Source organism: Manacus vitellinus, unplaced genomic scaffold, assembly GCF_001715985.3.
Source record: "Manacus vitellinus isolate BGI_N305 unplaced genomic scaffold, ASM171598v3 scaffold_6_pilon, whole genome shotgun sequence".
Taxonomy (NCBI): domain Eukaryota; kingdom Metazoa; phylum Chordata; class Aves; order Passeriformes; family Pipridae; genus Manacus; species Manacus vitellinus.
This window is the reverse complement of record NW_021940750.1, coordinates 13,406,372-13,550,550: the sequence shown is the minus strand read 5'-3', so window position 1 is coordinate 13,550,550 and position 144,179 is coordinate 13,406,372. Positions and strand designations below refer to the sequence as shown.

General features: G+C 37.0%; 1 protein-coding gene across 1 annotated transcript; it reads left to right on the top strand.

Annotated features, from left to right (window-relative positions):
* Positions 1–26,391: 26,391 nt before the first annotated feature.
* On the top strand, positions 26,392–92,007 carry STXBP6 (syntaxin binding protein 6). The gene is made up of 5 exons (XM_018083025.2): positions 26,392–26,573; positions 67,011–67,141; positions 68,928–69,093; positions 86,444–86,601; positions 90,069–92,007. The coding sequence occupies exons 1-5, from the start codon at positions 26,420–26,422 to the stop codon at positions 90,090–90,092; spliced, it is 633 nt and encodes a 210-aa protein (XP_017938514.1). The 5' UTR covers positions 26,392–26,419; the 3' UTR covers positions 90,093–92,007.
* The last annotated feature ends 52,172 nt before the right edge of the window (positions 92,008–144,179 follow it).

Below are 144,179 nucleotides of genomic sequence, written 5' to 3'. Positions count from 1 at the left end.
CTAAAGTTAGTTTTATAAGGTCATATTCTAAGGTAAAACTGTGATAATAATGCATTTCTATTTCCTTTTTTATAGATTATCAGTGTATCAGACTTTTAAGCAATTTGGTGAAAGACTTGTAATCAACTCAGTGTGCATTTGAAGTACCTGTGGTATTAGAATTTGTGAATTTATGCCGTGGAGAATCTTGCCCAGTGTTTAACACAAACTTCTTCCCCTTTCCAGTTTAAAACAAACCTTATACTTAGATTTCTAAAGTAAAACAGGCAGTGATATATGTGAAACTGTTTTTCTATCTCTTTCATTGTGCACCTGTTGTGTCTTCCTCTGGAGTCTGACATAGTTTGTGCATGTGCACTGCACATAATCTGTGCATGTCTCTACACAGAAGTAAATGAAATTTCACAGGTGGAGCAATAAAAGCTACCCTTGTGAAGGTGTACTGTGTGGGTATTTCTTGGGGACCTGGTTTGGTAACCAGTTACATGAGTGCATTTACTCACTTCCTGCTGGTGACAAAGCACTAAATCCTGGGTTATTTTTCTATATGTACTCCCTACTAGGTGGATTTATTTCATGTTCTTACAGCATAGGCATGTCTGAGCTTCAAGATGTGCTCAGTTTTGACGTGAGTACTCATATTTATTTTTGCATTTTCATTTAAACATTTGCCCTTTCTCCCTCTCCAAAAGGTTGGTATGAGGTAGGGTTGACAGTTGATGTCTGTTACAACTTTGAAGGGACTTTGTTCTTCTCATAGAGGGGTAAGTACATAATTTTGCTTGCAATAAGAGGAAAATCCTTTTTTTTTCATTCAGTGAGCTACCCTGAGGAGGGGGTAGTAGGGATCAGAAAAGCAGAAACCAAACTGTGATATAATGTATTGTAGTAAGTTATTCTGAATAAACTTTTCTGAAAAGGTGTTTATCTGATTAATGAACCAGTAGCACTGGTTCAGCTGTCCTCCTTGCACAAAGGCTCAGCTGTGTCTAATCTCTGTCTAATATCACTCTTTGTTTTCTGCCTTTATAATTTTGTCTGTTTTTTCAGCATTTCTCATTATTTCTCATCTTCTTGACCTTTTTATGTCTTTAATCATGAGACTTCTCTCTTTCAAAGCTCATTTAACAGTTCCCTTGGACTTCTTAAGGGACTTCATATGTGTGTATTTCCCTGTTGTGCATCACCTTAAACGTTAACTTTGGCATCTTTGGACAAAAAACTTTGACTAGAGTTTGACTTCCTTCATTGATAGGTGAGTTCTCACCTTTCCTCATGTTCTTATTTCCTTATCTAAATAATCATACTTTTCTAGTTTGTCTTAGAAACAAGATAACTTTTGGGGAGAGTAAGATGTGACCCAGGTGACTGGAAAAGAGGAAACATTGCACCCACCTTCAAAAAGGGTGGAAAGGAGAACCCTGAGAACTACTGATCTGTCAGTCTCACCTCTGTGCCTGGGAGGGTCATGGAACAGATCCTCCTGGAAGCTCTGCTGAGGCACATGGAAAACAGGAAGGTGATGTGGAACATCCAGCATGGCTTCACCAAGGGCAAGTCCTGCCTAACCAACTTAGTGACCTTCTGTGATGGGGTGACTTAATCAGTGGACAAGGGAAGGGTTACAGATGTCATTAATGGACTTCTTTAAAGCCTTTGACACAATCCCCCACAACATCCTTCCCTCTAAATTGGAGAGAGATGAATTTGATGAGTTGGACTGTTGGATGGATAAGGAGTTGGTTGGATGGTCGCATTCAGAGAGCAGTGGCCAACTGCCCAGAGTCACAATGAACATCAGTGACAAGTGGTGTCCCTCAGGGGTCTGTATTTGGACCAATGTTATTCATATCTTCATTTAAGACAGAGGGATTGAGTACACTCTCAGCAAATTTGCAGATGCCTCCAAGCTGAGTGGTGTGGTTGACACACCTGAAGGATGGGATACCATCCAAAGGGACCTGGACAAGACTGAGGTAGGTCCATGGGAATCTCATGAGGTTTAATTAGACCAAGTGACAGGTGCTCTTCTGGGGTGAGGGCAGCCCCCAGTATCAATACAGGCTGGGGCATGAGCAGATTGAGAACAGCCCTGCCGAGAAGGACTTGGGGATGCAGGTGGATGAGAGGCTGGCCATGAAGTGGCAATGTGACCTTGCAACCCAGGAAGCCCATCGTGTTCTGGGCTGCATCACGAGAACCATGTCCAGCAGGTTGAAGGAGGGGATTCTGCCCCTATGCTGTGCTCTGCTGAGACCCCACCGGGAGTACTACATCCAGCTCTGGAGTCCTCAGGACAGGAAGGACATTGACCTGCTGGAGTGAGTCCAGATGAGGGCTGCCAAGATGATTAGAGGGATGGAGCACCTCTCCTATGAGGAAAGGCTGAGAGAATTGGGATTGTTCATCCTGGAAAAGAGAAGGTTTGAGGTAACCTAATTGCAGTCTTCCAGTACCTGAAGGGAGCCTACAAGAAAAATGGAGAGTGACAGGACAAGGGGGAATGGCTTTAAACCGAAAGAGTAGTTTCAGATAAGATATTCGGAAGAAATTCTTTACTTTTAAGTGGTGGGGCTCTGGTCGTTTAGAGAAGTTGTGAATGCCTCATCCTTTGAAGTGTTCAGGGCTGGGCTGGATGAGGATCTGAGCCTGGTCTAGTGAAAGGTGTCCCTGTCCACAGCAGAGAAGGTGGAACTGGATGATCTTTAAGGTCCCTTCCAGCCCAAGCCATTCCATGATTCTATGATTTACTTTGTAGCTTCCGTTTCTCTCTACTTTCCTTTTTCTTCCCTTTCACAATGTTTCTTTATCATTCTTATGAGAGTTGAATACTTTAAATGAAACAATGAAGTTATTGATGATTAGGGATAAAGGTAAGTGTTCTGTAAATGCCACTAATATGTACTGGATCTTTCCAGATGTGTTATTACAGTCTGTGCAACACACATTGAGTAAATAATAGCTGTTATGAATAAATGCTTTTAAATTAGCAGGGCTGGATAACTTGTGTCAGAAAATCTTACAATGAAAAGCTGGAAGAAGTGTATATAGAATAAGGAAGGACACTGGAATTATATTAGACAGAGAATTAAATGGTTGCTTCTTATGCTGTAGTGAAACAAAAGGAGCTAATGCTCTGCCAGTTCTAAAGGGTCACTAAAAATAAGAAAAAGACAAATTTGAGGTGGTGGATGGTTGTTTGCCTCAAGAGTACAGTGCTGGCAAGTCTAATATATATACTTTAATACTGTATTTAATAAAGTGTAAAATTTGGGCAATGTACATTCAAAGGCACTAGAAATACATCCATTATTTATCTTTTAATCTTTCATTGGAAGGAGCAATTGTGGGATTATCTGTATAACAATCCTTGATTGATTCCAGATGGAAATCTTAAGATTATGTTTGGGGTTCCTATGAAATTGTTCTTTTCTACAGTAATAAAATAGTCTCTCTTAAGTATATAAATGATGCTAGAATTGTTAAACTGAGTGAGCAACTAAAAATAATGAGCTGCAAAGATTTCAAAGTATGCATCTGATTATTAGGGCTATACTTACAGATATCCTTATCTGGAAAAACATCTATTGCTTTCTTTACTTGCTGTGCAGATGACCATACAAAAGATTCCTCTTTGAAGAATAAGATGTCACTAGGCATAGTAGCTAAAAGCACAGAACATACTTAACTCTTTCTTTCTCAATCTCAGAATCCTTCTCTGTCATGAGGATTTAGAAGCAGCTCTTAAAATGATGTAGCTTTTGACAAATTAGTATCCTTGTAAAAATTAGATGAAAGCCTTTTAAGAAGTTGTAAGAACAATATTTGTATCATGTGGGATATTAACTTTAAAATTGTAGTTGACTCCTCTTTTTTTCTTCTTTGAAAACTTTGTAACATATAGACAGGAATAATAAAGATTTTTAAGTACTGCAATCCTGATAGTATCCCACTTCTTAAAAAGCATTCAGTGCTATTGGAATCTTGATGAAAAATATCTGAACTTCTGGAAGACAAGATTCAGCTACCTTAGCAATGAATAGCCAGAAGAAAGCATATATGGATACCCATTTAGGGTAAGACCATATTAAGGATGTTGTTTAGTGGTTCTCCTTTTTTGAAACTTCCCTGCCTATCTGTATGTGTTGTGTTTCATCAGTGGCCTACTGTATCTGTCATGCTGAATATCATCTTTTAGTTTATATTTTGGCTCAGTGTCACTCCTCAAATACCTACTGTACACATTGCACATAAACTTACTATTAAGAAAAAGCCCAAACATTTTAATGTTTCTCATATCTGCCAAGGCTTGAATTCAGACCTTTGAGTTTCAGGGGTTTTTTTTGCTATGGCTTGAGAATCAGTTATGAAATTGCAGGTCCTGCTTTTACCCGAGGTGTGGACAAAGATGGATGGATTCTGTAAGCCATTTATCTGTTTAAAGGCTAAAACTTGCTGAATTCAAATGTCAGAAAGTTAGTGTTATAAGGGTAACATAATAGCTAGTACTTACCAGAGCTGGGAAGAAAAAAGTGAACGTGTGCAAAATCGAATGAACTGCCTTATTTTCTCTGCAGAGTATGGGAAATTTTGTGTTTGATTGAATTTCTTTGCTTTTGTCTTTTATTTATGCTGTGTTTAATGTATTTTATTAGTGATAATATCTATGATAAAATGCATGGCTGAATCCTCCTTACATAATGGGAGAGTTATGGGAAGAGCTGTTAAATATAAGTAATTGTCTGTGAGGCTTTAACTACCTGTCCTGAAGATTTCTCTCAGGGATTTCTCCAGTTGTTGAACATAATGAACACAGAACCTCATTAACTTTAAAGATACTTGTGTGCATCACAAAACTCTGAGTCTCTGTTGAATGTATGACACTTATGGGTTTTCTTCCTCTTGGTGGAGGACATTTCTGCTTTCTTGTAAGTCTGTCCTCTCACTGTTGCACACTTGTTTTCATACAAATTAGTAGGACTTCCCTTCCTTTTCTTCTCTTCTTTCCTCCTTCTCAGTTTTCCTTCTCCTTGTCCTGGTGTCATGTGCTTGGATTGACTTTCTTTTATCTCCTGTTCCCTCCTTTCACCAAATTTTACATGGGCATGAGTGGTTAAAAAGACTATAGTTGCAGCAGGATGCTCACTCAGGTTAGAGCATGATTAGTGTGAAAGATTAATATTAAAAGATGATTTCAAAGAAAGAAAAGTGTGAAGCTACCAAAAAATTGTAAAACCTTGATGCTTAACAAGATGTAGAATGCCCTGTGTATTGCAGTTAAGAGTATTGATCACAGAATAATATTAGTAACAGTGATCTGAATAAGATTTTAACAATTTTAGAACAAGATTCTAATTGATGCAAATTTGTTTAAAAATACTTTCCTTCTGACTTCAGTGTACATTGTCACATTTCTCTAGCCTTCCCACTGTATTGTAACAGGGCTTACACCCTGAAGTTAAACCATTTTTCTTTCCTTTCAGAAATGAATAAAGAGGGAATTGTGTTTCTGGTGAAGATAGCTCTAGAGCTGTGTGCCAGGAAATAGTAGATCTGAATTGTTCTTATTGCAGTTGTGAAAAGGCATCAGAGCAGTAAATAGTTCTACTGTATAGCAGGAAAGACAAATAAAGGACAGTAAACATTTGAGTTTAATCTTGAATTTAATTTACAGAGTTTATTTAACAAGGCTACCTGCTTTTGTTATAGAAGAACAGGAACTTCAGGCGATAATAAGGTGAGTAGCAATTTGAGTTTCTATTTATGCCTTCCTCAGGTGTTTGTTCATCGAGCTTACTGGGTGTCAAACGCCTTAAAGCAGTTATGTATATTTGCAAAAGCTAGAAGGAATACTTCATACATTTGAATACTCAGCTTACATTTGTACGTATTTTAGGAAAGCTGATAGATCTCAGAGTAAACTTACTGGGCAGCAAATGTGCTGGTACAGTGAAAACACATCTCCTCAGTGTGAATACAACTGTACAAGCTGGCTTCTTGACTGCTGGGAAATAAGATCCTGAGAAGAGTGAGCTCTCCTAACAGAAGGCAGAGAAAACCTGGTGATGTTTGAAGGACCTAGTTCTTTCTCTCTGTGTGTGAAACATAATTAGCATCGTCTGTGCAACGCAAGGCAGGAGCAACCTTCTTGTGACAGCTTCAGAGGCCATGCTGACTAGGTTTGAAAATAAAATCCTGTTTACAGGATTTTATCCTGATAAATTAAATAAAATTTGAATTGTTTAAGACATTCCTCAAAAGTATATCAAAGTGGTAAGCACAGGACAGGAGTTACGGCTCAGCTGAGTTGGAGTAGCGGAATTGAACAGAATGCAGTACTGTGCTGAAAAAAAAAAGTATTTTCATTTTGTGCCTGGATTATCATAATAATTTTAAAGAATGTTGGTGCTGATTTAGCATGGAGGCGAACTTTTTTTCTTGAACTGCATAATGAAAGGAAACATTGCAGTAAGAGACAGACCGTTCCTGGCAGACACAGGAATTATTACTGTATTGCTAAAGTTGATTGGATGATTTGTTTTTTTTCCTTTCTGAGGTGGATGTGGTGGTTCCTCTTGTAGAAGACTTCTGAGATCTTTTGTTAATGTGTGCAACAGTGAGAGTGCCAGGAAATGGTTCTCTAAAACTGGTTCTCTTAAGGCAATCAAATGCTTCATTGAAAGCAGTTTCTTTTAATCTACAAGTCAGTAGGCATCAATCCCATTTAGTGGTTTGAGTTTTAGAAGTAGAGTATTAATGTCACACTGAAGCTTGCATAATGCCAGTGATAGCTGCCTAATGCACACTATTTCTATGGGCAGCCCTAAATTTTAGACTTCACTGGTAGTGCAGATACTATACATCATTCGCTAGAAACAGAAATGGATCCTCTTTTCTACTTTTCTACTTTTTTGAGTGACTGAAGAAAGGCCATTTGCCTGCCATTTTCCACCAGTGGCCGCAGCACTGTTCCTAGCTATTTCCAATTTATCAAAACAAATTTATGAAGGCAATCAAAGAAAGGCCATTTTGAAACAGAGCAGGAAGAGAAGGCAGTCTTCCCCTATGGATACTTGTCATTACACCCAAGTGTGAACAGCTTGGAAATCTGATCTCTGCTTATGGGTTTTCTTTTTCCCCCCCCCCCCCCTTTTTTTTTTCTTGTTGGTTTAATAGCTGGAGACAAACCATGTTAACTCCTCTGTCATCATATGTGGAAATACTGCCTAAGAAAAAAAATGGGAAGAGGGAAACTTATGTGGGACAGCAGAAAGACATTATTTATGAATGTGAGCTTCCAAATCCAGTGTTTTATTTCAGTATGCTTCCATTTTGCATCTGTTTATGTACCTGGAACAGAATTACCACTCATTACTTTAAGGTTGACCATTCAATTTTTTTTGTTTTTAATTGTATTTTGGAGCACTTTATGTTATTAAACCACTTGTTAGCCCAAAATGCTACTGTTAGTCAGTGAAATTCATCATATCTTTTGCTTCTTTGATTTAAAGGAAGAAGTGTGTTCTCTGCTCAGAGATGGCCTCTTTGTTTTATGTAATTGTGCTGGAAGGTGGCAACTGGCACCTTGCTTTTTCATACAATTTAAGGATGCCTTTTAATGAATTTCCTTTGCTGTTCTTCAGGGTAACTAATTCACACATTCAGTAATTCACAAGAAACTGAAAGGAAGTTACATGGAACATTACATAGCTGTTTGTCTTCTGGCAGTGCTTAGCAAGCGTGTTTCATCATCCCAGAAATTCCATTCAGTCTAAGCCTAATTTTGGAAAAGAGGGAAAACTGGTTGTTTCTGTCTGGAACTTGCTCGATACAAGACAAGCAACTAACTCTGTACCTAAAGGCATGTAATTTGTGTTTGAAAAAATTAATAACCATAAGGAGAAATTCAGTATGAGTTGGAATCTTAGGTTTTTCATTTGATTTCAACTGTCACTGAAGACTGACTACTTTCATTTGTTGCTTCACCTGATCTCTCTATGAATATGCTCTAACCATGTCTCTGGTTTCCTTCTCCTTTGGGAATGCTTGATGGCTCTCATTGTGGATTTTACTTGAGTGAAAATGACAACTTGAGTATAAATGACAGTTTTCAAATCCACTTTTAAATAGACACAAATTTTGTCCAATTCCTCATAAATTGCATTAATCCCCTTGCATTGTTTTTATGTGTCTATGCAATGTCTTCAGCAGCTGCAAAGGAGTCTGTCTTAAAACACTTGTCAGCATCACCATTTATCATTTGTCCATTGTACTACCTATGGTTTGCTGCTACAGTGCTAATCTCTCCTAGTGTGGATGCGTGTGACTTATGAGTCTGTTGCATACTTTTATCCTGCATGTAAGCCCTGGAGTTACCTCATGCTTCTGCGTCACAAGCACGGGCATGAACCTGGTGTGTAATATGGAATGCTTAAGTAAGGGAGGAATGCTTGGTGGAGCAACATTATTCAGCATGGCGCAAACAGGACATGTCCGTCTGTCAAACACGAGCTGTATATTCTGAAACCAGTACAAATAAATAGTCTTCTTGTGGATGGACAGATATCTAGTGGTTTAATCTGTCAAATACTAGATGACAGGATTATCAACTGCTAAATAGAAAGCTCTTACTTTTTTGTTTTAAATTTGGATTTAGAAGATTTAGATCTATATTTCTTCTAATGCTGTTCAAACTAATACATCAACACATGGACAATAGTCTCTGGTTTTGGAATGTCAGATTACTAATTTCATTACTAGTTTTTAATGCATTTATGCACTTTGGCAGTGTCTAAGCAGTTACTTCTATTATGCATGACCTATTATATTTGAATAATCAGGAATTTTTATTGACACAGGTATGATGTGTTGGGCTGTCTAATTATCATACTGTTGATGAAGTAGTTGTCTTGTTATCTTAGAGTGGAAGAACTGGCAAGGCTTGACAGGTCCTTGGTTCCAATCAAATTTGGATTTCTGGCCAGTGTCACTGAAACAATTTTTTAATGTGCTCTTATTAGACTAGAATTGCTTGTATCATTTTTCTTTTCCATTAAATCTCAGCTCAGAACTTGTCAGCAGGACTAAGTATGTTCTTGCAATGCTGGTGAGTGTTTCGAAGAATGTCATTAGTCACTTTGTCTCTGTGCATTGAGGCTTGCCTACAGGAGGTGTGGTGACTAAGGGATATGGTGTAGCCTTTCTAGGTCAAAGTCAAATCAGGCTGCTGCTGTCATTCTGCAGAAGTTTTGCAGCCCTTCCTCTGAAGATCTGCAGTTCTGAAGTCCTCGCTGCCCTTGCTAACCACAAATAAGCACAGACTTTGATTCAGTGGTATAGCTTTTCAGATGCATGCTGTCTTCTTTCCCACTGCTGAGCTGGGCAGTCTCTTGCATAATTACCTTTTATTTGAAGAAGAAAAATAGCTCCAGCTGGCTACTGCTGCTAAATGGGAGATATTACTGTGTGCAAGCAATGATTAGGTGTTCCTGACTCTTTCCTTCCTTGTGCTTCTCTGCTCTCACTGCTTTGCTGGTCCTCTGCTGGTAGCTTCCACGGTAGTCTCTTATGCTCTGGAGTCCATTACTTAAAACCTTCTGAAAGCAAGTAAAAATCAGGGTTTTTTTGCTTGATTCTTTTGTTTTTCCCTTTCCCTGTCCTAATGACACTTGGAATAACTGTAATGCTGGGTGTATCCCTGAGATGGAGTTGACCTATAGCTGAACTTTCCAACCCAATATTGTATTTAGCCATATATCTGCTTATCAATCAAGATGCTATATAATCCTGAGTAATGCCTTAAGAGTACACATCTGTGTTTGTTAGCACAGCATATTATTAATAATTAGTAAGGTCTCTATGTGTTATAAATCTTTCTTTTCAGTCAAGGCCATGAAAGCAGTAGGCCTCACATGGTCGCAGCTGGTTCATATTTGAGATATAAATGTAGCCATAGTTCTGTATTTAGAGACTAGTCAAAGCCATGGGGCATTTGATAGTATGGGGCCGTGGCCAGGCTTCAGGGAAAAACCAAGGAGGGAAGAAAGCCAGATTGTTTTTCCACACCAGTTGAGTGATGTAAGCTGGTTTGTTTAACACTGTATAAGCTGGACCCTCTCACAGCAAAGATGGAGGCCTCCCCAGTGAGGCGGACGTGGGTAGGATTTCCCAGGTACCAGGAAGAGGTCCTCCAGACCTTCACTGTGATCACTTCCCAGCTGAAGTGCGATCTGGATGATGGTAAGGTATTATGCGGTAGCTGGTGATGTATATCTCTCTAAATCACTATAAGACTTTCTTTGTAGTAATGATTAGATGCATTGCTAAGTGTATCCTTTTCATAAGCCATGTTTCTTTTGCACTTTGTTACTGTTTTGCACTATAGTAAACTTACACACTCATTGAAGTTGGGTGTCAGTTCCTTACATTCACCCTTGTTCCCAAGGCAAAACAGATTGGCAAAACACTGTGTTGATAGTAAAAGGCTTGAAGTAAGCACAGGCTTTCGATCCTGCTTGCTGTTTAGTGCATTTACTCAAGCTGTTGCTGGTGTTCCTTGTGCAAACAGCTGCTGGTGGTTTTGAACTGATCTTTTGTTTCACCTGCCAGGTGCCCTGTGAACACGTGGTTGGGGCACTGGGAGTGGTGGGGGCTCCCTGGTTCTGAGTGTTGGGTTGCCCCAGCCTGGAGCACTGCACACCTCCCTTCCCTGGGGGTGAGGTCAAGCCCAGGCCAGGACATCAGCCCACCAGCAGATGGGGGACTGGATCAGGCCCATTGAGGGGAACTGTGATCAGATAGCGGTGTAGGAATGGGCTGAGGCCAGGCTGGGATGTGGGCCCATGGGCAGGCCCAGCTTGGTGAGGCCCATGGCCAGGCAGGGCTGCGGGGAGCTGGAGATGTGCCCTGCTGCGGCATCATGTGCTGACATGGGGTCCTGGGTGGGGGAGCCCTGGGGGAACTACACAGGGCCAGTAGGGCCTGTCAGGGTCCTGACAAAACCTATACAAGATATTAGCTATAAAATTAAAATGCCTAATAAAACAGTTTAAATTACCAAATAGAACAGTTTAAAATGCCTATGCTAGGTGGTTGTGCAGAAGACTGAACTGAGGATATTTTCTAGCACAGAAAGATCATGAACATATTGACAATCTTTTTTGACACTATAAAATGTAGCTTTCAAAAAATGTGACTAGCTATTTCTTCGACATGCTTATAGTAAACTTCATATAAGAATGAAATGCTGTACAATTTTAATATTTCTGCTTGTGTACCCTTGCTGATACTTTCAACATACAGTTTTCTTTTTTTGGTCAGATTGTGTGCTATGGAAATAAGAGTTTGTCATCGCTTGTTTGCAGGTGTCTTCTTGCTGAATTGTAGCCTACATTTAAAACTTGTCTGAGAAAAGCAGATTACTTCCACCAGTCCCTTCTCCATCTATGTCTTTTCTTTCTCCTTTATGCTAAATAGGAATTGGTATATGAAGAACTTCATTCATCTAATTCATGTGCCAAAGATCATATGGCTTACAGCAACAACAGAAAGTCTGAGACATTTTCCACACTGATTTTATTTAGTGGCATAATAAGACCTGTTTTTTGCTGTTGACTGTACATAAAGGAAGGAAGTTAGTAGTGCTATATATTAATCTCATTATGAGTGCTATGTAAAACAAAGGGTTTGGTGAAAATATTTTCTCTCATATACCACAACCACTTGTTCCTTTTGGGAGAAATTTGCTTGCTGATTTGTTATTTAAGGTAGACAGAAAGTGAGGTAATCCTAATATTGTTTCTCCTAGCTCTGAAACTGGATTGATCTCAAACTTATTGGGAAGAATGCAGCGGGAATGTGACAGAATCACTTTTCTGAACTCAGCAGTTACCAGCTGATGGATGTATTGGTGTATTGAACTTGGATTGATGTGATCTCTAGCTGTTACATTCTATACTTTTGGGTTTTTTGTCAGCTGACAATGCCTGAATTTTACCCAGTACTATGTTGATGACTTTGATGCAAAAGTAGAAGATCAAGGATGGCAGGGAGGTAGTGATTATAGCTTTTTAATTATTTTTATATAAAAATAAGCGTACAGTTTACTAAGGAATTAGTTACATGCATCATACAGTGGTGCTAAAGTCTTATATAACCAGCTCAAGTTACATCTGTTTCTCAGAGTTATTAGCCTTAGTTTGGGCTACATCTGTAGCTCAGATGAATAAAGGCATACATTTGTTGGTCAGTTGCTGTAGGATTTTTGCAGATTATTAACATTTCAGCTGCATGTCTCTTCTTGCATTTGGTGTGAAAGCTGTGAGAAGGGTCTTTCTTCTGCAGGATTGAACAATATCTAGGTCATTGAATAAAGACCAGAGATCCCCTTAAATGAAAGTGAAATGTAATATATTCAGGCTTAAATAAAATAATTCAAAGTGAGGAGTTTCTGACAGTGAATTTGGAACTGGTTTCCAGTTCCATGGATTTCACTAGGGTGTGAGTACTTAGCTTCCATTAATGGTTTGAAGTGCCAGGTTTTCTTCACTGGAATACAAATTAGATACACCTTAGAGTAGTGTTACAGAAGCAAACCGGATGGGAAGGAGGAAGTATTATGTTAGAAAACAATGAGCCAAGTGCAAAGGAGGATGCTGTGATTACAGAGGGTGGAGGAGGAGAACATAAGTGTGCATCATAAGTACATTTGTCTCTTTTGAACTGGTTGATACTGGGATTCTGGTCATTTTGGGGGTAGACAAAAATAAATCTTTTATTTACAGAGGAAAGAGCCAAACCATGTAATGGTTACTCCTCTTAAGTTAGCATAACTTCACTGATGTTATTTAGAGTGTGTAATGAGACTTTTTTAAAAAATTAGTTGACTAACAAAACTGTCTAAATGAAAACAATCTACTGTTTCAAGGTTTGATGTCAAAACTGAATAATGCTTAAAGTTATTTCTTTCAATTTCTTTATCTGTTAATAAACAGTATCTGGGCCTCAGTTTAATTTTATGTCGCAAGAAACAAATAATAGTTTTTGTAGCATAAGAACTATGGAAGTAAACTTTAAAGCCAGAAACCCGAACATTTAGAAGTTACACACTTTTACACTTCATAACCAGGAAATTAAATCTTCATTGGCACGATAGAGTTGTTCCTAAACAAGTTATTCAAGTGTCACCAACATCCACTGCCATTTCAGTTTTAAGAAAATAGTATTTAGAAAAAAGTGCTGCAGGAGCATGACTGTCATGCTTTATCTTGTGCATACAAAGTGAAGCCTGAATATTTTTTTTGAAGAGCGAGACATACTGAAGGAATTAATTCATAAACAAAACATCTGTCTCCCAAGCAATTTTTTTGCTGGAATTGGAATGAGTCATGGGTTTGGGAACTCTGCTGGTCTCAGCGCAATGAGATCACCATAAGACTTAAGGGTTTTCGCTGTGCTTTACAAAAAAGAAAAAAATATATTGTGACGCTGGTAAAACTTACCTTCTTTCTACACGCTTGCACATGGAAACCTACTTTTGAGCCTTTACGATACTAGAAACTCTCTCCCAGGGGAGGAGATTTTTTTTATTCCCCATTAAACAGATTGTAGGGACTTGGACAAAACTTTCTGTACTACTAAAAGTTGAGAGTCTGAATGCGATTAGAGGGAATAAAGAATATGCTTGAAAAGCAGTATTATGGCACTAGAAGATGAAAAATTGTTGAAAATGAAACTGTTCTCTTATGCACTTGCTTTTCCTGAGGTCTTATCTGTGATGTATTAGTTCGTTTATCTAGCTGAGTTATGATTTATTTACAAGAAGAAATCAGAGTGACTAAGTGTTTCAGTTCATTCTTTCTAACTTTTGTAGGTGTTGTAGGTTTCTTAATACTGTCTAGCAAGGATATTGTATTCGTATTCTCTAGATTTGGTACTGTAGTTGTGACGGTGAGAACAATAACTAATTTTGTTGGCAGAAGTATATGCAGTTGTTAGCATAATCACCTTGCACTTGAGCTTTCCTTTCTGACACTTTATAAAATTCTCTATATTCGATTTATATGGAAACTGATCCAGTCTCAGTCCCTTAAAAGAATCTAATTTGTTTTGTACCTCAGCTGTCATATCCCATGTGCTTCCTGAGATGCTTTGTTACCATGCTGGTCAGTGACCCTGTCTCCATGTCTCTTCCCACTTTGAGATTCTCTATCTGACAATCTCATTGAGCAGTGGTGTCCTGTACTCCGACTATTAATCATAGGCCCTCCCGTGGTCTTATTTCCTCTTTGGGGTGTGATTTTCTATGTGATTTTTTATTTTTAAAGTTTCTTTTATTTACATTAGTATGTCTTAGAGACAGCTTCACAGAAATTGAGGAAGGAGGCTCATCCTAAGACTTTTGAAGCATGAACAAATTGCTTTTGTCCTTAGGCACAAGAGTGTGTCACCATTAGGACACAAGAGTGTGTCACTGAACTGCTTTCCACATCTTTCTGTGTCATCCCCTTGTCTAGCCAGCCCCTGGCATAGTTGTAGTCCAGTTTGGTACAACCCAGTCCTGGATTTCACCACACCCTGACCTCACTCCATAGTATGACCTTTGTGGAGCAGTGCTTCTGAGTGAAGGCTTGGCCTTCACTGGCACACATGTTTCTGCAGTAAAAGGAATAAGCAATTCAGCTCCTGAAGGAATAGCTTTGTCTTGTTTAGACACTACCCATTTAAAAAAAAAAAAGTAAAAAAGTCTTAGGCTCTGAGGATCAGGGTTTGGCATTTTCTAAGTTCAGTCCATTGTTGGGAGAGGCAACAGCTTTTCTGTTGGATATCTGAAACCTAGTCAGGGATGGTTTCACCTTCTTTTACAACCCCAATTCATATCCATTGCCAGAGAAGAATGAAGTGTCTGGGTTTGAATCTTTTGCAGGTGGTGTATTTTGCTCACATCCTTAGGAGGAGCCTCTTTCCTGGCTCCAAGCATCTATGATTGCACTCAGGTGGGTGAGATGTACCTTTTCACATAGTCTCAGCCTAGGGGTCAAGTTGAAGGAGAACTAAAAATGAGTTTAATATTCTTGTACCTGGATGCAAAGCAAGGAAGTGAGGACATGTATTCTTTTATATACCCAGAAGAGGCATTTTGGACTAGAATCTATGTTAAGTCAATAGCCTTGAAACAATGAGTTTACTTTTTCACTTTGAAGTCACTGAGTAAGGATAACTCTCAGTGAAGTTCTCCACTTTGCAGCCCCTTTGCCTAGAAATGGCAAATTATTATTTATGAAACAAAATAGTGTAATAACTGTACAGAGACACTGAACTGTTACCAACATTAGCTGTTTCACTTCTTGTTCACAGAAAAAACTCTAAGAATGAGTGCCAGTTACAGGAATTGCAACATTGTATCGGTGTGTAACAGAGGTAGAGTTGGTTCAGTGTTTTGTAGAAAGTATTCTCACTTTAAAGTGCAATTCAGAAGCATCAGACCAAAGCATATTATGCTTATCCTGTACATATCCTTGACCATATCTGCAAGGCTGCAGCAAGTAATTTTTATCTCTGCAGGGTAAGTTTTAAAGATCCAGCCTTCTTAACTGGTATCTTGCACTTGGAGATATTGTACTCAGCTTTCAGCAGATCTCTGTCTCTCTTCCCTGGAAGCTGGAATTACTCTCAAGGTTCTTGACTGTACCCATACTGTTTTGACAAATGTACATTGGTTTCACCTTTATCTTCCTTGTAACTGTGCTTATGGTTGCTATCTAGATAGCTAGTCTTTTAAGGCAGATGCAGTGAGCTTTTTCTTTATTATGCACTTAATGTTTGCAGAGTGCTGTTTTTAATGTGGATCAACCAGGCACAGAAATAAGCCTTAAGTCATTTTCTCAAAGTACTTTTTTTGTCTTGCTAAGTCTTTATATACCTAAACATGCAAGCATATCCCTTGATGGTGGAAGTTGTAAATATGTATTGTGAATTTAAGCCACCTGTGTAAGTTCTCGAGCTTCTTTCATAATTTTATTAACCACTATGAAATGAACATGTTTGAAGTTAATTGTTATAGTAGTTTAGTCTAATGAATGAACAAGTATCAGGTTCTGAAGTAATGTTTATTTACATAGTGACTGTGTGAAATGAAAAGTAAAGGGTAAAGTGAAGTTTGATTTGTATCATTCATGTTATTAAATTAACCTTTTTCTTTTAATGTAGCTGATTTTGTAGGTGGGTGCTTTTGAGGAGTTACAAGCCTGGAGATAATGCTACTGATACCTTTATGAATTTTATGCTTTATGTTGTTCTTCTATGTTTGTGGAATATATGAAAGGAAAAACCTATAGCAAAGAGATCACTTGGTTTAATGTAAGATATACTTGTCAAATTTTCTGGATGCTGTATGTAAGCAGTTAATTACTGACTGGACCTAATTGCTTTTAACTACTTATGTTCATTGTTAGACTACTAGAAAGGCAAAGTAGTTTAATAGTTTTGAATACAGTGTGGTGTTAGGGTTAGTAGAGTTTACAGGTCCTGTGGAGTAAAGAAAGAAGAAGATCAAAACTCAAAAGAGTTTACAGCTTAATTGTAATAGGACACATCCTATCATTGTTTCTGAGAAATAAATTTAGGATTCAAAAATAATAACATTTAAGAATGTCATTTTCAGGCTTGTTTCTAAAGGAATGTGCAGAGATGAGAGTAAGGTTTCAAGAAAGAATTGACACAGTGAACTGTAGATTACTGCCAAAAGTAGTGCATATTCCTCCCACCAGTCTCATTGTGTTGATACTAATGATGTGCAGCTGCAAATTTTAGTATAGGATGAATGTTCTAATGAATCAGCAAAATACTGGGAGATGAAGGATGTTGACCTCTTTATTTGGTAGCATCCTACTGTTAAACTGGCATAAGCTTCTGCTGAAAAGCTTCTTTTGGCTGAGGATAGGACTAGATGTATTTCTTTGTGAAACAGTTTTCCTACCTGTAACTGGATATTTCTGTCCTTGAGCAATTGTGTGGGTTGCTGATGTTGCATAGTGTGGTGATTTGGTTTTGCACAGGTGGAGAATTTTCATGAGGCTGTTGATGCTGAAAAAAGAATGTTACATTTGAGATAAATATGTCTGTATCTGCATTAATTCCTTTTCTAGGCTGCACACCACAACCAGGGATGTGTGGCTGGCACTTGTTTTCCTCTACCTTGTATTCAGATGTCTTAAAGATGCAATATATTTCTTCTTTTTGTTCATGCAGAAAGTATTTTTTGAATAAAAATCATAATTCTGTATGGGTTATGTGCTTGTTCTTTCAGTTGGATGCCATTTTATATAGGGGTGTGGCCATGTGAAATACCTTTTTGTATTTTAGGTGACATTTGCCAATAAACAGTTTGAAGATTGGGGATGTCATTTTGTTTGTAATATCAGTGTTTACAGTTCAGTCCTAGATATGGGATGTATTAAGTTGATTTTGGTGCAGAACTGTTGCTGTGGACATTGTCAATTATTATACTTATGAATTTGATAGGGGGAAACTGAGATTATTACTCAACTTGAAAATGTATACTTCTGAAATCAGTGTGCATTTGGTGCTACAATTATCTTTGTGTGAGATTGTGAAGATATAGTGAGAGATGATGTTATTTCAGGGTCCGTAGGTGTGCCCACTGTTTAGAGACAATGAAATTTATTCACAGTAAAGTTCTGATTGAAATTAAGATTAGAAGGATATCTGATATCTTGATTAAGGTGGTATCAATCTGGGGTTTGTCTGATGGAAATATACATTGTATGTTTTGTCATGATTTGTTTTTTTGTTTAAACAGCCCTCCTACTCTGACATGTGAAATGTAACTTCTGTGTGCAAGAAGCATAGAATCACTCCTAAATGTATGAAATAAATGGAACAGGGTCTTTGTGTTGTATTGTCCTATCCTGTCCCCTCTCCTTGGATGGGATGTTTCTTAGACAAACTTAGGTGTCACTCCTTGGTCTACCTTCTCATGCCCCCATATCGTATTGTTACTGTGTGTTTTTACAGGTATCCCATATATTGATTAACACCATACAGATCTGTAGGAGATGTTAATCTAAAACTTAATGGTTTGTCCAGATTCATAAACCTGATGAAAACTTTCACATTGTCCAGAAGTCCCTACTTGCACTCTGAAAGGAATGCAGAGGGGGAAGTGTGTTGTTTGGTTTATATTTTGAAAGAAGACTATTTTGTTCCAACAGGCCTATCACTTGACAAGATTTCTTCCCACCATCTCAATGTTTGATGGAAATTTTCTAGCTGTTAAAATTGAATACTTTTATCACTGATCACTGATTACTGATTGTAAATTACTATGGAAGTATCAAAAGAGAGGAAAAAGCTAGTAGTTTTCTTTCTAGGTTATCTCAGATTTTTCTCAGAGACTGAAAAACAAGTCATTCATTAAAAAAAAAAGGCGCAAAACCCCAAAAAACTTCAAGCATACATGGTCTGTTTGACTTTTTTTCCCCCTGGATTCTGTCAGGAGAGCAGAACTAAGCAATCAAACATAGAAGAGGCCAGAAGACATGGATAGCATTTTTAATAATTCCTGAGATGATAACATCCCTTGAATAAAACACTGGAGCAGATATTTTTTGGTTTTTTTTCTTTTTTTGTGTGTAATTTCTTAAGTTTGCAGAATTCTCTGCAGTTTTGCAAGCTTTATGGAACTTGCCCATTTTGAAGGGGGGGTGTTCGTAGCTGTTCAGGGGTTTCTCAGAAGAAGTATGCAACATGTCAGAAATGTGTTCAGCTTCTGTTATTTGCCAGAAAGAAAACTGTATTTAGTTAACTGCTGCAAAATATCAGGATACTGCCAACAGATGGTTTACTGTTTTTACATAGTTCTTGTTTTCCCTCAAGAAAAGCATTCATGTAATATTTTATAGAGGTGTATCTGCTCTTACAGAGATTTTGATATCCCCAGAGCCACATATATTTCATTCTTAAAAGCATTATGCATTTTACCAGTAAGTTATTCTGCTCAGGCATTTGAAATGATTGAAAAAACCTATTTATGCTTACTGGAGAAAGTTGATTCACCATGGATGGATGAAATAAAATGCTTTAATCCCTTGATGTTATGTCTTATTGTATTATCCAAATGTATTGCTATGTTTTTGTACTCTTCCCCAGCATTAAAGTAATATAAAGGAATGTAATGACAGAGCTTACTTCTTTTTTTTTTTATGTGGGCGTAGCACATTTCAGTTCAGAAAATTGAAAATGTTTAGCCTGAGAGACCTGACTCGGTACTTGGTTCCCTCCTTCTTTTTTGGGATATTTCATTTAGTGGAGGACTGTAATGTGCAGAAATGTGCAATTTGTACCAATACCAGTTAGATGAGGAGGAATGGAAATGGAACTGTGAGGATTTGTAAAACATGATTTCAGAGCATACTGAAGTATGCTAGTAGGAGAAAGCATGTGACAAGGGTACTATGTGCTAGTTGTTAGCTGAAACAGTTTTTGCTTGTTTTTCTTTGAAACACTTTCAGATAATACTGTAGGAATAACCTGTCTCTCTGGTAACCTGTACACTAAATTATGAATCATTTTAACGTGTTTTTTTCAATGATCAGTACTTAATAAGGCAAAATCAGGTTCCTGTGAGATGTCTTGCCAGAGTAGCTGACATGACTTAGCATGTTGCACTTATGTGAGCTATACTGCAGTAATAGCATTTCATCATATTATTGTACATTCCTATATGCAACAGGTTCTGGTTGCAATGTAACAAAGCCTAACTTCCTACCTGCCCTTTTGCTACCCCTCTGTTTAACCCAACAAATAATGGAGTTGGTATACCAAGAAATTTTCTTTTGTCTTGAGACGCATTTGTTCTTACCAAGGAGATGCCCCATATGAACTCCCATTTTACCACTTTTTATGCCACTTAGTTCTTTGTTGCAAGTTTTGATTTTGAAAAATTTTGTGTAGATTGGCTCCGTGCCATGTCTTCAGTCAACTGATTTCAATATTTGATGAAAGTTCCTGGCATTTCAGGTTCTTTCTTTAAACTGCAATTTTATGATCCTTTTAAACTAACACTGCTGGTGCCTAAGGCAGCTTAATCTTACCCCGTGCTCTTCCTTCCCATGTGCTGACACACAGCTGTGGGGTGCCCTGTGTCAGGGAGTTGATCTGAATAAAACCAAAACAAATTAATATTTTTTTTTCAAACTAGATTAAAACTGGATTAATTCTCTTCTGTAGTTCACTGGACTACCACAGAAGCACTTATGCCGTCATAAGGAAGAAAAACACAAAGGGAAATCAGTAATTTCTGCCAGTACAAGTGGTTAAGGTGGTCATAAGTTAATTGTGAAACAACACAGACTACCGAAAGAAATTTTGCATGTTTCAAACTGTAGTCCTTAAAACTAGTTCCCCTTTCCCTGGGGAACATGGGCTGCTCCTTGTCACAAATATTCTTTAATTTCATTTTTTTAGTGATTTTTCTTTGCTAAAATGTTGGACAAACAATGGAACAAATAGATAACTCAAACACAACTTCAAACCAGTTCATTTGTTTTTGTGATAAAGTTTTAGGCCATATGAGTAAGTTGGAACTGGCAGAATATGTGAACTTTAATGATGCCTCTGATACTGTTTCATGTGATATTAGTCACGAGCAAACTAAGGAAATTAAGTTCGCATGGAGGTCATGTAAGACGTAGGAACATACAAATGATTGTAGAAGTGTATTCTAAGAAGTTGGTATCTTTCTAGTTCTAAGTGGAGGAGTGAAAGTAGGCTGTGTTAGTCTCAAAAAATTTTAACTGCCTAAAGACACACAGACTATATACCACAGAATATATATCAAGGTATATATTGGTGATGTTAATCTAGAGAACTGCAAGTGTTAAAAGACAGGATTGGAATTTAAAATTATCTTACAGTAGGAGAAGTAGTCTTAAAGTAGTAAGTAAGAAATCCTCTGTTAAGTTGGAATAACTAGTTATTTGATGTCAAAAGTCTTTTCTTTTTTTTCCACAAAAATATTGAAGAACATGGTAGGTGTTGAACTGGAGCTCTTGGTTTTTGATGACTGTCTATGTGTGGCAGTAGCTGTATAAGAAGGAGTGTTCACTCTACGGTCTATAAAGTGTCATAGAATATCTTGAGTTGGGAGGGACCCATAAGGATCACAGAGTCCAACTCCTTGGTCCTTGCAGGACTACCTAAAACTAAACCATGTGATCAAGAGCATTGTCTGATGCTCCTTGAACTCTCTCAGGCTTGGTGCTGTGACCACTTACCTGGGGAGCTTGCTTAGAGACCAACTAAGTAGTTCTTGCAGTTGACTCTGGTGCCATAAATGAAGCTGTGAGGAGGATGGCATTTCAAAAATTATGTAGGGCAATGGGAAACAGTCTGGAGAGCAGAAGTGTTCGGAGGAGGAAATCTGCGAGAAATGGCAGAAGAAACTGTTCGTCCTGCAAATGGAAGTCTAAAGGTGGATATAATAACTCATCATAAGATCTAACCATGTCTAAAAGGTCATAAGAGTTAAGCTGACCTCTGAAGACTTTTAAGAAAAATAAATTGGAAATGTGACTCTCTACAAATAACTCTGGATCATGACTGCATTTTTTTTTCCAGTAAATCCTTTTAAAAGTCGTGAACCCATTTTGGTAGGAAGTACCAAAGTTGCCTTGGTTTTTAAATGATTTTGTGCTTTTTCCAGAGTTGTACTAACTATTTGTTTGAGATGACAGCAAATACAGAATTTTGATGACCAGTAATGACTGAAGTAGTTTAAACACTTCAAGCAAGTAAATACCAGACAATTACTACAATAGCAAAAGCTGTACTTTTTGGCAACAGTGTCCTGTAATGATTTCCTAAAGTAGATGTCCTCTTTCAAGATAGTGGCTTTATTAAAACCAGATTTGAGTGCTTGGTAGAGTTACGATTCCATCCAACAATAGTAGGTTGCTCAGATGATTTCACACTTCAGGCAGCATTTCAGTGGTTAGCCTGTCCTGTGAACCCATCCCTGTTTGTGATTAAAGATCCTTGAAAATAGCAAGGTTTAACATACTGAACATTTTGTCTTCTTTTGGAAAACATAACATGCTCTTCCTTCTCTTCCTTTGTATTTCATTTCTCCTTTCTAACTTGCTCCTATTTGAATTCTGCATGCTGAGGATTAGTTTCCCCACTTCCTTCTGTATACCTATACCTCAACAAAGATACCGTAAATCTCCTTTTTTCCACTTATTTGCATAGAGTCCTTTAAAATATGTGGATATAAAGTGGATGTAAGTTAGCTACTTTCTGGCTCTCTGCCTGGAAACAGTCTGAGATTCTGGCTGATGAGAACAGTCCAATTTTTTGTTACTGAACGTATGGGATCCATGAGGGAGTCAGTTTAATTCACCTGGTTTTATTTAATATTCTTTTTAAGAAATTGCCTTTAATTGCTGTCCTCTCACACACTTTCAGAGGAATAGTCAGCTGTTCATAGGAGGAGTTTTTAGTGATAGAAATGTGATGGAGAAGAACTGTAGTAGAGAAAGATGTGAGAAGATGCAAATGAGCAGCGCATTGCAGGCACTTTTTCAAATCCACACAGGAATATTCCCTCTCGGTGTTTCTGTTGTGTGCTGGGAGCACAGTGTAAATGCTGACATCCTGTTCCGTAATATTGTGGTGGATGGAGTGAAAAATCACAGGAGGAAAATGGGATCTTCTTTGTTCAGCCAAAATCATCATTATAATAACTTGAGTGGAATTAAATATGCAGGACAAAGCACGTGAAGTGGGAAGTGTAGTCTCTCTTTAAGGACTTAGATTTACTGAAACCTTTATACCCCCCTTCCTTCAGAGGGATAAATGTTACAAACAGTAATGCATTGTCTCAGTGTTCAGAGATCCTCCAGTAAAAGTCTCTTCTTTAAGGCATTTTTTATTGGAGTATAGGGGAAAAAGTTTGTGTTCCAGTGCGTGAGTTCATATGGACCATGAGTGGAAACTGCTGATGAATTTGTCCTGGAATGTGTGCCAAGAAAAAACATTACTGTGTAAAGAAGTATGTGTATACTACATGAAGTTGTGCATGTACAGGCAGCGAGTTTTTTGTATGAGAATAGGGGTTTTGTTGGAGAATGTGAAAAATTGAGACTTATTTGTGTTCCTTGAGCAAGTCTTCCTTATTTTTTTATTTTTTTTTTTGTAAAACTGACAAAGATTGTATTATGTCCCCTTGTGAAAAAGAGGAATATTGGAATGTTTTACCTATTTAAGCAATGGTCTTTTGCATACATCCACTACTAAATAGGGAGAAGGTTGCTTATTCAAATTCAGCTGCTGATTTTTTGACCTATGAAAAATGATTTCATCCGAACTACAATAACAGCTCAATCTCAGAAGTCTGTTTGTACACAGGCACAGTTAGTTGTTTTCTTCTTTAAATAAATAGGCTTCTCTGGTTTGTGTTAGCATCAATTTTCACATTAGATTTGGCAGTCACGTCAAGTACACACTGTGTTAGATTAATTACTTGAATATGGTATCTGAAGCTGTTGTAAACCCAAGTACAGGAACAGAAGGATCACAACCTCCGAGGCACAGTCAGTGCACGCTTTAGTTGCAGGTTCCAGTTACAATGTTGGGTATATACTGTGTCTGTGTACAGCTTCTGGTTGATATATATAAAATCAGTTTAATCACAAAGCCAACGACAGCATGCAGCAGTAAGCTGCAGTATTTGATTGTTCTATGTTGTATCTTCTGTGCCTGCACTGAAACAAGAGTTTTAATTTGTCTTGGATACCATGTTGAGCTAGACTTTAAATAAAGTTTTATTTGCATGTTGATTGTGCATAAAAGCACTTGAATAAGAGATAGGGATGAGTGTATATAGAGAGAGTTATGTTATGAAATCTAGGTTTTGCATTTATTTTAGTTATTGCATATGTCTGACATTCTAGTTTCATGCTGTAAGTTGCAGTGCACAAATACAGTAAAATGATTTGAGAAATCTATGAAACTGTATTTGGATAGTGTCTCGTTTGTTTGATTTGCCTGTTGTTCAGCAGAATCTTATCAAATGCAGTGAAACCTCTTGCTTTTAATATTCATAAAGTGAACCTTGAAGTACAGTGTGTAAGTTTTGAAGTTATAAACCCATAACATTTTCTGATACTACAGGTAAGGAAAACTTTCTTTCTCTCTTAATCCAGGAAGCCTTTACATCACTGAGTGTATCTTTGGAGTCATACTTTATCTTGCAATCCATGAACATTAAGAAAACATCTGAAAACATCTATTCAGCAACTTGGATTTAGCAGCATCAGGTTGTTGCAATCTGGAGAGCACTTTTTCAGTTGAACGTCACTGGAGTATATTTTTACCAGACAGCATTTATATATGTTTTCCAAATAGCTGTTTATTGAAAATTCATTAAGCATATGAAGGTCTAGGATTGAAATTATTATTGCAAAAATTATCAATCTCTATCTGAGTCAGGAGGAGGTTTGTATATTTAAACCCATTGTCATTTACAGTGGTCTTGAATTAAAAAAAAAAAAAATTCAACCCAAAAACTAGTTGTAATGTACCAACAGTTTACGTGCTGGTATAGGTTATTCTTCAGATATTTCCATAATACAGAAGAGGAGAGAAGTGGGGTATAATGAATGCAAAACCAACCTTTTCTAAATAACTACCAGGTAAACTTATTCTTTTGATTCTGCTTTTATTCAATGTATTTGTTATTAAAGGACAGGTAATTTACATGTCAGGAGTTATCTTGTCAGGAGCTGCTCATTCTTTTCTTCCTTTGAAGTTGGTCTGGATTTTTCTTTTAATAGGGCAAATTTTTAAATGCAATTGATTTCTTTAAAGGTGCGTGTAAAATGACCTAATGCTAAAACGTGTCAGAATTCAAATACTTCTATGGTGGTTAACTGAGGTATACTGTTACAGATTATTTTGGCAAAGGATTCTGTTTGCATCCCAAACAGATTAAGTTGTGCTGTCTGACATATCCATGAAAACAGCTTCCCCCCCCTCCATCCCATTTTTTTAAAAATAAGGGAATATCATAAATAGTGACAACAAAATGTTGAGACTGAAAGTGTTAAGATAAGTACTTTTCTAGTAGTATGCACACTAAAAATAATGACTCTCTTGGTTTCATAATCTAATGTGACTGCAATTTATTTATATTTATTTAAAAGTGTGGCAAGTATCAGATGATCCCACAGGCAGAATTACTGGCTTCAGTAGTTCAGACCTGAAGATGATCTTACTGATACTAAGACAGCTAAGGATGTCAAAAAGATATCTCAGCTTGAAAGTCTTTAATACAGAAATGTGGAATTTAATGTATGTATATTGAAGTGTCATTTTATTTGAACAATAGAGGTGGTATTCAGCAGTTCCATGAGTGTGGCCTGTGTATGTAGTATAAGATTTCAAAGCAGAACTAACTGGAGTTACAGCTGTGGTGCTGTTTACACAAAGAACCTATTAATGTCCCCTCTGAGATCTTTCCTTTAGTTAGGCTCCTCTGTAAGCAGTGGTCAGATCGATCTTTATTTTGCAGGAGGCACATGACTAAGCAGTGTCCCTTCTTCTTCCCTCTCTGTTCTCTACAATAATTTTTTTCTCTCCAAATGTCTCTCCTAAGTTGACTGTGCTGTTTCCTTACAAAACACATTGAGGAACTGACCTGGGTCAAAATAACTTAGCAGAAAAGTAGAGGTGTGGTTTTGTGTGCCTTAACCCTGATGGTTTCTCTGACACTGTTTCCTGTGCAGGTGTGTCCAGTTTGTAATTACAGAGAAATTGAGGGGATGAGGTGCTAAAGCTGCAAGAGGTGCAAGAGCTGAGCAATCAAGTACTGTCACCAGGAGCAGTGCTTCTGAAGGAACAGTCTTACCATATCTGAAGTTTTGTATAGCTTCTTTGAATGTGGTGGTTTACCAGCACAACCACAGTGCTCCTTCCCTATGCCCTTGCAGTGTTTTCCCTCTTTGTGTGGGACATAGATCTGAGTTTCTCTCCAGTTATCAGAGGGGGAATTAATGAAGCTTTTATAATTCATGAAGTCGCAGGGTGTTTCTCTGAGATTTTGCAACAAATTGTAGTTCTAGTGTGAGTGGCTTCTGCCCCAAATAAGCCTAGCTAGTTTAAGTAAACTTAAATGTAGAGAGCAACTTCAGTGAAGATACTTGAATACTTTGAAAATTCTGCCTCTAAGAATATGAAATTATCTTCTAAATTCTATAAGTCATTAAAACCTTTATTTGAAGCTCAGGGCTTTTAATGCCCATGTAAATTAACTGGACTTTCACATACTTCAGAGTTTCTAATATTATTTTATATTTATGATTTTATTTTAGAAAGCAGCAGTTGGCTATACCTGTGATCTACAATGAATGCCAAATCTGCAATCAGCAAAGAAATTTTTGCCCCTCATGATGAAAGGATGCTGGGAGCTGTTCAAGTGAAAAGAAGAACAAAAAAAAAGATTCCTTTCCTAGCTACTGGGGGTCAGGGTGAATATTTAACATACATCTGCCTGTCAGGTAAGATTAATGATGTGGACATCTAGTGATCTGTTTAGGCTTATCTTAGATTAACTGATTAGAAGTCATCTCTAGCTATAAAGAACTGAGTGATTTCAATCCTAAAATAATGTAATCAGAGAATTATAGCACTTATACCTTTCATCTTGCAGAACCACATGCTCAAGGCTATTAATATTTATACAGTGTAATAAATTGAACAGGTGATTTCATTGTTTTTAAAAAAACTATGCTGTGTTCTCTCACAGCAAGGCTGCAGAGTATGAACAAATAGAGTATTTGGTAACAGTCTTTCTGTATTGAAATTAAGATATTTCTTAGAAGGATGAACTTTTCAGGATATTAAAATGGCATACAATGTAATTTTTTTATACCATGTTTCAATGTCTGACAACTGAGCATGTGTGAATACTGTTGGTATTCTATGGTGATTTAGTCACTTAGGTTTTTAGGCATATCAGTTGCTCCCTTTGAGTGTGTGCATCTTGCTGGAAGTACAACTACTGGTCAGAGGAAGAAGTGCTCTATGAATCTCAGAAGACTGCAATTATTTTTGGACTAAATGAAGGATAGTACTTTATGGACTCCTTAAAATTTTACTTTTTTTAAACTATATTAAAAATTTCAAAGCATAGGAAGTAAACCCCAGTGACTCTACTTCTAAAACATCGCACAGTGCCCACAAAATGTACATTTATTGAATGTTATTGAATGAGATGTTATTTGTCTGCATATATGCAAATGCTTATGTTAAAATACAAGCTGCAGAGAATATGCACATACATATTGAGGTCAGTGACACAAAACAGAAGACTTCTCATTTTCAGCTGAGTGTTCTGCCTGTCATAATAGGATCACAGCATCATAGAATATCCTGAGCTGGAAAGGAGTCACAGGGATCATTGTATCCAACCCCTGATCCCGCACAGGGTAACACCAAAAATGGCACTGTCTGAAAGCATTTCCTAATGCTTCTTGAACTCCAGCAGGCTTAGTGCTGTGACCACTTCTCCTGGGGTGCCTGTTCCAGGGCTTTAACACCTTCTGAGTAAAAAACCTTCTCCTGATATCCAACTTAAACCTTCCCTAACACAGTTTCATGCCATTCCCACAGTGGTCATGAGAGAGAAGAGATCAGTGCGTGACCCTCTTCTTCTCCTCATGAGGAAGCTGTGGACTGCAGCTGAAGTCTCCCCTCAGAGTCCTATTTTTCAGGCTGAAGAAACCAAGTGACCTCAGCCATTCTTCCCATATACAGAGCTTCAAGGAAGGGTTTAAAAATTGATTCAACTAGGCTGTTCCCTAGACTTGTGGTTGGCATACTCTGTTGGATGTAAGGGATTGCAGGTTTCAATCCTCTCAAGTTGTAGAGAAAACTGAATCTAGGTCTCCCATCTCTTAAAGAAATGTTCAAATCACTAACCTTTTGAAGCAAAACTCAGTTCTTCTTCCTTTGGAAATCCAGTTTTTCAAATGTCAGTCCAATTTTTTTTCTAAGTCGTTTTCCTGTAAATCATGTTCTAGATTTGTGCTGTAAGTTTTGGAATACACAGGTGCTTGATACCCTTGTTCATGATTGAAGGTTAGAGATGCCATCTGTGCTTATAATTTTCTCTAGACTAACTCTATTCAATAGGTGGGGGGTGTGTGTGCTTTTATTTTATTTTATTTTTTAAATTGCCATTCTGGACAACTTAGCCCTTCCTCAGCTCCCGCACCCCATATTGATGTGTAGTAGCCATCATGGATTTTAAGACATTGTTCTCTTCTATTGGTTTTCTGCAACAGGATAGCATGTTTATGAGTAAGGAAGAAACAGCAGATGTCCTGACTTGAGCAGAGTTTGTCACTGATGATAAGGAGAAGCATTCAAGATCTAAATAAAATTACTATGTGGCAGGCACTGAAAAGCTTCATAGTGGTATTGCAAGAACCCTCACACGTGACTCACTGTTAGTGGGGTTTTTCATGGATCTGAGACCAGTTTTTTAATGTATATTTATAGATTATATTATGGAAAGTACAGTATGATTGATTATTTCAGTAGGCAACAAAGTGACTAGGGAGAGGACTGCCTGGCTATATTTGTTTGATGTCAGTATTAGAAGCCCAAAGAGTCTGATTAGAAAGATGATGCAATTCAATAGGGTCAAGTGCAATTAGTTATTTACTTGGGAATCATCAAAGGCACAAAACCAAGCATTAGGGAGAACTGGTTTCTGCCACTGTGTTTAAAAGAAATTGAGACAAGGATAAACTGATTTTTTGCTATTCCTGATGGCTGTAAAGCAAGAAGTTATGTTACAAATGAAGAAAAAGGTTCCCTTCAGTTAGGGTAAGTTAATGTGGACATGGCAGTTTAGTTGTGCCCCAGGCAGTCTATCTTGGGATAACAGAATATGTTTGATGACCTTCCTTTTTTGATGCAATTCAGTACAATGAAGCAGACACAATGGTGGCTAGCTCTGAATTTCTGTTTACATTTCAAGAAACACATACTTGAATGCCGAGTGTTGCAACATCTTTCATGGAAACACCTTTTTCAGCCTTTGACTCTTGTCCCATTTTTCCCAGGTTTGCCATGTATTAGGTAAACATAGTGACTGGAGTATCTGTGTGTTCATAGTTTCCTTGGACTAATTCAATTTGGCCTTTGCTAAAAGAAGTTTGATAGTTTACTCCTTAGAACTGAATTTCTCAGTTGAAAGGATACAAGTAGAAACTGGCTCCTTAAGGAATATAAATATTTGAGAATATAAAGTATCTTGTCTAGTTGTAGTTTCATTCAAGGCGTGTACAAAAAATAAAACATCAGTGATTGTGATAGCTACTTTTACTTATTGCTCGGTTTGTAACTGAAAAGTTGCATTAATTCCTTTCAGTGTTTTCCTTTCAGGGTTGGAAACATGCATGCTATCATAATTATTGTTTATTTGCATTTTTGTAAGCATGGATAGAGATGCTAAGCAGCCCTTAAACCTCAGAAATGGAATAGTGAAGCATTAAAAGAATCAAATACTAAACAGAGCAAGATGGAAGAATAAGGCAGATTCTTCCTTAAAATTGGTATTTGAAGTATGTACTGTATTTTTTTATTTTACATTATTAAATACTGAATTGTTTAGAAAGAAATATTCCTTAATGCTCCAAAGTGGTGTACCTAAAGCCTGTAATCTGAAACTGGAGACACATAAAGTTAACAAAGCTGTAGCAAGCCTGCTTGACAGACTGGTGGAAACCAAGCAGCTGGGTTACCTGCAGCCTTCTAGCCTGCTGTAGTGGTGGGACTGGCCAAGTTAAACTGGCAAACAGAGCCAAGACAGATCTTTGGGGAGTTATTTAGTTGAAGAACAGCAAGAAATGAGTAGACAGATGGGAAACAGAGGTGGGGTGGCTGTAGGCGGAACAGAGAAAACGAAAACTAGGTGTTTTTTTTTTTAATGCAGAAGACTTAACACAGAGAAAAGACAAGAAATTCGAAGCTGAAAGTGGATATTTATCACCTCCTCCACACTAGCAGACCTAGTGATAGTTATTGGATCAGATCTAAGTTTTAATTTTGTCACCATTGTCTTATATAATTGAAACATAATTGTTTAAAATAGTTCTTAGCCTTATTTAGAATTCTGAGTTAAGTATAAAATACTTAAAAGGTCACTTCAGAAATATAGGCCATCGGCCTACTTGCTTGTGCATAGTTCTGTTTGTTATTTCCTTTGACACCCTAGCATTACATTTTTTAAGTAACTTCTATTATTTAAAAAGGTTTTTAATATTGTAGTGCATTGGAAGTGTTCCAGTTTGTATATATGGATGGGGCATTGACCTTTCAGGATTAAATATCTGTTGCAGTTGCAGTGAACTGAGTGAACCAGATGGTTCCTTTAGAACTTGAATTCTTGTGTGTCATAAAACTCTAAGCTAGATTGCACCAATCTTTCTAATCCTTCTGCTGAAATGTTTAGGATTAGAGTGTAAAGCTAAAGTTCTTTAAAGATGGAAGTGAAACTTTTCCCATCTTTTCCCCACTATTATGACTTTAATAGTGTTCTTTCTTTGCCATCTCCAAATTAAATTAGCATATTGTCAGTTCAGGGGTTTTTTGAATGGCTTTTATGCAGAAGTACAATCTGTCAAGAATGGTGGCAGAAAAGCCAAAAGGAAATGCATAGAAATCATAAGAAATAATACACAAAAATAAGATGCACATGCAGGGGGAGAGTGTGTTGGGGCTTTGCCTTCTTTAAAAGTTAACTTTATTGACTATATCACAGATTTGTTCAAAAGATAGTCAATAACTTAGAAAGCTGTTTGTATTTAGCACAATAAGCTTTTGGGATTTGGTTTGATTATTTTTTTTCACTTCTGTTTCTATGGAGAGACAGAGACTTGGTTTATGAGCTCAAATAGTTCTGTGAATATCCTCATTTGTGCACTTACAACTGATATCTAACCACATCACTTACACTTCCGACATGAGCTTTTGTACTCTTGACTTTTTTTGGCTGTAGTCCATGGTACCATGAAGTTGTTTTTCCAATTACGAATTTATTGTTCCTCCTATACTGGCTGTTCATGGAATAGAATGTTACCCAGGAATGACCTATATCTCTTGCTCCTTTTAAGGTCACTTGATGTGGCTGCCCGAAATTGGCCATAATTTCATGGTGAGTTCAAGGACAGGTTAAGTGCAATTGAGTTTTCAGCATGGTGGCTGAACCAAAAATTGGAAAGTAGTGAGAAGGAACTTGATATCAAAAGAATTCAGTTTTCTCCTAGTGTGTTCTTATTTTCTATTTGAGTTTTGCTACTATAATGAAGTGACAATCTCCCAATTTATTTTCTGTATTTTCTTCTTGAAGAAAACATCCAATTTTCAGGAGCTTATAGTGCAGAGGATTCTCATGTTTCCTTTTCAGGACATGAGAAACCAAAGTAAATTTCATTTTCCAACTGCTTTCCTGGAGAATGCTGTACTTTTCTGCCCATAGGGTGTATTGATGTATTACTCAGTATTTTTTGGGGGGGAATAGGGGTGACGGGGGTATTTTCCCTCCATTTAAATGTTGTATTGGGGAGTGAGAATGATACTTCAGTGTTCATGATACTCACTTTCAGTGTGACCCACTTAGATGTCAGACTCTTCATTGAATTTTTAATTATTTATCCAAAATAGGACATGATTGACATGAGAGATTCGATCAGCCTTGAAGAATACATATACTGAATGGTGGTCTAGTCTTCTATATTCACTGCTCTAAACTGTCTGTAAGCTGGATAAAGGAGAGCACTGATGTTTTTTGAATTGTTGCATAACATGGTTACATTAATGTAGAGTACTCTGTGTGTCTAAATATATATTAAATGTGCACATATAGCTTCCATCTACTCTTAGCTGCTCCCCCCAGGGCTCTAGATACTGTGGAAGCCATTGTTTCCAGTAATGCTGAATGTAACTGGTTGGGCTCAGACATATCCCATGTGGCGGCTTGGAAGACTGGCAGCACAGACAAAGGTAATGCTTATCTCACCAGCCTCTCTGGTGCATCACAGCTCAGTGAATTTGCTAGGATGCTCGTTTAGTGTGCAGTGCTCATATTAAAGTTTCAAAATATAATTACCTTCATCTATTTCTAATAAATGATTGTGATACTGAATACACTTCTTAACCAGGCCTCTTTTCCTTTCTTTGTCAGCACATGTTTTGTCTTTGTTAGATATTTCTGATATTTTAACTCTATGATTCCCACAAGGAGTTTTAGAAGGCCAAATATCACTTGCTCTTAATGATAATAATTGCCAAATTCCATTTTAAAGGAGGAATTTAAAAATCTGAAGTCATGTTAAGGGTCTTTGAAAAACAAAACAGGTGCCTTTTGGGTGGAAGCCAGATTAAACTGCTGTTCTTCATTATTGATCTTTCTGTATTTATTGGAGTAGAATAGGGAAAGTGATGAACTGGATTGGAAGGTAGGCTGCATTTATTGATTGTATCCAGAATAATACCCTTAATATGTCTTGATGGTCTGATTCCTCCTGACTGAGTTGTCCAACTTAATGTAACCAGTCCTTTTTCACAAGAGTCTTGGTTAGGAGGGCATCTTGCTATAGCAGAGCTGCAGAATTACACATTTGAAAGCATTTAGTCTAAGATTAGTGTGTTTGGGTTTTGTTTGTTCTTTTTTCCTTCTTCTTAAGGTGGAGAAAGAATATATGTGTGCTTCTGTGCATCCTCCCAATACAGTACTTGATCGAATTTGCATGCAGGAAATAGTGTCTGAATTGCAAGCTGAAGGTGTGCAGTTATGTGTCTGTTGTTCAGCTCTTTTTTTTTCTTTAGAATAAAATTGTAGCAGATTGATAAAGCTTAATAGTTTATTGTGCATCAGTGGTGTTCCCTGGGGCTCAATATTGGATCCAGTCCTGAGTAATATCTTTATTTATGTTTTGAATGAGGAGGTCAAGTTCACCCTCAGTAAGTTCACAGGCAGCACTAAGTTGGGCGGTAGTACGGATTTGCTGGAGGGTAGGAAGGCTCTGCAGAGGGACCTGGACAGGCTGGATCAACTGGCTGAGACCAGTGGTATGAGGTTCAGCCAGACCAAGTGCTGAGTCCTGCACTTGGGTCACAACAACTGTATACTCTGCTACAGGCTGGAGGAAGAGTGGCTGGAAAATTGCCCAGCGGGAAAGGATCTGGAGGTGCTGATTGACACCTGGCTAAACATGAGCCAGCAGTGTGCCCAGGTCGCCAGAAAAGCCAATAGCCTCCTGGCTTGTATCAGCAATAGTGTGACCAGCAGGACCAGGGAAGTGATTGTCCCCCTGTACTCAGCACTGGTGAGGCCACACCGTGAGTCCTGCTTCTAGTTCTGGGCCCCTCACTACCAGAAAGACATGGAGGTGCTGGAATGTGTCCAGAAAAGGTCAACAAAGTTGGTGCAGAGTCTAGAGAGTAAGTCCTGTGAGGAGTGCCTGAGGGAGCTGGGGTTGTTTAGCCTGGAGAGGAGGAGGCTCAGGAGTGGTGTTATCGCTCTCTACAACTACCTGAAAGGAGGTTGTAACAAGGTGGATATTGGTCTCTTTTCCCAGGCGACTAGTGACAGGACAAGAGGACATAGCTGTGCCAGGGGATCTTCAGGCTGGACATCAAGAGGAATTTCTTCACAGAAGGGGTTGTTAAACATTGGAATGGGCTGCCCAGGGAGGTGGTGGAGTCACCATCCCTGGAGGTGTTCAAGAAACAACTGGACGTGGTGCTCACTGCTATGGTCTAGTTGACAAGGTGGTGTTTAGTCAAAGGCTGGACTCAATGATCTCAGGTCTTTTCCAACCTAAATGACTCTGTGACTTTGTGATCACTTTCAGTTTTTTTAAAGTGATGTGTCAATCCAAAAAACTTTTGTTATTAATGTTGTCTTCAGTTTTATTCAGACTTGATCTTTTGGAATTGCTTTTCCCTCCACTTCAAGCACATATGAACTCCTTGGAAAAATTTCAGAAATCTCAAAGAAGATCATCTTGGAAAAATTAGAAAGGAAAAAAATGTGAGCAAAACAAAACCATAGAAAACTTGATGGGAAAAGTGAGGTATCAGATCTGTTTATTTAGTCAGATGTAAATTTCCAGTAGTTAAGAGGAATAGGTTTAATATTTATAAATACAAAGCCTGTTTTGATGCAGTAAGTTTTTATGCATGAACAAGTTGATTGCAAAGCTGTACGTTGGGAGCTGTTTGTTACCCCATTCATCATAAAGGAAGCTTGATGAGGTTATTATTCGTTGTTATAAGTAGTTATGTTGAAGACTCCCTTTCCACCCTTCATGTACAGAAGAGGATGGGGGCTCTGGAGAGCTTTCTCAATTTGTAATTACTTGTGCTGGGTAAGTTTGTGTTCCTCAAGAGCTGGCAGTACCTTGCATCAGTGAGTACAGTGTATTTCAGTGCCACATTTTGCCCAAAATATGGCAGATGCTTGCATCAAGTTTAATGCCAGGTTGAAGTGTTTGAATGTCATGGTGTCTTTGGAAATGGTTCGTTCATTCTTTGTCCAAGTGAGGCTTTTGGCAGGGTTGTTGCTATCTTGTTTGTGATAAAAATGCAGAGCTAGAAGTAGGGCTGTACGTAAGAAATTTGCACGATAGCTCTTCCTTCAAGTTAAAGTACAGCAACCATGCATGTAAGACCTGTGTGAGTATTCCCTAATTACTAACTTTGGCAGAAGCTATTTTTGTAGTACCATAACAGTTAAAACCAGTGTGTTTTGCTCTGAGGTAGGATTCATTTTGAACAGTTTCTTAGTTTTCACGATGCTGGAGTGTAGTATGCAAAATACCGTGACTCACTGCAGTATGGATTGTTGAACTTGAATCATACTGGGCAGAAGACTTCTGGATTGTTCCCTTGCTATTGTATTTCAGAAAGTGTTTCTGTTGATTGCTGTTTAGATCTGCTCTTAGAAGTAATATTGTCTTGTGAAGAAAATCAGAAGTTCTCTTTCTCTCTGATCAGTGCTTACTGTATTACGAACTCTTTTAGTAGGTAAACATCAGATTAAAATCTTATCCTTTTATAGTACTCCAAGCTGTGTGAGTCAAATCCTGTAAGTTTTCACCATACATCTGACCATTAAAGACTGTACTATCAAATAATTTTCAGTGTACAGCAGCACATAAGTACTTAACAAAGGAATTGCTAAACTGATTAGAATGCTACATCAAGCTTGTGTATCATTAGGTAGGTTTTATGGTTGCCTTGAGAAAGAAAAAGGTGAATAATACAGTCCTGATCTCCAAATATTTTCTGTTTGGGACTTCACTCTATAAATAATCATTTTAAAGCAAATTAAATAGGAAAAGAACATGTCAGAACTGATGCTTGATTTTTCTAGTGTGTTTTGCCTGTATCCCCCAGTTTATCCATATTGCTACCCCAGGAGCTCAGACACCAATTAAGTAGCAAGAAACACCTGTAAAACACAGTAGGGAGGGAATTAATTAATGAACTAATTTTGTCCAGTCTTCCTTCACTGCTATAATATCTGAATATTTCAGACTGTAGCAATAAAAACAAGCTCATGGTGTCATGTAGGCATGTATATGTGCTTCAGCAAACAATTGCTCTGCATTTACAGCAGGCATTGTTTTTCCTCCAGTCTATTTGCGTTGAGATTTTTACGTAACTTTGTTTTTGTGCTCTGATAATGCATATCCTAACAAGAAGGAAAAAACAACATATGAAGGGTGGGGAGGCTGAGAGAATATAAACTATGCAAAGTTTTGTTGACCTTGTATCAGGGAGGAGCCTACACGTTTGTCCAAGTTAAAACAATCTCTAGTAACTGTTTAGTTGGAACAACTTCATAGAGAAAGTCTGACACACCCTGTCAGCTGCTCTTCTGTTCATTAGAGCTCAGCAGCACACAGTAACTTTCAGTAGCCTCAGGGAATGATCAAGTTAAAACCACACAAATTCTCCAGCATTAGTGTTTTGAGGAAAACTTCATTTGGGTGAAATTTTTAGGGGCTGGGTCTGAGATAACTTTATAATACTGTGGAACATATTCTTCAGGCAGTGAAATTCCTTAAGTAGTTTTAGCCCCTAATTTAAATAGTTATTGGAAAATTAGGCATCTAGTTGTCCTTTCATATTGTCTCCTTAGGTGTGTCTGCAGAGGACAGGCTCAGCTGGAAGAGAAGCTGCAACATAAACTTCTTGCTGGATGAAATAACTAGTAAATGCTTTTCATGGATAAATATGATATCAGCCCCTGCTGTGTTAGTTTTCCTAAATCTGTCTTGTGTCACTCTGTGGAACACAGTAGTAATGGCAAGAGTGGTTTTCTGTGACTCGATCAATGACTTTGAAGAGAACAGAACTCTTAAAAGAATATCCTCTTACTTGTAGCAAGAGAAGTGTTTACAAAATGTATTTAAAGCATTTACACAAAGTATGCTTTTTCTGAGTGAGATGAAAATTGGAAACTGAAATAAACAAAAGCTTTCAACCTCCAGTTATATTTGTTCACTCACATTAATGACAGATCCCTAAAGAAAACTTGACTGTTCAAGTGTCTGGGAATATCTAAAGTTGTCTAAAATACTGAGAAGATTTTAGGTAGCTGAAATTTGTTGAATTTACTTAAAAAGGAAAAACAGCTAGATAGAGAACTCTTCGAAAGGTTCTGGGATGATTTTTGTCTGCTTTGGTTTTGTACTCACATATCATGGTTTCTTTTAAGAATAGTTTTCTTAGGTTTAGCCCACGTAAGTTTAGCATACCAATATACGCAAACTGTCCTTCAGTTGTACCATCTGAGGGAGTGCTGGTTGTTTGCCCAGTGTTCAGTCCATAATAAAAGGTATTTGGGAAGCAAAAGAACGTAAAATTGGAAAGGACTTGAAGAGATCCTTTGAAGTTTGTTGGGAACTGGAAACACTGAGGGTTTGTTCAGTGACATTAGAAAGATTCTAAACTGAAAACCACTGTATGTATTGACTGATAAAGCCATGAAGTATTAATGTTTTGTTCATCTGGACTCCTAAATAAATTCTTTTTTTTTTTAGGGTTTTTTTTTTGTAGTTTTAAATTTAAAAATATGTTTTCCTCTCATCACCTGTTTCCTCCTAGCCCCCAGAGATTAAAAAAAAAGTAAGCAAGGTTGCCTTTGAATATGTTACCTTGAAGTATTGAATCACACAATCATTTAGGTTGGAAAAAACCTCTTAAGATCCTTGTCAGCTAAACCATAGCACTAAATGTAATGTCCAGTTGTTTCTTGAACACATCCAGGGAAGTGTTCTGTGATTGATCTGAGTTTGTATTATTTTTAACCAGAGGTGAGGTTTGTTTGTATTCTAACTAGAACCTGATATAGCCTAATAAAACATTTTTGTGCTCAGGTCAAATACCTTTTGTCCTGGTCAGTGAGAAGGGTCAGGAGGGGAAGAGCAGAGTGAAAAGAATCAACGCCTGCAGCTACACAAGCTGGTAGAACTACATACTTCTCTTGACTCCAATGATGTATTGAAGCATGATGTTGCTATTTTACAAGATAGGACTTTCAGTCTATACTGAGATACTGTGAGGACTGAAGCACTTAATCACTAGCTTCTCATGGCTGTGGAGGTTTGTGATCCACGTGATGAGAAATAACATTTCATTAAAGTCTCTGGCAACCTTTTAAATATGACAAAAATGTTCCTTTGTTTAGTCATGTTTCAGTCCTTATGTTACACTAATCAGAGAATGACAGAACAACCCAGTGTGGAAGGGGCCTTGACAGATCATCTAGTCTAACCTTTACTTGTTAAATAATATATTAAAAAAATAGAGTGTCTACTGCGGCACTGGTGTCCTTCAGGCAGTCTGCTGGAAGGATTCAGAGCAGCAGCCTCAACGGTAGAAATATTGTCAAGACTAGTTTTAACCATTCATTTAGCTAGCTAGCACAGTCTCAAAGACTTGAATGACCAGAGGTGTACTACTGCTGTGGACTCAAAGTTTAGTGATATGGAGAAAATCTCCTAAGAATTACTTGTGTTTGTGACTTTATACAGCTCTGCTTTGTCTATTGTGTTTATTAATAACCACGTTTTCATGCTGTTTCAGCTCAGTCTTGGTCACTTTTTTGAAGGATTTCATAAAGACTGTTCTCACCTCTCTGCTTCCCTGTGGACCTGTTCAAACATTGATTCTTTCCATTTGCTCTTTTCTCTCTTTAAAAAACACCTGCATGATTTTGGGGAATCAGCTTGGTGTCATGGTGGCTTTCCCATTTTTGAATATCTAAAATGTCTTTAAAGGATGGAAAAAGATGTTTGAAATTCCCTCTTTCTGTAAGTAACTCCTATTTTAAAGCAAATCTGTTGTGGACAGCTTCTTTTAATCTTCTGATTTGTGGAAGTTTTACTTTGGCAAGATTTCTGTTTATTACTTCTACTTTTAAAATTTTACTTTTTCTTTATAGTTAATTAATTGTATTATTCATACATTGGTATTGCTGCTTGGAGAAATTTCAGTCACTAAACATAGTTGCTTCACTTAAAGTTAATTCTTGTTTTAATTTTGCGCACTTCCTTCCTGAATGTGAATATTCACTAGTAACAAGCCATTGTCCACTTGCCGCTATTTCTGCTTAACTCAATTTCCAGCTGTCCTACTCTATGCAACAATCTACTCTTTTTTTGAAACAAATAAAACGTAACACTATTCCTCCTTTGTCAACCATTACTTGTACCAACTTCATCAGTTCCTAAAGCAGACTGGTAATGTTGCTGATCTTTGTTAACCTCCTGTGATTATTACATTCCCTTTTATCTTCTTGTTCTCTTTAAGGAGTCCATTTGTCTGACTTTTCCATCTTGCAGTCAAGCTCTTTAATTCTCAATATCTCATCTGCTCTTTTGGACCATATTTTTGTTTTGCTTTGTTTTTCTCATTCCCTTTCCTTTTGTTTCTGGAATTCTGCTGCAGTTGTAAACCCAGGCTTCCGCTATGCCATTTCTGTGAAAATTTGATATCCTATCAGTTGGCTTCATTCCAGGCTCAGGAGGAATCTCTTGGAGTGCATAATTCCAATTTCTTATTCTCCCTGCACACTTTGTCTGCAGTCCATTGGAAGTTTTGTTTCTTTTGGGTTTTGTGAACTCCATGCTTTGTTAGTGATTGTCTGTTTGGAGATCAAAAGGTATCATTTAGCTGGTACTTGATTAAAGCAGTCCTGGCAGTTGCTTGTCAACTGTGTGCAGGAAGCTTCTGCACATAGGAGAAGGGCAGAGAAATTGGATATTTTTGGTTTGTGGGGGTTTTTTGTTTTTTTTTCACAGAGCTTGGTTTTAAAACTATTTGGAAAAAGTAAGAAGCTCACAGAAAAGCAAAGAAATAATGATTACTAGAGAGGTCTTGTAGAACTGTATTTTTGGCTGTGAATGAGTGCTCATTAGGACACGTTTGTGGGAATGGAGCACTGGAAACAACTGTTTTGCATTCTTTTAAGTGTTTGGGATTCAACTGTATTATTCTGTGCGTGCTAGCTAGCTAGCTGTGCTCTGGCTTCCTTTCCACCTGCTGAAGCATATTACTCCTTCCCTCAAGGAGAGCTTTTTGGCTTTACTGTTGTTCAAGCTTCATTCTCTTGTGCGTATGAATCTCAATGCAAAGAGAATTTACAGACTCTTCACTTCTTTTTTTTTTCTCCATAAATACTATCATGTACACATATAAAATATAGTCTGTTACATCGTCCATGTGTTGAGGCTTCAGTAAACACCACAGGAGAGACGAATACAAATTTATCTCAACATATACATCTTCATATGTCTTAAAATTAGCCTTTGACCTAGTTCCTCTATTTGTTGTAAGTTGTCTTACAGCATTCCTTGCAAAAGAGTGCAGATAAAAATTTAGGAATATGGTGCCTTATTTTTTCTCATAGAAAAAAATCTCTCATAGTTTGACATGTTAATAACACAGTTTGTCAAACATCTGTATGTACATAGAAAATAGAATAAAAGATGCAAATTCTTTGAGTGCTGCCTAAGCAGACAATTCAGTTTCAATCATAATAGGAATTCATCAGTTCATGGGCTGATATTAAAATTGTTTTCCTAATTATAGAAATGTTTTATTAAAACATGGTGTTTTTTTTTTTTCATTTTGAGCATATTACAAATATCTCAAGGGTTGGATAGAATTGATATTCAACAAATTCTCAAAACTTAATATATGCACATGCAACTTTGTTAAGCTCTGTCGTGACTGTGTCCTTTTATCTGTCAAAGCAATCTGACTCAGAGTACTCAGAATTTCCTAAAATAGGAATAACTTGACTGGCATGTCCTTTATTTTAAGATGTTATTTTTACTGAACCAGTAGTTTCATAACCTAGTTATCAATATTCTTGAAACAAAGGCAGTTACCACCAAGTTACTAAGTGACTATAAGCTTACATAAGGGGTAATTAGTACTGTAAAGAAAAGGGGCAAACTGCCCACTTCTAGTGTTTTTAGTATAAAATTAAGAATTATTGTCTAAATTTTCAGGTTCATTCTTTGACACTGTGGCTGCAATTTGTGTAGAAATTAGTTTTATCTTACTTAATAGTGAGTACCAAAACGTATACTACGAGAACCCTCAAATCATAATGTAGCTGATTGCAGGATTACCTCTCCAAAGGTGCTTTCTTATTACCCAAAACATTGGCTAGTGCTTTGTCTCGTTTTTTAAAGCAAATGGAAGCAGGATCTTTTTGAGGTACAGATGACAGGGAGTCTCAGGGGACAATTGACGCCAGACTGTGCAAGCTGTGCTCAGCATGATGTGCAGCCTCCATCACAAGGATGGAACTGTGCAACTCCTCTGCTCGCATCTGCTCTGTGGCCACATCTTTAAGTGTCATATCATCAGCCACAAGCGAGGCTCAGAACCTCTGGGGCACGTGTTCATAGATTTTGTATTTTAGCTATTGGTAGTCATAGTTACTGTTTTGAAATGGAATCTGGATTAAGGGAGTAGCAAGCATAAGTTAATATAGTCACAATGTAAATTAATATACATCACAAAGAAAATCATTCACTGGAAATGATGATGGCTGCAGAACATTCAAAATGTGATTAAGGAAGGTGTCAAGATACTATTTCTGGTTATTTCAAATATCATGAGGATCTGCAGGATTTTCTTCACCAGTATAATACAGTATAAAAAGAAAAAATAACACAAGTAATAAATTAGCTTGCATTCCCTTTGTTGTTGACTGTAATGAATTGAACAAGCAGACTGACACATGTAAAAGGAGGTTGATGTACTAAACTGATGTGTATTAATAGATGCAAACCCTGTGTTGATAAGGCCTGGAATCTGGAAGGGGGTCATAGTGTTTGAGCAGTAAAAGGTGATTTGTGTGGACATCTCTAAAAAATTGGGTGTTCTTTGAAAGCAAGTGCAGTGTGAGATCATGTGTCAGCCCTTTTCACATGTGCACCTTTAGGATTGTTTTGTTGCTCTGAAATGCAGAGAATGTTCTAAAATGATTTTGTTGTCTTCCCCCATCTTTTGCGTTTTACCAGTAAGTGCTTGATGTACAGTTGATAACTTCTAAAGAATTTAGTGTTGCTTTCTTCCTGATACAGCATGTTAGTTGTTTGGCATGCACTGTGCAAGGAAGTTGGTGAGGTATCAGGAAGCATAACCCAGGCAAGGAAGGGTGGAAATAGAGAAAAGAGTTATAGTTTTTCTGCAGCCAGTGTATCCTGCTGACAGACGTAGATGATATATTAAATTGGGTATATACCACCATATCCAGTTCAACCAAGTTTTACTTTATTTTATATCTGATATACAATGTTGGCATTTGTACAGAACATGGTTAAAATTATGACACAGTCAATTAGGTGTCTGTTGTGCTGTTGGACGGTGTTTGAACTTGGTTATTGGTGTTCCGCTGGAATGCTAAAAGGAATAATAAATAAGACACTTGCATTTTTGTTCTAGGAAACTTCGACCTCTTTTTCATATTAATGTCTTGATGCACTCCAGGAGAACAGAAATTTACATTTTCTCAGCAATAATTCCTAGTTCCAAAAATACTGGACTACTTCTGCACCCAAACACTTGGTTATTGAGCGTACTTTGACATACTGTCTGGAAAATCATCCTTTGAAAACTGAAAGGTGGTTATGCTGTTAGATCCTGCTGTTCTGACTCCTATTTGACTATATTTTCAGAACTGTCTACTTGCAGTTATAGACTATATGGAAACACTAGAAAACGAAACCCCAAGTCCTAAATTCTGTTATCTGGAACCTCCATCTTTTTAAAAATATTATGTCTCTGGTCCCATAATATTAAATCATTCATCAAGAAGATCACTGTGTAATCTGTAAAACCTCAGTCTACAGAATAGCATTGTCATAATGCAGTAATAAAAATGTAAATTTTCTTCTTATGCATTGTTGTATTTTTTAACTCTACAGGGTCATCTATATGATAATCACTCTTGGCTATATCTTGTCTGTATAATGTATTCCATATTCCATAGGATTTCTGCTGGTAACATTTGTGTAAGCTTTCAAGATGCAGCTACTTCTTGTGTTATTAAATTCTTTTCATTATGTATTCTTTATAAAAGGATAATTATAAATAGGTTTAATAACAGTGACAAGAGAAACTTATTGCGGATCTGGGGATATACAGCTGCAATTTGTGTAGCCTTGTGAATCATCCTATGTTCAGATTTAAAGTTCATCATCACTAATACATCACGAATCCACTATGAATTTACTGTATAGTCTCTAAAATTAAATTTAAGGCTGATCTCATACAATGAAAGAATGAATTAGAAATCTGGGATTCCTGTTAAAGCTAACTGATTAGTATACTCATCACTCACTCACTCGTGGCTAGACTTCGCAAAGAAAGATTTAGGAAGGCTCTATCCACATTTGTTACAGGCATGCTGGTGGCTAATGAGGCCAACACGAGATAGACATGTCCGATTGCATACTATATTGGCAAAAAAAAGACTTAAAGTGACTAGTCTGAGAACAATGGTGGTAGGTACAGTATGAAATTGTGATTTGAAAATCATCTATTGAAAAACCTAATTATTTTCAATACTGGATATTAGGATTTCTTGCTTTTTCATGGAAAATCTTATAAACAGAAAAGCTACCCCCCGGCACAACACTGCCTATAATATCTTTCTAATATCTCAAGATATAACCCATTCTTAGACTTGTTCAACACAAAAATTGGTCTGAACTATGTATGTGGAAGGCTAAGGAATTACAGGAACTTTAAGTAGATGTTGAGATAGTTGATTTTTCCTTGAACAGCTACAAGCAGGGGTGGAGAGTAACTCAGCCAAGTATCAGTATGTATCTACTCCAGATACTTGAAATAGCTAATGTTATTCCAGGCCATGGGCTTTTGAATCCATGTCTGTTTGCTCCATTGAGAGTATATGCAATTCTGATAGGTCTTTATCTTTCTCAGTGAAGGAGTATTTGAGTGAGATTTTTGTGGTTTTGAAGAGGACTTCAGGCATTCTTAAGCAGAATTCCTATGTTTATACATGGGATTTCCAGACAAATATGTAGGAAAGAACACACATTGCAGATCCTGAAGTGTGTTAAATGACCTGTAAGTGCACAACCACTGCACACAGTGTACAGGTGTTTTCTCAGGATCCTGGTATGTTGCTCAGACTCACAGTCTTACCAGAGCAACAAATTGTGCGGGGAAACCTGCAAATGTTAAAATGTTCTCATTTTACGTTTAGGAAAGACTTCCAGGTGGAAAAAGAGGAGGATGTATCTGAGAAAACGTTAATATAGGTCAGGTCTGTTTCTCAGATTTGTTTTATTTTCAGCTTTCTGGAGGCTGACTTGGTTTATAAAGAAAATGCTGAAATAATAGTCTTGTTTGATTATGTTAAAATAATTGATCTGCAATAGATGACAGATACTTAGGTAGAATTTTTTAAAAGTATACTCATATATTGTGTGTTAGGATTTAGAAACCCAGAGAAATTGTGGATGCCCCATCCCTAGAAGTGGTCAAGACCAGATTGGATGGGGCTTTGAGCAACCTGGTCTAACCTGCCCGTGGCAGAGGGGGATGAAACTAGATGATATTTATGGTCTCTTCCAATCCAAACCATTTTAAGTGACCTAAGTGAGAATCAGGAGGGATTATTGTGTTTTGATTTGATTTTCCAGATATGAGCTTCCTATCTTCTTACCCCAATTTGTAATCAAATGCATCTCATGGATCCCCTTTAGGCATATATGAAATACAGTCTCTTAAGCAGCTTCGTAACACCATGTGTTCCCATTCCTATCCTATTCCAGCACTATCCCTAGTAATGACCCAGAGAACTTGCCACGATATTAATATAGGTACATTGGATGAGTTCAGTAATCTATCCAGTGGTGTTTATTGTTCTGATGGTTATAAGCTTTTAATTATTTATTTCATTTTGTAATTTTTTGTACGGTTATAACCAAGTCCTAACTGGCAGTGCTGCCATTGGAAGGTGTACTTTAGTGCTCTGTTATCAGTGTTTTTGTTAAGGAGAGCAGTTTCTGACTAACCTAGCAGTAAAAGATAGATTAGATGTTACATGTGAACAAAAATCACATGCTATTTATTTTTATGATAGCACATTGTTGTCACATTGTTTGGTGAATTGGAAAGTGGATAGAGACCTAGGGCAATAAGGGTTACTCTGCAACTGCATTTGTAAAAATGAAGAAATTGAGTTGCTTGGTGATAACTCAAACTTAAGTATTTGCTGAAAGAAAGAGGCCTCTTTTTTAATCTCATATATTAAGCTGTTATGATTTCAGATAAAGTCATTGGGTAAAATATTTAAATTAATTAAATGCCACAGGATAGAATTCAAATCATACATACTATCTTGAAAAGTATAATAGTAAACACAGGTCAAAACCTGTTTTAAACTAGTCAGTACAGTCTCTTTTTTTCCTGTGACTTACTGTGGTCTAGCTTTTGACAATTTCATGGCTTCTTTCTCAAGCTGCTGAGTTTTGGTTGTTTTAACTTTTTCTTTCTTGAAATAGTTTGAAACAAGCATTAAATCAACAGGTAGACCATAGCTTGAACCAGAATTTATATAAACATAAGATTAAAAGAAAGCCTGCCCACCAAATTGAGATTTAACTGATATTTAATCAGCTCTTATCCAGTGTAATGAGAGACTGACACAGTCCAAGTCATGAAAGATGAGAAACTAGTTCAGTAATGTACTGGGGGATGTGTTGGAATGAAAAAGCAAACAAAACAAAGCAGAAACAAAACCCGCACAAAATAAAAATAAGTAACACAGGTCTGAAAGGAGTCTGCAAAGCAAGTCCTTCAGCATAATTATTTACTTTTTTTGTTTTGGTGACTGTTTAGGGAGTTGCCATTCTCTCCCTCTCCATTGGCACTCCAATGGCCATATTACTGACCTAGGTCAGGAACTGATTCAACTGGAAAATATTTTTCTATTCCTATGTTCTTTTTCACCCTGCTCACTTTGCAATCTGGCTCTGAAAGCCACAGCATGGGAAATAATGAAAGCCAAGGCAATGGAAGGAGGCTGCTGACAGCAGTACCTGATTTATGCCGTAGACGTACCAAACTTCTACCCGTGCTCTCTGCTCTCTCTGCACTGCCATTCTGGTTTGGTGCTTGTACAAATCCTGAACAAAGATTCCATGCATTTGTGCATAACTGTATTTAAGCTTATGGACACCAAATGAGGCCTTCATAAGCAAGTTAGGCATTTATTAAAAGTAAAATAAAAATATTGTGTGTAAATAATCAAAACAGGAACAAAGTGAAATTCACAAGGCTGAAGTAATATGCAAGGGTTTTCCTAAGCACCAGCTACTGGTATGACACAAATACTGGAGCAGTAATTTGCATAGACTCCCCTTGATGAATTGGTTATATATACTAAGATATACATGCAGAAGTGACATGACGCCCGTTATATGAAGCATTTACTGCCACCACCTACAACTCGTAGAACGCTTCCATCAACGCTCTTTCTGTACAATCCTAAACATCCACTGGTCAGATTATGTGACTAATACGTCTGTTCTAGAACAGGCAACACTTACGAGTATTGAGGCCATGTCCTGCGTTGGGCAGGACACGTCTCCCTAAGATTGTGCTTTATGGTGAACTTGCCACCAGCTGCTGCAAGAGAGGAGCCCCAAAGAGGAGATACAAGGACTCCCTGAAACAACATCTCAGCCTTGGCCATATTGATCAAGCATAACTGGTCTACTCTGGCCTCCAATTGGGAGGCTGGAGACACACCATCTATAACGCAGCTGTCTCCTTTGAGAACGCACACAGGATCACTCTTGAGGAGAAAAGACAACGCAGAATCGTGTCTTGTCAATACCACCTAAGGAGTCTTTCTGCTGTGCCTTTTGCAACTGGACTTGTCTATCTCATATTGGCCTTTTTAGCCACCAGCGCACTTGTAGCAAACGTGGGTAGAGCCTTTCCCAAAGCTTCGTTAGTGAAGCCTAGCCATGACATGAAGCAGATGTTAACGAGCAGTACAGCATTCTCAGCAACAGAGAATGCAGTTCACAACCCAAATAACTGTTCTGGCTCAGTCTCCCAAGCCTCAAAGATGGCTAGCCCATTGTAAAGATGGTGTCTGACTTCAGGCATTTATTCCTACTAGATTTATGTGAAATATGTGATTTATTTCCTCAGACTACTGGTTTTTATTTACCATTTATTGAAGACTTGTTACTTTTCGGCATTGTAGATAGTCCCAAATCTTCATTTTTATGTCTATTGCAATTAACAAAATATTTTATTTATTGCAAAAACAGTTGTATAATATATGCATCTTTCTCAGTAGTAGTGTTGATTCTGATTGGCAACATTAGGTGAGTTGGGGAGAATGTATGGAATTATTTTTCTTGTCATGTTCTAATCCTTGTGGGTATACTGTGGTTGGATATAAGTGAAGGACTGCTTCCTTCTAAAGCAGAAGTATTGCATCAGATAGCATCCTTTTTCCTGTTTTTTTATGGAAGTATGATGCTAATGTGTGTGTGTTCCCATGGGTAGGAAGGTACACAGATGACCTTTCTGAAATGAAATGAAATTTTAAAAATGTCCGGATAATTTGACCAACACAGAAGGGTGGAAATGTTTCTGCCCCTTTTTAAAATAACTTCTTAAATGCCTGATGTGTGTGGGTGTTGTAGCTGTGAAACATCACTTGGCTTATGATGCCTTTCAGCTCTCCTTAAGATAAATTGATGTGGTTTAATTATTTGCTTTAAAGTTATCTGATCTTAGTTATTTTCTTGCAGTCTTGCTGATCATATTTAATACCTGCTAATCTGGGAATGATCTGGTCTGACTGGCACAGAAAATACAACTGAAACCGATGTCTCTTTAAAGTATAATTAAAATTGAGAGACCTTCCTATTCCCATGGTACTGTACAGTAATCTTTGAGCATTTTTAAGCTATTGAGATGCTTCTTTAAGCAGTCTATTCACCAGTACTGTACTTTTTCTGCATAATGCTGTTGAGTTTGACTATGGAGAGCAAGACATTAAGATAAAAACCTTTGAATGGGATATGGCTGCTCTGCTCCCTTCCCCTGTAATTTTAGTCCTTGCATCCTTTCAATTCGCATGCCTTTACTTTCTTTCCCTGATATTGTAGATTCTACAGCTATTCTGGATCACATTCAACCTCTTGTGTTGGCAGACTTTGCAATTATACCACATTCAGTAAATCTCTGACAAGACTAAATTGACTTCTAAAGAGCCTTTTGAAGGCCTCATTACCATCATTTTCTGTCCTGACATGCTAATAGGGACACACCCCTGCACTTCTAACAGTGCCAAATAATTAAGTACTTGAATACCTGCCCCTATACCATCTAAATTTTCTAGGGTAGTGCTCATTTCTTTTAGTTTCAAATACAGTATTCTTTACAGCTGTGGAAACCAAGAACTGGAATGCAGATGTGCTTGCTTAAGAACTGTTAAACCAGCTGATGCAGCAATGTACTGCTTGTACATAGCTCTCTCTAGCAGACAAAAACTTTTTTAGGTTGCTAGGTAATCTTGGGGATTTAAGATTTTAGTTTGTGTAAAAGCAAACCATTCTGGTATTCTCAAACTTGGGAAAAGGACAGAAGAGTTCAGTGAGTGTCTCTCGCTGGTGCCGTGGGAGATTTTGCAGAAAATGTTATGAATAGCTCTTGCAGTAGTTAGGCAGATCAAAGGATAGGTACTAATTACTGTGTTTCAGTGGTTCCCAGTATCCCATATATTGTGTCATGAACAGAGACTTAAGTTTTGAAAGACAAGTTGTTGCTTCTTGAAAAGCAAGTGATAGAAAAAGTACCAGGTAGGGGAGAACTCAAAATAGGAATGCTGTAATGGTTTTTAAGCGTAATTTTAACATTAACTCTTTTTATTTCTCAAATGATCATGTGAAAAGATGGAACAGGGAATTAAACTCCTTAAAGCAAGTGATTCTATCTTGATCTTTTCTTTATATATTTTGGGGTGAAGCCAAATAATTTTAGTTTAAGTAGAGCATCTTACCTAGCAGCAGAATGCTGTTCTGAGCAAACAAAAACTGAAATGGCTGTGTTTGCAACAGGTCACCAACTGGGAATAACTACTAGATGGAAAAGGTAATGGAAATGGACAACTATTATAGAATCATAGAACAGAATCATAGAATCAGCTGGATTGGAAGGGACCTCCGAGATCATCAAGTCCAACCCTATAAAACAATGCAAGGTTTCTCATTAGGAGAATTAGACTGTAAGGTTGGGTGGTGAATTTTTTTTTCTTCCCCCTCCCTCTGCCTTTCAGGTGCTGTGTCTAACTGCTACTATTAATTTGTACTCACATAATTAAGCTATTGAATACTGGTAACTTCTTTAAACTTGTGTTTCTAGGAAATTTCTCTTAAATTTCAATCCAAAGCAACTTACATAATGTGATATCTTTCTTGCTACTTTTTTCCATTTTTATTTTTTACAAAGTCTTGGGAAATGGAAATTTCCAACTGATTTTCCAGCTTTGAGGGGGAGGCACGGTCAGAGCGAAGAAATTATCGTAGCTGTTGACAATATGCTGTTATTGTAAATTCTTTGAAGTTGTGAAAGCAAATCTTTATAGTGTAAAGCAAACCCAATGTGGTTTTTTTAAGTACTTAGATTTTTGCATTTTGGTTTCAAACACTTTTTATATTTTACTTTTGTTTCCAGCTTATAACTCTAATCTGAAATTTTATTTTATTTACTCATCAAGATTCTATTATGCAAAACAAAGGTTTATTGAGTAGGGGTTGTCTTTCAGGGACTGAATTGTGAGATTTTTTTTTTTTACTGCTTCTGTGGAAAAATAGTTATTTTTTTCCCCCTCTGTAATGGAAATTCTTTAGCAACAATTCTGTTTAACTTTTTTAATTTCAAAGGAATTCAATAAATACTGAGTTTTCTAGAAGAAAAAGGTATGGAAGTACACTACTTTCTTGGTGGGTAGAGGACAGAGATAGAAGCCAGATATAGATGTACCACATTTGACTTGTTTTGAATTACCTTTATCTCCCTAAAATGTGTGCTTCTCTGAAAGAAACAAAACATTAAAGTGGTTAATTGTTAGAGCATTTTTGTACAAAAATTGATTCCTAGCACTGGAGAACCAGCTGCAAAACGTAAACCCTAATTATAAAACCAGGTCTTAATGCAATTTAGTGATTTCTTTCAGTCTGAACAAATCAGTTATTTATTATTGAAGCAGGGCAGAGTTTGACCCTGCATGGCTGAAGTGGACCTCAATTTATACAAAAAACCAAAACCTATTAGCTTTAGACCATGTGTGTATAAGACAGTGGCTTGGAGTTCTTTTTCTCCTGAAACATTAGGCAGAGAGGTGAAGCTCTGATCCAATTATCTCTTGATACCTGAATGTGGCTGGCTGTGAAATGGTGTGGAAGAGAACCATTAAGGGAGAAGAGATTGTGACAAAGCTCCTGGTCTGTTCTCCTTTTATCTTGACTTAGAAAGATTGTCATACCCCTGTCGCAGTGCTCTGATAGGAAAGTGAAGTGTTACAGGTCTGAACTGTGCAGAGAGTAGTGGCATGTAATAGAAATGTGCAGTTCAGTTAAGCATCAAGAAATAGTGATATATGGGCAGCAGTCCTGAATCTCCCAGCCCCGCTTCCTGAAACTGCGTAGAGCTGAGCCCAGTAAAGTAAATAACCTTTGATTTGAAATGAGAGAGACTTAGTATTTCTGGTTTTGCTTCTAAACTTGAAGGTTTTGAGTGGAGTTACATGGATTTGTTGCTGTGGTACCAATAAGGAATTGTTCACAAAAGATTCACCAGTATAGCTAGCTTCTGAGCTAGAAGCTACAAGAATCACTCTTGAGTCTGTAAAATTGTCTCTGCATGAGAAAAAAGTATTATACAAGAATATTAGTTAAGACAAGGAGGATTTTTTTGTGTAGATGATTGTGGCTATGCAATCCTAGTAAGTTCTTTAACTGTGGGGGGAGAGAGGGGCAGGGGGGAAAGAAAGCACACATGATTAAGTTTTAAATTCTCAATATGCAGAAAAAACATAAAACAATGTTATACTGAGAATACACAAGATGATGTGTTTCAAGGAGATAAGAGATGCATTTTGCATAATTTCAAAAATATGTATCCTGGCTAAAAATGCAAAAAAACCCCAAACCCATCTAAATAAGAGATGGTTGTGGTAAGGGGGAAAAAAAGAATAGTCAAAAATCTGTTTACTAGAAATAACCATTCTTTGGCTTTCACATGAAGTAGTGATTCTCTGAAATAAGTCCTAGTTCAACTCTTCAAGCAGCATTTAGGCTTTAAAAACTAGAAATACACTGGTTGTAATGCTTATATTTACTAACTGTCCTGTTACAGTGTTCTCCTGGAATTTTATTTTTTTTAAAATATAAGGATTCTTAGTAAATCAAAGAAAACATCAACTGTAATCACTAGTGACAATGTAGTTGCTTCTCTTCTTACTTTGGCTGAACTTTTGTTGTTGTTCTCCTGCAGTGAAAATATATAGTATTACTAATAGGAGGTGAAGAAAGTAGTGACAATTTACTTTACGGCAGTGTCATTAAAGACTATTTTTAGACTACTGGAAGAATCTAAAAGTCTGGAACAAAGAATAACTAACTTTATACATTTGTACGCTTGTGCGTATTTCTCAAGTATAGAGATTCACAACAAAGAGGATGTAGTAAAATCTTTAGGTATCTTCTAAGATATATCCTAAATTTTTGTAGCAGAAGCAGAAATAGTTCAGGGAATATCTTAGGGGAAGTGCTTTGTTGTAGCTTGTGATCAGTGTTCAGAATTTACTGTTTGAATTTCCTAAACTTAAATACAAGTGCATGTGTTGCAGTGATACTGATTTCCTTTGCAAAAGTATCACTCAGGACTCAGTCCCACTTTTTTTTGTTTGTCTGCAACTGTTAATAATTTAAGAAATGCAACTGTGTTTTTATTATAATTTTTATAAAACAATGTTATATTGGACTTTTATATTTTGAAAAGGCCAGCTATTGTCTTTTGAGGAGAACATGGCTAGCTACTGGTCTCTGTAGCTTCTACTATAAGGGTTTAATATGTTGAAGACTTTTGGCAAGCTTTGAAAGAATTTTATTTCGCAAAGGGTAAAGATTTAAGGAAACTGAAAAAGCTATGGAGTTATTATTGCCACTACTGTAGTTCAAGTTCAAGACTATTCTGATCATGTCTTAAAAAACAAATTTTAGTATAGTTTCAAGCCCTTTAGAAGCACACTGATACATTAAACTAAGCAATTTACTGTAAGTGTAACAGATTTTCTTGTTTGCTGCACCATTTAACTGGTTTTGTCAATGAGTCTTTATGGAGGACTCTGACAGGATAATTACAGGATAGCCCTCAGAGTAGGCAGCAGACAAGCCAATGCTCACAGTGATTCTTGGCTGTAAACTGTGCAGTAGGAAGAAGCTATTAACAGCAAATTTGAAAGCAATGAGGCTTAGAATAATAGATTATTTTAATATTGTGTATTAGAGGACAGAAAAATCAAACAAATGCTCTACTATATACATAAAACATCAGATGAGATAGAGAAACTTAACTGAGGGGACCTGAGTCATCAGCTTAGTTGGCCCTGTGTAGAGATGATTAATGACCCTTCCAAAGGCCAAGTCAGTTCATACAACATGAATGCTGATGTCTTCTTATGTAGCTCTTGAGGTGTACACTTCACTAATTATCTCCTAGTTCCATCTGCCAACCTCTAAATAAACCAAGGTCTTGCATTTTAGTCTGTATATTGGAAATGTTGAAAATAGTGGCTAATTTCTTGCCCTGTAAAGGAGGAGAAGGACTTTCACAATTGCATCATGTTGGAAAAGGGACAATGTCACTGGTTTTAATCTTTCAGAAAAAATGGCATATCAGTAAAATCTGCTAGCCAATACCAAAATTGTCTTTGGCAGTTAAAGAAATGCAGGATAAAGCATTTGGGTGCTACTGAATTTATTGTAAATTGAACAGTCATCACTGATATATAGTATAAACATAACTTTTGGAAGTTCTGACTTCACTTTTTTTAATTGGTTCTTTGGATTTCTGTTTAACTTATGGTATCAAAGAGATATTTGCTTTTGGGGGGCCCTATATTTTAATGATTTTTGTTTTTTGTCTTTTGTTCATTGAGAGCTTTGTGACTTGATAATTGGTGCTTGGTAGAGTGAAATTGGAATGTATATCTGTAGTAGCTTCTATTGTTGGCATTTCCAGATGGACAAAATTAGTTCAGCCTTTACAGTCTTGTTAAATAACACTTCAGTATTGACCTGGAACACAAAATGAAACTTTAAAATGTTTCCAAATTGAAATCTATTTTCTCTTTTGTCTTCATATCACATTTCAGCTGTACCTTTAGGTCTAGCTTCTTAATGTTTGGCTTTATGTGTCAAAAATTCTTTCACAGCCTTTGGGTGTGTTAGTTTTCCTTCTCTGCTCTGTATCCATTTTGGTAGGATCACAGGATCACAGTGTTTAGAAGGCTTTGGCAAGCATCTGTTAACCTGAAAAGTAGTTCCATTACAAGCCAAGCTAAAGAGGAGAAAAGAATTGTGGATTGTTGTTTGCTTAGGTTTTTTTGGTTGGTTATTTTGGTTTTTTGAGATTTTGGGGATTTTTATTTCCTTTTGCAGAAAGTACAAAGGGGAGCAACATAGGGACCAGTAGTATGTAAAATAACAAAAGTATAAGAGGCTTTTTTAAAAATCTTTTTAGGTGATCTTTGTACTTTAGCCAGCAAGCTATTTCCTCTGTCCTGTTTTTCTTTGGAAACAGTTGTCTCCTCAGTCAGGTCAAACATAGACACATCTTAACTGAACTATTAACAATCTGCAGAGGAGCAAAAAGTGAATTCTGTCAGATGTAGAATGTAAAAATATTACTGTGAAACATATTCACATTACATGGCTTTTAGGGTTGTTCCTGTTTGATAAAAATGTAAAGGAAATCATGATCTTAATGTTTAGTAAAGATAATGCTAGTGATCGTTCAATTACTGGAAACAGTTGTTTCCAATTATATCTAATAACATGTCTCTAAGGTGACAAAGAAATAATAATGTGTAAAGAAATAAGGTTGAGTCTCTTGCTTTTTCTACTCTAAATTCAGGAAGAAAACTCCTTTTGTAACACAGGTAGTATAGACTAGTTTTCAGAGTAATTTTCAGAGGAAAAACTTCCACAAAGAAAAACTATAAGCAGTAAAATGTACTGCAAATTGAAAAAACAATGATACATTAGCATATAAATGATTAAAAGGCTTTTAAGATACTATTTTCTATTTAAAACGTGCAAGAGTTATTTCTACAATTTTTTTGAGACATTCCTATGTCTCTAGGGAATTTGTTTTTCTTATTCTTCATGAGTTGTCAATTTTATCTCGAAATGTTTCCAAGTAGTTATTTGTGTTTGTTTGCTTGCAATTGCATGAATTAATTAATAGCATAGGGTACATTCAGGTTAGGTTTTCTTCTGGTTGAAGACATAAAGGTTAGGGGGGCAGCCTTTGCTGTAGCAACCATGAGATGGTGGAACTCAGGATCCTGTGTGGCGGAAGCAAAACAGTAAGCAGGACTAGAACTCTAAAGTTCCGGAGAGCTAACTTCAGCCTGTTCAGAGACCTGCTTACAGGAATCTCATGGGAGAGGGCTCTAGAAGAGAAGGGAGTCCAAGAGAGCTGGTCATCATTTAAGCACTACTTCCTCCAGCATCAAGACCAGCATATTCCAATGATAAAGCTGTCAAGCAAAGGGGGCATGAGACCTGTATGGATGAGCAGGGAGCTCTTAGTAAATCTCAAACACAAGAAAGAAATTTATGGGATGTGGAAAAAGGGGCAGACCACATGGGAGGACCATACGAACATTGTCAGAGTATGCAGGGATGCAATGAGAAAGGCAGAGGCCACTTGGAACTAAGTCTGGGAAAGGAGATCAAGGACAACAAAAAAGGTTTTTACAAGTGTATCGGTAGCAAAAGAAAGATTAGGGGAAATGTGGGACCACTGCTGAATCAAATGGTGTCCTGGTAACAGAAGACACAGAGGAGACAGAATTACTGAATACCTTCTTTGCCTACTGATGACGGCTCTCAGAAGTCCCAGACATCAGAGGTAAGGGAAGAAGACTGGAGAAAGGAAGACTTCTCCCTGGTTGTAGAGGGTTGGGTTAGAGATCAGACAGACAGACTTAACACACATAAATCCATGAGCCTTGATGGGATGCACCCAGGGGTGCTGAGGGTGCTGGCAGTTTTGTTGCTCTACTGCTCTCCATCATGTTTGAAAAATAATGGAAAACAAGAGAGGTGCATGAAGAGTGTAGGAAAGTCAGTATTACTCTCATCTTCAAAAAGGGTAAGAATGAAGACCCACGAAAGTGCTGTCCAGTCAGCTTCATCTCCATCCCTGGAAAGATGATGGAACAGGGCCTTCTGGAGGTCTTCAACAGGCATGTAGGAAAAAAGAAGGTCATCTGGAATAGTCAGAATGGATTCACCAAGGGAAAATCATGCTTGACCAATCTAATAGCCTTCTGTGATGACAGGATGGGTTGACAAGAGGAGAGCAGTGGATGTTATCTACCTTGACTTCAGCAAGGCTTTTGACACTGTCGCATAGCATCCTTGTAGGTAAGCTCAGGAAATGTGGGTTACATGAATGGACAGTGAGGTAGATCAAGAACTGGCTGAATGGCAGACTTGAGATGGTCGTGATCAGCGGAGTAAATCCAGTTGGAGGCCTGTAGTCAACAGCATTCCCTAGGGTTTAGTACTGGGTCCAGTCTTATTTAACTTGTTTATCAATGACCTGGACGAAGGGATAGAATGTACCCTCAGCAAGTTTGGGGTACAAAACTGGGAGGAGTGACTGATACACCTGAAGGCTGTGCTGCCATTCAGTGGGACCTTGATAGGCTGAAGAACTGGGCAGAGAGAAACCTAATGAGGTTCAGCAAGGGCAAGTGTAGGGTCTTTCACCTGAGGAGGAATAACCTAAAGTACCAGTACAGGTTGCAGGCTGACCTTCTAGAGAGCAGATCTGCTGAGAAGGATCTGGAGTACTGGTGGATGTCAAGATATCCATGAGACAGCAGTGTGTCCTTGCAGCCAGGAGAGCCAACAGTATCTGGGGTGCACTGGGAAGAGTGTGGCCAGAAGGTCGAGGGAGGTGATCCTCCCCCTTGGCCATAGTGAGCCACACGTGAAGTGCTGTGTCCAATCGTGGGCTCCTCAGTAGAAGAAAGATAAGGAGCTACTGGAGAGGGTCCAGCAGAGGGCCACGAAGATGTGAGGGGTTTGGAGCATCTCTCTTATGAGGAGACACTGCAGGAGCTGGGCCTGTTTAGTCTCGAGAGGAGATCTCATTAATACATACAAATATCTCAAAGGCAGGTGCCAAGAGGATGATGCCAGGCTCCTTTTAGTGATGCACAGCAACTAGACAAGGAGCAATGGCCACAAAATAAAACACAGGAAATTTCACCTCAATATGAGATGAAATTGCATTGAGGGTGGCAGAGCACTGGAACAGGCTGCCCAAGGAGGTCGTGGAGTCTTCTTCTCTGGAGACATTCAAAACCCACCTGGACATGTTCCTATGTAACCTATTCTCGGTAACCCTGCTTTGGCAGGGGGATTGGACTAAATGGTCTCCAGAGGTCCCTTCGAACCCTAACTATTCTGTGATTCATGGCTTTACAGCTGAGAGATTAAATCTGAAGCCAAATTTTATTTGAGTTATGAATAAAGAGAAGAGCATACCCTCTTACAGTACTGGACAGAAAATTTGGTTCCTAAAAGGACTACCTAGGGTATATTCCTGTAAGAAATATGCCTACAAAATAGCAATAATTAATCCTGTAACATAAGGAGCTATACATTTCAAGATACACAAGTCAATATGCCTCCTTCAAATGGAAAATAATTCAAACTGGAAAAAAAAGCTGTTGGCATGCACTTGCAATATTTAGTCTTAAATCTAGTAAATTAGTGAACCTGCTCAAGATCTTTGAAATCAGTAAAATCCTTAAGAAAGAGAACTGCAAACAATTTTTCTGAAGTTTCTTATAATTAGTTCTGGGGAAGCACAAATACAGACACTTAAAAAAGGAATATCTATGTTGTAACTGACTTGCTGAGATTTCATGGAAGAAAGCTGCAGGCAGCCATGCATTTGCCACAGTAGCTTTTGGCTTTTCTGACAACATACTGGATATTTCCATGTAATTCATTTTATTGTGATATCATGTAACTATGATTTTAGATATTCATCTTTTGTTCAGTTGAGCAGTCTGAGAATGTACCTTTTCAAAGTACTTGGTTATTTAAGTACATCATCATAAATCACTTCTCCATATGACTTTGGAACGTTAGCCTGTTGTGTAAAGTTTTGAAGAAATATGGGGAGGCAAACTTCCAATTTGCAGAGGTGACTTTCACTTTACTTTTCTGCTAGTTATATAGTCTGTGGTCTGGGATATGGAAACTGTTAGGAAAGTCCTTCAGCTCTCCCCTAAATGCATATCAAAGTGAGACCTACTTGTGCACAATTCTCTCCTGCCACAAAATATTCCTTGATGGACCTTTCTTTTGTTGAGTATCTTTTAAAGGAGGCTTTTCATTCCTTAATTGTTTTATATGAAATAAAAAAATTACTCTCTGGACAGTCCTACTGGATAACTACGATAGAAATGAGACCTGCTGATATGTAGAATACTGGATTTGTGTAAGACACATAACGTGAGCGCTCTTCCAGATCTAATAGTATTAGTTCTGGTAGCCTTATCTTTATGAACTTAAATCAAGTTCAGAAAAAATCAGAATATACTTCAGGGATTTTTTTTCCCTACTTTTACGTCTCAGGCTAAGTGCTACCTGAAATGTGTGTGTTGCTTGCTGTATTTCATCCTAGTTGTTTAGTAATTAAAAATAATTCAGACAGCAAAAACCATCATCATGTGAAAACATCCCTTCATAGTAATTATTACACTTAGAACAATAAGATGCAAGAAAGGCTGGACATGTGGCATCTGCTGATTAAATGTATTGTGGGTTATATACTGTGGGCAGAGTATTTCATAGGTTGTGGTAATGGCTTTTGTTGTCGTTGAATGGATGGGGTTTAAGTAACTGGCTTCAGTTAAAATTTTCCTTCCTTCTTGACTCTCCTTTAATCCCCCCCTGTACTTCCTCACATATGTTTATGGGGTGTTTGCTGGTTTGGGGGTGTGTGGGTGGGTGTGTTTCTTAATTTCTTCATATTGTGAAGTGGTCAAGGTCGACCGGTCTTTTTAGTTACTTATATTGAGATTTAGATGTTATTACACCACATGTGAATGTGGAAGGTTTAGTAGAATTGTGTCTGACAGTTTCAGTCATAAGAGTATGGAATAATTTGCCCACTGCTGTTCTGCCTTAGGTTGTTGTGTAGCAAAAGCTAGGGATTTTGTCTTGAACAGATGTAACAAAGTCCTTTCTTGCATCTGTGGCATACAAAGTATATTCTTTAGTAGCAGTCTTGTCTGCTATATTTTAGGTCATTGATTCAGTGCCAAATCAAGAAAACATAGTTTTCCAAGTCACTTTAAAAGCTCCAGTAAACCCTCTACCCTGTTACAATAAGATCCTCTTAGACTGTAGGATCTTGAAAATCATTGGGCAATTTGTTCCAGAACCTGAAGCCTGTCAAGTTATCTAAGCAAGCTTAGAAAAGGAGCACTATTTGTTAAGACGGTGCTTTTTGTATGAGTTACTGAGTAACAAATTCAAACTTTAATTTTCCAGAACCTCTTCCTGCCTCTCAGGACACTTGCTGTGAAGCTCAAACATTGTTTTCAGGCCAGTGAGGTAATTCCTAGTGTACTCTCTGCATGCGGATGCACATCTGTTGACTTGTATGGGAATTACGCCAAATTCCACTTAAGTTTACAAGTACTTTTGTGGTATTGATTTTAACTGGTTCCCCATAGTTACAGGTGCTGAAGTGACTGGAATTTGATAAAAGGACATCCACACAGATGTTCACTGTGGTCTGTGTCTTGAACCTTGATTTCTAGACTAAATTGAAGTGAGATTTTCTGAAATATGCATAAATGCTTACAAGGTGATTTTAAGTATCCTGTTCAGCAAAGTCTGTGTAGGATACTGCCTTCCTTTTAAAGAAAAAAGAGCAAAGAAGATTGAAGCTATAGATGATCTAGACTAAGAGTGTCACGTGCTACAGTGGACTGAAATTCTCAATGACCATATACCTTCCAGTTAAGAGATGAGGCTCTATCATACCAGGACAAGGTGAACTACTAATACAAAATGATCTAGGATCAGCAGGAGCTTTACACTGATTGAGAGGTCTCTGATGAGGATTTTGGTCTCTGGGTTGTGAGAAAGTCATCCTTCTTCCCTGGGACCTGGCTGGAATACCTGTTATCTTCCTCTACAGTAACAGTGCTTTAGTAGATCTGTCAGAGCATCCTGTCCTCTCGACTAGGTTTTAGCTAAAAAGAACAACTCATAAATCTGCTATATTTGATTAGAAATATCTAAATAGTCTTCAAATGCAGCTGACTGTATGCAGGAAAAAGGAGGTGGGAAAAGTTTGAAAGTTGGCTGCTTTGCAATATAGAGTAGTAAAAGGCAATTCAAACAAAACCTGGAAGTTCAGTCATCATTCTGGAAGTGAATATGTGTTTAATAAGATTCCTTTCCAGATATTTGCAGTTAAGCAGAAGCTTTCTCTCTGGCTGTAAAATGAAGTCTGCCATTCTTGCCACTGTTAACTGCATCTGTCTGTATAACTGCCAATACGAAAAGCAGTTGCTTTGATATCAATAACTTAAACTATATCACTGTAGTATTTGAAGAATAATTTAAACAGTATTAATTTATAACTGCAAAACTTATATATTTCTTGCTTTAAAAATTTGAGAGGAATGAAAGACGAGCCTGTCAAGAAACTGTAAGGACTGCAAAGTGTATGGTATGACGGGGGTTAAAGTGTTTGAATAGTCATAAAACCTGTTTTTAAGGACAGGTATTTACATGGTTCTGTGAAAAGCAAATATCACTGGGTGCAAACCAAAAGGCAAGGCACTCTGCTTATGAGTAGTAGTTTGTTATTACTGCAGTCAGTGGTATGTTTGGAAAGCATACAGGCTCTCACTTCAGGCTTATAACACTTTATGGTGTCATATGCATGACCAAAAAAACAGTTTTTTTGATTGCAGCTCAAAGCAATTTTTTAATTTTTGGTTTTTTTTATTTGAAGACACCAGAAAACTCTTTTATTTAGTCTTTCATCTTGGAAAGATATACCATATATCTTAAACTGAATATCTAGGGTAATTGATTTTTTTAATATTTGATTTTTGCTTTACTATTTAACAGATAAATATAGCTTGTATGTAGAAAAAATTACTTAAATAAAACTATATTTTGAGAAGTGTATGAATGTACATTAATTAAGTGATATGTATTTCATGCATTTTTATTCTGAAGCAGTGAGAGTGAGGCTTGCAACTTGTTATACACCATGATGCACTAGATCCTGATTTAAGCATGACAGATGATGCAAATTGTTGTTTGAACTGTTGGGAAGGGCTGTGGGAAAATCAGTATGTGTTTAGACTTATGAGTAGTTTGCCTGAGTTGTATCTGAAAGCTTCTCTTTTCTTGGTTTCCAGTTTGATGTCAAAACATTTTGCTGTGTCTAAAGAAACAAGGCATTAATTTTTGGTTACACTGCTGTGTATGTAGAGCCACTTACATCCTCATGTCCTATTTGGCAAGTGGATAAGGTGGAACTGTGCTACTTCTCCCTGCTTTCAGCTTCTTAGATCCCAGATGGTGAGAAAGCAGCACTGTCAAATGAAGGAAAGAGGAGATATGGGCAAAAGTAGGAGATGCAATTCTAAAAGTCAAGCCTCAACTTTTCAACATTTTAACACCTAACAAGCATTGACCAGTAAGCGGGAATTTAAATCTGCCCCAGTTTTAGTTGTTTTTTATTTTCAGTAAGGCTAGTTGTCTTCTACTGCAAATATATCTTTGCTTTGTGCCTAAAATTAATCCTGAAAGTGGCAAAATAGAGTTCTTATTAGCACAGTCTTCTCAGAGCATCTCTTTGTATTATAGAGAGTTGAGGTCTAAGAACACCAGGTATGCAGGAGGTAGTAGTTGAACAATCACAGTGGGAAGGCTCAGAGTGTGAGAATTAATTCAGACTGCACATTAAATCACTGTTAGTTGAAACTGCTTGGAAAACATGAAACAAGTTTTGGTGCTCAAACTCAAGGATGGAATTGATAGACAGCAAAGCTCACAACCATCATGTGAAGTAGACTAGAAACAGTTTTCCTGAAATTCACATGGTATACTAAGACAGTTGCATGTAACCATCCTTATTCCTTAATACCTTAATAAGGCAGAATGTACATATTTCCTCCATCTTAATTCTCAGCTTCATTTTTCTGATTATTGGAAAGTTGCTGTGGGAAATGCTAGAAGCTGCTTGCCAGGACCATATTTTGCATGTGGCCTGAACCAGTAGTAGTTTCAACTACTTGGAGCCATGCAGAACAGAGGAATACCAGTTTCTACTATCGTAGGGGTTGAGGGGATGTGTTATTTAGTGTCATTTCCCCTGCCTAGTCCTCATTTCCTTGCTCCAGGAAGAAAACAGGGAGGGTAAGATTTTGAAATGGGGGAAACCAATTGTAAAGTTGTTCTGGCAGAAGGAAGGGCTTCTTGTGTTAGAGGAATAGAGATAAATCTTCTTTTCTTGACTTTTGCTTTGGAGTTACATAGGTGAGAACAGCAAATAGGGGTCAGTTCTTGTGGATATCTTAATGTTGTTTCTTTGAGCCTTTTGTACTTTGACGATTTCAGGAAAGAAATATTTCTTGGGTTTATTCAAATTTCTGGGACGTTTCCACAAGTTACTTGTGCTTTCTTTTCTGAATCAAAAAGTTAAACACATTGCAGAATTGAGTAGCAGTTGGACAAAGGAACAAAAAGTCACTATTTTTTCAATGTCAGAAACTTCAGATCCTTAGGTGTCACTGCCGTGCATGGGGGTTGTAACTAGATGATCTTTAAGGTCCCTTCCAACCCAGAGGAGTCTATGATTCTGTGGTATAATCAGCCTAACTGGTAACCATAACTTACCAGGATCGTGTCAGAATTTTAGTCAATGAGCTCTTTGCAAGTTTAAGAAATAGTTGTTGCCTTAGTGGCTGGGAGTGAAGCGACTTGCAGAATGAGACTTAGATGTAATTGTGCAAACAGAAGTCTAGAAGGAAAAGACAGCTTTTCGATATGTAACTCTTGAGAACTGGAAAGTATAGAGGAGTATCTCTGCCACAGTCTGTTCATAACCTACTTTTTCCCCTAAGAACTGACTTGGAAAAAGAAAAGCATTTCTGTCACAAATTCTAATACATAATTTTATCTATTTCCTAATAAAATCTGTTGGCTTTAAACAATATTTTTAATTAAAATGTGCTGCTGCTTTTAAATTTGCTCTTTTTATTCTGTCTGAATCAAAAGCTGTTTAGGAAACTCCTGGCTGGTTTAGACTTAGTCTCAATGTGAAGAGGTTTGCTTTATGGTAGCATATGATTAGAATATAGAAGAAGATAGGAATGATTAAATTCTAGGCACAGTGACCATGAAATTGCATCACACTACCATGGAATTGAGTTCAACATTTTCTTCATCAGAGACCTTTTTTCAAAAGGCCTTACACTACCTTGAGTGCATTCTAAGGATTTTTCCCATCATTAATTATTAACAGCCAGTTTGAAGAACTTAGCATAATTGTTTACTTGTGAATTGAGAGATGAGTATCCATTGTACAAGTTTTGATATACAGATAGATCATGCTGTAACATTTAATTGATAAATACCTGAGGATCAAACTGCACAGGCAGCCAATGCCTGCAGTAGGCTTCTGCAGACCTGCTCGGGAGCAATGCTCAGTCTGACTTTCACAACTGAAAAAATTTCACAAATGAAACTGTTTTTTTGATTTATCTTACTTAATTTGCACTATTTACTTTTTCTTTCTGGTTTGTTTGTTTGTTTGTTCAAGAGCTGGTGACACAAAAGCAATAAAAGATAAGGCTATTTAATTTATTAATCTGCATATTGCCCAGATAAAGCAAATTCTTGTTATAATATGAAGAGTTGCAGCAGTCACTGCCTGCTTCAGGACTCTGCTTTTTCATTTCTCCCTTCAATATTTCTTTCAGTCATTCAGCACTCTAGAAATACATCCACAATATGGCTAGAAATTTTATGGGGCAGTTAAGCCATTTGTCATAAAATTACTAATTACCTAGAGTTTGAGTTATTAAATGCACAGATCCAAATTTAGAGAAAAATAAATAGAAGTCCACAGTGGATTGGTTTAGAGCTTTTTAGACTGTTTCTCAAGGGCAGGCATTGTGTAGGTATTTAAGGGATTAACTGTTTTTTATTATTTTATGTTTTTCATTCAAATAAAGTTACTTTAGAGGACTGAAAAAATAAAATACATTCTAGGCTGCAGATGAGATGAACTGTGACTGCATGGCAGCTTATGACTTTAAATACTGCCCTCTGTGTGAAAAGAGCTGTACTGATTTGATGCTTAAGGTGCTAGACATGCATGTGGGACCGGATTCTAAATGAGGTCTGGAATTCAAATACCTCTGTTTCGATGTGTTCCAAATGATAAGAACAATAACTTTCCTGCCTCTGTGACGGCATTTTCTAAAGATAATTCTGATCTATTTCTGCTTTGTATTCTCTGATCTGTTTTTGAAACAAGAGTATTTCACTTAAATGCATGCATGCCTCTCAAACCTCTTTAAAACTTAATACTGTAACTTACTTTTATTTGTGCTGCAAAATAGTTAATAATGTCTTCAATCCCAGAAGACCTAGTGCTGTTTCTGACTCAGCAAGTTTTGGTTGTATGTTAATTTAGTGTTAAAAAACAAACAAAAACCACATAAAAAACCCCAGAAAGTCCAGAAAAGTCACTAAGCCAAACTTCACAACATCTTAAATCATAAATTGCTGTAGCTGATTTCTCACGCATTCTTTCTTACTTTACCAATAACTGTTGCTTAAAAAAAAAAAAGCTTATTTATTTCCATCTAATGACACACAGAAATACCATATGGACCTACCACCTTTTGATGCATTCCAAATAAACATATTTTGTCTACACTACTACAGCTTCTTATTTTGAAGGCATGATGCTACGGTTTAAAAGAAAAAAAAAAAGGCAAAGCAAACAAAAAACCTACCTAAAATTGAAGCTTAACTTAAATATTGTCTTTTAGTAAAGTAGACAATGATTGTTGAGGATTTTAGCAAAAACACCCAAATGATTTGTCAGAGGATGAATGTGACTAGGAGTATGTAATTGCCTTCACATTTTTTCAGGTTTTAGAAAATACTTTTTACATGTTTGCAAGGTTACACCCACTCAGTGGCTGGTGAAGTGCTCTGGTTTTTAAGGAAACATAATGAGCAGCTAGTGAGGATGGTTTTCCCAGCTGCCAGAGGGTTTCTCAGAGTTGTAATGATTGCCATACTACTGTCAAGCTGTCATGGACTAAGTGAAGGTTTTCAAGCATGTTTGGTGGGATCGTGGGTATCTGAATGCAGTAGAATTGCTAGCTGTTTCCGAAAATGCCAAAACACAAAAGGTGAGATGCAACTAGATCTGTTTGGCTGTGCACAATAATTATGAGTGTGAGATCTAAAGGAGGAACTGCCATTAAAGTTAAACCAGTGTTAGATAGCCTTCAATTAGTGCTGCTTTGTATAAGATATGTGAAACTTGGCATAGTGGAATGCTATAAAGTGTTTCAAAGTGATCACTGGAGTTGACAAAAAAGATGTGAATATATACTATAAAGGGTGAATTTTGGAAAGATAGGCACATAAACTTGTGGTCTGCTCTTGCAACTTTTGAGTTTGTTTCCCACTCAGTGGTGTGTAGACTTGCAGTAGAACCAGAACCTGTATTATACCCTGTAAGTATAGATGAGATTTCTGTCACCTCTGCTGCCCATGCACAGGTTTGGCTCTCAGTGCTTCAACTGCCAATGAGAAGACTTCTGGCAATCTGTTTACTGCAGTCTTGTCAATAGTCTGATCAATGTATTGAGAACTATGCTTTCTGCTCCAAAGTAACTTCTTAAAAACAATTATCTGCCATGTGGAAGGCTAGTATCTCATTTTCCAATCTTCTTTACCTGTTAAAATTTCCTTAGAAATTAATTTTCTGTTTATCAAGTTTAGTTCTCATAAGGGTGTTTGGACTTTCATAGACGCACACGGAACTGAAAATGTTTAAAGCTGAGATGCTGAAAAGAGCTTTTCATCTTAATCTTCATTTTCTAATCTATTCTAAAGTGCATTTTAATATCAAAACACTGATTTGTGCATTTTAAAATTTTCATCTTTAGGTGCAATATTAACTTTTTATGGAATGATAAGGTATTACATCAGTATTTACTTACTGTTTAACTATGCCTCTGGGTGCAGAATTGCATGTAGTATGAATCTTCTGAGTGGGAAGACTCTTACTTTTTCTAGTTATTTGGACAAATGGAGTGCACAAAAATAAGCAAACTTACTTTTCAAGTCTTGATTATTTTAAAAGCCTTCTGTAACTGCCAGCATCTAAAAGCAGAGAAAAGTGACTTTTCCAATAATACTCTATTTGGCAGACCATATGGATAAAGTTATTTTTGGAAGGAGTTTAAGTAGAAAAATAGATGACACACCAGCTTTAGTAGATTATGCAGTACAATGATTATACAAATTATTTCTTCACAGAAGGTGGAAATGTGTTTGCAAGTGACTTAACATACAGCAACAGATAATATGTAAAGAAAATACACATTTGACTACAGAAAATATCTAAAACCGCTTATAAAACTTCCATGGAGGTTAAAAGCTATACTGATTAAAAAAAGTCAAGTTTTCTGCTGTTGAAAAGATAGGTTTAATGTTTAAGTTGTCTTTGAAAACATGATTCTGACTTAATGATACACTAATTTGAGCATTTATATTGCCTTTTTTATTCTTTTCCAAAAGCAGAGCAGTCTTCTGTGGCTTTGTTTGTGCTTTTTAACATACATTTTGTTTATAATAAATAGGATCCTTCTTATTTATCATTGTTGTTTGATGTACCTAATATTTGGGGGAGGGAGCATCAAGCAAACTTTAGTTCCTTAATTATTATAGCTGTATTTTTCACAGACTATTGTTGACTCGGTGAATTTACTTTCTCAATGTGCTTATACTTCTGTCTGTTGACTGGGAATTAGATGTCATAGATGGTGGTGGTGTTATACAAACATGACCTACATGTGCCATTTTGTGAAAAGACTGGAAAAAAACTTATTTTTCTTTTTTTTTCCCCCCAATCAATAACATGAAATTCAATCTAAAGTAACAGATTTTTTTAAAACGTACATATACTTACAGGTGATATGTTTTGGGGTTTTTCTATGTTTTCTAAAATGAGAATAAGAGAAAGAAATGAATAAGAGGCTGGATATGAGAAACTTAAGCTAATTGGCGTGGGGAAAAGAGAACAGTACGGTAATTGCTGGGGCATGTCTCCTGTGAGGGAAGGCAGAGAGAACTGGGTTTCTTCAGCCTGATAAAAAAAGGCTTCAGGTTGACATCACCACAGCTTTCCAGTACCTGAAAGGAGCTTGCAGTAAAGATGGAGAGGGACTACTTATGAGAGCATGTAATGACTGGACAAGGGGGAATGGCTTTGAACTGAAAGAAAGGAGTTTTAGAATAGATATTAAGAAGAAAAAAGTCTGTACTAGGATGGAAAGGTAGTGGAACAGGTTGTGGATGTCCCATCCCTGAAGATGTTTGAGGACAGGTTGGGTGGAACTCTGAGAAACCTGGTCTAGTGACAGGTGTCTCTGTCCATGGCAGAGGGTTTGGAACTAGATGAGTTTTCAGGTCCCTTCCAACCCAAGACATTCTTTGATTCTGTGATTTTAAGAATGCAAATGAAAAGACCTTTGTTGTAGTTCTGGGTTTTTTTACGGGATGTTGGTAACTTAAGCTGATAGAGGCTAAAATAAATCCAATTTTGAGTGGTAGAAAATAAGGAATGTGCTTTTCAGTATGCTATGCAGGAAAGAGAATATGTTTTACTGTCCCACTTTGTGGGATATTACAGAAGATACTCCAGCAAACCAGCTAGTTATAAGTGAAGTAAACAGCACCTTCCTGAATCTTAAAGCCGATTTCAGTTATGTTTTTTTATATGTTCAGTGACGAACAAGAAACCAGCTCAAGCATCTATAACGAAGGTGAAGCAATTTGAAGGCTCTACGTCCTTTGTCAGGAGAACGCAGTGGATGCTCGAGCAGCTTCGCCAGGTCAATGGTATAGACCCTAATCGGGTGAGTTTGAACAGTTCTAGAAAATGAACCTTGAGCTCTTAGGTAACTGATTTGTGAATCAGTTCTTTCACTATTCAAAAGGCATGTGGAAAGAAAAGATGCAGATTTAAGTGCAAATTCTCAAGAAAGGAATAACTCAATGGCATATGTAAAGTCAATTTTAATGGGAAAGATGAGAGGAGGCTAAAACTCAGTCATACAGGTTTTTTTCTTCCTGTCTTTCCATACTTTTCTTCCTACTTTCTCTCTTCTTTGTAAAGAGAAAAGTAAGAGCCCTGTTTGCCTTTGCTTCAGCTATAAGCCTCCTGAAGTCTACTTCGGCATGCAGCTGTTTTGTGAGATAGAGCAATAGGTAGACATGAAGACAGAGGAGGTTCAAGTTTGTGAAATATTGTGAACCTTGCATTTTTTCCAGGACAGTCCTCTCCTCAGATACTTCTGCATTTCTTATCTTTTGCTACAAAGGGTGGTAGTGTGTCCTGTGGTTGCCAATGGCAAGTGAATGCTGATTTAAACAAAAAAATACCAAAAATAAAATAAAACAAACCAGTCCTACACTAAATAGTTCTGGAACTGTTCCTTTGATTTGGAATATACAGCCCACTTTAAACTGTCTCAAGACAAAGTCATACTAATATGTAATAAGCTTATGAATACAATTCTCCAGGAGTAAAACAACATAAGTAGAAGTTAGAAATGTGGCTCATCAACGTGTGATCACAAAGTGACTTACCGTATTCCTTGTAGAGCAAAATGTTTTTGTGACTAACTCCCTTGGTTTCTTCAAAGTTGTGCTCTGATCAGCCACCTAAGCATCTTAACCATGCAGCACCAAATTCTGTTACTACCCAGTACAGTCTTTTGTACAAAAAAAGAAGGCCCTTGGCCACTGCCTTATGAAATGCAAGGAGTGGAATTATATTTTCTCTGGGTAAAGGGACTATGAAAATGAGAGCAATGAGAAATAAATAAGGGAAATGAATTTTAGACCCTTTCACAGTGTCTACTGTGCAGCTGTGTACATAATGGATTATAAGTCCTATCAAGTTGTTAAGCTTAGAAATGTTTCTTTCAAACTTGTCTACCTGTGAATTCCTAGTGTCATCAATTAAAAAAGAATATTTACTAGATTAGATTGCAAAACGATGTTTAGCAATTATTGCTTAATATATAGCACTACTTCTTGCATAAAATCCATTTATTTTGGTGGTTGATGCATGGTATAGAGCAGCGCTTTGATTTGTTCTAGGAATGGTCTTCTGTTCACATTATTCTGAGACCTTTGCAACACTTTATGATAATGCATCAAATACAGTAACTAAGACTTGTTATTTGCTTAGTTTATTTGTTGGTGGAGCATTGAGAGCAGAACCACATCTTCTATAATAGTGTGAAAGTAGATTTTGTGTTGAGAGGCATAAATGTTTGCATAATATAGAATGCACAGGTAACTATATATCTGTAGATAACAAGGGTTTCTTATGAGATTTTTACTTTGATTTTTTTTCATCTAAAGTATTTTTGTTTTCAGGTATTTTTGTCATAGCTGAGTATTCCTCATTAATGAGTATTCCTCATTAAAAATAACAGCAAGAAAAAAACTTACTTCCTGTTTGTGTGGTTTTTATCTACAAAAATATGCAATAATACCTGGATGGTTTTGATTTGCATGACCTGTCTACTTTATCCAACAAAATATATTTTAAAAAGCAATGACTCCATATCTTTCTCCAAATCATTTATAAAACTGGAATAATAGCAGTGTGTTGTTTTTTTTTTCTTCTAGGATTCCCCGGAATTTGATTTACTATTTGAAAATGCTTTTGACCAATGGGTAGCAAGCACAGCTTCAGAAAAATGCACATTCTTTCAGGTTCTACATCACACTTGTCAGCGATACCTTACAGATAAGAAGCCAGAATTTATCAACTGCCAATCTAAAATTATGGGAGGTAAGTCAGTTGAAGCTGGAATACTTTGTACAGAGGGACATGAAATGATTTGCATGTGATTTTTTCTGTGTTCAAATAAGCTTGTAGCCTAATGTCATCTTGAAATCATAGGTCTGAATATGCTAACTTAGCACTAAACTTCTAGGCTTTAGCATTTCTCCATCAAGCATCACTTTGCACTTTTCCATTATCTTTGCTTTCCTGGTTTTCAGTTTTAGAGGCAGCATCCCCTGCCCACCTTGTGAGAAGTTGTTTGCCTCCCTCTTTTTAAGCAACCTTGATTTTGATTAGTCTCTCTGCTTTTGTTCATCCAGAAACATTTTTGGGTGGCCTGAAACATCTACTAAAACCCTCTTCTGCGTTACTGGTTCCTCACAGGTTGTGAAAAAGTGCTTATTACTAAACTTCTTATGGGTGTTTTGGAATTTACTTTCATCTTGACAGAAATCATTCAGTTTAGAGTTTTATTACCTTTGTGTACTGGTTTCAGCTAGAATAGATTTCTTCTCAGCAGCTGTTACAGTTCTGTGTTTTGGATTTGGAATGAGAACAGTGTTGTTAACACACTGATGTTTTGCTGTTTGCTAAGTTGTGTTTATCCTAAGTCAAGGACTTTTTTTTCTTGTCTCATGCTCTGCCAACGAGGAGGTATGCAAGAGCTGTGAGGGAGCACGCCTGGGACAGGTGCCCCAAACTGACCATAGGGATATTCCATACCATAGGACATCATGCCCAGTATATAAACCAGGGGGAGTTGCCTGGAAGGGGGTCAGTCTAGGTTTGGGAAGTGGAGTCTGGCGTTGGTCAGCAGCTGGTGAGCGATTGTATTGTGCATCATGTTTGATTGTTTTTTTCTTTCCCTTTTTATTTTCATTATTATTATTATTATTTACCATTATTACTGTATTTTACTTTTCTTTTGATTACTCAAACTACAACTTTTTACTTTGATTCTCCTCCCCATTCTGCTGGGGTGGCAGAGAGAGAGAAGAGTTGAGCGAATGGCTGCACAGTGCTTAATTTCCAGTTGGACTTAAACCACGACAGTTTCTTAAGTCAAGCTATGTTCTCAGGTATATGTTCTTTGATTTGCTTAGCTACAGTTGGACCTTACTTTCTCCAGCGAGGATGAATTTGAGATCAACAACACATTTCACTGTATTTTCCATAAAAAGCCACTCGATATTGCAGGTTTTGAACTAAATGGGTTTTGAGTTGGCTCAGTGAAGCTGACACACAGCAAGTGACTGAAATTTAGGATCAACTATTACTTGGTTTACAGTTGTTACAGTTTCTGTCAAATTTAAACCTACCCACAGAGAGTGTAATTCCCAGTGTGAGGAAGAAGTTGGCAGTGTGAAGAACAGCAAGAAGCACTGTATCCATGAGGAGATTTATTAGTCCCTGTACCATGTCCACACTCTGTACTGTGTTGCACACACACAGACCATATCTGTGCAGTCAGAATGACATGAAAGGAATTTGGGAATGGTCACCATCTGGTATCAGAGGATTACTGAATACTCTCATTTTATCTAGGAAGTTGTAAAAGGGAGAATGTGGTAGGTCTAGTGTGTTAAAAAAGCAGAAGTTAAGCAGATGTTTGCGAACCTCAGTGCAAATTTTTTTTTCATTGTGATGACACTTGCTTAGGATAAAGTTAATAACTGGGTCAGTTGAATCAGGAACTCAGTTTTGAACAGGTCAAGCTTAGGAAAATAATGCAAGTTCAGAGGTGAAATGTGTGGTGGTCTTAGTAACAACTTATTCACAGGAAGGATGTCAGTGAACATTAGCAAACAGATGACAAACACGAGACTTTCCATATGAAATGGAAAAATTGTAGAGTATATCTTCTCCCATCAGTGCTCTTCCGTCCTCACCACCACACCATAAAGGAAACAAGGAAAATCCTATTAATGTAGAAAAGGAAAGAATGAGAGGAAGCTTACAAGAAATTTTGTACATTTTTTCTTAGTTTGAGAAGTCACTAAAAGAAAATGATGATTGACAAAGTTATCTGTAACATCACTGCCAGCTAAAATGAAAGCATCAAACTGGATATGGCTTCCCTGTTCTTCAAGTTTACCTTTGATGTTTTAGAGGAGAGGGATTTAAGACAAAATAACAAAGAAAAAGAACATATAAAGGTCTCTCCACGAAATAATAGTTCTGCTAATAATGTACAGGTATGTATTCTAGATTTATGAGAGGTGAATTACCAGAAAAAAAAAACAAACGAGTAGGGCTCTCTATATTTATAACTGATGTCTCCTGGGGGAAAGAAACAACAATTAAACGAAATCTGAATTCAGCTTACACTTCTCTTTTAGAGTTTGGAGGCTCACTGATAAAAACAAATTTTTATTCCAACTGTGAAGAACAGAGAAGGTGTAAAAGTTTTAAAACTGTTGGGGTATTTGGCTAACCAGTCAAAGCAGTATATTGAAATCGTATTTAAATCTTAGTGTGGTCAGATTTCAGAAGAGGCTTGTCACTTCATCCCCTCTACCAAGGTAGCATTTATGTTTTAAGTAATATTCTTGTGAACTTTCTGGGGGATGTGAAAAGTAGTGTTTTGGGTTTTTTTGGATAGTTAGCCAGTTTAACTCCAGATACTGTACAAAATTTGAAAAAAATAAATTTTTAGAATATATATATATGTGCATACACCCACATGCTTGTGTAAGTAACTATATAGATATGCATATCGTATATGTAATGTATATCTTGTAGCTAATGCATATTTTCAAAAATAAAAAAGATGCCACCAAAGAACACTTCTTCCCAAGTGGAACTGAAGATGAAAGAACTTAAAGGGTTTGTTTGCAAGCTTACTTATCTTATCGAGCCTTATTCCTTCCTAAAGGGTAAGAGTGAAGAAAGTGAAATTCATGCTGCTCCCATTTCTGCAGGAAGTGCTTAGCTGGAAGTAAATAAGGGTGTTCTTGTGGAACTGCAGGTCTTCTTCATGTCCTTCCTCCTTTTACCTCCTCACACACACACACACACACACACACACACACACACACTTCCCCCTATGGACCAGAGGACCAGTCCTGCCCCTGATTCTTCTTCTTCAAAATCATTTTTTGCCTTATTTTCATTTGAGTATCTTGTAAGGATAATGTCTGCAAAGTTAAATAGGCTAGACTGTTTTCTGTAACTTGATTAAGACATCAGTAATTACAGCAATAATGAGAACCAATTGAAGGCGTGGGTGCTAATTCTGAGAACAAAGAACAACTTCACTTTAAGTCAAGTAAGATTCCTCCCACTAATGTCTTGTACAAATATTTCAAACTTGTCTTTTGTTTAGAATTTAGGTGAGCTCTCTCCATAGTTTTATGTGCATTATGGATGTTATATTACAGAGGAAAGAAAGGCATTTGGGGCTAGAGGGCTTTTTTGACTGAGGTAGAAAATATTTTCCTCTTTTGTATCTTTTTAACATCTAGATTCTGATACTGGAATATGTCTAATTTGGAGTATCTTTGTGTTATGTTGTTGTTTGGTGGCCATGTTAATCAGGTTGTGTTGCTTTTATGTCAGTAATATAAAAAACAAAGTTGGAGATGGCCGGTGTACAGAAATTCTGTCACTTTAGAGGTTGTGTTCATTAGAACAACTTGATTTTTGACATAACATTCAGCTGGCATTGAGGATGGATTTGACTCTCAGTTCTGGATAGAACCTTGAGATACAGCATTTGAAGCTCTTCAAAGATTAATTCTGGGCCTATAATAAAGAACAAACAGTTACTGCCACCTTTAGATACATATTAGAAATGCATTTGCTTTTAAGCTTTGTCCTACCTATATGCTTTGGTTTTTAATAGTTGTTCTGCTGAATTAATCAAAATGTTCTTTGATGACATCTTTGCCTCTGTAACCTTTTCTATAGGACAGTTAGCAGGAGTTATTAATGGAACATTTTTTTTTCCTCCAAGAATGTATTGCCAGTGCAAGAATGGTAATGAGTACTTTTCCCATACAGTGTTGACTTATTTTGGCTTACTACATATGAGACCTGGTAAGCATACAGTGGTGTTTACCGTACTGAACAAGATTAATGACTGACTAAAGGAGATGAACGAAAAATTGCGTTAGAAATTGCTTTGAGCATCCTGATCTAGTGGGCAGCATTGCTCTTTGTGGCAGGGGAGTTGAAACTAGATGATCCTTAATGTCACTTCCAACCCAGGCCATTCTGTGATTCTATGAGTTTGGATGGGAAGAAAGACAATTGCTCCCCTCTGTACTGTCAAATACCTGGTAGTTGGTTGTTCATTTCAGTTCTTACCTGATAGACATTGAAAAAAGTGTATTATTGAACATACTATTCTTACAGACTTTCACTTGTAAATTAATTCTGATGCAAGTGAATTTGACCAAAAAAAAAAAGGTTTTGTCAGTCTAGAGGTTGAAATATTAGAAATTAATTTTCTGCTGCTAAAGAGCATTTCAAATGCTTGCTTTTGTGCCCTGCATATTCATGTCAAGATTATTCTGCTTTGCAATTTTTTTTTTAACTGGTTGTATTTTAGTTATCTTAAGTATAAAAACCTTTTAGGTATCTTAAGCATAAAAGCCATGTGTTAAGATCACAATGGATGACAATAGTTAAATGCTTTTTCCATAGAGATATTGCATATAATCAGAGCTCTAAATTAACTTTCTAAAATGGGAATCTTGTAAGAAAAAAAGTACATTATGTTGTTGTAAAATCTGTAGGGGTACATAAAATGAGAAGGGACTTTGTAAAGGTTGGTTCCTTTTTTGATATGTACAACTGAGACAAGATAATGTAGAAAGCATTAAGCAGCATATTTGCTTGCCTTTTCTGAAGAATGAAGGTCTAAGTGAGGCATTACCGTCAAGATGCAGAGTGTTGCTGTTTGCCATAGTAGGGGGAATTTTTTTTTTGCATCAAGTTGTTTGATTTTGATGTTTACAGAGCCAAATTGGAGTTCTGTGCTTTGTTGTAATTACTGATTCTGAAAGTTCCTGGTTGGTTAGACTTTCATTAAGTATAAATATTATTATTGAAAATATTACCTAAGTTAGCGTTAATTTACAAATGTATTAGATTAGAATTTAAAGTTTTCAAGTTTAAGTAAATTCCTCAGTTTGGAAAGCAAGTAAAGGTTATGGTAATATGAAATTGATCCTAATTAGATATTTCCTTAATTTATAGCCAATATGCAATATACAGTAATATCCTGTCCTGGCATCAATGCCAGTATTTAGGAACATTAACGGGAGAAGAAAAGTTTTCTGAAAGACATTTGTGACCTGTCCATTCATAATCCTTGTGCTATATATTCTCCAGACATTATTTATTAATTTCTATTTTGAGTAATTTTGACTAAACTTTAAACTTCAATACTGTGGTTTGGAGGCAGGAAGGCAGGAATGTTGATACCATATAGTGATGTTGAAGCCTAGAAGAAACCAAAGTATGTGAATATAGTTGGCTTAAAAAGCTATAGATAACATTTTTTTTTAAAGACAATAAACCATTATCGTATGAAAATCCTTGCTTCAGTGTGTTGCTTATGTAAAAAAAAAAAAGCAAAGCTTAAAATATTAACTATCTAAATATATGACTATAATAATTTTTTTAATGAGTAAAGATTCGAAGTAATCTGTTATTCTCTTGTCCTTCTGATAAACAAACTAGTAATTATTGAGGCTTAGATGATGACTTCCTGTAGTTAACTCTAGTTTGCCTGTTGCAGTCCCTTTGAGAAGGTGTTAATGCATGCAGCCAGCCAGACCCCTAGTCTGCTCCCTTGTGGCAATTCTATTTACTTCTCTCCTCTGTAAATAAAATACAGTTGGTTTATAATGCAGTTCTAATGAACTGCTGTCCTATTTGTAGTGCATTCCAGCACCTTTGAGCCATGCATTTGTGTGTTTTCACTGTGTTTCTGCCATGGTAATTTTTTTCCTAGCAAATTGCATTTAAACTGAATGTATTGTTAATTGTGGCTTGAAAGTTACTGCACTGTCAGATTTGGTGCATTAGAGTTCTGCTTGAAAAAGTGCTTTTGTGGATGAAAGCAAACTGCCTGTAAAAATAAACTTAATAGAGGAGTCAGTTTCTGCATGTCATTCATGCTATGAATCTGATTCCAGGAGGCAACACAGTGTCACAGTGATACCTATGGCAAGGAAAACTTGCCCGGGTCCCATGTTGCTTTACAGTGAATGAATGCTAGAGATCACATCCTCCAGTTATAAAGTTACTGTAGTTAAGATGAACTACAACTGCTTGGACTCATAAACTAATGATTCTATTGATAAGAAGTTTGCAACATGTTTCAAATGTTCACTGCAGGTAGCTGATACTTGCTGTGCTTCTCTAAAGAAAGTTGCTGATAAGTAAGCTGAGGAAAAGTTAATGTTTCCCTTCTTTACTGATTGATTGGTCTAAGCACACCTGAGTTATGACATATTCAGTTTGTTAGTCTGTAACCCCACCTCAAGGACTTACTGAGGTGCTTCTTACCTAGAGGTGAAATTTGTCTTGATTGTAATTTATGATCATGGTGGCAAAGCTATTTACTACCAGTTTTACCCTGATTTGTTTTACTGAGGTATCTTCTACTATTTCACTTTGCCTAGCTTAATTAGTTCAGTGTTTTTAATAGATTTTGAAAGTATAAGTCTGATTTACACATACTCAATATTTTTATACATATACAGATATGTTTCTGTATGGATAAAACATAGGTTTGGTTTCAAATATATATTTTACAGCATTTTGGAATTCATCAGTTCTTGCTTAAAATGAGATGGATGCTAGTTCTGTTTTGTGCTACTGTGCATTAATTGATTGGTGAAAGTTATCTTCTGGTCACCTTTGTGTGTAACCATGCAAGACCAGCCAGAGTTCTTCGTCCTGTATCAAACTTTCTTTGATCTAGTTGATTTCTGATGTGGAAAGGTGATTGTCCATCTTCATAATGACCTCAGAACTATTAGAAATGTAAAGCAGAATTGCTTCTCTGTTTCTTTTAAAAAAGGAAAAAAAGAAAAAACAGCCTTGGATGATAGCAAAAGAAATATCTAAAAGGGAGAATTCACCACCTGAATGCCCAGCTGTTTCAAAAACTAAAATCCTCCTTTTCTGTTCCTGCAACCCAGTATTTGTTATGTTTCCTGTTTAGTTTACTGTTACTTCATTTAATGCAGCATTTTTCCCAGTCTGGAAAGTGAATACCAGTGGTGCATCAATAGTAATAACTATTCAAAATACCTCTATGGAACACACTTGTGTGAATCCAGATCCATTTGCAATATTTCTGACCTTCTTAGACCCTTGTGAATAAATTTGGAATAAATTCTTAGGCTGCGTGAGACAAGAAAACTCAAATGAAGCATTAAATAATAGGTTTTTCTTAATTACAGTTCTCCAGTAATTTGACCTCATCTTGTTTGTAATTCACACAGCCACTAGCTCATTTGAATTGCATTGCTCACAAGTATCTGGTGCTTAATGAATTGCTGGACATTTTTTTCAGAGTTATCTTTTTGTTATCTTTTTAATTTTTATTCTTTCCAGTGTCTGTCAGAAAGGATAGGACTTGACCTATCTAATAAATCACTTCTTGATCTTTTGGATAAAAGTCCTCTATATGTTATTTTCATTATCAGTCCTTATCAAAGTCATAAGGAAATGACATTACTATACATCTGAATGAAGTAAATAGAAAATATGAATTCTCTTATACTTGTTGTCCAGCATTGTTTCCATTACAAATATCATTCTAAACTTAGTATGTTGTAGTCTGTCATAAATAGCAGAAATTTCATTAGTGTTGACATTTTTGGTCTTCTGAACTGTAGTGGTTTTAAAAACTCAGTGGGAAAAACCACTCAAACTGCCTCCTTTCAATAGTAGAGGGGCAAACAAAACTGAGAAAAAGTTGTTTTCCTCCTGACTTATGTTTTCACAATTCAACCTACCTTTGAATATGGCTGACCTTTCCAGGTTTCTAAACTGTTTAGATTTCTAACACAGAAGAGGTGAATTTAAAATACAAAATTGTAGACCATCAGTCTAAGTAGCAGATAAAGAGAAAAAATTTCTTCCAGGCTACTTAACCATTTGAAAAATAATCCATAAAAATTTAGTTGCAATGAATTGATATTTTGATATTCATGCATTAGAATTATTGTGTAATATAAAATGCTAAGAAATAAAACACAGTATGTAGTCTTGATGATGTTGTACACCAGTGTTGGATTTTTTGCTGTTCAGAATTACTTATAAAAGGATTGTTTCAGAATGCCCACTGTGGCATGATAGTAATTTTCTAAGTAGATAGTTTATTGATTTTCTGTCTTTCTCTTCACAGTATTTAAACTCACTCATAAAACGCAAACCAGATTGTATCTACATTACCTTAACTTGCTGTAGACTTTATTGCATTGCATCTGTGCAGCTGTAAAACATCTTGAGAGGAGAAGAGACTTGGTATGGACACATTGTGCTGATTCCCAGGGAGGAATCAAGTCTGAAATGATAATTCCCAAGATCACTTAACTTTCCCATTATTGAAGGTTAGAAGCTGATCAAAGCTACTGAAAGACCATCAGGCTATGAACAGATTTTGTAGTGGCATTTGTCTCATCTCTTCATTCTGTTAGAAATTTGTCTTCATTACCAGTACATATCCTCCATTTGCACACCTGTATAAACACTATTCTTACTTCATTTTCTTCTTCCCTCTTTCCTTCTTTAAAGGGCTAGTGCTAAAATAATGTTTTAAAGCTAGCTATAGATTTGGACAGGAAAGTACACAGGGTAAAGTTCTCCCGAGTGTTGACTCAGGGCTACCATTTAGGAAAGTCATTGCTGGTCTGACCTAGGCAGGTTTTTAGTAGCATATCCTTCCATTCCTGATGAATTAAGGTCAGTAGTATCTTTTCAGACTTCCCTTATCGCCCTTCCGGGACCACAGCTGACTCTCCTTTAGTGAACTTCAGCTCAAAGTTATTTGGTTCTTGAGCACCTATGATTGCTCTACATGGTTCATCCGTGGTAATGGTGCAAAAGTGGAGAAATTTTATTCCATCAGTTTCTTATTTAGAACATTTTCACAAAGTTGCGAAAATGCTCATGCAGACAAGTCAAGTGTAATTCTGCTAATAGGTAGAATACTATCCATAATCTAGTCATAACAGTCTTGAAATCAGAGCACTTACTCAAGTCCTCAGGTAGACTTTGCAGCCTCTTCTGAGTGCAGCTGTGACTATTATTTGCAAGACCTGGATAACTAACTGTCCACATGTGGAATGGCTGCATAGGCTGCAGGAATCTGAAATATAGATACATTTTTCAGTTAGTCAATACAGAAAGAGCATGTAGCTTTCTTTTTTAACTTTCTTTATGGTAAATAGGACAAACCCAAGGCTAAAACAAAAAGTGAACTGTTACCCACTAGGCTGATTTTTATTTTTTCCCCACTTAAAATGTACCATGTAAATCTAAGGAGCTGACATGGCTAATGAGAGCACAGGAAGAAACTGGTCTCTGTTGTCAATAAGGCTTATCTGGTTTTGTTGCTTGCTGATGAAGGTGTTGAACAATTAGATTTATTGTTTTGCCTCCTACATGCTCTATAATTGGTAGGACCTTTTTAAAAGTATAATGTTATGATTCACAAGGTATTGTTTGTTATTGTTAGAAATAACTTGGAAGCATCTGTTTAACTCCCAGGGTATAGGTATTACTTAAATCATAGCAGTAATAAAATATACTTTTTCTTCATATGAGAGTGAGGTATGATAAATTTGCCTTTTTTTGGCCTTAAAAGTACAAGATTGCAGATATATAAAAATAAATGTATGCAGATGTAAATAACATTCAGAAGCAATGAAGTGACAAACTGTTATATTAGAACATGCTGCAGTATAAAATATTCTATATTACTAGAATGATTATTATAGGCTTTGTTTCAGATGTTGCAAATCAGGAAGACTGAAAAGTATGGAGCCAAATCTGAGATTTAAAGAGTGATTAAAATCTACTGCTTTTTTTTTCTTTTTTTCTGTCTTATGTGCTTTGGACAAAATATCAGATTAGATGAATTTTTAATCTAGAAGTCTGGATATTAAAAGATCCAGCTGCATTAGAAGAAATTGCCTACTATCAATACAGAGGAAACTAGTCCAGTCATAATTTTAATCACTTCTTACTCTGAAACATGTGTTACTTTCCTGCACAGAATCAGATTTTTACAAAGGTGGAACCGTTGATCTGTCACTTGAGCGTACAGCGACTCTTAATGTTGCATGATTGGTAAAAGCAAAATTAAGTGCAGAATATATACCACCTGTATCATAGCAGTTACCAGACTTGGTAACTAATGCTTCTTTTGAAGGCCATAAACTTTACAGATTCAGGTGCAAAGACCTATAGAAGCATTTTGTTTACTTTCAAAGAAGGTGAAAGTCCACTGAAATCCTTCTGTCCAGGCTGAGCTAGGAGACTTCTAGATTTTATGGTTCAAATTTAAGTTGGGAAGTTATCCTCAAAAGATAAATTGAGAAGTTGATGATCAGGTTCAAGTATTCAAAGTTATAACTAAATTAATAAATCCAGTAAAGATTCTACTTTTAATGAATGTTCAGTCTTTCAGATCATTTAATCATCCTTTCTGGATGATAATTTAAATATCGAAATTATCTAGAGAACATTCCATTCATATGATATGGGAATTCATTAAATTGTAAGAGGATATTATCTTATAGGATTACAATCACAGAAGTACTGTTTTTGTAATCTTCTACTTATTATCTTGAGCTGTTTAATAAGGCTTTCTCATGGTTGTTTGAGAGGTCAGAAATCTTTTTTCTGTTTGGATCTTTTTAGCAGGCCTTCTTTTATTCAAAAGAGCTCTTAAATGAGGCTGTCAGCATAGCACCAAAGCATCTGAAAGCATGGCTAACATTCAGTTGGCAAGGTGGTGAGAGGGATGAAGAAGGAGGGGAAGAACGTGTTTGTCCTGTGGATCTTTAGAATCAGCTCTTATGTTACAGAAGTGATGGAAAGCCTTGGGCTTGTTTTAGTCTAGGAACTGTAGCTCTCTGGTAATGATGATTTTAACAAAACAAATGTGCTCAACAAGGAGAGGCAGCTTGTGAATGTGTGAAGTGCCACCACCAGTCATCATTAATTTTAGATGGAAATTAAAAATGTGTTTTGTTTTCAAAATTCCCCTTTGAATTCTGTATTGGTCACCTCCGTTTTTGAAAACTGGTGAGCTAACCTAGAAAGTAAAATTAATTTCTACCTGTAATTAGACATACAGTCTTAGGGTTTTTTCCACTATTATTTATCAGGAAATCCAGAATTTATGTTCGTCTCTTCCCTTTTTAGTTCTTTTTTTTTCAGATTTGTCAATTTAAACTGTTTTTTTCAATGTTTTAAAGTAACTTGGGAAGATAAATAGTGCTATACTATATAACTTTTTCCCTTCTTCAGACTGCTTTTCCAATTAGAAAAAGCATCTTGATACTTCCTTCTTTCACAAGGATATGTTTATTCTTAATTTCCCACACCTTTGTCTTCTCCCTAGAGTCTTTTAGTTTTGAATTGATATTTTAATTATTTGGTGCTTTTGGTTCTTAAGTGATGAGTGCACAGGCAATTAACAAAACACAGAATGCGAATGAGAAAAACGCCATTCTTTGTATTTACAACCAAACTTCTGTTAAATTGTTACTGATACCAGTATATCCAAGAGTAAATAGTTTGTGTAGGCAGATAGAATAATACCTTGTGATGTAGATGGTTTTGTTAATGAACTTAAACTGATTGTCATAAAGCTTTTAACGTTTATTCAGTGACACAGATCCAGTTCTATGCATTTAAGTGGGATCCATAAATATCTAATTTCCAAAAATTAAAAAAAAAAAAAATCAGGTCATAGATGGAGCTTCTTAATTATCAAAGCTAATTCGTTTATTTCCTTCTCAGAAGTAGGTAGCTGCTAAATATTTTATTAATGCATGTACAATTAAAAAAATCAGTCACTGTAGAGTCTTTTCATTAATGTACAGGTTGAACTGAAATATATTTGATATGGCTAGTAGAGAATGCGATGAACCTTTTATGAATGTGTGATAAAACAAATCATGCAATCTAAGTAATGATATCTCTAGAGACCAATTAGTTTCTTTGCATGCTTGACTGCTTATAGTACTCCTATATCTTTCAGGTATTAGGTATGGTGGCTAAAGTGTGTACTTTTCACAGTGCATAAAAGTACTAAAGCAATGTCACCTGATTTCATGGGATGAAAGACCCTCTGTGTGCTTTAAAAGTAAACCAACAGGAGAAAAAAAAACAGCTCAAGAGAGATTCAAGTCAGAGTTACAATTTACTAAAAAGACTATAATAAATACAGTGATACAGAGAAAAACTGGTTTTAATCACCGAAGACAGATGTATAACTCCGCACCTTGGGACAAGAACAGAGCAGTGTTCATTGGCCCCTGTGCTGAGCACCACGTGGTCCCCCTGGAGGCAAAGTAAAAGGAAAAGGAAACCTGTTGGTGCAGATGATGGCCACAGTTCTATTAAAGTAAGGATTGCAGTCTTGTCGAGAGTGGCAGTCGCAGTCCTGTTGAAGTTCTGGTCCTCCTCTGGATCCAATGAGTGGTACCAGAAGTCCCAAAACTCCAAGATTATGTATACTCAGGTTCAGGTGGGAATGCCCAATACCTCCCGCAGGGCAGGGAGTTTCACAATGGGTGGTTTAACTCTATGAGTCGTGGGATATTTTTGGAGTCTTTGATGGTCTAGGACATTGCATTTGCCTATTATACCAGTCCAGTATGGCCCATTAGCAGAGATGACACCTCAGGTTGGGTGTGAAGGTGCTAATTCCCCCCTGAAGAGGATTTATCACAGCTGGGTCATTGGTGTGAAGACAATGAAACACTCCCCTGCCCAACTTGTAACCTGAGGTGTCAGGTGTGCCCTGGGCAGCTGCTGCAAACAATCCATTTATTAACAGTCCATCAGAAATTACATAAAGGGTGCGGAATACACAGGTTTGGTTATACCCACATAAACTGGCCTGTATAACTAGGACACTCTGATACAGCTAGAATTGTAGAATATCCTGAGTTGGAAGCAGACCCACAAGGATCATCAAAGTCCAGCTCCTGGCCCTGCATGGGACCATCCCCTAGAGTCACACCAACTGCCTGAGAGTGTTGTACAAGTGCTTCCTGAACTCTGTCAGGCTTGGTGCTGTTACTATTTCCCTGGGAAGCCTGTTCCAGTGCCCAGCCACCCTCTGGGGGAACAACCTTTTTCTAATATCCAACCTAAATCTCTCCTGATACAGCTTCATGCTATTCTGTCACTGATCACCGCAAAGAAGAGATCAGTGCCTGCCCCTTTGCTTCCCCTTATGAGGAAGTTGTAGACCGCAATGAGATCTCCCCTCAGTCTCCTGGAGGCTGAACAGACCAAATTACCTCAACCACTTCTCATATGGCTTCCCCTCAAGGCCCTTCATCTTTGTTGCCCTCCTTTCTCTAATAGCCTAATGTCTTTCTTATATTGTGGTTTCCAACACTGCACACAATATTGAACGTGAGGCCGCCCCAGTGCTGAGCAAAGCGGGACAGTCCCCTCCCTCGACTGGCTGGTGATGCTTTGCCTGATGCTCCCAGGACATGGCTGTCCCTCCTGGCAAACAGGGCACCACTGGCTCAGATTTAACTTGACATTGACCAGGACCTTTCCACAATGCTCCTCTGCACATCTTGTTCCCCAGTCTGCACATACATCCACAGTTGCCCCACCCCAGATGCAGAATCCAGCACTTGTTTTTGTTAAACATATGGTTGGTGATGGCTAGGTCTTTCTGCAGGGCCTCTCTGCTTTCAAGTGAATCAACAGCTTCTCCCAATTTAATACCGTCTGCAAATTTACTTAGTATACATTCAAGTCCTACATCAAAGTCATTTATGAAGACATTGAAAATGGAGCCCTGAGGAACCCCACTAGTGATAGATCACTAGCCTGATGTTACCCCGTTCACTATTACCCTTTGCACCTGACTTGTGAGCCAGTTGCTCATCCATTGCATGACGTGTTTATCCAGCTGTGTGCTGGACATTTTGTCCAGAAGGATACCGTGAGAGATTACTGAAATCCATAAAAATTCCATGAACATAGAGAAAAGTTCTCAGGATATTTTGAATCACAGTAGTTACCTCCTGAAAAACAGCTTAAAAGTTTTGCAGGTTGTAGATGATTTATTCATAGGAATGATTGTCTAATACATCCAGTAAAAGTGTTGCTATTCTTGCAGTGATACTAATATAAGGATGAGGCATAGTCAGTCATACCAGCAACCACCTACACATGCTCTAGAAATACACTGATGAAATTCCATGGACTACTGACATGTGGGTTTCTCTGTTGCTCATAGATTAGAATGGATTTTTTTTATTGTTTTATGGACATTTCACTGGAAAAGATTGTCCAAAAGCAGTTCTTCAGAACAGTCTCAGAATATCAAGTCACTGCCCATAGGAAAATACAGCATATCTTACCTGTGGAGAACACAGTGTTGTGTTAACTGGAGAGAAAAACAATTACTATCATTGTGCCATACTTTCAAGTTTCTTCTTCTCTGCTGAAAATAGTGTGAAGAAATAGATACCAATCTTTGGCCACAAATCCACAAATATTTTCAGGAGTATAGAGAATATTTTTGTTCTGTTTCCTATTGACATTGACAGAAGATCAGAAATGTGTTAAATTCTACTTCCCAGCACATTTTAAGACTTAGAAAAATGCTTAGTTTTTTAAGGCTCTCCATGTAACCTACTTCTTTTGAATTCAGCAAAAGCTTTTTGGTCTTGTAAAGCAACAACAGTTAATTCAGTGTTGGGAGCTTTGAAAAATCTTATCCTGGAAAACTAACACTGTACAAGAGGCTAAAGCTGTTAGATCACACCACCAAAAAAGGGAAACTATTTCCAGTGCAGTGTTGCCCAGAACATGTGTTTATTGGAAAAGCTGCCTGAACAGAAGCCAAAGTAATCTCCTAAAAAACCTGCCTTTAAACAACCAAATTACAAACAAAATAGCAGTTGACTGAAAAATTTTAAAGTAAGAAAGTGAACAGTATATTAAGTTGTTTAGTTTTATTATCAAACTCCTCAGTGTCTGAAGACAGACCACTTGAAAAAATTAATTTCTGTTTCTGCAAAGTTCCAGCTCACAGTATTGTTAGATATTAATCTCCTCAACATTAATGCCAGCTGTTATATTCCTTTGCTAAATCCAGCCTCTTTGTTCCATGCAACAATAGAAAAAAACTCCAAACCTGTAGCTGCTCCACATCCTATACATCCATTATTTTTAATTGCTGGTGTGAAAAAAGTGACAGTATTGGTATATATGAAGTCAGGGTGCTTTTTTATTGGTATTTTTCAGATTGACTCATCATCTGTGAGTCACTGTGTGTAGGTTCTTGAGTCCCTCCCTCACCTGCATAGTTTAATACTGGTTGTGTTTTAGTTTAATAAAGTTTTAAGGCAATTTTCTTTATCTCAGGAATTCCTGCATGTGCAGCTTGTACTGTTATTCCACAGGCTACTTAGGGCAACCTTCAGTTTCACTATTCATTGTTTGTTTGCTGTTTCTAAGGAAAGGATTATTATTTGTAAAATGGGTCTGAATGGGTCTTTTGTTCTTTTTTCTAATGAAACTGTGTGCTGGTTTTGACTGGGATAGAGGTAATTTTCTTCACGGTGGCTACTATGGAGCTGTGTTTTGGATTTATGCTGAACATAGAGTTGATAATGTAGAAATGTTTTTGTTATTGCTAAACAGGGCTTACACAGAGCTAGGGCCTTTTCTGCTTCTTTTACTGCCAGGCTGGCAAGGAAGTTGAACAAACCTCCTGAAAGGAGGTGCCGTGCCTATGGTGAGAGGACCAAAGGAAATGACCTTAAGTGAGACAGAGGAGATTCAGATGAGATATTAGAAAAAATGTTTTCACTGTTAGAGTAGTCAGGCATTGGAATAGGTTGCCCAGGGAGGTGGTGAAGTCACCATCCCTGGAGGTGTTTAAAAGGTGTCTGGATCTGGCAATGAGTGACGTGGTTTAGGAGTTACGGTGGTAGTGCTGGTCTGATGATTGGACTTGATGATCTTGAAGGTCTCTTCCAACCTTGATGATTCTATCATTCTAAAGGCTCTGTGCTATTACAATATTTAAAGCTGTTTAGAAAACTGACAGCAACAATGTGTCTAGTGTTTAATACTGTTATCTGTATTGAGTTTCTGGCTCTTGCAGTGCCTTTCTGTATGTCTAGACAACAAATTTCCAGGTAACAAATCCCTTGTAAGTTAGATTAAGTTTTAAAGCTTCTGAAAGACACCAGGTAGCTACTATATTGTGAAAAGCTTAATTTTCACTAGTCCTTTCACTGGAAAGATTAAAGGATAAGTCACAATAACTTAATTTTAATTTTTTTGTCCTACATGTATTTTAATGTATACCAGTTCATACTAATAACATGTAACTTTTTCTAAGGAGTTTTCAGTTTGTACTGAAAGGATAAATGTGGAGGAGAAATGCAGTTCTGTTGAAAACTTGAAAAAACTGCTACACTGTGTAGCAGTAGAAGAAGAAACAGAGAAACTGCAAAGTTAATTTGAATGGTAAAGCTAAAGTTTAATTTAGAAAATATTGAACCTTGATGGGCCTTGAAATACAAACATTTAAGTAAAGTATATTGTCGTAGGAAACATGACCAGTGGTCCATGGGCTAAAGGTAGATAGGTTTAAACAGCATAAAATAACAGTAGTGGTAGTGTCTGGGGTTAACTTGTAAATGAAATATTATTAAAATAATTATAATAATGAAAAAAAATATTGATTTCATACAGACAAGTCCTGCAGTGTCACTCATATTCTCTAGAGAAACAGTGCAACTTCCAAAGAAAGTTAATCTGTGTTGTGAAGAAACTGTGTGCACTTGTGAACAATTTCATTGATCTAGTAGAATAGCTTCCTGATGAAATGATGTATGAGCATAAGGCTTAAAAGATAATGCATACCTAAGTTATGTCGACTTTTTCCATATATTCCCTAGGTATTATGTTGCTTTGTGGTACTTGTTTATAATTTACTAATAATACAGTTTGAGTGAGAAAACAGCAATTTCTCCCATTATCCAAAATGCAGCTAGATCGTAAGTTAGCAGATGGCGCATCATCTGTAGAACATTATTAAATTAATTGTATTTAATACAAGCATATATATACTTGAGTTCTCTGATGATTTCTTTTGATGTTGCAGGAAACAGCATACTCCATTCCGCAGCAGACAGTGTGACAAGTGCAGTACAGAAGGCAAGCCAGGCCTTGAATGAGCGTGGTGAAAGGCTAGGTCGTGCAGAAGAAAAGACAGAGGAGCTGAAAAACAGTGCTCAGCAGTTTGCAGAAACTGCACATAAGGTAAGATTTTGTCAGGATAAGATTCTCAGTAGGTTAGAGTCACACACTGTTTTGAGAAGAGAAAGAATTCATTCAGTCACTGTTTAGAAACAGCTTGCTGTTTTCCTTGACAGTTTCTCACCTGGCAAATTTCTAGTTAATACATTCCTTTGTGCCTAGATATGAGATTTGCTGCATTTCCACTTGAATTGAAACTACCTGTCTTCACCTTCCTGAGGCATATTTCAAATCCATCTTCCCACTACTGTTTGGTACTATTCCTCATATTTTGTGCAGCAGTACAGTGAAATTGTTGCTAATCCCCTTTGATAAGCAACATAGGTCTATGACTACCTGTTTCTGAAAATGTATCTTTTTATGTATGGATATCTTATTTATGAGGATTTTAAGGAATTGTTCTCTGGGGAATGGATGTACATTTCCTACTTTTGATGGAAGATATTGATAGTACTTTATGCAAATGAAAAAACATGCCGAGCTTCCATGTTTGTGCCAGAACTTCTAGTCATCCTCAACGTTCCATTTGGTGGCTGTACAGCACATTCACAGCATACTTTCAATGCTTTTTAAAAAAGGTAAAAGTTTTCTGAACACGAGCAACTCTTGCAGCATGCAAGTTTGATAGTTTTGCTGCTTAGCACAGGCATCAGACTTTATCCTGCTTGTGTCAAAACATTCTTGGCCTGCTGCATTAACACTAAAATTCCTGGATTGGTATCTTGCAGTTCTTGTACTTGATGTACAAGTGTCTGTCTTTAAAATTTCACAAAGCAACTTATTTTAATATTTCCTGGGATAATCCTCTACTTTGTGGTCCATTTAGAGTATGGTACGGTACAAACCTGCTGTTGAACTCTTCCATCTAAGACCCACCAGCTTTCCTCATCCCCCCACCTCCCTGCAGTGATGATAACTATGCCAACTTAGCAAACCAACTGTAAATAGCAGGTACCAGTCTTTTAGGAAAGGAGGCAAAGGGTTTGCTGCTTTAGAGTAAAGTATAGAGTGCTGCTTCATTGAAAAATGCTTCTGATATTTGGGCTGCTATGAATCTTGATTGAAATTTGAATAGGTTTTATTTGTGTGTGCTCTTTCATCTTCCACATATGCAGAACATCAACAGATGGAGACATGCTGAGAAACAATCTTTTTTCAATTGATTTTGTTAGGAAAATCTTATTTTAAAAATCTCAGAATTAAATGATGCTATATTGTAATAAAAATACCATCTTGGAAAGATTGTACTGTACCATAATTAGAAATAAAACTCTGCAAAAACTGTATGTGAGACTCATCTTCAAGAAGAGCCTGAAGGAGGGTCTAAGGAACTACAAGTCTGTCCTGTAGACCTGGAGGCCAGGGAAAGGTTATGGAGCATATCATCACACACCGTGCCACACATGTGGGACAACTGGGGGAACAGGCTTCGTGAAAGGCTGGTTCATGAAAGGCAGGTCCTGCTTGACCAACCTGATCTCCATCTATGACAAGGCAGCATGCTTAGTGGATGAGGGAAAGGCTGTGGATGTTGTCTTCCTGGGCTTTAGTAAAGCCTTTGACACATTCTCCTGGAGAAACTCGATTCCCATGGCTTGAATGGGTGCACTGGGTTAAAAACTATCTGGATGACCAGGCTCGGAGAGTGGTGGTGAATGGAGTTAAACCCAGCTGGCAGCTGGTCACTAGTGGTGTCCCCCAGGCTCAGTATTGGGACCAGTTCTGTTTAATATAATTATCAACAATCTGGATGAGGGAATGGAGTTCACCCTCTGTCAGTTTGCAGATGACACTAAACTGAGCAAGAGTGTTATCTGCTGGAGGGTAGAAAGGAAATGCAGAGGGATCTGGACAGGCAGAATTGATGGGCCAAGGCCAGCAGTATGAGATTCAATAAGGCACAGTTCTGGGTCCTGCACCTGGGTCACAATGATCCCCTACAGCGCTACAGGCCTGGGCAAGAGTGGCTGGAAAGCTGCCTGGCAGAAAAGGATCTGGGGGTGCTGGTTGACAGCTGGCTGGACATGAGCCAACAGTGCACCCAGGTGGCCAAGACAGCCAATGTCATCCTGGCCCGTATCAGAAACAGTGTGGCCAGCAGGACCAGGGCAGTGACTCTCTCTCTACTCAGTCCTGGTGAGGCCACACCCTGAATCCTGCATTCGGCTTTGGGCCCCTCATGACAAGAAAGACATTGATGTGCTGGAGTGTGTTCAGAAAAGGGCAATGAAACTGGTGAAGAATCTGGAGCACAAGGAGCAGCTGAGGGAGCTGGGGTTGTTTAGTCTGGAGAAATGGAGGCTCAGGGGAGACCTTGTTGTTCCCTACAGCTACCCAAAAGGAGGTTGTGACGAGGTGGGGGTTAGTATGTTCTCCCAAATGACAGGACAAGAGGAAATGACCTCAAGTTGTTCCAGGGGAGGTTTAGATTGGATATTAGGAAATGTTTCTTGAGCAAAAGGGTTGTCAAACAGTGTAACAGGCTGTCTAGGGAGGTGACGGTCTCCATCCTTGGAGGTGTTTAAAACGCACGTAGATGGCACTTAGAGACATGGTTTAGTGGTGGACTTGGAAGTGTTAGGTTAATAATTGGACTCACTGATCTTAGAGGTCTTTCCCAAGCTGAGTGATGGTATAATTCCATGATTCTACTTCAGCTATATGACAGGTTATTTTAAGATACAAAACACATAATGGAGACTGGTGGAAGATGCATGGCATCGGAGTAATTTTTTTAGCATTTCACCGGTTGAAACAGCAAATGAGGGCATTTTAACTTCCTCTACCAGTTCGGTTTTCTAGGTAACTCCCTAGAGGGTTCACTCATTCAGCTTTGTTAGCATGCTATTATCTACAGATAGCAATTTTTTGTTACATGGAACCTACACCTAAGCTCTCTACTTGCTTTGCAAAGTCGGTTTGTCTACAGATTTTATACAGGATTTAACTCACTTCATCTTCCTTCTTTCTCTCATTCCTAAATTAAGTCCATTTTTTAAATTATTTGAAATGGAAATACTAGGTAATCACAGAGGTGGAAGGGCAATCAGTTCTTTGTTTTTCATCATTATGTAGTGGCACCTCCTGAATAGGTGTTTTCAATTACTTGCACAGAATTTCTGATTGTAGTTAACAATCAAGATCCTTAGGTCAAAATTACCATTCTTTTAAGCATGTCTTTGTTTCTGGTGTCTTGCTCTAGCCTTCCTCACAGATAGAAAAATAATGGAACACTGGGAAACACAGCTGTCTGAAAGCAGATAAATCCTGCCTCCTCAGCACAGCAGCTTTGCTTATGCGTCACAGTAAAGGGAATGACTGCCTATCTGTTTGCAGAGGAGTTAGGCATTTCAGACATCTTTTGAAGAATTTGGTTTACAAACTCTTCTCAATCAGACTGGCCACATTAGCTTGATATAGCTATCATTACATGTGATATTTCTTTAATTAATTTTTTCTGTCTTTTTCAGCTTGCCATGAAGCACAAATGCTGAGATACTGCCCAAAGCTGAAATCTTCCCAAGAGAAACTGAAAAGGCTACATTCAGCAACTTTTACAGGAGATCCAGTCTTCTGTGTTCTTTTTCCTTCCAGTTCAGTGGAGATGCGTTCTTTCAGTTTCTGTGCAGGAAGAAGTGTTGCATTTCTGCCTTTCTGACTTACTTTTTTTCCTCTTTTGTAATATTACTACACAGTCCTGCAGTACTTTCTACCTGTATTTCAGTTGTTACAGGAGTGAAAGCAGTGGAACTGGACCAAATGACAAGCTGATCAGGATTAAAATAGTAATATTCTTCCCTGGTTGTACAAAATTACTGAGCTGATTGTGAACATGCTCGTGAAAATAAAATCCAAAGAAGAGGTATAATTTTCTTCATTTTATGTAGCATCAGCAGAATGTGAATGTTGGAATTAAGCACCTGGGGTTGTAGCTATAGTGGAGAATAGACTGCTTTGTCCTGGGAAACAGAAAAACTTGTTTCTTCTACCCAATGTAGGAAGTTTTGCATGTGCACCAGCATTCAGAAGTGTATATCTGAATTTCATTCATATCAGCATTTTACATATTCCTATTTTCCCTTCCAGATTGATCATTTGAATAGTATACTGAAACCTAAAGAATGTATGCTTGAGGTTTCAAAATAGAGGAAAAAGTGAGTTTTACATCTATACGCACATAGCTGTGCCTCAAACACAATCTAGAATTTAGCAATCTGTTATCAAATAACATTTCTTTTTACCTGTGATTCTGTGGCTAAAGGCCTATGAAGATGAGAATGCAAAGGCCTGGGAAAATGAGAATGCACTATTTTCAAGACATCTGTTTTTTATAAATTCTACATTAAGAGCTTTTTTTGAACAATTCAGAGATTTGTCTGATTAGAATTACATTTGTGTTAGTTAGTTTTCTGATTTTCAATATAGAGGCTTTCAAAAAGCATGTCTTGGTACATTAGAATCTACTTGTAGATTGAGTCTCAGCTTTCAGTATGCTGTCACTAGAAGGGTGACACTACTTCGTTCTGTATTCACTATATGCAATATATGCACAGTATTCTCTTACAAAAATAAGTAGGTTACCCTTTTCCTTCATAGCTGTTTTCTTAAAATTTTTAGAATGTTCTAATATGCTTTGAGAATGAAAAAAAAAAAAAGGAAAAAAAGATGCCACTTTTTCTTTTTTTAAACTGGTAAGCTAGAAAAGAAATCCTGGCAGAAGGTACAGCCTTCATCTTCTGAAAATGCCTGCTGCTCTTCGTTTTTGTCCTCATCTTACCAGAAAAGCTGGCATTGAATGAATGTACTGTATTCATTGTAGAATAAGATTTTTGCATTATTAATGACACTTGTAACAGTCTGAAATCCTCAGAGTAGTGCTTATAAGAGAGATAAAAGCTACCGTAGTAATTGAGATTATTTTAGTTACTGCAAGCTGAAATAACTGAAAATCTCTTGGAAATACCCATTTTGTAAAAAGATGCTTGGCTTTAGGAAAATATTCCCATTCAAACTTAGCTGATTGCATTCAAATTTTACATCTGGGGTTTTTTTCCCTGTAATTTAAAAGGCTTTATATGAAGCTTTTTATTTAATTTCACACTGGGAATTGAGAGAATGGGTCATCTGTGTAGTACCATATGATCATTTAGATCTGTTTAGCACCAGCTCCAACAGTTACCAAATCTAGAACCATCAAGTGAAATGGAATTTGGTCACTTCTGTTATAAATCGGAACAGGTTCGTTAACGACACAAGTTTTGAACACTCTGAGTTATGTGTAATTAATGCCCTAGAAATGTCTGAACACTGTTGTAATGATTATGGGTATTTCTGCAAATTAACCAGGAAAACAATGTCTCATAAGAAATTAAACTTCTGCTAGGTACAAAATGTAAGGCTATTAAACAACAAAAAAAAAGATTCGTTAGAAATCAGTCAGGGAGTACGTTTTTGACCACATAGCTAACTTCTGTCATCATATTTTCCAGTCTTTTTTTACCTGTATTCTGCTGCTAACCTCACAAGTCTTGAGAGAAGAAACGAGTAGGTTTGGAACTGCTGCCATCTAGCTGGTCTTCTAAGCTTGCAAATAATTAGAAGAAATGTCTAGAACCCTGGTCAGATAAACTTGAAAAGAATTAGCTGTCTAAATTCAAATGAAAAGGCATAGATTTTCAAGTGTTTACATGAATATCAGCTGGACAGGACAAGGTCACAGTTGCTTGGCTAAGTTCCAGACTGTTTGTACTAAAACATTGCTTTAGTCCCACTGACAGTTCTTCATCATTTTTTATTTTTTTGTATTGTCTGGTTAAGTATATTGTTTTTTATCATAACTCAGGACTTTAATCCAACCATCAAAAGCCATTTACTATGAGAATTCTAAGTAACTTGGTGTTCTTGAATTAAGGAGAAGTGGTTTGTCTGTTTACTTCGTTCTTGCTGTTCATTAAAGTACAAGATTTGGTAGTTTTTAGAAAAAAATCAAGGTGTATAAATGTTTATCCAAACGTAAATCTTATAGCATTGCAATTTCCTTCTGGAACTTAGCTTGTAGTGTATACAACCTAGTATTATTAGATAGTCATGTACATAACATATACTATGATTCAGGTTAATGTTTCATATAAAAGAATGTACTTGTAAATTGTAACAATATTAATAGTTTCTTTATCTTTTTAAAGTTCTGAACAGAATAAAAATAATGTATTGTTAGACTTGACTGCTGTACTGCAAACTGTCTTAAAAGGCTACTTTTGTGTCTAGCAAAAGTTGTGCATTCTGTGAAATATTAACAAAAATGTGCTCTCTAAAAATTGATCTTAAAGGTAGGTAGGTTTTGCTATGATTTGCCAGAATTGTAATACTTGCTAGTATATATTGTAACCGATTCCTTGAAAGTTCTCAAAGATGTAGAAATTTTGTGCCATCCTGGGTGAAAAAAAAAAAGTGGGACCCGCTCTCTTGAGTCACTACTGGAAACCGTGATTTTTGTCATTAAATACTTCAACTGTGATGAAAACAAAACTGTCCTTGGATTGAGTTGTCTATTCAAAATATTTATTTGTAAATGACATTTTAATATTTTGTTCTAACACAATTATATTACATTCTAGCAAAACTGAATAAAGATTAGTTTTCACTGTAATTATGAAAATTTTTCTAGAATACTATAATTAAAAAGAAGTAGTGGAAACTAGGTTGAAGCATTGCATTTCCAAGCAGATTCCAGACAATAATTGACACAGGTTAAAATTAGCATCCTACCTAAAGGCTGTGAAGGTTAAAAAGAATTATCTTAATTTATTTTCAATTTGCTATGAAATGCTTATTCTCAAGTTGTTAATGTTTTCTTTTGGCCATGTAATTTTATTGATAATTTTTTATCAAAGCACAAGCAACTTTAATTGCCCAGTGAGAATAAAAGGTAGAATTCTTCTATACATAGAAAAGCAATCCCTTAGATTCGAATGAGGTCTACTTGCAGAACAATCTTATCTGATATGAACTGACTTTCCTGCCATCTCTTTTTTTCATGCTTAAATGTGATCCCTAAGTTCCTAATCTCAAAAATGTCTCAATGACAAATATTGTCACCTGGTTAAATTACTGTAGATACTAGGTAAGTTTTGCTAGAATGCATGTTATCCATCAGTGTTGAATGCCATACATGCTTAATGCCCAAACTGTATAAAATTTAACTAAAATAAATAGAACTCTGGTGGATCAGAAACTAGTTTGATCAGACAGCATTTTGTTGTTGGTTGAACATAACTATTTGGCAGTTCTTTTCCATTGTTATTGTACATTTATCCTATAAGATAGAAAGACAAAATTTTTGGTTCATTTTCTGAACATTTTTTTAGATCAATTTCACTGTGATGTCATTTTTTTATTGACATTATGATTTTCATAAATCATTATCAGCCTAATTTGCTGCTGTGTATAATTTATGGAAAAGATGATGGGGCTTCAGTCATGGACAAAGCTCAAGCATGAATGGTTGCTGATTCAATATCTGATTCAATATGTTAGAATTTCTAAGTAAAAGATACACTGGCTTGTTTAGTGTTGGAGAATATTGTTGCTGCCATATTCCTGAAGGCATAATATTTGACTGACAAAATCAAACTAAGATGCCTGATGCCTTCAGCTGCAAGCCACAGTATTAGTGAATCCATGCACTGCTTCAGGTAGTGAGCAAGTCAATAGTCCTGTCCAGTATTCATGAAGGACTGCAATATCTCAGATTAAAAATTGCTTTAATTTATTTCAAAATTATTCCCTCATGGTCCCTCATTACCAGTGGGGTAATGACATGAACTTACATAAACAACAATTTTTCTAATCATCCCAAAACCACAGTGTCCAATTCATAGCACATCATTACAGTTTGTTTTATGCATCATCTGGAAGCACTGCATGGTATTCAGTGTGTTTCCTTTATCCTTTTTTTGTTTGAGCTGTTAATGTCTTTTTGTCTGCTGTCACCTCATGCAGTCCTAATTGTGGTAACATTTTTTAAACAATAATTAATGTGGTTAGCTTTGGCAGGAGTTGACATGACACAGGCCCCAAAAGTAATTTATTATTTATTTTCACAATGACTGAGCAACAATAAACTAAGTCTAAAAATCTGTTACATGGAGTCATAGTATTATGACAGATCTTCAGTGTTCAGGCCAAGTATTCAGGGTATAAAAGTAAGCTTGTTACCTAGACTAGTCAAGTGGCTTTAGAAGTGGAGAAAATAGATATCTAACAAAATTTGAATTAATATTTTGAACAATTTCACAGGTAGCTAAAAGGGTGATGACTTTTGCAGAGGAACTAAAGAAACCTGTATTGTGTTGAAATTCTGTTGCTGCTAAAGATGGGAAGACAGAGTTTTCATCTGTGTTAAGTGTTCTTTTCCGGACAGAATAGAAAGAAAGTGTGGTAAAAATGAACCAGAAAATGTTGATTGTGTTTCATACTGTATCAAAAGGAATCTTCAACATGTGCAACTAACTAATAACATACTGGTTTGCAGCCAAATCAGTCAGGGTTTTTTCCTATTTCAGAAAGAAGAGATCTGGGAAAACTTTCTTTGGATTGGCATGATCAGAAAACTAGGACTTCTACAGAAAGTGCCTTTACTTGAGGGAATTATTAAGATTTTAATGAGAATCCTTCTTTCCAAAACTTTTACCAATTTTATGAAATACAGCATCTGGAAATGTTTATTTGTTTCTGTGAGAAAACATAAAAGAAAATGTAGAAGAGAAGGCTTAGAGATCCTTAGGTAGGGTTGTTGTTCTGATAAAAAAGGCATTTGTCTTTAATAATAAATTGATGCGTTCATTTGTTTGAGGTTTGTAAGAGACTTTAGTTCAGCCGAAAGCTTTCTAATACTGTTTTTTAGGAATAAGGAAGTATAAGCACTGTTGATAATGCCAGTCAACAGTGCCTAAACCCGAGGTGAGGGTGGGTGAGATGCGGGATGGGTTGGAGACTTCTGCATCACCAGGTAAGCAAGGTAGAAGAGGTGATGAGGTAACTTCTGAGAGAGCCCTGTGCTGAGGCACTCTCAGGGAAGAGGACACACATAACCGTTACTTGAGAGGACTTGTCATCACTCCAAACGTGTCTCCCCTGCTTCCTTCTTCACCCAGTTTTATAAACTGAGCATGATACTTGATGGGATAGGATATCCCTCTGGTCAGCTAGAGTCAGTTGTCCCAGTTGTGTCCCATCCCAGTCTCTTGTGTACCCTCAACCTCTTTAGAGGTGGGGTGAGAAGCAGAAAAGGCCTTGACACTATGTAAGCTCTGCTTAGGAATAACTGAAACATTGCTCTATTACCAGCACTGTGTCCAGCACAAATTCAAAACGCAGACCCATACTAGCTACTGTGAAGAAAATTATCCCACGTAAAGCCAGCAGACCATTAGTGTTTTCTCACTAGTGGATAGAGAACCATCTGCAATTTTAGCAGCACATTATAGCAAAATTTCTTCAAGACAGTTCCAAGGGGTTTTAAACCTACACGGAGAGAAAAGTGAGTGCCCTTTGTCTTTATCTTACCTGTCCTTTTCTGTTGCTTCCCCACTTGCAGTTGCACAGCATTTCAGACAAGCTGAAAACAGGACTATTAAAAGTCAGAGCACTGAAACTGTATGACGTGTTATTCTTCACTGAGGCCATGAACAATTTCAGAGCTGCCAGTGTCTGACTGAAATAATAGCTGTAGATATAGGATCTTTTGTAAGACAGATGGCTGAGAAAGGTACCATTTATCTACCAGGCAAGGTTTCATAACTCTTGGCATCTGTACATGAGGATCCCATCATTAATGGTTAGCTGTTGCTGATTACCTCAACTTAGTAGGTGTTGGATTAAAATATTTTTTCTTTTTTTTTTTATTTAAAGTATTCTATATGGCAATCTCTGTCATGGCACTGAAAGAGGAAAAGTAGGTGGTAAGGTGAGCTTATGTGTTTATGTTCACTGACTATGTTTCACAGTATCTATTCCTCTGCCTCTGTCTGGTGCAGTACACATGCAAGGTTATTTATGAATTCCTTACTACCCCAACTGTCTTTCCTAGTTCCCACTTTTGTACAGTCTTCAGAATAATGTTTTTCCCTTATTGCTCACTTGAAAGTATCTCTTCATAATGGGTGGCTACACAGCTGAACTCCCTTCATAATGGGTGGCTACACAGCTGAACTTCATGGCCAACATAAAGTACTATCTTTTGTTCTTGCCCTTTGGGGTTTGAACAGCTCCTGTTGTGTTATTTACTGACTGCAGATTGTTGCTGTTTGTAGATAAAGATGTAGGCATGCACTGCAGGTAAAATGAGCATACTTCACATCACAGGGCAAAGTTATAGTGAAGATGTTTCAACATGTCTGAAAAGATTTGAGACAAGATTTTACGGTCAGAAATTCATAGTGCAAGATCACCAACCTAGGTGTTTCTTCCTTATTCTTGCTAGAGGCTTTCCCCCAAAGTCTGTAGCGAAGCTGTAAGAAATAATACAAGGTATTTTTCTTGAATGTAGGGGGTTTTACCCTCTTGTAACAAGAATTCAAAGAGAAATACCAAATTTCTTTCATACAGATATAAACTAAGGCATGGAAATAAGTAATTTACAGTAAATTAAACAGGAATAGAATGGAGATCTGAGAATATAAACCCCAGATTCTTTGTTCCTAATAGAAAATGTCAGGATTATAATGGAAATATTTTTAGTTTCTTGATTTGTTAAAAGATAAGTACTGTTCTTGCTGTCTGGGTTTAAGCCCTGCCAGCAACCAAGTACCACACAGTCCCTCACTTCCTCCCTGAGCAGGACTGGGAGAGAATCTGAATAGTAAAAGTTAGAAAACTGATGGGTGGAGATTAAGACAGTTTAATAGATAAAGGAAATGCCATGCACACAAGCAAAGCAAGACAAGGAATTAATTCACCACTTCCTATGGCCAGGCAGGTGTTCAGCCATACCCAGGACAGCAGGGCTCCAGCATGACTATCAGTGACTCGGGAAGACAAACACCATCACTGAATGTCCTCCCCTTCCTCCTTCTTCCCCCACCTTTGTGTGCTGAGTGTGACACCATATGATGTCAGATACCCCTGTGGTCAGCGGGGATCACCTGTCCTGGCTGTGTCTCCTTGCAATTTCCCATGCACCAGTGTGGCAGTATTACCCTGCCCATTACCTTGCCAGTGTGGCAGTATGAGAAGCAGAAAAGGCCTTGGCTCTGTCTGAGCCCTGCTCAGCAATGACAAAATCACCTCTATACTATTAACCCTCTATTCAGCACAAATCCAAAACACAGCCCCATATTAGCCACCAGCACACTCACAAAAACTTTTTTTTCCTTCCTGCTCTAGCAATATAGAATTTTTCATCACATGCAGTATATACCATTTGCAAAGATCAATCTGTTGTTGCAAAACATATCTGGAGAAAGACAGGCACCAAAGAACAGCTGGGCAAAGGTGGCAATAAAATCTCATTGCTGCTGTACTTGGATTTTACAAGCAGTGCAAGAAGCTCTCAGTTTTCAGGATGAATGCCTTTGTATCAATGCCATGAAAGAACTCTAAGGTATCTGGTGGAATGCTGTGTATGTATGCCTTTTGTCAGAGGCTTCAGCAACTGTGAGGAAAAAATGTCTATTGCCTTGTGCTCAGTTCTCTGGCATTCTCTGGTTTAGTGTAAGGACAAAAGCATCTCTGTGCCTTCTAAGTGTCAGCTTTCATTAAACTGCCCTTTTGAAGCACAACTCCCCCCCATCCTAAAAGCATGGAATAAGTAATTCAAGGAAAAGAAGATAAATCCTAATAAAGCATCAGAAATACTCATGTTCTGCAATGGTATTTGCTATAGGAATTCATACTGCAAACAGTATTTTGGGTAGCCAAACTTGAGCAGTTTTCTTATCTCAGCAGAATGAAATTAAAACACTTCAAAGTATTTTCTGTCCCTGCATTTGGAATTTAAAAATTGAGCCTTGTGATTCTCAGTTGAAGTGAATATTACAAAAGAACAACATAGGATGAGAGTACTTTTAGAAACAAGACTTACCACTACCCATGGATGTCACCCAGTAGGGCAGTCGTGCAGTGAACACAGGAGGCACAGAAAGACCAAAATGTCATGCTAAAGAAAGGAGGGTGGGCTGGGCCACCTTGACCTTCAAAGGACAACAGAACTCAACCATTTCAGGATGTAAAAGGGTGTGGTCTGTGACTATCATGAAAGAAATAAGCAAGGTAGTCATGTACAGTGTATGATCTTATGAAATTTAAGAGCATTTACAAACAGAAAAGTAGGCAGACTTTTTTTTTAACACCAGTTTAGCTGCCTCTAGTGACCAGCATAGGGTTTCATTGTTAAGTATGCTCATAATGGCTTTAACTCAATCATTTTCAAATTTCATGTCTAAACTGTTAGCAACTTTTCCATTCGTAATCAAATGCTAATGTAATAGAGCTTAGTTTAACTCAAATGAAAGGCAAACAGATGTCCTAATCTTCAGTCTAACTGGTCAGAATATACAAGAAGCTGTTACTTGGCTATCCCTTCCATACAAAAGATCTTTACAGTGTTGGCAGTTTAATACTTCACTACCTCTGTTAAGATTCCTTGTCCTATAGTGAGGTTAAATGAAAACTTCCAGTATATGCTGTCTTCAAATCTGGAATTTTTCAGTTCTGAGATTTTTTAAAATTCTTACTGAAGTAACACAAAGCCTTTATCTCAATTTTGTTATACAGCATAGTTTCTGTCTGAAATACATCATAGTGGGTTTCCTGACTGACAGCTCATGCTATGAACTGCAATGACTTGTCAAACCAATGTAATGTTATCAAGTTCTAATCAAAGTCTTTATACTAGTAAATATTAATTCCTATCTTACAATAAATTGTATTAAAGTCTGTCATACTTTTGACATTCCAAGGATTGTAAATCAACAGAGTAGCATTTTGCCAGACAGGCAGTGATTCCCCAAGTTAGACTGCAAATGACTGACTTTTGTCAGGGGAATCTAGAAATCTCTCCAAATAAAATAGCTTCAGGATTTTTCTTGTAAATGTAAAACAATGATGGAAATGCTTTGGGAATGGTAGTAATAAGATCTTTTATTTTTTTGAATTAGAGAGAATGAAGAGGAGGGTTGGCTGGAATCCCTAGAAAGCACAAGGCAGAGGCTTTCTAGGAGTTGATGATAGGTAAGGATTGTTTATATAATCATAGACTCCCTAGATAATTTTTGTGCCCCAGCTTCAGCTCTGAGATTTTTATAAGCTGAAGCACAATACATTAAGGCACTTTCTGAATAGGATGTTACAGAAAATAACATGCTGTCCAGGAAAACGTTTCAGAAATCATATGGTATGTCCAAAACAAAGAAAACATGCAAGTACACCATGTCTTCTCATGACAACTAGAACATATGTAGAGTCCGGTATTAACAACATATTTAATGGAGCAAGTTAGTAAAATTACACTGGTATATGAAAATGTTTATTGCCAGACATACCTAGGCAATAACTACTCATTATAAAAATGTCATCATGTTTGAATGAAAAAGAGTATCTTCTAGTAAGAAAATACAAGTCTGATAGTTTTTATCTTATCACCTTCAGCTGATCCCTGGAAGAATTTTTTAGGCACATTATCAGATGCAGTTCAGGTACCAGGTTGTAATGAGTTCATCAGTTGCATTCTGACAATTACCTGAGTTCAGGTTTAGCCATTAAAGCAAACTTGCTTAAATTTCTTTAATGGATACCCAACCTTTGTGCTTTAAGTAAATATGGCTTATTTCACAAATATAATTCTAAGAGAATCTACATGATCAGTTTTTATAGCTTGACTAATGAGTTAAGCTTGCTTGACGCAGTATAGCAGGAGTCACATAGCTACAGTTTAATGCTTGTCATTTTAGTTATTGCAAATAAAGCAGTTTGCATTACTCTTTTTCTCCCTTTTCTGAATTTCCACTTAATATAGTATATCTGTTCTCTAAAAGTGCAGAGAGCACACTTCCTGAGTTACGTATATTCTTTCTAGACATTAGTACCAGAAATTTAATCAAAATAAACATTTAGCTGCTTTTGCTGGAGTATACTGTTTGCCCATGTAAGCTCAGTATTTCTGTGGGTTTTTCAAGACCCTCTCAGAAAGGTTTTGAGGAATGACATTAAAAACATTCTGTTCAGGAAGTTTGCTGAACTACAAAAAAAAAATAGCATGAGGAGAAGCCATTTCTACTGTCAAAAGGCACTTAGTGAGCTCACTTGGGCTATTTACAAAAGCTAAAAGGAAAATAAAATTTCTTATGATTCATTTTAATGTTGTCATGCTGATAAATATGAGCAATAATAATGCTGTGCCTTATTTGTTGTCTATTGTGTAGGCAATAGGATCCTAGAAGAGATTCAGAGAAGAATTTTAATCTCTTGACTTGAAAACATCGCACATACTGCCATAGTGACTTTTAATGTCCTACATTAACGGTTCAGTAGAGAAAAAAATAACCCTTTATTGCTGGTTTTGAAAGGATGTGCAACTATACTCAAACTTCTGAGACGGTGCAAAGGATGTTTTATAAGTATATAATTTATCGGAGGTTGAAAGTTATTTAAGCCAACTGTATGGTAGAATACAATTAGTTCATGTGAGAGGAATTGCTGAAGAAACTCATTATTTTCTTGATGAATTGTCAGTGAAAGGGGGAAACTTGGCAAGATATTGTATATATTATTTACTATGTTTTTACTTGCATTAGATAAAATTCTTTCTTATTTTTCATGGTACTAATTTATCATCCAAGTATTTGTCATTGTGTAACAATATATACCCTCAGACATATGTGTGTCAGCGTTAGTACAAGTTTCTTCCTCTTCAACAAACACTACACATTTCCAGATTTTTTCAAACTCAATTTGAAAAAGAGTATTTTAATCTCATTGCTTCTTGTGCCTGTAGGCACTCATCTTCAGCAATCACACTTGTTTTGAGAGAAATTCTCTGAAATGTTTTTATTTATTGCAGCGTGTGTTTAATTGGTTGTTTTTGCTGCTGCTATTCTCTGTGTATTAAACATATTTTGTCAATCTTCTGTGTATGTTGTAGTAATTAAGAAATAAATAAGTGGTGCATTTAACACTAGGTCTGCCTTGAAGGATTATTTTGCTAAAGTACAAGGAATCTGCAATGGTCTCTTGTGAAATGTTGTGAGTTCATTCAATGATATAGAAAATAACTTTCAATTTATTAATTTGACCTCTTAAATGTTGTAAACTACAAATATAGTACAGATTCCCTAGTAAAATTTATTATTACTGTAGGTGTTCTTAGCCTGATAGTTAAAATTGATTTATGGTCAAGGATACCCTTGGCTACCTCTGGATCTGAAATTTGTTTATAGAGTGAAACATTATCTTGGATATATGCCTTGAGTTAGATAACAAACATTACTTCTCTTCTTTTACTTTCCCTTTGTTTTGCTCTGAAAGAACAAAACCTGGCCACATAGGATGGCAGAGACCATATACTTCAAAGCCTTTTTGAGATGCCACAGAAAAGAGAAGGTGGGATAATTGGCAAAGCACATTTTTCTTCAGTGTTGACAGAGCAAAAAGATTGAGACTCCCCTGCCCAATATGATAAATTGCGCTATTTAAAGCTCCTTTGAAAAGCTTGAAAAGTTAATATTCTTTATGTCTCAAAGTGTGAACTACAGGAAATAGAACCCAAGAAATAGATTATTTCTGAGAGCACCATAGAATGGTTTCTGAAGCAAAAACAAGAAATGCAAGAAGGAGTAAAAGAAAAGGTCTTTCTGGTCTAGGATTAAGATCTGAATGATGAGAGATTACCAAAGTGTAGTTGTTGTAAGAGTAAAAATGGGCGTCCCAAACTTTCTGGAGCATCTGAGGAAGAGACATAAAGAAATCTACTTTATTAATTGTAGTGGTTGTTAAAGTTAGAATTCCAATGTCGACTTAAAATCAGAGGAATTAAAAATTCAGTTTTTTGGTCAAAATCCCTTTGGGTCATGATGGAGTTTATACATGGCACTGCATGCACTGGATCAATTTTTCAGGATCATTAATCTCTGCAGGCATAGTAGTTAGTTTCAATTTCAAGTAAATGGCATCTTTATTGATTTGCAAACAAAACAATACTGCAATGACACTGGCATGAGGGAGCCTCTATTTGGGAGGTTAGTTTTGTTTTTATTTAGACAGGTTTTTATCCCCATCTCCCTGGTGTATTCACACTTTTCAGTGAAAATACCTTTGATTTTTAATGTAAATATTTATCTCTCTAGCACTGTCCCTGCAGTTTGGAATTGACTGCAAACTTGTACAAGTCTCATTCACATTCAGCTACTACTTGTTCATGGCTTTGTATGGAAAAGAAAACAATTTACAAATGCACAAAATGAGTATGTAGAAATTCTATTACATGTGCGCATGCAACAGTCAAAACATACCCCAATACATAATATCTCTAATTTGCAATATGACTCTACAATGTGACTCATTTTTTCACATAAAAATCCTCTATTTTCTGCAGTTTTGTGTCCTGTATCCCAGTTTTTTGTTTTTGTCTCAGTAAGATGAATGATGAGGTCACCTGACCTAGGAAACTGTCAAAAATTAAAAGACTGTCTAAGAAAATTATTTCTGAAACAGTAGGTTATTTGTCTATGTGGTAATAAATCATTAGCAATGGCCTGTGTTATTAATGTATTCACCTATTAAATCTTTTCTTGCCTATTATAGTGATATTAAGTTTAGTTGAAAAAAGCTCTAAAATCCTTTAATGCTTTGGATAAGTTGTTTAACTCTTTATGTGCAATATAGGAAATACTAGTATAGAGTTAATGCATTACAAATTAAAAAAATGTAGAAAAAAATAGAGCAGTTTCTCCATCAGAATTTAATTTTCTATTTCAGATATGTTTCTGAAATACTATGTTTAATTAATTGTTTTTTAAACCGAGGTAGCTGGTCAGGCTATACAGAAGATAATTCACTTTTTTTCTAAACATCCTTCACAAATAATGTGCCTTCTCACCTTGCTACAGTACATAACTGCTATTGATTACCTGCTCTCTGTTAAATTCAACTTCTGTTCAGCACTGAAGGGAGCATACCGGTATTCTGACAGATTTATCAGGATGTGCAGAATGGAGTTTAAGGAGATGAGAGCTCTGACCTTCAATTCAAAAGCAATCCAAGCTGCTGTGTGAACTGTTTTCTTCATTGCTTTGATATTTTCTCTAGCTTTAGAAATATATATATGGCATTTATGCAAATTTCTTACGCACGCTAAGAAAAATTACACAAAGGAGTGTTAATTTGCCTGGACAAAAAAAAAAAACAACCAACAAACACAAAACAAACAAACAAAAAAAGCATTCCCACCCCCACCCCCCTCCACACCCCTGCCCCCCCCAAAAAAGCAAAACCAAAAACTAACCTTAATTTTGAAACTTTGAATTTTAGATTATTTTTAAAAATTTGGTTCCTAGTTAAAAATTTGGTTCCTAGAAATAACATAGGAATACAATGCTGTCATGATTTCTCCCCAACTGGCAACTAAATACCACACAACCACTTGCTCAATTCCCCTTCTCTACCACCCCTACTGGAATGGGGAGGAGAATCAGGAAGGAAAAAAAAATAAAACTCGTGGGTTGTGATAAGAAAAGTTTAAGAATTAAAAATAATAAAAATAATAGTAGTAATAATAATAATAATAATAATAATAATAATAATGGAGAGGGAGAAAAATAAAATGGAAGACAAGTGATGAACAATACAATTGCTCACCACTTGCTCACCGATGCCAAACCAGTCCCCAGGCTGCAACTTGCCCCTCTTTGGGTGACTCCCTCAGTTTATACACTGGGCATAGCGTTTTATGGCGTGGAATGCCCCTTTGGCCGGTTCGGGTCAGTTTTCCTGGCTGTGCTCCCACTCAGCTTCTTGTGCAGCTCCTCCATGGCACAGCATGGGAAACTGAAAAGTCCTTGAGTTAGGCACAACTTTGCAACAACTGAAACATCAGTGTGTTATCAACATTATTCTCATACTGACTCCAAAACATAGCACTGCACCAGCTACTAGGAAGAAAATGAACTGTCCCAGCCAAACCCTAGACAAATGCCAAGGACCAGGAAAGTTATAGTGAACTGTATTTGACAATATTGCAAAACATCTGACAAACAAGGGAGTCAACCTACACAAATTGATAAAAATGAATTTAAAAGGAGTTGGTATTGTTTCTTGGAAGAACGTGCAAAATAACAAATTTCAGAAGAACCTTGGGTTCACAACTACTGATATTTGGGAGTGAAACAGGTTAAAAATGGGAATAAAAAAGAGATATTTAGTTTTATCTATATAAAGGGCAGAACTTGAAAAACGTAGCAAAAAAGCATTCTAGGTGAATGTAATATTTATTGAATATTCAATGACATCTAAATATCTCACAAAAGAAAATAAGGAGGTGCATAGAGACATTTAATTTGACAGTTTTCAGCAAACCCTTGCATGTCATGAAAACATGGTCAATGAGAAAGAGCCATAATAAGTGATCATAAGTGATTTAGTTACCTGTGTTCTGAAAATATCTTCAAAGTGTCTTCAATCTGTATGTTAGACTCAGCAAGAAAACCTTGAAGAGGATTGTCTTTACTATCCTTTAGAAAGCATCATGGTATAAATATTGGGGTATATTCATCATAAGATAGCACAGACTGATAATGGTTGGACACCTGAGGCTCCTGTATAGAATAAATAAAAGGAGGACTCTCTTGGATATGGTGATATATCCTCCTCTGAGTCTCCAATTGGGATAAGAGGTGATTATAGCATTCCACCAAGAGCAGAGATATGAGATAGGAAAAGGAATAAGGAAAAAAAAAAAAGGCTAAGAACTCTGCCTGTCAAAACTAGACAAAGATAAGTTTGGCATAATTTCTCTCCATTTATTGTATGTTTTGCTAGACTTGCTATTATTGAAATAATGCAAGATTCATAGCAAAAGACAAAGAAAAGAATTTAACCAGAAGTCCTCAAGCTATTTTCCTGCTTATAACATGATGTGGTTGTACCCTGCACATCTAAAGATTTCAAAATGTTAGGACTAGTGTGCTCAGAATTTTGATTTTGACCTTGGAAGCTCAGAGAAGTTCAGAGATTTTTTTATCATTTTGATGAAGAGAGAAGCATGATAATAGTGTTTAACTTCCAGCAAGTGCTGGCATAGCAAACAATAGAAAAAAGTTCAGACACTAATTCTGTGATTGCTGAGACCTCGCTGAGAGCAAAAGACAGGATATTGGCAAGAAAGACCTGGATATTGGTTTACTGTATCCTAGGTTATACTGGCTCCCCTTGTTATACATAAACCTAATCATGCTGGTCACATGAATCTATTTAAGTGGCAATATGAGATGCTGTTGATTTTACATTAGTATTATTTGTTGTTGCCTTCAGTATTATGGAATAAATGGTGTTATGATGAGAACAGTAACACCCACCATAATTCTTCCCTGTGTCCCTTCCAGGAGGACAGTGGCTATTATTCAGCAAAACATCATGATTCTGGGCTGAAACTACCTCTGGCTTAGGTCTCATTCTCAGCTGTAGCTCCCCTGCTTGCTTTAAGGGGAGGAAGAGGTTGTTTGGGTTTTTTTCCTGTTCTGTGTTGTCTATATAGAGATATAGGAAAATTCAAATAATTTTTCTACTCTAGATCGCTATACTAGTCACAGAACAAAGAAAACTCTCCTGCAGATGAGAAAGTTATCTTTCCTTTATTCTTGTTCTTCTCCGCTTTGATGACATATGACAATTTCAAAGCTAGAAGAAGTCATTAGAGAACTCTTGGTGATGCAGGAAAAAAATACTCATGACCATATTGTTCCTTTTACTGCATGTAACTAGTAAATACTGGATAGCTCTGGCACTGGTGTCTACAAGAGAGATGTAGAAATCCTCAGATAGGTATCTACATCAAGTAGATTTAAAAAATGGGCTTGGAGAAGATACTGTTAAAGGTAGGAAGAGAAGTGGAAGAAAGTACAACGTGGAAAATTAGGAGTGGATCAACTTCCTTGTTAATAAAAAAAATAAATTGTTCCTTACTTCTTTAATGTCTCGAAGTATATGCTGCATTAGCTGATACATACCTGATGTTTAGAATAGATCTTTAACAGGTCTTTTCCAGCCTAAACTTCTATGATTTATCAGGTGGCTAACTTTCTGCTGTCTCCTGTAAAGCAAGGCTAAGCAGCAAGAAACTTCTGTATTTTGTTCTATTATTAGAAGCCAATTACTGCCTGGTTGTGCGCTTTTGGGAAAGATTTATCTTCTATGTCAGCAAATTGAAAGACCAGCATCTTGGTAAATGTACAAGAGGAGGCAGGAATATTTCTGCAATAAACGTTGTTTTGATCCAAAGAAGCCTTCATGTGCATGCAGGTTGTCTGCTTAGCCAAAAGAACAAAAGGTTAGTGAAGCTGTCCAGCTTTTGCATTTTTGATTGTAGCAATATAGAAGAATCTGAGACACTGAACAGGGAATTTTGCTTAAGATATTGGAAGCATATCAACTCTTCAAAATAACACTTTTCTAACACTCATCCAAAGAGCCATGTTGTCTTCATCAAATGTTTTTTCTTGAGCTTACTGTGAAAGTTTGTTTTTTAATGAAGTAAAGGTGAGATTTGTGTTTTTAAAAACTGCCCCAGATATTTGACCAGCAGAAGAATATATGGCTAGGAAGCATCATAGCCAAAGCTTTATCGTGACAATAAATGTGAACTGAAAAACAACTGGAGTATTTCTTACATTTGAACAAATTTTTTTTCTGCAGAAAGTAACAAATTTTTTCAAATACATGCAATTTTCTCCCAAAGTAGTTCTATTGGCAAATTTATTACCTGTTTTGCTTGTTCTTTTTTTCTAATGTCTTAGTTGACCAATTTCCTTTCTCTAATAATAATTCAGTTTTTCTGAAACAGTTCCTTTCACCCAAGCCTATGAAACATTCCAACTATCAATGCTAGAGTGTGCTGCCACATTATACTTATCTCTTTTGCGTAATATTTTTTGATATCCTTCATTCCTCATCACTCTCCTCTTCATCATCTCTTTCACTACAAAACAAACTATAAAGTTCCTATTATTTTTTTTCTATTCTTTAGTTTTCCAGGCAAATAAAATTATTGTTCACAAAGTCCCAAAATCTTTTTGCTACTTTTTTAATGGAAAAGTAATAATTTTCATTGCTTGCATTCTTGTCCTCTCTTGCACAAAGAGATGTCCAACGTGAGCAGAGAGAAGCCTGGAACTGAAGTGCAACAAAAATGATCTGCAAAATGTAAGCAAAGGGAAGAGTCTGAACTCTTCCCCACATTTATTGTAGCAAAGAAAACCAGAGAATACATGATGATGACTTTCAAATATACAATGAGATAATACAAAGAACAAAGGATTAAAGTGTTTCATAATACCTTAAGAAGCAATGGTGTTACGATTGCAGGAAAGCAGATTTGAGTTAGACAAGAGATAATATTTCTTAATAGTGTAAATATGGTTGAATGGGCATTAATAAGAGTTCTGAAAAACAGAAATGATGGAGCTATGATGTATTTCTCTTGAGGCAGGTAACCTCAATATCCTTTTCATCCATATCATTAATGGTTCCAAGACTCCTGATCTCTTTTCTATTAGCTGTTCACTTAAATAGACTCAATCAAACTGGATTTCACATCATCATTATCCTTGTACTGGTTCCCGAAATGTACTCATTACATCATGAATTAAATTACATTGTAAGTGACCTTTCCTTGAGGACTGCTACAAAATGTCAGTTCAGTACATGGCACAGTAAAAAAATCTATTGAAGTTACTCTGAAATACATCTCTCTAAGGCTCCTTGAAAATGAGGAGGAATGAAAAATATAAAGATCAAAGATGAGGGGGAAAAAAAGTAGAATTGACTGGCTTGTCACACTTCTGAATAATCTTGGACTATGTCACTGAACATTGTAAGCAGGGTCTGAAGTTGACAGTTGCCCTTAATAAAAACTGACTTCTTAAGTTCTTTGTGATTGTAACTGAACAACTATGTTGCAAAAGTGTAAAACATGGATGTGACTCCATGTCTAGTAGCATTAGCATATTGTTTTTCTCTACTTTCCTTATTTTATTCACACATAATAGTGAGCATGAATGTAAAACTTCAAGTGTAAAAATTCTCCGAAAGAAATTACTGGACTGCTTTTTTCTGCACTACATGTAGGAGGTTTTGATTAATTAGTATTTTGAATTCTAGCTCTGAATATGAAAAGCAAAAGAAAGATATAAGATTTAAGCTTATACATTCATATTAAATACCTTTACCCTATAGGGAGTGGGATACATTACATGGCTCTACAACTCTTGTTTGAATTTCCCATATGGTCTGATGATACCCAGTGGGTCAAAAGTAGTGAGCTAGACATTTTAATCTACAAGATTTTCTGATGCCAATTTTTTCAAATCTCAACTAACAGGTAAGGTGAAGATCTTTATAACATCGGCAGGCCTTCAGGAGTTGAGGTACATTACAGATTAGGAAAATTTCCGTTATTTTGCTTCTTATGTATTTGCTTTTTAGCCAAAGAAACTAACTTCTTTCTGAACATCTGATACTGTGTGATCAGCCTTAGTCACTTTTTAAAGTAAATAGACAAAATCTTAAATTTTGTTATTTAAAATGAAAGTAAATAGACAAAATTCCAATCAATAATAGGATTATTTCTTTATTTTTTAATATGGTTCAGATTACTTTAATCACACGTATAAGTTTTAACAAGTAATTGTTTGTTGATTAACAATCCATCAATCTACATCTTGTACATTTATTTCCTACAGTGTTTTGTATCAAGTTTTAGAACTAGTCCATGATTCAATATATACCTATCATTATATATCTGTTTAAAATCAATTAACCCTGCAATGAAATGTGGTTCTGACCTGTGATAAACTGTGTCATATCTTTAACTCCTGTGAATGAAAATAAGGAGAGTTAGTGAATGCCAAAAGATTAAATTCAATTGGTATTAGCTTTATTTTAAATAACCAAAAGTGTTCAGAAATGAGATTCAGTGGCTGTGATTGTTTTTTTAATTTTCTGAGTAAAACAAGATTAATTGCCTGATAAAATATTTCATTAAAGAATTATTCTTAAGTTTAAATATTTGAACTCTGTGCTCTTATTTTATGCATTTTACTTAGTTATATTTTAACAGAATTACTTCATTATATTTTTCAGTTTTAAATAGAAGGTCGTGCTTGGTAAAGGTCTACTTTAAATTGTGTCCATTAAAATAATTCCTACTGTTTTGCAAGTGATTGGAACAGTAGGTACCTTTGCTGAAATCTATTTTCCCTCTTTCTGTTAGAATGTATAAAAGAACCAAGAGGAAAAAAAAGTGTCCTTTCTACCAATGATGTTCAAATTTAACAAAATAACACTTTAAAGCTATTTTTGGAAATATACTTAAGGGGTTACATTTCTACCTGATACAGCTCTGTAGCTGATGGTGGATGATTTTGTCAAATAATACTTACTGAGTTCATGGATTCTAGATTTTTACTTGTCAGTGGTAACCTTCTGTTTTCATAAAGCAGATCCTGCTTTTTAAGAGAAGGCAGTAAAAATCTAGAATCCATGAACTCAGTAAGTGAGCTGTATTTTTAATCATGGACGTAGTTAATTAAAATGTGTGGGCTTAGTCCTATAAATATGGAGGTGATTTATGCTGACCTCCATGTTTATAGGATTAAAAACACATCTGTATTATCTTCGGCGAGTGACTGTGTTTGTACTAATATATATGAGTGGAGAATTTAACTTAAGATACCTTGATTAACTGAACTTCATCCTCCTAGCTGACTGTGCAGAAGCAGAAGAGAACTCTACATTTGTATACTATAAAAAATTGCAATTTATATATTACAGGTCAACAAGGAAATTCTGACAGAAATTAAAGAATACATCCCTGTAAGATATAGTTCAAATATTAAAAGTAAAATATATGACAATTTTTCTTGCTTGTTCTCTCAGTTTCTTTTAGGCTTTTCCCATTTAATTGCTAAAATATTTTCACTGTGGTCCTTGATATAAATGGTAAGATATGTAGGTAGCATTTATGTAGGAGATTCAACCTAGCTTCTGACCACATTTGGTTTTTTGGGGGGATCTCAGTATGCATTTTGTAAAAGCAAGACTATCATCTTCAACACGCTTGATTGTAATACACTGTCACATTCTCTCTGACTGAATTCTCATTGCAGTTTTAATTGGATCACCTATGTTAAAATAGATGAAAGATGCTTATACCAGTAAGCCAATTGTAATTTTGTTAATAGAGAATCACAGAACCACTGAATATGCTGAGTTGGAAGGGACCCACAGACATCACCAAGTCCAAGCCTTAGCCCTGCACACACATCCCCAAGAGTCACACCATGTGCCTGAGAGTATCATCAAAACTCTTCTTGAACTCTGTCAGGCTTGGTGCTGTGACCACTTCCCTGGGGAGCCTGTTCACCTGACAAAACTTCAGGCCATTCCCTTGGATCCTGCCACTGGTCACCACAGAGTAGAGATTGGTACCTGCCCCTCCTCTTCCCTTCACAAGGAAGTTGTAGACTGCAATGAAGTTTCTCCTCAGTCTCTTCTTCTCCAGGCTGAACAGACCAAGTGACCTCAGCTGCTCCTCATACGGCTTCCCTTCAATACCCTTCACCATGTTTGTTGCCCTCCTTTGGATGCTCTCTAAGAACTTAATATCTTTCTTATATTGCAATGCCCAGAACTGCACACAATATTATGGGTGAGGTGGCACCAGTGCAGAGCAGAGTGGGACAAATACCTTTGGCACTGTATTTTCGAGATGCTTTTGTGAGTATGCAAGTTTGATATAAACATGTAGATAATGTGTACGTGTGTGTATCTGTATGTGTACACAGAACCTAAATTTGCAACATCAGGCTTTTGAGAGTTAGGAAGGGCCAGTCTGTTTATGTACAGTCTGTTTATGTACAGTCTGTTTATGTACTGTTTATGTACTTGTAACTGACTATCTTAGGCTTATGATTCTGTATTTGTAGTCATGTCACCAACTTTTCTTCACAGATCTCTGGCTTAATTCCAGTCATGATAGTATTATAGACCTAACTCTGTGGAACTTACATCCATCTTTTTACCCTTTCAGACATAGTGGGTGAAGAATGAGAGAGGATGGCTGCAGGGCTTAGGCAGGTAAAGATTTCCTTGGGGAATGTGATTCTCTCCCCATTATTTCATCTGATGTGAGTACAATTCTGTCTGTATTTCATCTGATGCACTTCTTTCTAATGCCCTGAGCTGCACTTTTCCAAGTATACACTGATACAGCTGTGCTTCAACCACAGGTAGGTTGTTAGAAAATGTTTTGCCACTCAAAAACTCAGCTCCCATAAATTTTCCAGTTACAGAATCACAGAGTCACAGAATCAACCAGGTTGGAAAGAGTTCAACCCATAACCCAACACCACCCTGTCAACTAGACCATGACACTAAGTGCCATATCCTCTTCTAAGTGCCACAGTCTCTTCTTAAATACCTCCAGAGATGGTGATTCCATCACCTCCCTTGGCAGCTCATTCCAATGTCTGATCACTCTCTCTGTAAAGAATTTTTTTCTAATGTCTAAACTAAACCTCCCCTGGCACAGCTTAAGACTGTGCCCTCTTGTCCTACTGCTGGTCACCTGGGAGAAGAGATCGACTGCTACCCCTCAACAACCTCCTTTCAGGGAGTTGTAGAGAGTGATGAGGTCTCCCCGAGTCTCCTCTTCTCCAGGCCGAACAACCCCAGCTCCCTCAGCCTCTCCTCATAGGGCCTGTGCTCCAGCCCCTTCACCAGCCTTGTTGCTCTTCTTTGGACACTCTCCAGCACCTCAGTGTCCTTTCTAAACTGAGGGGCCCAGAACTGGACACAGGACTCCAGGTGTGGCCAAGTTTCCAATCCTGTAGGACCCTCCCCAGTGAGCCAGGACTGGTGATAAATGATAGAGAGCGGTTTGGCAAGCTCTTCCACCAGTTCCCTCATTACCCTAGGATGGATCCCATCTGGTCCCATAGACCTCTGAGGATCCAAGTGTCTCAGCAGGTCACTAACTTCTTCCTCCTGGATAACAGGGGGCCTATTCAGCTCCTCATCACTGCCTACCAGCCCAGGAAGTCTGTTGTCCTGTCTTCTTGCTGAAAACTGAGGCAAAGAAGGTGTTAAGTTCCTCAGCCTTATCCTTGTCTTTGGTAACTATATTCCCCTCCATGTCCAACAAAGAATGGAGATTTTCCTTTAGCTATTGATATATTTATAAAAACACTTTTTGTTGTCCTTAACAGAAATGGGCAGATTAAGTTCAAATTGTGCTTTTGCCTCTCTAATTTTCTTTCTACATGACCTAACTACATTCCTAAACACATCATGAGTTGCCTGCCCTTTTTCCAAAGGCTATATACTCTCTGTTTTTTCCCCAATTTCCTGCAAAATGTCCCTGTTCAGCCAGACCAGTTGTCTTCCCCACCGGCTCACCTTTCGGCACATAGGGACAGCCTGCTCCTGCGCCTTCAAGATTTATTTCTTGAAGTATGTTCATCCTTCCTGGACCCCTTTGTTTTTAAGGGCTGTTTCCCAAGTACTCTCTGAACCAGCTTTCTGAATAGGCCGAAGTCTGCCCTCCAGAGGTCCAAGGCAGAGGTGTTTTAAACAGCAGGTCTAATGGGGCCCCAGCCCTGGTAGGTTCATTTATCAGCTGCAACAGGAAATTATTCTCCATACACTCTAGGAATCTCCTAGACTGCCTCTTTTCCACTTTGTCTGTTGAGTTCCCAGCAGACATCTGGCAGGTTAAAGTCATCCACAAGAACAAGGGCTGGTGATTTTGAAACCTCCACCAGTTGCTTGTAGAATAATTCATCGCGCTCTTCACCCTGGTTGCTCTATAACAGACTGCCACCAGGATGTCAGCCTTGTTGGCCTTCCCCCTGATTCTCACCCATAAGCACCTCAACCTTATCATCACTGACCTCAAACTCTAGAGAGTCAAGAGCCACACCTCCATCTCTTCTACCTCACCCAAGCCTTCTGAAGAACTTGTAGAGCTTTTTTAATTTACTTTCGCATGTTTTCATTTTGCTATTCTGAAAATGTTGAATTGTTTTGTTTACAGTCTGATTAACCTGTTTTAAAAAGAAATACAGTTTTAAAAAGAAATCAGAACTCAAAAAAAAAATTCATGACCTAAAATTCATGACCTTAAAAGTCCAATATTATAAAAGAAAAGGCAGATATTGCCTCTCACTGAAGCTGGAGGGAGACACATCTGAGATTTTTCTGTTCTACTTTGGAGCTATAGTTCAGAAGCTCTATATTTTAATACTTAATCCAAACATAACGAGTAAAGCAAAAGGCTATCTGAATAGGGCTATTAATCTTTTCCTGTATGGAGAAAGATTCAACTTCTAACTGTACTTTTTATTGTAAAATACAGACATAAGTCCTGAAGATTCTGAAATAAAGTCTATTTTGACATCCTGCTAATAGCTGTTCAAATTGAAAATGTTCTTGTGCCAGCACACTGCAGCCCAGCAGGTACAAATGATAAATGCTTCCTATTTTCTTAAATTGGTTTCCAGTCTCTGGATTATTTGCTATGCAAAGGCTGCTATCCTAGAAAGGTTCTAGTATCCTTTCAGAGACTCAAGACACTTGCATTAGTTTTCTCCATGCCTTTTTTTTGTGAATTAATCCTGGCACAGTTGTGACTGTTTACTTTTGATCAAGCAAAGGGGACAAGGACTGCAGTTCATTTACTACTTCTCAAGTAACCATGTCGAAGTGCATTATAGACCATGATGTCTGAGGAGGTGTTGCTGCTATCTGCACCAAACAGGCACATTTGCAAATTCATGAGCTATTTTTGAAATTCAAAAGCTGTCCCTGACCAGTTTTTCAATTTGTTTTCTGCAATAGGATATTCAGAAGATGTCTTTTTTTTTCTGAAAGCACATTACTGCATCTTTTAAAATATAAAACCAATAATAAAAATAAAATATGTATACAAGGTAAAACAAATATATGTGAATGATGGCCTTCTTCCTTAGCCACAATTCTCTCTTCATTCAATGCATTTCCAGCTGAAATTATGGGTTTTATACAATTTCAATTCCTTTCATCAACCTTCAGTTACCTGATTTTTTTGTTGGGTCATATGCTCCTTGATATGTTCCAGTGACAAAGTATTTGTCTGTGCTCATACACTAGCACAGGAATTGTACCTGAATATGAATATATGATAATGAATAAAGGTGTGGTTTTTGTTCAGTCCCATTTCAGTGTCTGAGCATCTCTTCTGATAAATCCCATCTGGAGACTTTTCTTGGGTTCAGGAGAAGGATGTTTGGACAGTAATAATCACTGGGTAATTTATTGGACCTTTCTAACAGTTTTATATTGGCATTTTGTGGACGCCACCAAAATGCCTTTTATTCTGAACATATCCTATGCTATTCACATGGTTAGGAGACAAAGTCAAAAAAGTAATTATTCCTCTCCCTTGTGCAGGGCAATGTGGAAAACATACCCTAGAATATACTCTAGGAGCTGGACAGGATTCTTTGCAAATTGACACGTGACTTTTTCATTTTGACTCTGCAAAATCCTTTTTGGTAACTCAATTGTCCTTCTAATACACAATAACACATATTTGTGGAAATGAGTACTAATGCTAATAAACTGCACTAATCTTTTAAATGTTGGTTACAATAAGCATTTTTATCAGGGTGCATAGAAAACAAAAGCTACAATTGGTTAAAAAGTAACAAGATGAGCTGCAATAAAACATGCCCTGACCTTTTTTTTCATCATCACAGCTGATTGTCTTTTGTCTTACACTAGGTTTTTCAGTTTAACTTAAAGAGCTGTGAACTGAATAAACACAAGAGATGACAAAATTGTGGGAGAAACTGTAGGAATTGCTCAGTTCTCTGTAACCTCACATTAATAAGCATAGCCACAAAATATTGAAGAAAAAGAAAATGAGCAATGGGACAGGATTTTGAAATATTGTTGCACCAATGAAACTATATCTGAATAAGTTGCAGAAAAGCCCACAGTCTCTTACAGAAGAATGATATCCAGAGCAGAGAGATTTACATCTCTCTGTGGCAACCTTACTGAGAAATGCATGCATCTTGCCATTGTCATGGGCTGCTGGCTGTTGAGGACATGATTGTTGAGGTGGTTGCACAGACCAAGCAAGCTTTTTGTTAAACCCTCTGTTAGTGAACTGCCTGTACCATATGATTGAGGCATTTTCAGTTTGTCAGTTCTGAATACAAAGACCCCAGGAATGATACAATGCAAGCAACCAACACTGTATTGCTTTGCAAATAGATGAAGGCTGAGTGAAAGTGAACTTTGCAGAACTTTCCTACTAGTACTGCCCCAACCTGAACTCTCGTCATGTTCACTGGGAACTGCTCAGTTTGGGGAAAGAAATGCAGAATACTCTGTATCTCTTTAGCTGTTGTTTTTCCATTGTTCACAGGGCAAGGAAATCTGTGCAGAGGCACTGATATACCAGTTTTGGACATACTGTTATTAACCAGGGCTATTCTACTTTTTGTAGAGTACGGATTGTAAAAACAAAATTGGAATAATTTTTCTATTTTCCTGAACAGTCTCTTGCAGTAAATATAACATTGTCTCCTTTTGAAAAAAAGTGTGCGTGTGTGTGTGTGTGTGTGTGTGTGTGCACGCGCGCAGAATTGATTAAGCTGAAAATGTTTGGAACACGGAATAAATTGAATAAAGTCATAAACTAAAGAAAATTTTCTCAAAGTAATAATCTTAGGCAGGAAAAGATCAAGTTGTATGTAAAAGATTAGATTTTTGGAACAGGAAATAACAGGATTTTTGTATGTATAAGACTTTCGAGATGCCCTATGAAATCTTTGCACTAAGCCCAGCACAAAATCAAAGGATGATTGTTCAGAAAACTCAAACGATAGCAGCCATTTGGACATGACTGAAAAACTCCAAAGAAATGAAGACTAAGTCTGAGAGCAGTTTTCTTCCAGGTAGTGAAGAATCATGACTGTAAAGCCCAATTCAAGACTCAAGAGCCACTTTGACTACTGTTTCCTTGTCCAAAAGGCACAGGTAGCTAATGGTAAGTTTCAGTGCAATTCCACCAGGAACCTTCACGAAACAGAAGAGGTCCACAGACCTATATTGACTTCATCTGACACCGAGTCAAATGTCTCACAAGTGAACTACTGGGATGATCCCAGCACATACCTGGGCTCCAAGATTCCTCAGAGATCCCACACACTTTTCACTATTTTGAGATCACCACCAGCCTCCATGCCTTGGGGCTATAAATGCAGATAACGGGGAGGAGGAAGACTGTAAGTAGAACCTAGAAGCTGGACATTAGGAGTATGTCAACATTTCTGAAATATTTAATGTCAGAGGATTTTTAGTCCTACAATAAAAAAATTACATTGAAAATACATATTTTCTAAAATTACTTACACAATTAAAATTATAGATGTTCCAATATATTTTTGAAAAGATTTTTAAATTTCATTAAAAGTGAGATGCCTTAGTTATCCAACAATAAATGATTTATAATCTATGTGTGCAAAAAGAAGAAAATTTCTCTGGCAACTATAGAAACGTGCTCAAGCTTATATTCAATTACAGTGTAACAGCATTTTCATGCCCTCTATCTGACAGACATTTACATTACAGTTACATGAAGCATTTGCTACTAATACACAAAGATTAGATTTTGTATTTAATATTTTTGCACAATGAGCACGATTGGATATCATAGTTTTATCTCTATTAAAATTGAGGTAGGTGAAGCTAAGATAAGTGCTACTAAATTTCCATCCAGGTTTGAACACAAATTAATGAGATGGAAGAAAAATCTTGGGTGCAGGTTTTGACTGGGTTTTCTGCCAACTTGAGAACAGATCTTGAAAACTTAGAAGTGATCATGTTTTTAGATTTATCAGAAACATTTATGGTCTCACACACCAGAAATAAAACTAAGACTGAATTCAAAGCAGTTTCTCTGAAGACAAAGAAATGAAACACTGAAAAACTGCAATTCAAATTACCCAGAGTATCCCAAGCGGAGACTATTCAGAGGATTCTATACTGGAAGTATGATATGCAGATGACAGTTTTGTACTGTATGGTAGATAACGTGATTAGAGTGAGAGTTCTAATTACCTCTTGGGCAAAGGAATATCCATTAAAAAAAAATTCAAAGTATCAAGTTTGAAAATATTTGCAAATGAACAGCATGCAATTAATTAATTAAAAGCACAGAGAAATGAAAATTTTCATTTAAAATAATAAAAAAAGTTTCATTTAAAATACCTTAACATTACCTGACTTGTGTTTCAACTGCTGGCTGAGTTATATTTCTAAGCATTCAGAGACTGATTCCATTCATATAGCTTAAGTGGTTTTTCAGCCCAGGTTAGAAATTTCCCAGCCCCTGGGAATGAAGTAGGAAACTTAAGACAATAGTTTTTTCAGCTTCATGGTACCTAAGAATGAGAGCTAATTCTCATTTTAAGCATATCTATTTGCTGGATGGTTTACTCTTTCTATTTTGCAAGATACTATGATATCAAATCAACAATATGCACTTGAGTGACTGCATCTTACAAATTACTTTATTGTGTGGAGGATTTATCCTCTGGAAAGGGTTGTATGGAAGGGAAGATTGCAATTTCAATTATTTTTCTTGCTGAAGAGCATACTTTCAAATATGTTTTCAAACGTATTTTTAAATTAGTGTTCCACAAGATACCCTTACCAAAGTTGCTGTGAATATCCTGTGGCTGTACTGCCTCCAGTCTGTTTCTGAAAGAGGGATCAGAAACCCAAACACCTAAGACACAGCAGAACAAATTTAGACTTTGCTTTTCCTTCCCCCTCCTCATTGCCCTTCTCTCTGTTGAGAGTCTAGGCACAATATTCTTTTGCTAAGGGAAAATTTGAACTGAAGACTACAAAATAATGAGTGTCTTGCACAACAGTAAGAGCATTATTTTTTTGTCTGGACTCCACATGCAATAAAGAGAGAAGCTTGGGGGAGAAGATACTTCAAAAGCAAATTAGTGATGTGTCATAGGTTATTTTTTGTCTTTTTTTCCCCCCCAGCATGTCAGTGCTCTACACTTCTGTAATATTGGTTCCTTTAAAGGTGTTCTTATATGAAGCACTGGTTGCTTGTTTTCTTTGCACACTTATTCCTTTTAGTCAAGTGTAAGTAAAATGTACATTGAATAAGAGTATTGGTGTGAGTCCAGCATTTTGAGAAGACATTTTATAGACTTTCTTCCACTGTAGTTTTAATACACCTGTATGTTGACATTTAATATCCCAGTCACTGGACTCAGTAGAAGAGACTTTCAGACACTATGAGGAATGTTGATGTACTTTGATGGTTTATTCTGTGGTTAAAGGGTTTACAAGGGTCTTTAAGATAAAGAACTATGACAGCATTCAAATATTATTCTCAAGACCTGCAGCACAAACACATTCATGGTGGGTCCCAACTCTTATATACCATAAACTCAGACATATTAACAATGCATTACTACATTACAGAAGTGTTTGCAGTGTAGAACAGAACAACATGTAGACTAGATGGTGATAATTACATAGTTGGGTGTCTAGGAGACTTCAAAATGCAGTAAGACCTAAATTAACTTGTCATATTGAATCCCAGGCACAACGAAAATTCATTTCATATCCAGGTAAGTTAAAATACTCTATCTGCATATTCATCACAAATATACCTTACATCTCCTGAAATTACACAGGAGGAAAACTCGATTCTAGAATCCTTAGGGTGGTGAAACATTAGCTTTTGGAAGTTTGTCTGCTGCGACTGAAAGGTGACCTTGGAGTATGACAGCCAGCACTTGCTGCCTAGTCAATCATTGCCATTATCACACTTTGGCTGCAGCTTACAGCAGCACTGTAATATTGTCACTCCTGGCAGAATTCCCTATATGCATTAGTGTGAAATAGTATATAAAAAGCCTGTATAGTCAATAAAGATGTAAAGTCTGGAAAAATTGTAGGAAAACATGGTTAATTTGCTTAGTTCCTTGGGCTTGTTAAATTGGCTCAATGACTGGATTTAAAATAATTGAGCTGGTACATCAGCCCCAAATAATCTTTATGCCAAAAACAGCAGCAGTGTACTTTATAACTCCACTGCTAGATTTCCCTGTGACATACTGCCCTCTTGTGCACTAGTGGCTTTGTTATAGAGATAATCTAAGAGCAAGTTGTCCATTTACCATCTCTTAAATGTAGGTTTAGAGTGATATGAATACGACAACTTGCAAAACATTCCCCAGAGCACAAGGGACAGAAGGAATATGGAATAAACAAATGTTCTCAGACTGCCTCTTAATCTCCTTTGATGTTTTCTATTTTTATCCAGAATGAATACAACTTCTTAGCACATGATGGAGAGGTGACAGAAACTGAACTTTTCCAGCCTAGAGAAGTGAAGATCAAGAGGAGAACCTACTGCCTGCCGTGGGGAGAAGCAGGGAGCAGAATAGTAAGTTGAGGGAGGAGGAGCTCCCTCAGGGCCAGCAAGAAATGCACAGAGTTTTCTGTGACCTGGGAAGCCAGTAAGTTATCTGGAATCAAGCTGGATATTTTTTAAAATGCTTTCCCATGTGACCTAGTCATCTTCAGTTTTTCTCTGTTTAAAATGTTAAAAACTCTAATTTATATTCAATGACAAAAAAAAAATCATTTAGAATCCCTTTTGATTAGCTGTGGAAAAAGTACTACAAGGAGGCTTTTGTAACCTTAGAGCTCCAGCAGAGTAGTAACACTTTCATACCTGGGGTTCTGTTCCTGTGTCAGTGATATTTGTTTTGTACAAAATGGAAAGTCTTCAAGTAAGAGAGATTATGCTCCCTTAGATTTTTCTAGCCTGGCAGTAAAGTCACTTTTCCACTTGAAGGTTGATGTCAAATCAAACATCCCCAGACAAGAGAGAAGAAAAAAAAGAGAGCTGGAATTTCTGCATCCCAACACAAATGTTGACCATTAAGCTATGGGTAAAAGAATGTCCTTCTCTTTCACATTTATTGGACAGATGATTCTCAGTAATGCTTTTCAAGTGCCACAAGTGAAATGAACTATATTTTCACCATAAGAGGTTAGATGAGAGTTGTAGCTGCAGTTACTTCTGTTTGGCAAGGATTAGTTGCTCTGAGGCAAGTTCTGTGACAGAAGTAAGAGGACATGAAGACTACTGCATCTCCATTTAGTCTATCGAGTTTGACAGTAAGCATTTAAGAGGACACATTAGATACCAATATCTTTTTGTTGATATAGCCCCCACTGTAAAAGTAACTTCTGGAAAAGACATTGAGACTTTGGTGTTATACTATCTTAAGATTTGAATTAGAAAACTATCTGATAATTTAACAGTAAACCATATTTCCCTTACTCGTGGCAACGATTGGCCATCTTACCCTTATAGTAAAGGTAAAAAAGATAGTACAGCTATTCTACCATCAGTCATGTACCACACCTCTATGAAAGTGCTAGGTAATTTATCAGAGCTTTCAGAAACACAACAGTGTAGATTTCTATTATTATTATTATTATTGTTGTACTCTAAAGAAAACCTTCCTTGGCAACAGAATAAATGGTGATTTGAAGGAGAAAGAAAATATTTTTATGTAAAGAATAATTATTCAAAATACATAGGGGAAACCTTTATTCTACACATTATATGCTGCATAGTATACACTATAAAAGGCCATAAGAACCTTAGCAATGACAATTTACTAGGGACTGTGTTTTTACAGCCTTGAAAGTGATTTAATAGCTCTGGATGAATTCATTGTCAGTCTAATATCTTATATCTATAGCAACACAAGTCTTGTGAATTTAACACAGAAATCATTACTTCCTTTTGGTCTTTTGGAGAAAAAGGTGGTGATGTGGGACAACCACTGACAACAGTAGTCTTCCAAACATTCACAATCTTTGCTAACCAATGCCATAAGCCTCTGAAGCAATTTCAATTCACAGGGAAGCTTTTTTGGCTGAAAAGGCCTACATACATTTCATGTATCTGCCAAGTGCAAAACTGTGTATAATAAAAGGTGGAAAACTGGTGATGAAGTCAGGCTGCTTGTGAGGTTACTGCCCCTGAACAGGAACTAGAAGTTATGTAAAAACAGTGGGAGGATTGTCTAGCTCAGGTTAAAGCATGTAACAGGGCCATGTCTGGAACCTGAAAGGTGGAAGTCTTGAACTCCAGCCATCTCTCTGGTTTTAACAGTAAAGGGACTGGATTCTGCCTGTCCCACAGTGCAACTGTAGCAAAAAGGCTCTGAGTCCTTCAGAAGATAATTCAGAGCAGAAGTCTTGCTAACTACTGTCTTTAAAAGAATCCTAGAGACAACAGCTTTTTAATTTAAAGACACCTTTCTAATTTAGACACCTTCATTAGGTGTCTAAAATTTTACAAGAGTTTTAGCAAAATTAATTTTGACTCTTCATGCAGCATCCCCAAGCTCCTAGTTCATTCCAAAGTAATATAATTAGTATTCACAGAATCACAGAATATGCTGAGTTGGAAGGGACCCACGAGGATCATTGAGTTTAACTCCTGGACCTACACAGGACCATGCCCAAGAGTCACACCTTGTACCTGAGAGTATTGTCCAAATACTTCTTGAACTCTGGCAGGCTTGGTGCTGTGACCACTTCCCTGGGAGCCTGTTCCAGTCTCCAGTCACCCTCTGTGTGGAGAACCTTTTTTCTAATATCCAACCTAAACCTCCCCTGACACTTCATGCCATTGCCTTGGGTTCTGTCACTGATCACCACAGAGAAGAGATCAATGTCTACACCTCCTCTTCCTCTCACAAGGAAATTCCAGACTGCAATGAAGTTTCTCCTCAGTCTCCTCTTCTCCAGGCTGAACAGACGCTGTGACATCAGCTGCTCCTCATATGGCTTCCCCTCAAGGCCCTTCACCATCTTCGTTGCTTCATGACTCATGTTGAAGACAGAAGCAAAGAAAGTGTTAAACACCTCTGCCTTGTCTCTGTCCCTGTTTGTGAAGTGACCATCCTCATCCTGTAACTGGCCATTCATTAAGAGGGTTTAGTGGTAAGTGAAGTCTATTAATATGATTCTGTCCAAAAGTTTTAAATCAGTGAATGTTATTTTCAGAAGGCACTTCAGATATAATTTTGGTATCAGAAATAAATTCTGACATCTTCACTGTATTGCTCTTTTGCATGTTTAGCAAGAGATTTGTCAATTTTCCTCTATTTCAAGCTGTGTTTGGGGGAGACCCAGTGCGAAATAAAATAAAGATTGTGAGCCCAGGAGTAACAAAATAGATGTCTGAAGTTAGCGTTAAGCTTTGACCTGTAAATTGATATATCTCCAATACAATTGGAAAACAATGGGGATTAAATATTGAACAAAACCAAATAATAAAAGATTCTTTAATATCTTAATTTAAAACAAACAAAAAAAGAATCAACCTAAAACTTGGCTTTTTACTGGAATTAAACAGCAGCTCAGTTATGCTATGGTAAAATAGTGAAAGCAAAGCTATCGCTATTGTAACTATTTTTAGTAATTTGTTTTATGCAAATATGGGCTTATTTTATGCATAACATTTTGCCCAGCTCTGAAAAAAACTGTGTCAGTGCTGAACCTTATCTTGTATGTGTAGTTATACTGACTATTCTTGAGAATCAGAGCCATTGCACACAGCAGAAACCAACTCTGTCCTGAAACTTTTCTATGTACAATTTGGCATCATCTTCTACTATCACTTATCCTCTACTGCACACTTGTTCTGCAAAGATATTGTCTGGCCTGTGGAGTGAAATCTGTTCAATAACATTGAAGTAATTGGTAAAATCACATTTCCTTCCAGCAGAACACATAACATTTCCGATTACAGAGCTTATTTACTCTCTGCTTTCTAAGCTGCTTATTCTGACTATTAGTAATCTTGTGGTAGGTGCACATTTCAGTTATATTAGGTTTCAAAAAAGTGGTGTTTATTAAAATCTAGTCTAGCTGCCAAATAAGAGTGGATATTTACATATCATGAAACTTACTCAGTGACCTGTTGCTTGGGTCCATATGTACAAAATTAAGAGTCAAACTTGGAGTGCTAATATGCATGAAGAAATCTTGGGAATAAGAGGTCTACAACCCACTTATACTGCATTTATCTTTGCTATTATGTGTTAAAATATCTCAACTTCTGCTGTGAAATGTGGTGAAACATGAGAGAGACCTTTGTGTTTAAAGAAACAAAATATTTATTACATGTCTTTGTAACATGAATATAAACTAAATCTCCCCTAGAAAGTTTTTAAGTGCTATTTATCTTCTTATGACAAAGAATGATGATGACAATATGTTCTTTGAAGGACACGGCCACCCTGGGGTATTTTTTGCTGCACAGCTCACCTCCGCTGTTGCAAATGTGCCCCACGGTGATTGCCTGAACCAGGTAGGGCTGAGGAAACACAGAGAATGACTCTGGGACATATAATAAATCTATTTTGTGGCAGGAATCAGGAAAATTAAGCCTGTGAAATGATTTAATTAGCCCTTCGTTTTGAAATAGTGAATATCTCAGTTCTGTCACTGCTTTTAGTGGAATAGAGGAATTAGCATGGACTCCTTCCAAAACCAGATGTATCTCTTCATTAAAATCATTAAACTCCAGTCACTCATTTGCATATCACGTACCATACGCTTCTAATTCCAACTGTGTAGATGAATAGGTTAAGGTTTTCTTTTCATGAAAGGCTTACTTTAATAGAGGTAGTTCTGAGGTTTGTTGTAAAGCAGGTATCAAACTTTTGTGTGCCTCAGGTTGAAATAGATATTTTGCAATATGGAAAGTGACTCTTCCAAGGAGAGACTCGTGGTTGGAGGGCTCTGTAGTTTGATGAAAAACATTGCAGTGTCGTAGTCACATCTGAAGAACACTCTGCCTATTAAATGTTCCAAGCAATTCCAAAGCGTATTCTCTTGGATTATATGCCCTCCCAAGCACTACTTAATATCATTTGATGTCAAAATCAGCCTCATTTTACTGACAGTTACATTACTGTGGTAGCATTAGGTAACATCACTGGTGGGTGCACTCCAGAATGGGTTGGGGTTCCTCTTTTCATATGTAGCTCTGTCTCAGGTTTTCAGGCCATTTGCTATCAGCATGATCACTGTGGCAGAATTGTTTACTGAGTTCAAAAGAAGCAAAAGATGGAATAAAACCCAATTTCAAGTTTGCTGTTGTTACTAAGGTTGGCCAATAAAAATCTTATAAACACAGAGAGAATGCAGAGCAGAGCTTTTAACTGAAGTGCTGGGCTTCTTTCCTGCTTCACATGACCATATTGTTGAGACAGCATCACATTTCAGTGTCTGTCAATGGGAACATTTATATGGATGCACAGGTCTCATGCATGAAGAGGCTATCTCTGCAATTTTGTCAGAGAGGGACTGAGAAGATACATGGTGGAAAGCAAGAAGGAATCACTAGTCTGTACACACTGCTGCAAAACAAAAACTTATATCAAGTATCTCTGGAGAAAATTCAAAGGGAAAAAAATTATTATTAAAAGACTACTTGCCCTGAAGGAGACTTATTTGTCAAATGGAAATGGATGATTGAACCATACCCAAGAGCAGTGGTGAAGATTGCTATTGCACCTGTTGGCAGTTTTGTTCCTGTAATGGCCAGATGCCCTAGCCAAATATCACACAGGGACATAATTTTTTCAGCAATGTTGTCACTCTATATTCCAGTGGTTTCATAAAGACAGGCAAAAGGTGCTGACTTTTAAAAAGGCTGTTGGTTCTTCCAACAGCTGTTTCTTCATGGCTCTGCGTAAAATGTTAATTGCCACAAAATTTGTTGAAGGCTTCAACACTCATAATGAAACAGGAACAGTTACTGGACTAATTCATAACAGTATGTTCAGCTGTAGACCTTTCATCAGTGTCTTGAGATAGTGAAATTATAACAAGAAAAATGTGTAGTTTTCCAGTCAGAATTCGCCACATGCAGTCTTATCTGTTTATATAAGCACTTGTGTAGTTCCCTTCACATACCATCTGAACCCAGATTCTGTATTTATCTGTATTGCTTTCGGAGCTTTTTTTTCTTTAGTATGTGGGTGAAATAGCTGAGAATTACTTCAGTGGGGAGAGAGTCAAAGAGAACAGGACTATCCATAACTATTCAGAAAGATCAAAAATGTCTTTGTAGTTTTCAGTAGGTATTCATCTGCTTTTCCATCTCTGATATGCTTTTCTTTTGGTTTTGAGAAGACTCAGAAGCTCACAATTAAGCCAAGGAGGTCCTTTGCTCCACCTACTTCCCTGACTTTTAAAGAGAATGAACTGGGTTTATGTTTCCAGGAGAGGTTCTTGAAAAAATCCCAGCACACTAGCTCCTTTATCCTCCATGAAGGCTTCCCATGGAACCCCTCCCATATGAACTCGAGTGAGTTGGCACTTGCTCTTCTAAAATCTAAAACTTTTGTCTTAGTACAAACCTCCAGCATGCTCATCATTATTTTAGGTGCTTTCTCATAAACCCCACCGATGGACCAGAAAAGTAAGAAAATAATAGGAATAGTACATTTGCTTTCTGAAGATTTGGAGAAAGCTCATAGACTTAATGCAACTCAAAGCAGAAAGCAATTTTCATACATGAAGACAGTTAAAAAGTAGAACTTTGCAGTGACAATGAGATCTATTGCAGATCATTATAGCTTGAAAATTTTCATGTAACCTCACCTACTACTGCAAGAACGTACAAACACATTCTTGCTTTCATGCGTCTTGTTCTGCATAATACAGAAAGCAATCCTAGACGTCCAAAATAAGAGCAGTGTTTCGTAGGAAAACAGTAATTTAGCTTGTGCTATGTATATATATATATATATATATATATGAAGATGATAAAACATAGAATTATCTAATAGATCTTCACTTCCTACCTGAGAAGAGAGGTGAGATTGAGGAAGGCCTGACATAGGAAATGCAATAACAAAACTGGATGATTTTGAAAGTACACAAACTACTCAGTGACTGAAGACAGATCTACAGACCTGCAAATACACTCAGTTTGGAGAAGATCCAAAAAAATTTTTTGGGAGAAATCCAGTACCTTCCCATCCTAAAACATTAATCTAGTCTTCAAAGGTGGGAGATCTGTGGAGAAGTAATGAAAGTCCTATGACCCAGAAACCAATAACACATAAGATGCTATCTCTAATATATTGTATTATGTGTGTAATAGAATCAATGTTCACTGCAGTAGAAATAAAAGGACTGAACATCAAATGAGAATCTGAGTAGTAGACTTCTCCTTTAGCTTTGCCATTTATTTGGGCTTGTAATTTCACTTCAAAGAAGAATGTTGCATCCTCATTGCATACACATCTATTCAGATATCTGAGACTAGAGTGCCAGAATGTGATAGATTCTCATAAGAATTATAATTATATTAGAAGCTTGTAACACATTGTTGTGAATTTTCACTAATGATGAAACTTTTGTACCAGCTTGAACTAAAAATTCAAGATTTTACTAATCAGGATTTCTATGGCTAAGTAACTTATTAGATGTCCCTAAAAACTAATTATACATAGTTCACGATGGTCAAAATTTAAGTAAATTTTTATGAGGCCACTAGATGGTGCCATATATACTGTAATATGCCTCAGAAAACGAAGTTCTGGGGAAAACTGAAAGAATGAACAAACAACCAAGACATAATACTGCTTCTTGAAATAGCAGGGATGTGTTTAGATATTATTTTCCATTGTCTCCATCCTGTTATTTCTCTCTACTACCTCAATTTTTACTGTTCTTCCTTCTGTGCATTTGGTGGTACTATACACTTCAGAGGGGTCATCACAAGAGTGCTGATTCAGTTGAGTGTATAAGATAGAGAGATTTCTATTTTCTCACCGTAAATTTCTCAGATTTAATTTCCTTAATATCTTCAGATATTTTGAGAAAGGATCAAGTTTTTAATGTATATTGTTACTGTATAATTATCATGGCTTATCTACAGTCAAATTTTCCTAATCAAGTCAACCAGCATTGGCTTCTGCACAGTACTCAACTATGTAAGGCAGCAAGTCTCCTGGGGGTTCTATCCTCTTGAGTTTTGCACTGGTGTAAGTTGAATTATTCTCTAAGCTGTGTAGTGAGTGCTTTTAAGAAAATACTCCTGGTGAATAGGCAATTGTGTGAAAGTACAGAAAACCTATGGCATTTGAATGACACAATATCTGTTCATAAAAGCCAGCTTCATACTACAAGGTAGTGGGTTGTATTAAATTGTCATCTATGTTCCTTTCATATCCATCAGTTTGAAGTCAGAGCACAATTGCATAAAGAAAGGAATTACATTTGTGCATGGCACTTAAGACAGCCCACAGCTCATTGTTATTTTATAAGATGGAGATGGGATTTGCACATGGTGACAATATTCAAAGTATGTTTAGAGTTAAATCTGCACTAAAGATAAATTTCTGGCTGTTTAGTTCAATTTTGAAGCTGACATTTCACTGCGTATTGTTAGTGTCTGAGACCTGACACATGACATCCAACCTCAGCTTGAGACTAGTTCAGAAGTAGTTTCATGCTTTTATTTCTGATCTAACTTTAATTTTGAAAGTTTTTTATTTTTTCCTATGTAAAGTCTATTTTTATACCTTACTTTGGATAATGACCAGGGAAGTCAGTGAAGCTATAAACAGAAAAAAGCAAAAGTGATCACTTAGGTCAATTGCTGAATATTGAAAAGGCCAAAGTAATAAAGCATAGCACTATAATTCATAAAGTGTGTGAGGCATTAAAAAGTCATGCAGGTTCAGATTTTGATCAAGATTTATTGCAGACAAAAATCAACCAGAACTTGATTATTTTTTCAGTACAAATATGGTAGAGAAGATAAAATAGTATAAATTTACTATATCCTAGAAGACCTCAAGAACTGAGGCTGCTCACTTGCTCTTCTTCATCAGATGTGGTCAGGGCTAACATTTAATGGAAGAATTTCTCTGTGCTACAGAAAAGAGATGAAGAATTCCTCTAGTACCATTATTTCTAGCCCCATCCCAAAACATTCTTACATGATGTTGCCATCAGAAGTGCTTTTTATTGGATGAAGATGCATTTCCTTCTAATATCTCAGCAATCTCCAGCTTAAGAAGTTACGTATAATTCCTATATTAATTCTGCTAGTCATATTGAAGTCATGGGATAGATGTCTATTTCACTTAGTGATGTACAAATAGGTAGCACAAGGTAGTCCTTGACTGGAAGGCCTTGCTGTCTAATTTCCATCAGAAACAGCTGAGTTTTACTGTAGAAAATGGGCCACAGTGTCAGATGGTATTTTCATAGGTAGGTGCAAATTTGGATACTGTGCCTTAGGGATGAGCTAGGATAGTAAAAAATGAAGTAAAGGGGTATTTTCAGGAGATAAATATACTCACAGCCCTCACCTAGATGAAATATAAGGAAGCTGCACCTTTGCCAGTGAATCATAGAGTTATAGGCATATAAGTAACACCATTTTGTGCTTTATACATATGTTACTGGGCATTTTAATTAAATATAGGTGACAATAATTTGGATCTTAAAAGTATAGACAAGGAAGTTATAGTTGCTGAAGCAGATAAATAGCTGTCAACTGAAGGTTGTAAAGAATTGTATCAACAATAATTCAGAAACTGTTAATAACAGGAGGCAAAACAGAAATGGTCCTACATACCTAAACTAGAGAACCAGAGCGTTAAAACTAGATGAGCAGACATAGAGTTATTTCATGTATGTTTATTTCATGTTTTTATTTCATGTAATTTCTCTTCCTTAACTCCTGCTCTATCACCAACAGCAATGCAGCATTGGCCGTACTCTCCAAACCTTGAGGTGACTACTAGTGTAAATTCTCCTTTCCAAAGCAATCTTTCAGTTTAACCATCTGTCTCATTATGTCATATCTGACAGGAATGTGAGCTAAATGGGCAAATGTCAGTCAATTAGAAAGGACCTTCAGCCTCTGATGCCTGACTGCTGTTGGCTCATTACCAGCGCTGCTTACTAAGTTTTAGGAATATGAAGAAGGCAATCTTTTATTATATATAAGCTACTTTTTTGTATTTATTTATACTTCCAAAATTTGAGAAAACACAGGAAGGAAGTACCAGTTCTTTTACTAATAACCCAAACCCCAGATTTGTTTTCAGTTGCATGATCTCTTCAACTCTCCTTTAGACAGCCTTAGGAAGATTGAAGCTGCTCCCCTCATCCTTTTCCCTGAAGCTCAAGAAATCCAGCTCCTTTAGCTCTTTGTCAAAGTGCATGCTTTGCATCCTCTTTTGTCATCTTGGAGATATTCCTCCAGTTGATCCATGTATTAGTTCTGAGGTCTCAGCCTGGACTGGATACACCAGAAGTGGTCACCTGGGTACCAAGCAAGCAGCAGTGAGCAGCCACTTCCTTGCCCTGTTGGCTATGGTCCCTCTCTGTGCCTGGTACAAAGACAGTCCCATCACCACAAGAGCGCACTGCTGACTCGCGTTCAGTGGAAATCAGAAAAATTGTCCATCAAGATCCCCTCAGTTTGATCAGAGGTGTAACGTCAGATAAGCAGAAAAATTTCAAGGGAAATGCTTGTATTTTGACCAGACCTTCCCTTACTTCAGCTTCTGATGCAGCTGTCAGGTTTGTCTACCAGTGGTTATTTAGACTTAATGCACAAAACAGGAGCTGTAAATAAAGCTTGATGAGTAGCATGCAGGAGAGAGCCCTTGGAGCAGGCATATTTTAATTTTGGCAAACCAAAAATATTTTTCAGTGTCCAACTTTTTAACAGTGATTTTAGGGTAGTCTGGAGATTTCTGGTTTGGGGTTTTTTCACACATAGGGACAGAAAGTTGATTTTCTCACTAGCCTTAGAATATACTGCAGCTTAGTAAAAACACCGATATCTTAGCATTTGGCCAAAATTCAAGAGAAGCCTATGGCCAATCCAAAGGAAATCCTATGGCCAAGGCCTGAGGAAACTCTCTTGGCTAGAAACTATAAAGTTCCCCATTATCTCAGGGCCTTCTATTTGTGGTCCTACAAAGTGGGGTTTTTGGTATTTGGTTTTTTTTCCAAATCATTACCTTTTTAGAAAATCAGCTCTAAAGAGACAGAGAAAGTTAAATATTAAAATAGCTGTTAAAGTGTGAAGGTATACCTTCAGAAAGTCACTTTAAATGCTCAGTCTAGTGAAATATTCCAAATATTTGGATTTGCTACAAGTTATTGTCATTACAAACTGTCTGGTAGCTGCAGGATACTGTCCTATGGGATGTGACCTGTGAGTGAGAGTTGAATTTTAAGCCTGGATAGGGCCATCAAGATTCAGCCATGTGTGAGAGGTCTGCGCAAACAAAACCTCTTACCCAAACAAATTATGGAACTCATTCTCCTGCATTCACTGCCAGTGATCTTTTTTTTTTTCTTTTGCTCTTTTGTGTTTTGGGTTTTTTTCCCAGGGAATGCAAGCATGTTTCACAAATTTTCATCCTGCTGGGAATAATGTGTTAGCTCTTTTAAGGACAGCCTGATCAGCTGTCAACAGAACTATGCTTTTTTTTTTCTGTCATATGAAATTATTCAATTCTTAGATTGCTCTGGATAATTTGTCAATTATTTATGTTCATTTTATTTCTTATCTTAATCATACAATCAGCTAGATCAAAAATCATCTCTGTTTATTTCTAAATGATCTAGGGAACTGGAACAACTATAAAATTACTACTTCCCAGATTACCATCTATTAACCCTGTACTGTACTCAGAAGTGAAAAACTATTTCTGCATTTTGATATTATGGCTTAGACAAAATCACAACAGTAGTAAACAGATTGTTTAGGTGTCCAAGACCTCGTAATTACACTACATAACAACATGTAAATATGTAAATGATCTTGATAACCAAGTTACTTCGTTCTGAACTACCCTTATTTACTCCCTCCAATGCAGAATGCCTTCCAAGTCTTTTCTTTTGAACTTCACTCATGTATGATCTCTTATATTCTTCAAAGCCTTTTCTAATCTGAAAACTTCACTTCTCTTGTAATTGTATTATCCAAACAAAACAGGTCTGTGTTAGAGATTTCTTCTCAGTTATTGCCAATGAGAAGATTATGCAAAACATTTGCCGTAGGTGATTGAAGAAAATTTTAAAACATAAAAACCTACAAACTTGAATCTAGTTGTACGGAACAGACTTGTTAGTTCTATGCATTCCCCATTCCCAGCCTTGATTAGGACAAGGTGTGGGAGAAGAGATGACACAGGAAGATCCAGGAAGCAAAATCTGACACTAGGAATGAGAGTTTAGAAGCTGAGCAGTGTGAGCTAGTACCAGAGCAGATATGATGCCTCTTATCATTGGTATCTCAGAGATAAGTCAAGAATTTATGGGGTCTTTCATTGAATGCTTCTCTACTGCTGATATTGTAAAGGTGAGAGTATCAATTTTAGAATTTTTATGAGAAACAAATAGTGACAAAAATATTCAGTATGTGCATTCAGCAAAACTGTATTAGGAATAGGAGAAAGGTATGTAGGAGTAAGCAGGTTTGGGATTACTGTGGTTAAGCAGGATAAAGTGGTGGAGTAAATTAAATCAATAGCTGAGATGATGACAGAGTGCTCAAAACAGAGAGTAAGAATAACACTGTCACAAAATCAAGAACATTTATAGTTTGAATGGGCCTTAGAAGGTCATTACTGGATGCTGAATCCCTTTAACCACGAGCACACATTCATGCACATAATGTCATGCGACCATTATAATGCAGCATCAACCTTCTACTTTATAGTTATTTTGACAGCTGATGTCAGTGCAGCAGCTTGTATGAGTAAAAGACCTTCATTCAAAGTCAGACTGCAATCATATTGCACATATCACCAATTTAAAGTCGACAGGAATCAAATAAACACTTCTGGTTACTGTATTATTGTATTGCATATGTTTCTCACACTTCGGCTCCATAACATTCAAAGCTCAGTCACTCTTTTCTTCTGTACTTTTATTATCATAATGCACAGCACAACTACATTATAAGACTGCAGAGGGCACTATTGGTGCATATGAGCAGCAGTTGAGCAAACACACAATTTCAGCTCCATTAAATTAGGACAGGGGATGTCTGCAAGTATGTATTCATTCATTCACTAATGTCAGACCTATTTGGTCTATTGAGGCTAAGGGTTTGGTGATAAAATCACACCTGGCCAAATATCCTTAGACATAAAGAAAATAGAAATAAAATAAGATTCCAGTAGTCTAATAGTTCAAAATTCTTGTATATTTGAAACTTACCAAATAAAAAAACATGACAGAGGAAAAAACCCCAAACTCTTCCATTTAAATCATGGTTAAACAATTAGTTTTAAATCTCTGTGCATTTTTCTCCTGGAAGTCCTAAGTTTTAGATGCCATCATTTGTGTGAACCTGTCTTGGTTTCAGACAATCTGGAGGGATGTCAACCTCGGAGAGAAGTCTCTTCCCTCAGATTCAATAGGCCTGGTTTCTCCAATACAGAGAGAGAGACCAAATATGGCCGGATGTAAGTAAAAAATAACTCTTTGCCAAGAAGAATGCTAATACCCCTACCAGGCCACAGGACAGAGACAAGATTGGCTGTCCTTCCATGTGATTTGCCTCCACCCAGAAATCCTGGCGGGAATGGCTGGAGAACCAGCGGTGTCAGGCAACAGTAGATAAGCTGCAACTTGATACCAGCGGCTGCTTGCATGGTACTGAAGTGAGGCTGTGGTGCTGGTACAGGCAGTCAGAGCAGGACTGTGGACCCTCCAGGGGATCAGAAGGACCTGTGTCCTGGTTTAAAAGTTAACCAGCAGGGGGAATGAACCCAACTCAAAGGAGAGATTATAAGTCAGAATAACAATTTATTAAAATAATACAGTAAGTACAATAATACAAACAAACAATTGGTCTCAACCCACAAAAACCCAAATGTATGACCCAGTACCCTGGGGCCTGAACAAAGTGGTGTTCCTTGGGCCCTGTTTGAGTCCAAAGTAAAGGGAGAGGGGAAGAACCTGCTGGTGGGAGAGCTGCTGCAGTCTGGCCAGAACTGGTGATCGCAGTCCAGTGGTGGTCTAAGTCTGGTTGAGAGCGATGAGATGCAGCCGTCCTCTGGATCCCACGAGTGGGTTGAAAAATGTTCCAAAACTCCAAGATTATATATCCTCCAGTTCAGGCAGGAATGCTTGGTACTCTCCTCAGGGCGGGGAGTTCACAAAGGGTGTGAGGACAGAAACATCCTTCTATCTCACAGGCCTCTTAACACCTAGTTTATAGCCTGAGGAGTCAGGCTCTATGGGCAGAGGGTGCGAATAGTCTATTGACAACAATAGTCTAGTTTCTGGGAAATGACATGGAAGGCTATAGAATACAGTTTTGGGTTACACCCACCATGCTCTATGGGCAGAGGGTGCGAATAGTCTATTGACAACAATAGTCTAGTTTCTGGGAAATGACATGGAAGGCTATAGAATACAGTTTTGGGTTACACCCACCATGATGAACTGATCTCAGCTGTCCTAACTAGGACAACCTGTAAGACACCTGTTGGATCCAGCGATGAGACTTGGTTGTTCAATTTCAATCTTTGTTGGTTGTAGTGGTGGTTGCAGTCCTGTCAAGTGGTTGCAGTCCAAATCCATCTAGTTGGTGGTGGAAGTCTTGGGTGATGGAGGAAGCCCCAAAATGCAGAGTTTGTAATGCTCAGGTTCATGTGGAAATTACTCCGGTACCTCCCCTGGAACAGGGAGTTTTACACTGGATAATGTAATACCATGAGTCACGGGATGCTTCTTCTCCACCTTCTAAGATGTTACAGTTGTCTCTTACATCAGTGGAGCTGAGCCCATTATGGTCCATTATAATTCATCGACAAGAGATGAATGCCTTCAGTCTGGGTGTGAATGTCCCAGGGAGTTATCACAGCCCATTCATCTATGTAAGGAAAAAGAAACACTACCCCACATCACAGAGTTTGCCTCTTTCCTTACCTTGTTCAACACCCAGCTTGTAGCCTGAGGTGTCGGATGTGCAGCCTTCAGCCCCTGGCCTGGGTGGCCACTCTGCACGTTGTTAGCAAAGCACACTGTTGATTGAGCCATCAGCACCAATAGTCCAGTCTCCTACAGCACCTGGGTGGTCACTGCAGGTGGCTGAATATTTGAGTCATTAATCCTAGATTTTCAGTCTCTTTAAAGAAGGCAAAACATCCAGTTGTGCTTTAAATAGATACACTAAATCATAGCAAACACTCAGTGCATTCTCTGATAAATGTTCAAAGAAATTTGTTTCTATTTCCAGATCTGTTTCTGAATAATATTATGACTTTAGGCAAGTGAATACTTGCTTCCTGTATGATTATAAATTGGACGTGATAGCTAATGAAATGATTAATAATTCTCCGATGGAATGCATTTTATTACTGCTAGTATTTTTAGGAAAATATTTTGACATCTGTGGTTGTTTGACATCTGTGTTGCTCTTAGACTGATTTCTATTGTGGTAAAGATAGAGAGTTTAGATGAAAACTGGAGACTCTTTGGAGTCCACTATTCAAGTAATTTGTCTCCTGTTTCTTTCTGCAGAGCATAAGTAAGGAACCAAAGCTGCAAGTATTCATCCTGGAGGCATTTTGATAACATCAGTTGTCTGCTATAACTATTTTCTTAATGTCTAAAGTTTTACCACAAATATGATAAAAAGGGTAGAATAACATTCCCAAATAGGAAAACGTTTTAGGAAATTCGTGTTCACACTAACTTCAAGAAAGTTAGAGTGTAATTTTATAAAGAGTGTAAAAAGCTAGATAGTACAGAATGCAGTCTCAAGTAGCCTAGAAAGGTGTGAAAGGATCCAGAGACTGAAAATTGAAAATAGATATTTTCGCAGTAGGTTTGTTTTCATTTTTAGAAATGTGAACAACTAGCTACTGGAATGACATGTCAAGATAGCTTCTCCATCATTATATTCATGAATGTATCTATTTTTATCTCTGAAAGAGATGCTCTTCTAAAGTTAGAAATTAGTTCAGGGAGACACTCTATTCCTCTACCAAGATCAATCCCATCGGGAAACAGATCTAGATCTAGATCTGCCATGTGATCCTAAAGGAGGGAGCAGAAAATATTTTACAAGTCGATTCCCAAGCTTCTCTTTGGCTTATGTAAGGCTTATTTTATACGATTGGTTCCTGACAGCCATTCATAAAACTTGCAGCATTTGCTATCCAAATAGCTTCCAGCCACTGACATTATATCCTCTAGCATATCTACTTACATTCTGCTGTTGTCCTACTTCCAGACAGCATTCATCTTTGAGTGCACAGTCTCACTAGATGCTTTAGTTACTTACCCTGCTGATACCATCATTGAAAGCACTCAGATATTAAAAACGGCAGCTGCCATTTAAACAAAATATCCATGTGATTTGATATGCTAAAACCCTGTAGGTCTCTCTAAATCTGCTAATCTTAAACATATGTGTAAGATTGCTAACTCACTGGCTAATCATATTGCTTTTACCAAATTATTGTCAAACTCTTTAAAAATTAGTTAGCTTGAAGGAAAATTAATGAACAACACTAAACATGCCCATATTAACCATTTTGCAGTTCTACTGTTCAAGTGCCTGAGACAATCTTTTCATAAATATTAAATCCACATAAATCAGCATATTCAAACAGGAGAGTGGACTCATATGCTCATACCTGTTTTTGTGCTTCTCTATCCCATCATATTTCCCTTCCCCACCCCTATACCCTATGCCACATTTATAAGACTACTACTCTAAAATTTGGGTGGGGAAACTGACCTGTGTTAAAACTGATTCTACAGAAGACTAGATAATGGCATGGTTTCTGCAGTCTGTGGTTCCTCTGTACTTTTATTATGGAGCTCCACAAACAGTTATTCTGGTATTACGGAATAAAACTGCGTAGGTTTGAAAACAAGTATGAAGAGCAATCAGAGCCTCTTTTGGGAAACTGCTGGGGCTCAAAGCATTTGTGGAACTTGTTTTGTGCTACCTTCGACATCATTACCAGGTCTGGCCTCAGCTTAAGATTTAGGAATAACACAGTTGAAGTATTAGAGATCTTCTTACCAAGATGCCATGTCAATCAGTATTTCATATGTGCAGACTGTAAAACTATTGTAATCATCTTGATTCCCTGAAAACTTCAACAGCAAGTACTTCAATTTGATATAAAAAGGACATATTCAGCAGTATTTTTTTATGAAGCATATAAAAATCACTTTTAAGATACTATTTCACATTGACTTTTTAGCAATCAGTGAGCAAACAGAGGTTAGCATTATACATCACCAAATAAGTTTTGTTATCAGCTTCACTAGCAGTAGTGTGAATATCTCTACCTTGGAAAAAGAAATGCAAAGCTATATTGCATTAAATTTAATGTAAAATATTACTTGTTTAAAGCCTAAATTGGCTGTAAAGTAGAAGAAAATTATCCTTATAACTCCTTTAAGTCTTATTTCTTTCTGAGTGATATAGAAGGTAAATTGGAATTTTGTCAAGATCGATCCTGAATCACTGTGTTCTTTGTTGGAAGTCCTTATAACTTTTTATATTTAACACTGATATATTATATTTTTACCTGTCAAACCTCTGCACTCTTTTTTCAAAGTAGGTTAAGTATGTGTCATACTGTTATAGGACGATTGTATCACATTCCAGGCTAAGATGTTGAGCTTGCAGAACATAAATGAAATCTATCTGGAAAGAAACAGTACATCACTTACTCCAATCTTTTAGATTTAAATCTTTTTTTAAGTGCTGGAAAAAAACATCTTCAACACAGAAAAGTATCTACAGAAAGGGTAGTGTTCAGGGAATAAATCAGAGAGCTATAAAGTCAGACCAGAGTAGTTCTACCTTTGTTGCACATAACTGCAATGTGATCCTAAAGTCCATCTGCATAGTACTTTCCATTAATTACCTATAACTGAACAATTTATCTCATTGAGCCTCAGTTGCCCAAAAGTTAGGCATCTGTTTTAAGTTACTCATTGGAATTGCATTTAACTATTGTGAATAGAGACATAAATACACCATTCAATGCGATGAACATTCCTTGGGAACTTTCTCCACTGTCAGTAGAGAAAATGTAGTTTGATCCCAATATAGCCATTTAAGCTAGGTAGCTAGCAGTGCCCTAGTAGCTCACTGTTTAATATTTGTTTTCTTTCTGGATGGTTTCTCTAAGAATTTTAGATGTTATTAAATTAGGTGGATGAAATAGCACTGGAATTTAGGCTGAGTACTTTGTCTTCGGAACCTTTAACATCTCTTTTTTTACCTCCACTGGTAGCAATATAAGAATGATATATGTCTACTTTTGTGTTCTGGTTTCAGCTGGGATAGATTTAATTTTCTTCCTAGTAGATGGTACAGCGCTGTCTTTTGGATTCTGTATGAGAATAATGTAGGTAACACACTGATGTTTCAGTCATTGCTAAGTAATGCTTTCCCTAAGTCAAAGACTTTCAGGACTTTAAGTTTCCCATGTTCTGCCAGTGAGGAGCTGCACAAGAAGCTGTGAGGCATCATAGCCAGGACAGCTGACCGGAACTAGCCAAAAGAATATTCCATACCACAGAACATCATACCTGTTATATAAACTGGGGTGGAGTTGGTTGGAACATGCCAATTGATGCTCAGGGATGGACTGGGCATAGATGAACAGGTGGTGAGAAATCATATAGTGCATCACTTTTTTCTCTTGGGTTTTATTCCTCTCTTTGCCTCTCCTTTTCATTATGTGTACTACTATTATCTTTATTTACATTATTTAAATTATTAAATTGCTCTTATATCAACCCATAGATTTTACCTTTTTCTAATTCTCCTCCCCATCCCACTGAGGGGTGGGAGGAGGGAGTGAACAACCGTGTGGTACTTAGTTGTTGTCTGGGGTAAAACCATGACATTTTGTAAAACAGTTTCATTTTCATGCCTCTTTTGCAATATAAGCAATGAATACTAAATAAATTAAAAGCTAATGTGATTTAATTTACATAGAATTTCTTGATTATCAGTTCTGCGCCGATATTGATCTGTCTATTGACACTGAGACACTGTAATTAGTGACATGTATTTTGTTGCTGTAAGACCACAAAGGCCACATATTGCATTCTTAAAAATAGAATGCATTACTATCTGATCTAATTGAGATTTTGGCTAAGACTGCAATGCAGAGTAGGTCCCCAGGTCTACATGCTTGGAATCAATATGAATATTCATTTAAAAGAAATTAAGAAAGAAATAAACATGCACTAAAAGATAAAAACCTTGCTTCTAACTGAAACAAATCAGTTGCTTTAGCAGCTCATGCCAATGGGACACCTAAAGGCAGCATGGACTAATGGGCTGCAAAATTTCAGTGTAATGACAGAAATTTGTTTCTGGCAAATTGACAGAATTTTGTTATTTTGGGGAAGGCTGTAGGGGTAACCATAGCATAAAAGTAAGGTCAACTCCAGTCAGAAAATTTTTAGTAACTGGAAGATTGTGATGGTTGCCTGGCAACTACAGCAGAGATAAACTAGCTATTCCAGGTGACTTGGGAGACTTACAGCATTTTCACTTGGTGTATTGAGAAGGTTGTCTTTTATAAGGGTCTGGCAGTCATAAAGGTAAATCAATCGTGGTTAACTTGGGTCAGGGTAGATACTGCCTGATCTGAGTCCTTCCCAGCATGTTTTTTCCATGGTTTCATGAGGTGTCAATATATCATCTAACTCTTGAAATTAAAAGAAACAGGCTTAATTCTTTTGCTGCATTTGGACAAACTAAAAACATATGTGGACTCTAAATATATTTCCAGACTCCCAGCATCATCCCTTAAGCATTTCCCTCAACCTACCGAGGCTCAACATGCAATAGGCAGGACCCACACTATGCAGAACTCCATTTTTATGGCATTTCTTATGCATCAATAAGAAATAATTGCTGAAAACCAAGTCACCCCTTCTGACCAAGGAAGGATATTTATAAGAACAAGGAAGTGATTTAATTAAATTTTGGAGCTGCTCTGTTTCACTGAGTTATTCCCATTCTCTGGGACATTTCTCAGTACTTTCCACTGTTTCATTAAAGAAGTTATTCACCCTTTAGTTTGTCAAATTTGAATTTTTTTTTTAACAGAGGTTGGCTTACTGTTTTGTCCCATCCATGGGCATAGCATACATTTTAATATTGTCCAAATGTTTCTTGAGCTCCGTCAGTCTTGATGCTGTGACCACTTCCCTGGGGAGCCTGTTGCCTGTTCCAGCGCCCAACCACACTGTGTGAAGAACCTTTCTCTAATATCCAACCTAAACCTTCCCAGACATAGCTTCAGGCTGTTCCCTCAGGTCCTATCACTGGACACAGCGATAGGTAAGAGTAACAGGTCCCTGATAACAATTTCACGAATGATGCAGGAATATGTCTGTGGTAAGGAATGTTACAGCTTAGATAATATCTGCTTTTCTTCTTTCTATTCTACCAGCCAAATCTGGATATCAGTTGTTTTGCAAAATATTCCTTCTAGTCTTGTTTTCTGATAATAGTGTGTATCATTGAAACAGGTGATGTTTCACCAGTCTATAGTTCTAGCTGATATTTTATACTTCTTCTGAACCCTTTCTTTTAGGTAACTGTACTATACAATTTCTGAGATACTATATTTTCTTTTAACACAGCTCCAAAGTGTCAGTTGTTTAACTGCTCATAACTGTATGGTTTAAATACCATAAACCCATTTTTAGAGTCAGCTCGGCCTTGGTGTATCTATTTCTTAGGAAAGTTGTCAAAAAACATGGGAGTTTTATTTATTTTTGTTTTGTTTTGGCAGCTCGTCTCATTGTTCTGTTTGAGCATTGCTTTGGACTCCCTGTAACATGCTCCACAGTCTGGTTGCAGTGTTGAGAATTTCATAGTAGCATTTTGCATAATATTTTCTAGAAATGTTTGATCAAATATTGATTTCTCTTTACAAATGACAATTGACATCCATTGTAGCAGGCTCAATGCAGAATATTTAATTGAAAACTGAGTACCATAAAATAGTTTACTTTCAGTATAACTGAGTTCATGGATTTTGTTGGGGTTGTTCTTTATACTGCTATCATAGAATCATAGAATCCTTTAAGTTGGAAAAGACCTCTAAGAAAATTGAGTCCAACCATTAACCTAGCACTACCAAGTCCACCACTAAACCCACTTCCATGTCCCTAAGTGCCACATCTACATGTGTTTTAAATAACACCAGGAATGATGACTCCACCACTTCCCTGGGCAGCCTGTTTCAATAACTGACCACCCTTTCAGGTCATCAAATTTGAGCATCATTTACTGCTCATTGATGAAGAACGGTAGGTAAAATAACATCTACTCAGAGACCTGTATGCTATTTCACTTGTCAGTGCATGTACTTTTTTTCCAGCAGGACCGTGTAGGATTTCCACAAGGATTTTCATCCATGCTTATCTCATTTTGTGCTAGAAAATCCCCATGTACGTACATTTTTGAAGTATTTTCTCGAATATAGCTTGTTAACACAAGCCATATTCGAGACAATACTTCAAAAATCATTGCAAAATGTTTTGCACTTCTCCATTACCTATTTTGAAGATATTTGGACAGCTGCTAACAGGCACAGTACCTGGTATGATGGAATGTTAATTCCTTTTAGTGCCACAGCTGCTATTGTTAAATAACTAATACATAAAAATAAAATATAAGATTAGTGAATCATATGTACCACATCCATGGCATGGCAAGCATTTTTAAACAGTCGTGTCTGTGTTGAGCAAATATACAAAATGTATTTCTGGTCACAGGAGTGCTGTCAGAATTAGAAAGAGTCACATATGTTTATACAAACATGCTTTGCTGAAAATACTTTCGCTGTAATTCCTAACACATCTGGAGGTGAGACAGATAGTAAGTGGCATAAGGAATAAGTTATGAATAGCTTTCATCAAAGCAGTAGTTCATAAGTAGTCCATAAGTAGTAATAAATTCGCATATGGCCTTCATCAGACTACTGAAAATGGAAGAACAAACTCAGAATATTTAGGAACAAAAAAATACTCATCACTAAATACTTCATCTAAGATATGCTTCTAAATACTGCATCTGAGATACTCTTAGACTCTGTTGTAGAATTAAGCTTTTATTCCTAATCTGCAGTCAAAAATACAAATTTTACAGTTAATTCAGTACTTTACCCTTATTTATACATTTTCAACAAGGTAGCTACAGTCCTTTTGTTAGAGAAAAACATTGAGACAAGGTAGACCACATGATTAAACTCAGTTCCTCTTGGTCTGTGTATCTGGTTCTCTGCCTCCCATTTTGGACATCAGGGAGCTGGCATGAAGCAGTGGTGTCATGCTGCGAAAAAAATTAGTTCGCAGTGCCACTACAGGGAACTAGGAGGTGAATGTAAGTTAACCTACACTCTGACAATTAACAAAGTGCAATCATATACAAGAGAATAATTTGTAGCCTATAATGTTTAACACTTCAGTGGGAAATTTATGGAAAGACATTTCAAAAACAGTTTCATCCAGTGTCAGTTTTATTTCCCTAATAAGTTCACATCAAGCATTCTCTTAGGTCAGTAATTACTTGTAATAAAATTACTCTTCTTACACCAGACTACCCAAAGAACCAAAAAAAAAATTTTTTTGCATTAAATTAAAAGGCTCAATTTTTTCTCCCCTTGTTTTTTTCTTCCCATTAACTTTCAGCTGTTTGTAGACCATGTTTTTTAGTATCAGACACTGCCATATTTACTTATCTATTTTGTCATAGAAGGATGTTAAGTAGGTGATATTCATTTAAAATTCTGATTACATAAGAAATTATCTGTATATGGTTTACAGTGCAGTATTTTTGGGGGAAAAAAGTAGAAGAAAATGAAGAAGAGGAAAATTTAGGTGCTGGAATACACTTCAGTGCAGAAAAGTTCAAGAAATCTTTCAGTATAGAAAAGTTAAAAATAGATCATTTTAAGAAATTTTAAGCAATGTAGGGCAATTCCTCCTGCCTAGACTGACTTATTCCTGTAATGACTGTGTAAATGATCAAGGTAGAAAAGATTTCAAGCATAAAGAAAAAAATTAGATGAACCAAAAAATATCAAAAGGATGCTATGTAGGCACATTTACTGTATTAATTGTGTGGGTGTAGTAAAACTAGGAGGTCCCACTGATAAACTTGGACAAGATGAACACTCATCCTGTGCATTCATAAAACTATAAATGGCACAGTGAAAAGGGCTGTTCTTGAGTGTCCCATTCATTGCATGTCTGACCACATGGTACAGCAGACTATTTTTCTTGTCTGAGAGCTTGCGCTTGGGTTTTCTCCTGGCTATGGGATTGTCTATGTCACAGGAACATGAAGATCCGGTGATTCTTGTCAGAATTAGCCGCTTCAGAAATGTTTGTTTATAGCTGATAGCTACTGAGTAGGACTATGGTATGCAATGCTGCATACAAAAAATTGGCAGTGTAATACTGCATACATAAACATTCATACTAAATACTTTTTAGATATTAATCAAAAGAAGTCCAAGAACAAAACACAGAATTGGTGCTTTGGTACTTGTACCTGGAACTCAGCTACACTGATCTTGAGACAATATCCCTTGTTCTTTATTTTCCCGCCTTACATTCAATACCAAGCAGCTATCACTCAAAATTCTCTTTCTGAGATAACCTCCCAGCGTGTCACACAGTTGATACGATCTATCTCTAAGAAGATAGATCTTTGTATCTTGACAATAAAAGAAAATGACATTTTCTTGCAAACTCTACTACTAGGCCACTTAAAAGTAATACAATATTCCTAGAGGGGGGGCCTGCCTTTTTCCCAGTCTAATATTCACTGGTACAGTTTGATAAAAAAATTATTCAAAAAATTTTTTTCTCTCTGTCTATAAGCCTACGTACACAGACTATGGTTTCTTAAAAGTGATTTCTCAAATAATTTGCCAAATATTTTGTGTTTCTGTATATTCTCTCTCAGTGTTTAGATAACACTGTATAGCTTTAAGTGTCAGTGTACACATTTAGTTTCCTCCTGCAGCTACAAAAGAACTCTTCCAAGACCAGAAAAATAAGAAAAAAAAGATGTCAAGTGGTAATTCTGACTGACCTCTCACAAACCTTTTTGAGTTAAGGGAAAAATTGAGAGATACAATGAGGCATTGACATAAATATTTCAATGAAAAATGCTT

What these genes read in the sequence shown, in the direction of transcription:
- STXBP6 (XM_018083025.2), top strand. Translation starts at nt 26,420, where the DNA reads ATGAATGCCAAATCTGCAATCAGCAAAGAAATTTTTGCCCCTCATGAT. An exon ending in ATGGTATAGACCCTAATCGG is followed by an intron (nt 67,142 to 68,927) that starts GTGAGTTTGAAC and finishes TTTTTCTTCTAG; the next exon opens with GATTCCCCGGAATTTGATTT. An exon ending in TTGCAGAAACTGCACATAAG is followed by an intron (nt 86,602 to 90,068) that starts GTAAGATTTTGT and finishes TGTCTTTTTCAG; the next exon opens with CTTGCCATGAAGCACAAATG.